Source organism: Cetorhinus maximus, chromosome 17, assembly GCF_964194155.1.
Source record: "Cetorhinus maximus chromosome 17, sCetMax3.hap1.1, whole genome shotgun sequence".
Taxonomy (NCBI): Eukaryota; Metazoa; Chordata; class Chondrichthyes; order Lamniformes; family Cetorhinidae; genus Cetorhinus; species Cetorhinus maximus.
In genome coordinates, this window is record NC_135895.1 from 38,297,859 (window position 1) to 38,442,037 (window position 144,179).

Below are 144,179 nucleotides of genomic sequence, written 5' to 3' on the forward strand. Positions count from 1 at the left end.
ATGGACCCTTGTCTGTAAAGTGCTCACCAGATTGAGACCCGAGCCTATTCTAGAACGTGTACCCACTAAGGTGAATGTAGCTGTGCTTGTGGAACATGCAGGCGAATGCTGTACGGTGCATCCTCTGTGGCTTCTGAGGCATCCTCCTCAGATGTGGGATTAGACATGGAGCTGTGGCAGGTCTCCGTTTGGGGATTCCTCTTTTCTTGCTGATACCTGGAATGGAGAAAATAAAGATTTAGTGAATACCTAAGCAGGTTCCTTAATTAAAGCAATGTGTTACTCTTAAGAGCATCTGGCAACTGCAGACTGGAGGCATCCTCACTGGCTTCCTGGGGCAAAGTGCTATCTCACCTTCAGCACAGGCACAATCATGCACCTGCTTGGCTACTATGTCAGCGGCTTGGTCCTCAAAAGGGGTGAGGACTTGAATGTCCAGAATGCCACCTCCGGTCTTGGCCCATACCCTCTTATTGTGAATGATTTTGCCCTGCAAACAGACAGACAAGAATTAATTGTCATCCCAATGGGTTCATGAACAGTTTAGGAGCATGCTTGCCTATGGCAGCTCCTGAGCACTCCCCAGTAAGTGATTAACAAGCACGAGGTCCTTCAACTGATAGAACATTGAGAGCCAGAAGTTGCTGGCACACATTCAGTGCACATGTCCCATCTGCTGCTGAGCCCTGCAACCCAAACTCCTACCTGACATCCCTGTGCACCCGTACACCTACACTGCCAGATGCCCTGAGTGTCACTTACCTTGGCGGAACGCAGCAGATCGTTCATCCCCTTCCTGCACTGCTGGGCAGTTCTTAGGTGGGCCCCACGGGAGCTAACCTCTGCTGCGGCCTCCATCCAGACCGTCATGGTCAGACAGGAGGGCCTCCTGCTGCCATCCCTGGAAAACAGCACCTCTCGCCCTTCTTAGATGGCCTGGAGGAGAATCACCAGGGAGGCTTCACCGAACCGTGGGGCCACATGTTGCCTGGTCTGCAACATCCAGGGCTCCTGGCTTGCAGTGAGTGAATGGCTGTCTGGGTGCCCTTTAAGTATGGCACCTGCACCTTTGACCCCATGAGACTTCCTGCCTGCCCCTGCCTTCAGGCTTGGTGAGCTTCTGATGGATGCATATGTAATCTGAACAGCGTAAGATCACACGTAATCAGCCACCGCACCCCCCACACTGGGAATCACTTCCACTTCCACTTCCGTGTCCACCACCAAACTTATGGACTCCAGAACAGAAGATTCCGGCCATAAACTCTGTCCGTGACACAATATAACAGGTATATGTTGACACCTGAGGAAGAGGAGGAGGATAAGGTGGAAGAGGAGGAGGAAGAAGCAGGGAGGAAGTAATCAACCCATCCCTTTTCTGGCTCGCTTGTCCACGATTGGTTTATATTAATGTGGTGCCAGTGAATGCACCCCAATTCCACATTCACCATCAATCCCATTCCTCCTTTCCCTCCTTCACTGACTGTCATGGAATTCTCTTGGCCAAAATGCTGAAATAAAAGCCAAAAAAAACCCCAACCAATTTTGTAAATCAAACCATCCAATATTCCGAATGAAAGACAGTTGACCACTTCTGTGCATTCCCTGAGTGCTTGCCTTCCATGTGCCTTTGCCTGTACTAGTGCTCCTGCGAATGCTACCACAGTGGCTGTAGCGTGGCTGGTGGAAGACTTTTGAATTTCAGCGTGGAGGAGACTGCAGGTGGCCTTGCAGGATGACATTAAGAAGCTCTGGGTTGAGAAGGCCTAGCTGCTGACTGCACATCTCAGTCTGGGCAGCATTAGTCTGGCTGGAAAGCTAACAGGGGAACAGCAAGGGTACTGGCAAAGTGGCAGTGGTGGGAGGACAAATGCTGTCACCTCAAGAGGTAACAGCAGATTCCATGAAGCCATTGCTATTCTGACAAGCAGCACCTCAGCATTTCCAGCAATGTGTTAGAGGGCAGATTGCTGAACTGCCTTGAGACCTTGCCAACCCCATTTCATACTGATATTTGAAGCTGTGATAGCGGCAGTCAAGATTGTGTGGCAGCAATCTGAGCCTACATGACACAAGCTGAGCTTACACTGCAACCGTCAGATGCAGACTAACATTTGCTCGTGCTACAATGGAAGCTGAGACATCAGCTGTAAGTTGCTGCTTCATGGTTGGTCCCACAAGTGTCTTCATGCATTTGGCAACCACTTCCATATAGAAAGGATGAACTCCAAGTTCTGCTCAAAATCCTACTCCATGATCCTTGACAAGCTCTCTGGTAGGTCTGCCAATGTGCCAAGCATTTCAGTGAACACACTAATCAGCCATTTTTGCAGGCTGCCCGATTGAGGTGTTCATCTGAGTCTCTTGCAACAGAATCTGTGAGTGGCCTTGTCCTCAAGCAAGCTGGCACCTGCACAACCCTTGAGCACTATCCTGGCTGCAGGCTGATCATGGCTGATGCCTCACCACATGCAGATCCCACCTCCAAGCTACCCTCTAAAGCTCAGACAATGTCAATATCTGAGCTGGTGGCTGCAGCTATGAGAGTGAGTATTGGCTTTTCTTCTTCATCACTGTCTTCCTGCTCTTCCACCTCCTTCTCTTCCAGCACCTCCTGGCCAGCTTTTAGTTCTTGGGTGTCTAAAAAGAAAAAAAACGCAATAGGAAGGGCTATGGAGAGGGGAGAGAGAGAAAGCAAAAGGCATATGCTTAGACTACCTGCAGCTTGCAAATCAGCAGTGATTGTGGGATAAGAGTGAAGCGGAGTGGGAGAAGAAAGATTGGATATGAGCATACTGTCATCTTTGGTTTCAGTTCCACCAATGACCACACTCAATCATGGCCATTTCAATGATGATGACCACCGTCTCCTCCACAGGAGTAAGGATATGTAGACACACTTGTTTTGCGCCATTTAGGTGTTACTGCCTGTGGTTACGTGCCACCTTGTCCTGCAAGAGAGGGGGGAGTGTATCAGTGAGTGTGGTGCAATATGTTTGGGTAATATGCCTCGTTGAATAGTCGGCAGTGTGTGTCAGCTGTGATATGTGGAAGTGAGGCTTCCAGCATTGCTAAGTGTGTGAGGGTGAGATGAAGCTGTGAATGTTAGATATGAGCCATGATTGATACAGATTTTTGGTAGATGAGTGATGGGGGTGTGATTAATTGAGCAGTATGTGAGGCTCGTGGTGCAGCTGGTAGGATATGTTATTTGAAGATGAATTTACTGACCAGTTGTGACGTCATTGAACTTTTTGCGATACAACATTCAGACCCTCAGGGCTTGATTCCTGGTGTTGACCACTATGGTTATCTGCTTCCACTGCTTTCTGAGAGTTTGACTGTGGGGCCTCCTGGCCCTCTACAGAGAGATGACAATCACTCCTCTTCTGCACCTCCTCGACCATGGCCTCCAGTACAGCACTGGAACATTTTGGAGCTCACTGCCTCCCATGTTGTGCCATAACTTAGTGTTTTTTCTCACACTTCCTTCTGCAACCTGTTTAGGTACTTCCTGCAACCAGAATGCAAATCCCTTTTAAATGCTGCAGACTAGCTTTAAGTAGCTGTAGGCAAGCTTTAATTGGTGATAATCTCTCATGATATTGAGCCCACCGGGGTGGAGTGCTATCTGCATCAGAAGCAATGAGCTTGGGTTAATTGCACATTGCGATCCTCGCGCCAATTTTCTGACCTTATCAAATGTCGTGGCCCAAGCATTGTAGTATGATACAACACAGAAAAAGGCCATTCTGCCCATCGTGCATGTGCCAGCTTGTTGAAAGAGCTATTCAATTAACCACACTCTGTGCTTTTTCCCCATAGTCCTGCAAACTTTTCCCCTTCAAGTACTTATCCAATTCCATTTTGAAAATCATTTCTGAAGATGCTTCCACCACACTTTCAGGCAGTGCATTCCATTATGATCCATAACAATGAGAAGGATATCTTTCAGAGTTGCACCACCAAGCACATTAAGAGAAAGAAATGGTTGTTTGTTATCAGATTCCCAACTTTGCAAGTTTCAATTAAGACCATGAAGCAGACTAATGATTCCCTTAAAATATAATGAATTCTTGATATTATTGCTGAAAGCAAGTATCTTCATCCCAGAAAGGGAAAGCCTAATGCTGAGTCAGCTTACAGACCCCTCGCATGTTCCCTAATGGCTGGTACAAGTAGGAATGGGCCACTGGGAGTAGACTGTGCTTTCACTAATAGAATAATACACAATGCAGGAACCCCAAATAATTGCAACAACAGGGAAAACTCGAAAGGCAGTAAAGCCCTTGTTTCATTGTTCTAAACTCTGATACAACAGGGTTGTATCTGTGATTTCACTGCTTAATTTTAAAAACAAACTATTGCAGGTAAGTCAAAGCAAACAAGAGAGTTCTTTCTCTTGAACAAAAATAATTGTCTTTTTTAAAAGTTTCACTTTGGTTTATTTATACATTAGAAGTTTATATCTTTTACCGAGATCTCAATTTCAAACTATGCATTTGATAAATATTAACTCAAATTAGCTTGCTTGGTTAATGATCGCCAGAGTTGGTCAGGCAGCTGGAAAGAATTGGGCCTTTTAGCATTTTCATTTGGAAGCACTTCAAAGTCTTTGCTCCTTTTGATTACTGTGTGATGGAAAATAGAAAAGAGCCACATATGAAGAAAAGATGAAGAAGTTTCCAAACTGCCTTTTCAGACGAGCTTAAGCAGCAATTGTGCAGCAAATACTAAAACTCAGCAAAGAATTTGTAATCAACGTTTTTCTTTGGATATTTTCACATTTTCACCTTTGCCTCTTATTGACCATGCCTGTCACCGCAGCTGGTTTGGGTTTTCACTTCTGTGTGGCCCCTGTCAGCAATCAACTGACTGGTGGTCCTGCCAGGTTTCCCTTCTTTATCCCCACCCCACCCAAAGAAAAAAAATTCTATCTAAAACTGTTTAGTTTAGCCATGAAAAAGAACTCTACTCTCAGTATACTGCTATTAAAGTATGTTATTCTTTTCTTCACAGCGCTTGTGCATGCTAGTAACATCTTCCTATACAATCAATAGTTAATTAATCCTTCATTTTTTTCTGGACTTCAGATTGGTCAAGACCTAATGATAATGGCTGCAGATTTGTATTTAACTTTCCTTTCACTTGATTCAGGAGACTATTTGGAGTTCACTCACAAGCCTGGATGGCTTAGTTACTTAGAATTACATAGAATTTACTGAACAGAAACTGGTCATTCGCCCCAGCGAACTAGCCTTCATTATGCTCCACTCTAGCCACCTCCCACCTTACTTCATCTTATCCTATCAATGTATACTCCTATACCTTTTTCCCTTTGTACTTGCCTAGCTTCACCTTCAATGCATCTACACTGTCCACTGCAATTAATCCACGTATTAACGAGTTCCATATTTTCACCACTTTCTGAGCAAAGAAGTTTCTCCTGAATTCCTCAATTGATTATTGTATAATGATTATGATTATGGTTCCCAGTTTCGGAGACCCAGCAAGTCAAAACATCTTTCCTAAGTTTATTCCATTAAACCCCTTTATAATTTGAGAGATTTCTATCGGGTTACCCTCTCAGTCTTCTCTTTTGTAGAAAGAGGATCCACAGCCATGCAAATAGCTGTACAGCCTGCCCCCGGGAATCAACCTAAATCTACATAGCACTACTAGAAGTGGTGCTATGTAAACAAATTTCTCCTGCTTATTTTCCAAGGGGCAGGTGGTTTTCTTATTCCTCCTAACAAAGTGTACGACCTCTGACTTAATTTATTAAATTAATTTTCCATTCACATACCCATTCTGCAGGTTCATTAATATCTTCTTGTATTTTACCACAGTTTTCCTTTGTATTGACTATTGCCCCCAATTTCATATTGTCACCAAATTTTTGTAAAGTACTTGCAGTTCTCAAGTACAAATCATTTATGTAAATGATGACCAACAGTGATCCCAGTACCGATCCCTGTAGAACACCACTTCCCACCTTCCCCGAACCTATTGTGGGATGGGGGTGGGGAGTATCATCATTGACCAGAAACTTAACTTTATGACTAGGCAGATAAATACTCTGGCTATGAAGACTAGGTATTCTGTAGCGGGAACTCACCTCTTGCTTCCTGTCCTGCATCATATCAGAAGCTGTATCCAGGAGGTGGGCCCACACTAGATGCAAACCTGGGCCATTAAAATAGCTCACAGCAAGAAAATCACATGGCTGGTTGTCTTACAGGTGAAGTGCACCTATGTACGTTAAGCCTGTTGGGCACCCTGCAGGAAAAAAAAAATACCATATGAACTTTTCCAGCCTTGAGATTTTCATTTCTGTTGTAGGTATGGAGCCACATTAAGTCCGACAAAATATTTCACATTTTATTTTGGCTCTTATCAACTTGCAATTATTGTAAAAGTCCAATTCTGCCTTCAGAATTTAAATTATATATTCTAAAATAGCCCAATGAAATAGTCTCCATCTACTGTCAATCTCAAATTCAAATATGTAAGATACAAAGATAATGTGACGATGTTGCTTTGTAGAAAACTCTTTATGACCTCCTTAAAATAACAAGGAAACCGTGAAAAGCAATAATGTGTAACCAATAGGAAGTTGAATATAAAACAGTCATCTTTGAAGAATAATGGGTAAACAATCTACTGATGAATACTGTAATTGTTTTCACCTGCTAAATTTCAGTAGTTTCCAACACAAAGTACAGAAGTACTTGTTTTATTCACCTTACATCAAATCTTTTCACCAAGAGAAAAAAAATAGGCTGTCAGGCATTTAATTGGACAGGCATTTTCACTCTTTTTGTTCATAGAATTTATATTTTATTGACTTCTTATTTCTATATATCAAAATGAAGGTTTACATTCATGTTCACACTGTTGGAGGCCAACTATGGCATCAGCAATGGAGTTGAGCCCATGCAGCAGTGTAGGAGCGACTTCCTGGACCAAGGTCTCCATGGCGGCTGCCATCCTACCAGTGTTGACCTCGGTGCGTTGACATAACAGTGCTATCACTTCAGACTGAAGGTGGACAGTCTCCTCCATTGTGCCTTAAAATCTGATGAGTGCAGCAGACATCCCTTCCTGATGTTCCCGAGCTTGCCTTTGCAGCTCCAGTAACTGAGGTATGACCGATTCCAGAGGCTCACCATCTGACTTGGACTCAGCAGATTTCTGGTCTCCAGCAGTGTTCCGAATGCCAGAAACCTGGGAAGTCCCTGCCGCCACCTACTGTGGATCAGAAAGTGTGAACAGACAGTGCGATGTGTTCACCACATTGTGACCCCAAGGCTACTCTAAAACTTGGTCCTTCCAAGGCGTGTGCCACTGCACTGTTGGAGGGTGTGGGTGAGCGCTGTGACGGGTCTTCAATGACGGTTTCATCAGATTCCTCTTCTGAGGTGTGTTCAGGGCTTGTGTCGCGGACCTGGATCATGAACCCCCTCGGCTGTTTCCCAGATGTGCCTGCAAAAGCAAGCAAAGATAATTAGTGCATGGCAGTGGCCTGTGAAGCAGGATGCATCATTCACAGCATGGTTGCCTGATCGATGTTGCACTGCTGGATCCTCACTTGTTGAGCACCCCGACCTCATCGTTAGCACAGGAATGGTCCAGATCTTTGCCAGCCAGCTGGATGACTCTGTTTTCAAAGTCTGTGAGGACCTTGATTTCAGGCATTTCTCCACCAGTCTAAGATCTCCCTTTTGTTGTGTGCCAGCTGCTCCTGCATGACGACAGATGGTGGGAGAATAAGCAGGATGCCTGCCAGCCCAGATGATAAGTATGCCTGGCATGTTTGGGTGGTGAGTGGTGACATGAACAGGATGAGGACACTGAAGGTGTGTGTTGGAGACTGAATGATGATGTCCCTTGAACTGGCAGTTATTGAGATCCCTGTGGATGTGTGATGAGTTTGTGAGCGTGTGAGTTGAGAGTGATGAGAGGAGTGACTTAACCTGGTGAAACAGAGGAGATCATTCATCCTCTTTTGGCACGGGGTCGCTGTCCTCTTTTGCAAGGTGTTGGCACTGACCACTGCTGCCACCGCCTCCCAAGCCAGATTAGTAATGTTGCTGCCTTTCCTGTGGCCAGAGCTGGGCTAGAGGATATCATGGTGGGCCTTCAAGGCATCCAAAAGGCATTTCAGGGACACGTTACTGAATCTGGGGGCAGCAGTCCTGGACTGGAAGCACTGAGAGGTGTGCGTGTGATTGCATTTTAAATATGGCGCCAGGCATGAGGAATCGGCGAGGTGACACTGTGGTGGGCAAATTGGAGGCCACCTGCCAGTGAAATGGCGTATTTCCTGGGAATGGATGATTAATGAGGTGGGATTGGGACAACACATTGTAAAAAAGCTGCCATTGCGGCTGGCGGGTAAAACGTCCTTTTTCCTGCCCGCTACCACACTTAGTGCAAATCTGGAATGATTCTACCATAGAGTCACTATGACACAGAAAGAGGCCATTTGGCCCAGCAAGTCCATGCTGGCTCTCTGTAGAGCAATCCAGTCCACTTTCTACTGCCATATCTGTGCAAGTTTATTTCCCTCAAGTTCCAATCAATTTCCTATTCAAACCATTGATTGTCTCTGCTTTCACTACCCTCATAGACAGTCAGTTCCAGGTCATTATCACTCAGTGCATAAAAGAAGTTCTTCCGCACATCTCCCTGTATCTCTTGCCCAAAACCTTAAACCTTTGTTCCCAAGTCCTTGTACGATTGGCTAATGAGAACAGTTTTTCTTTGTGTACCTTATCTAACCTGTTATAATGTTCTACAACTCTCCCAAATCTTCCCTAAAATCTCCTTTGCTCCATGGAGAACAACCCAATTTCTCAAACCTAACTTGTAGCTTAAATCCCTGATCCCTGGAACCATTCTGCCAAATTTCCTCAGGGCCATCTCAAGGGCCCTCACATCCTTCCTAAGGTGTGGTGAGCACAACTGGATGCAATACTCTAGTTGTAACTTAACCAGAACTTTACAAAGGTTCAACATTGTTTCCCTGCTTTTACTTAATACCTCTATTTATGAAGCCCAAGGTACCATATGCTTTGCTAGCAAAGCTCTCAATAATTCCTGCCACCTTCAAAGATCTATGCACATGAATCCCCAGGTCCCTCTGTTCCTGCACACTCTTTGGAACCATGCCATTGAGTCTATATCACCTCTCCCTATCCTCGCTGCCAAAATGCACCAGGGAACAATTATTCCCCCATGCCTATCACATAAGTGAGTAATGTGGTATATGAATTTCAGCGCCAGTGTGATGCCAGATATATTGGTCATATGTCCCAATGACTGATGGATCATATCAAACAGCGTATCCCTTTGGCTATTTGCAGCAGGCAGAGTACTGATTGTACTCAACCAGCCCCTGCTTGCAAAACTCGGAATGTAGTATGCAACATTAGACATGATTCTGCGATTGGACAGCAATTATTAACCAATCCTAATTGTGCTAAGAATTACACTAACAGCCAGTTTAAGATTATTAGCAATGTGGCTCACTTATGCTGGCTTGGAGCCACATATATTCATATATAGGGCTCTGTCCTCTGCAAGCAAAAAGAACATGTCCAGGCTTTGCACATTTTTCAATTAAACAAACACATGGGGACAATTACTCCCTAGTGCATTCCCCATGACAACGACTGAACCAATCAGAGTCAACTTGCCAACCAATTAGCACCCTTTTGTCATGCAGTACAAATTGTTGTTCCCGTTGAAAGTTGGTGTTCTTGCATCTGTCCTGATCAGTGCAAGATGACAAGCTTTGACAGAATGTTTCTTTTTCAAACTTAAAGCATGATGTCTACTTCTAAACTTTAGAAATTAGACAACGACTATACAATATTATTTCATGGAAATAGCCATCAAAACAGAATTTGCTTAAGTTTGATTCATATACTTACCACTGATAGAAAGTGGTAATATTTGAATCTAAATGTTTGACAGGTTTTAGTGCAAAAAACGATTCAGAACAAAGTAGCTTCATTTGAACTTTACTGATCAGTATGTAAGAGAACAAATATTGACAATTTTGGTGAAAATATCTCAAAAAGTACAGGCAATATCTTTTGAGTGTTATCAACTTCAAAAGGAAAATATGGTACTAATTCATATATTCACTATAATGAAAAATCACAGACAAAGCCATTGTTGGCCTGATGTCCTCAACTATTGAGATGTATTTTGTATAAAAATGATATCGGAATAACTTGACAGTAATATGTGTATGTATCTATTTTTACACTGAATTATAACTAAAGCTAAAGTGAAAAATAATGGATTACATGCTCCTTGATATCATAAGCTGCAAGAGAATGGAAAATGAAACATGAAATCAATCCTTCAGCTTCAAGTTAAAAACATGGTTAATAATTTGATTTTATCCCTGTATTATAGCTTGTTCTTCTAACTTTCCAATGCTTTCCACTTTCCACTCCTGAGTCTGGAAAAGGGATGCCATTTCATCAGCTAGATTTATTTTGACACAGAAAGACATAACAGCTTCACAGTATGATCCAGAGTAATCGCAGTGTTTGTGCAGCAGAGAGCTAGCTCCAACATTATTGATGTCAAACATAGAATTACATAGAATGTACAGCACAGAAACAGGCCATCCATACCAACTGGCCCATGTGGTGTTTACGCTGCACACAAGTCCCCCTCCCACCCCTCTTCATTAAAACTCATCTTTGATTCCTTTCTCCCTCAAGTGTATATCTATCTAGTTTCCCCTTAAGTGCAACTATGCTATTCTCCTCAATTATTCTAACTGGTAATGAGTCCATTCTATGTGGATAAAGAAATTTCTCCTGAATTCCATATTGGATTTATTAGTGCCTATCTTATATTTGTGGTCCCTAGTTCTACCCTTGCTTGCAAATGGAAACACCTTCTCTGTATCTATGCTATTGAACCCTTTCATATTTTTGAAGATCACTACCTTGAAAATCTATGCCAACTTTGCCTGCGATGTGCCAGTCAGGGGTCAGAATGAAAGGGCGCTTGGGTTTGCAGCTCTGGCTAGACAGGTGCAGCGTGTCACTGGCTGCATGTGGGTGGGAGTTCAGGTATCCCACATCACTTGGGATTAATTATCAACCTATCAATGTGCAGCTGATGTGCAACCACAAAAGTAGTTTTACAGGTACACTCAATACTCCTCAGGAGCTGCCATGAAGCTTTCATCTTGCAGCAGTCTAAACCCCCTGATGACTCTGGACCTGCAAGTTCACTTAAGCAATGGCTGCTAAGAGGCAAGACATACCCACTTCAAACTTAGCTGATTTCAACAGTCAGAAACCCAATTAAAGAAGCACAGCAGCTATGCAATAAGTGCCATATGACTACAGGACGTATGATTGAACAAGCCATCAGCATGTTGAAGATGCACTTCAAATGCCTGGACAAATCTGGAGGTGCCCTACAATCAGCTAGGGTCTCCAAAATGGTTGTGGTTGCTGCACTCTGCACAACATTGTGCAGCACCGAGGCTTGGACCTGCAGGAGGAACAAAGCAAAGTACTCAGATCCTCCATGGAGGATTCGGAGGAGCAGGAGGATGATGGTGAGAAGGAGGAAGATGATAAGGAAAATGCATCCCTAACTGCATACATTGCTGCCCTGGATGCCAACGATGCCCTTATCAATTATAATTCACTTGGGTTATGCCAGTGGACCCATGTCACAAACCCATGCAACAAACACTCTTCAAGTTCCCACTCCCCCATGCCATTGACAGTAATCAGTCCTTTAAACAACCTAGCACCCCTTCAATCTCCCATATTGCTCCCCATGAATTCATGTCTTCCCATTCATCATCAAATAAGTTCAAAATCAACCTGTTATCAAGCACCAAAAATTGGATAAAGTGGTGCCAGAGGATAATATTTATGCAACCTAGCTATAAATCAAAAACTCACCAGCACAACATTTTCTCATACAACAACAAGCATACCCTTGTGCAACTACAAAGCTTTTATTTTTCCTTTATCTCAAAATGACTACATGTTACAACCCTTGGCTTAGGCAGAGGTTGATGCAGGCTGCTTAGATCCATAGTCTGACTGCTGAGATGCTCTTGGCCAACATCCTCTGGGTTTTGGAACCTGTGAGTGCTCCACCTGCATCTGTGTATTGACAGACACAGCCATTAGGTCACAAGACAACAGGAAAGATTTTTTGGATGGCAGTGTTTCCCACCCCACCACCTGAACAGTCAGTGGGGAATGCATCCCTGCTGATCACAGCAGCCCACAGTCATTTAATGCTCTGAGGATTTCTGCCCCACGCTTAGGCTTAAGTCCCACCTCAGCGAGCGGCTGGCCTGTCTGATTGAAGTGGAAGTGCTTTGACTGGAGTCTCCTTTTGCTTTCATTCTTCTCACGGCCCAACTACATTTCACTGTTGCCACTGTGCTGGAGAATATGCACTGTAAGGCCAATATATCTATTCCATGCCCTAACATCTTTCTCTAGAACAAAAACTTTTACTTGCTTGTTTTGTTCTATTGGTGATAATCTTAAATTTATGCTCTCTAGTTACCGACTTACCAATCAATGAAAATAGATTCTCCATTCTATCTTATCAAAACTTTTCATGACTTTAAACAACTCTGTCAATACAGTTATGATTGTTGAACTTTAAAAGACAGTAATGTTTTCAATTATTTCCTTTGATTTAAGGTGAAACGGAATGCTCTGAATAGGGGGATGGTGATCCTACTAACTCTGTCTGGAAACAGGCCATGTGATCTGGTTGTCACGGGGCAAGAGACCCAAACCTAAACCCATTGAAACTAAACAACAGTTTTCACACCTTGACACAAAAAGGGACAGCTGTTTTCTGGAGAGACACAGAGTGAGACAAAGGATTTACTGCTGTATGGGGAAGCAGCAGCTACTGCTGTGAAGAGCAGGGTGAACTGTTTTGTGTTAACACCTAAGCAGAATGTTTGTGAAAGTTGGCATTCTGTTTGAAAGGAAGGAAACAAGACTAAAGGACTTTTGAGGTTTAAGGAACTTCAAAGGAGTCACTGAGGGAGACAATGCTGGCGGATATTTGTTCTGAAATAATCGGACTTAGTTAAATGATTTTCGAATGGCACTGGATAATTTGACCTGGTGTGGCAATGAGAAGTAAGCCTGCTGGAAGCTGGGATTAATTTGGGACTTAATATAGTATTGCTACTCATCTGCCAGAAACACGTGTAAAGTAAAAACATTTTGTACTGTATATTTCAATGCGTTAATTAGTTGATGCAGAAGTATCTTTTCTTTAGTTTGGTGCATTAATTGCCTGTTAAATCCTGTTCAATCTAAGTTTATTTGAGTTTGTTTGTTATAGTAAAATCTTAAAATGTGAAATCTTGTTCTGCGATTCTTTCCATTGGTCGCTAAGGAATTAATCTCCTTTTTTAAAAGTTATTTGTCTCTATGGGCTCATAACAACACCCATTATTTTGTTATAATATATGCTATGTTCTTTTCTCCTATTAATATTATGAATGTGTTCAGTTTTGGACTAGAGAGAGCTGACAATGCAAAGTAAGATGCTACCAATAATAAAGGACAACACATAATATCCCTTGGACTACTAGAAGTAGAGTAAATGGCATCAGTAAATGGAAAATTCTAGAGGAAGTATTTTCGTGTGCTGATCTGTAGGAATGCAATTAAAGAAAATACAGGAGAATATTGTATGGCACAAAATGCTCCATTTAGTAGATGTTAACATAAAATCAGTTTATGGAAAATATTGGAAGAAATGAACACTAAACTTAAAACTTCAATAGGAAACCTCAGAAACAGAGACACATGTATTTTTTATAAAAACAAAAGATAGTGTGAGTGCCTTCAAGGTTATAATTATGGAAATTTGGACCGTGTGACTAATAAACTCAGGTTCAATCTTCTGACTTATCCAATCATTCAAACTCCTATACCACACTCCCAGTCAGCTTTTATTCTCCATATAAATAATGTGATGAAAACATACAGAAAAGTGCAGAGATTGTGCACTTAAATACTTATTTAATAGCTGATACAGGTTTTATTCTTGTCCCTTTAAATACAGCATTCAGCTAAAGTGTAATTAAATATGTTTTTCCAGTCCTAACTTTCTGAATAAAAATATTTGTGATCAATTTTCTTTTGTTTGCTTTACTTAGTTGAAATTAAAATCAAAGCATCTATATTTACTCTAGGTTATAAAACTGGCCTTGATTCAGGTACTGAATTAGTTGAATTTTCTATCAAACTGAAAGCCAAGCCAAGGTATAATAAAAGCGCTTTCAATTTTGTAAAGGTGTATGGTAAAGCTCAGCACTGGTGGAAAGCATGGTCTCTGCCAAAGCTATTTTCTGCTTCTGGCACTATAGACTGACTAAAACACTTGAACTTGCAAGCAGCAGCATTCAGGTTTTTTTATTAACACCCAAAATGTGAAACAGAGCTGCAAGAATTATCTACTCTGGTGAAAAGGAACATTAAAATGATATTAAAACCCAACCTCACATCATTGCTCTGAAGTTCCATAGCTATTTATTCAAAAATAAGAAAATTACTCAGCAGCAAAGCGTTTTTGGACTTTATCACCTCTGATTTACATAATATCCCCAAAACAACAATAAGCTCTCGCCACTAATGTCAGAACATTGAACTGGAGGTCAGGTTGTGCCATTGATAAACTAGGCTATACAAATATCGCCTGAAAGTTTTCCCTGTATGTCCAGTCATGTCTAAGTATAAAAGGCTGCTTGATATCTCTGATCTGTCACTGAGACCTCGTACTTTCCATCTGTCAGATCCTGAACTAAATATCTGTAAATATTTCTCACATAAAATTGTTAACCTATGGTTTAGATAAACAATAGAGCAGTGAATTTGGACTCAGTTGGATTTCTCAAAAAATAAATGAACTGATTACCAATTCAATTGAAAGCAGAAGTTTGCAGAATCGTTCAAAGATAGAAAGGAGATTGAATTAAACAGTTCTGAAGTGCAAACTACATGTGCTCACTGCAATTTTGTAGACTTCACCTTTTAAGTTCTTTTACTGGAAGAAGTCTAGAGCATTTAATAAGCTCCAGAGCAAGAGCAAGTAGAAGCCTGTAGTGTGTTTGCCAGGAAGGCCTAAAGTAAAAATTTCATGAGTCCTGCATTATCAAACTGAAAGCATAGGCCATCCATCAGGGGAGGTTTCAAGTATTGTACCAAAAGGACTGTATTATAGTTCTTGGAGAATAAGCATTATTTATTGGAAGGACTGAACATTGGAAAGGTTTGGAGAATCCACTGGAACCCTGACTCCTTCAGGACCTTGTTGTAAGTAGAATATGACTCAATTATTAAAATTAATATCATAAAGGAGAGGGAAACTAATATAGACTTGCAAGTCTTGGTATCAGGTTGATGGTATGGAGGGGGAAAAAATTGGCTAGCCCACGAAAATAGGTGAGGGGATTGAAGTACATAAATAATCCACGTCTATTCACTGCATGCAGCATGTTAACTTGTGCTGCCTGCTGCACAGGATTACATAGGCTTACATAGGTTATACAGCACAAAAACAGGCCATTCAGCCCAACCAGTCCATGACGGTGTTTATGGTCTACTCGCACCTCCTCCCATCTACCTGATATGTTTGTCTAGTTGGCCCTTAAAATATCAGCTTCAACCACTCCATTTGTAGTGAGTTCCTCATTCTCAATACTCTGTGGGGAAAGAAGTTTCTTCTGAATATCCTATTGGATTTCTTGGAGACTACCTTATAATGACGTGTCTATAGTTATGCTCTTCCCCACAAATAGAAACATTTTCTCTGTATCAACTATCAATATCTTTCATAACTTGAAGACCTCTATTAGGTCACCAAGAGCCTTTCTTCCAAAGGAAAAGAAACCCAAACAGTTCATCCTTTCCTGACATGCATACCCACATATTTCTGGTATCATCCTTTGTGGATCTTCTCTGCACCCTCTCCAGTGTCTCCATATCCTTTTTATAATATGGCAAACAGAACTACATATGGTCTAAGTGTGGTCTAACCAAGGTTCAATACAAGTTTTGCATAACTTCCCTACTTTTCTATTCTAGCTCTCCAGAAATAAAGCTTGGTTTGTGTTTTCATATGGCCTTGCTAACCTGTGTTGCAACTTTTCGTGATTGGTGGATTTGTACTCTGAGACTCCTTTGTTCCCCTACCCCACCTGGACTCAATAATAAGTAAATAATTACTTCTAAATAATAAGTGACCTCCCTATTCTTCCTACCAAAATGTACTACCTCACAATTATCTGTGTTAAACATAATTTGCCAATTATTTGCCAATTCTGCAAGTTTATTAATGTCCTCCTGTAATTTGTTGCACACCTTAGTATTAAACATTCTCCACCATACCCACCCAGTTTGGTGTCATCCACAAATTTATAAATTTTTAAATGATTGCTGCATGCAACCAAAGCTGCTGTTAGGAAGAGAGTCCCAGAATTTCGAAGCAGCGACAGTGAAGGAACAGCAATGTAGTTCCAAGTCAGAACGGTGTGTTACTAGGAGGGGAACTTGCAGGTGGTGGTACCCCATGCATCTGCTGCCCTTGTCCTTCCAAGTGGTAGAGGTCAAAGGTTTGGAAGGTACTGTCAAAGGAAGCTTGGTGAGTTGCTGCAATGCAGCTTGTATATGGCACACACTGCTGCCACTGTGCGTCAGTGGTGGAAGGAGTTAATGTTTAAGATAAAACAGAATTACCTGGAAAAACTCAGCAGGTCTGGCAGCATCGGTGGAGAAGAAAACAGTTGACGTTTCGAGTCCTCATGACCCTTCGGTAGAACTGAAGTATAGTTAGGAGAGAGGTGAAATATAAGCTGGTCTAAGGTGGGGGGCGGGGGGAGAGAGAAGTTGAGGGTGGGGTGGTTCTGGGGATAAGCAAGCAGTGATAGGAGCAGATAATCAAAAGATGTCACAGACAAAAGGATCAAAGAGGTGTTGAAGGTGGTGATATTATCTAAGAAAAGTGCTAATTAAGAATGGATGGCAGGATACTCAAGGTACAGCTCTAGTGGGGTTGGGGTGGAAAGACTAACAAAGTGTTAGTTGTAGATTTAAAAATAATGGAAATAGGTGGGAAAAGAAGAATCTATATAAATTATTGAAAAGAAAGAGAGGGGGAAGAAACGGGGTGGGGATGGGGGGAGGGGGAGTTTAAGATCTAAAGTTGTTGAATTCAATATTCAGCCCGGAAGGCTGTAAAGTGCCTAGTCGGAAGATGAGGTGCTGTTCCTCCAGTTTGCGTTGGGCTTCACTGGAACAATGCAGCAAGCCAAGGACAGACATGTGGGCAAGAGAACAGAGTGGAGTGTTAAAATGGCAAGCGACAGGGAGGTTTGGGTCTTTCTTGTGGACAGACCGCAGGTGTTCTGCAAAGCGGTCGCCCAGTTTGCGTTTGGTCTCTCCAATGTAGAGGAGACCGCATTGGGAGCAACGAATGCAGTAGACTAAGTTAGGGGAAATGCAAGTGAAATGCTGCTTCACTTGAAAGGAGTGTTTGGGCCCTTGGACGGTGAGGAGAGAGGAAGTGAAGGGGCAGGTGTTGCATCTTCTGCGTGGGCATGGGGAGGTGCCATAGGTGGGGGTTGAGGAGTAGGGGGTGATGGAGGAGTGGACCAGGGTGTCCCGGAGGGAACGATCCCTACGGAATGCCGCCAGGGGGGGTGAAGGGAAGATGTGTTTGGTGGTGGCATCATGCTGGAGTTGGTGGAAATGGCGGAGGATGATCCTTTGAATGCGGAGGCTGGTGGGGTGATAAGTGAGGACAAGGGGGACCCTATCATGTTTCTGGGAGGGAGGAGAAGGCGTGAGGGCGGATGCGCGGGATATGGGCCAGACACGGTTGAGGGCCCTGTCAACGACTGTGGGTGGAAAACCTCGGTTAAGGAAGAAGGAGGACATGTCAGAGGAGCTGTTTTTGAAGGTAGCGTCATCAGAACAGATGCGACGGAGGCGAAGGAACTGAGAGAATGGGATGGAGTCCTTACAGGAAACGGGGTGTGAGGAGCTGTAGTCTAGGTAGCTGTGGGAGTCGGTAGGCTTGTAATGGATATTGGTGGACAGTCTATCATCAGAAATTGAGACAGAGAGGTCAAGGAAGGGAAGAGAAGTGTCAGAGATGGACCATGTGAAAATGATGGAGGGGTGGAGATTGGAAGCAAAATTAATAAATTTTTTCAGGTCCCGACGAGAGCATGAAGCAGCACCGAAGCCATCCATTCTTAATTAGCACTTTTCTTAGTTAATATCACCACCTTCAACACCTCTTTGATCCTTTTGTCTGTGACATCTTTTGATTATCTGCTCCTATCACTGCTTGCTTATCCCTACAACCACCCCACCCTCAACTTCTCTCTCCCCCCGCCCCCCACCTTAGACCAGCTTATATTTCACCTCTCTCCTAACTATACTTCAGTTCTGCCGAAGGATCATGAGGACTCGAAACGTCAACTGTTTTCTTCTCTACCGATGCTGCCAGACCTGCTGAGTTTTTCCAGGTAATTCTGTTTTTGTTTTGGATTTCCAGCATCCGCAGTAGCTTTTAGCTTTTTGTTTTTATCTATATATTAATGTTTAAGATGGTGGATAAGGTGCCAATCAAGTGGGCTGCTTTGTCCTGGTTGGCATCGATCTCCTGTTGGAGTGCTGTTGGAGCTGCATTCATCCAGGCAAGTGGGGAGTATTCCATCACACTCCTGACTTTTTTAATATTCTTTCATGGGATGCAGGCATCGCTGGCAAGGCCGGCATTCATTGCCCGTCTCCAATTTTCCTTGGACTGTGTGGCTTGCTAGGCCAATTCAGAGGGCAGTTAAGAGTCTGGATCTGGAGTCACATATAGACCAGGCCAGGTAAGGACAGCAGATTTCCTTAATGAACATCAATGAACCAGATGAGTTTTTATGACAATCGGTTCATGGTTCCCATTTCTAAGCTTTTTATTTAATCAATGGAATTTATTAGTTAATTGAATTTAGATTCCAACATGATGGAGTCTCCCAAGATCATTAGCCTGGGCCTCTGGATTATCAATCCAGTGACACCACTGTCTCCCCCTTGTAGATGGTGGAATCAAGTACCAGGATATCTTGGATTGCAGAGTTTCGCTTCCTGCCATCCAAGGAGTCAGCGGATCACACATTCCCACCAATACTGTACTGCCTGCCCCGCAGCCATTTCACGCTCCAACAAGAGTTAATTGGCTGGAGACGGAGCTTCCACCCCTCAGTCGGGAGAGGTCCCACCACAGAGAGCTACTGGCCAACCTGGTTGGGCGGCACCCCTCTCGTCCCAGCAGCACCAGAAGCTGTGGTGAACAGGACTGGGACTGAAGCAGTCCCCAGAGCCTAAGCCCTGGGAGTCCAGGACCAGGTGAGTTTCAGGGGTTTCAGGGCTGGAACTGTAGGTTGGACAGTGGGAGGTTGTGGTATCATTGGAGAGGAAATGGGTGGTGGGGGGCAGTCTCCACAGGGGTCAGACCTTTTTAGGGGCGGAACAAATGGGCCTGTCTAGACCTTGCCTGACCCAGCGTAAAATTGTGGATAGGCCAGGGCAGGCAGGAATCCGGTGGGAAGGCCTTCCGAAAAATTTTACGGTCACCGCACTGCCTACAAAACCATTGGTGGGGGAACATAAAATTCTGCCCTGGGTGTGAGTTACTCGCCACAGAATTCCCAGCCTCTGACCTGCTCTTGTAGCCACAGTAGGCCTTGTCCAATTCAGTTTCTGGTCAATGATAACTCCCCAGGATGTTGATAATAGGGGATCCAGTGATGGCAGTGCCATTGAATGTCAAGGGTAGATGTTTAAATTCTTCTTGTTGGAGATGGTCATTACCTGGCACTTGTGTGGTACGAATGTTACTTGCCACTCATCAGCCCAAGCCTGAATATTGCCCAGGTCATCAGCCCAAGCCTGATTGCAACTTCATCACCAGGTGGTGGTCTCTGCTGCAAGCTCATATTTGGAACTAGTGAACTTAGACATCTTAGTTTGTTCTACCTTTGGTATTGATTATAAACTCCTGGTGAATACAATGGCCCACTCCCTGTCTGCAACATTAGTCCCATTGTGTATGCTAAACAAAATTCCAGAATCTTAGAAGTAAATAAATCAGATCAGCACCTCATCCACCACTCAATTCATATTTCAAAGTTTAGCCATAACTATAACAAACAAGATGGCAAGTTTTACATATGCTATGTGAAATTGGAACCAGTTTATCTGTAAGTTCTAAACAGCACCATCTGTTGCTTAACTTGACCCTAAAGTAGATATTTGTCTTCACTGCATTTAATGCATCTTAATTTAATAGTTGTATTACAAATATTAGGAGCAGGGTTATAGAATGGCCTAAAATCTCAGAGGCCAGGATTTTACTCTCGTCAGGCAGGCACACGCCTGACCCGAGCAAGCGTCAAATGATGCTCGATGACGTCGGGCGAGCATCCAGATGTCATCGCACACTCGCGTGATATTTAAATCGACGCACGCGCAGGAGTCAGCAGCATGCCCACCGACTATTGAGGCTATTGAAGTGCCAACTAAATTAAATTTTTCACTGCCCGAGCAACCTATGGTTGGCGGGCAGGTGAAAAGGCCAAGCGGCCTTTGGACTTTTTGCGAAACCTCATCCACGGGCGGGATGAGGTTTCGTTCAGTGATTTAAAAAAAAATTTTTTTTCAAACTAATTTCTAACATGTCCCCTCTTGTGATTCTGTTATGAGATGTTATAAACATTTTTAAATTCTTTATTTTCATTGTTCAAAGTCTTCATCTCCTCTGTGTCTCAGGGAGCTTTTCCTGTGCGCACCCGCGAACTTGCATGCTGGCCCTCCTCTCCCTCCCCACACAGGCAGCACTGAGCGCTGCAGCATGCTTTTCACGCTGGGCGGGCCTTAATTGGCTTCCCGGCCGCTCCTACTCGGCCCCTCCGAGCCTGTCCAATGAGCGTAAAATTCTGCCCTGAGACTGAGAGTAGTTTCAAATTCCACCCTGTACAAAATTTTCAAGACCAGAAAATGTCCTCAATAAGTAATTGTGGCAACAAATTGAAACGTGCAACCTAGTTAAAATGGGACGGTCAGTCACAACAATGGAATGCCCATTTAATTTTACTTGTTTTGTTCTTAAATAAGTGGGATTTTAACTCACTTTCAAATTTAATGACACATCCACAGGTTTTCAAGGCTTCCTGAAATATTAGCAAAAGCAAAGCAAGAACACAATGGCAATTGAGGGGACTGATTCAAACTCATGGAAATATTGCATTAAAGGCTTCTTACTTACAGCTGATCTTTTACTTGCTAGTGGAAAATGGCTTGTTCACAATAATTTCACTGAGAGTTTACTTTTCATGCTTTGGGGGGTTTTCTGAATCACATCAGGATGGGTGGTGCTTTGATTGCCATAGATTGGACCTTGGATGAGGACCAATGTGACCAGCCACGACATCAACAACAGCAGCAGCAGCAGCAGCAGCAGCCTACTAATGAGAGAACAGTTGAACAACAGACTTTCAGGAATCTCAGGTTGTCACATACAGTGGTGACAGACATCTGCAGCCTGCTAGAAGAAGACCCACTCCGTGGTGGTCACACATTACCAGTAACTGTCAAAGTTATTACAGTTTCCCAACATTTTTGCCTCTGGATCCTTCCAGGGCTTGGCCAGGAACATATCCAGGAACTCAAAGCCAGCAGTCCATAAATGCAAAAGGCAGGTGACTGATGGGTTGTTTGCTAGGGCTGGCAATTGTGCAAACTTTTCCTATGATGATGCTAATAAGAATGAGCTTGTGCTTGGGTTTGCATCTCTGGCTGGCTTGCCACAGTTGCAGGGCATCATTGACTGCACATTGTGGCAATTTGAGTATCCCCATAATAACCAGGAGGTCAAGCACAAGGTCTTGCACTCCATGAATGTGCAAACAAAAAAAGATATTTACGCAGATGTGTGCAAGATTCACAGTGTGCTGCCACAATGCTTTCATTCTCTGACAGTCCAAGTTCCCTGACATCTTCAAACCTGCAAGCATACTTAAGTAGAGGCTGGTAGGAGACTATGGATATACACTTCAAACTTGGTCAATGACACCCATTAGGCACCCAACAAATAAAGTCCAAAAGAGTTACAATGAATGGCATATGACCACCAGAGGAGTGATCAAGCAAGCCATCAGCATGCTGAAGATACGCTTCAGATGTTTAGACAGATCTGGAGACATCCTTCAGAATGTGCAAGCAAGTGGCTCCAGGAGGGTTATGATGTGCTGCACTCTGCACAACATTTTGCAGCAGCAAGGCTTAGATTTTTGGGTGGCTGATGGGAGGGGAGGGGGCGGGGGTGGGGGGCAACAGGGGGAAGCAAAAGTGCTTTGAGTTTTTGTCTTTTTGTTAGTGGGATGGGGGTGGTAAGATCAGCATTTATTGCCCATTCCTAATTGGCTTTAATTGCAGTGTTTAATGTTCCATGGAGCTGGTCACACAACCCATGGAAAAATGCATGCCCTGTGACACCAATGCACTAGTGCTTGATGCTCCTCCATTCTCTCTGTAATCCTGGTCAGTGTGCTTGGAAGGCTTGTACTACATTCTCTGCTGCTGCCCAATGATTCTCCTTTTTATCAAAAGCCCCAGGGTACAGCACCTGTGTCCAGCCAAAAAGAGCTTGGAGAAGGCTGTGGCCTCTGATGTATTGGCTCCCCACAGCTGCCCTTGCCATCACTGTCTGCTCACTTCTGAAGTGTGAGTCACCAGTGAGTATCATAGTACGCATGAGTAATATGATGGTACACTTTGAGAAGGAATCAACTCCTTTAAGAAATTATCACCTGATACCACCACTGACTTCTGCTGCATGTGTGAGGCCCTGTGAGAGAAAACGGACAGGAATGAGTACTGGCGCGGTAAAAATGTTGCAACTTATCATTATGAAGATGATCATATTTCATTCACTGTTAAAATCTAGTCAACATGACTGAGTGCTGCATGACTTGAGGGTCACTGGTATTTAAATGCGTCACCAGGTCAATCAAAGCGCTTCCTGTCTCCCTATCTCCAATGGCCAGGGGCATTGAAGCTCCATTGAACGCCACAGCCTCATCCTCTGCAGTTGCTAGTTATGAGATGAAAGGAAGGGTTCCTCCAGCTCTCTCACTCTACTTAATGTTCTGTGCTCTCATGTAATGAGGAAAGAACAGACCTGTGAGTGAGTGTAATGTTGTGTTCACCCAATGGATTTGATGAGTGCGAGTAACAGGGAGAGGCATGAGCATGAGAGTGAAATGCAAGCGGTGGATGGATAGGTTGGATACGAAACAGAAAGACGGCTACACTTGCCAAATAAGTGGTTTTGTGGTGTGATGTGATGGAGTAGGCTTGACAAGACAAAGTGAGGGGGTGGGATGTTTTGCAGAACTGGAGGTAGGGGAATGTGTAACTGTTCTGACATTTACTCAGTTAGATCATTAAAGCATTTCCTGCCCTAAATCCAGGAATGTGGTGCAATGGACAACCTCCAACCATGACTTCTTGGTGTCAACAGCCGTTTTCTTCCCACTCATTGCTGGGGTAGAGTTCCTCCCTGGCTCCTCACAAACCGCAGCAGCACATTAAATGAGGTGTCATTGAACTGTGACTCAAGCTGCAACCACCATGGTTGCTCCTCTCTTGCAAATTCCAAATTCCTTCAAATTCTATCTTTGAATTGTTCTTTTAAATGGGATAATGTTATCATCACTCCCCATTGAAACAGGGCTTGACAGGGTCGATGTAGATAAGATATTTACCCTGGCTGGTGAGTCTAAAACCAGGGAACATAATCTCAGGATAAGGAGTGGACTATTTAACACTGAGATGAGGAGGAATTTCTTCACTCAGAAGGTGGTGAATCTTTGGGATTCTCTACTCCAGAGGGCTGTGGAAGCTCAATCATTGAGCATGTTCAAGATAGAAATCGATAATTTCTGGAAACTAATGACATCAATGGAGATAGTGCGGGAAAGTGACATTGATGTAGATGATCAGCCACGATCTAACTGAATGGTGGAGCAGGCTCAATGGGCTGAAAGGCCTACTCCTGTTGCTATGTTCCTATGTTACTCCCGCTTCCACACATTGGATGCCAAGCCTGGAAGTAAAATGATAGTGATCTGGCTGTGTTAAAAAGCCACTGACAGATGCTGAACTTATTTTAGTGTTTCCCATGCAATATTGCATGCACCCTATTCCCTGACATGTCTACAAAATAATATCAGGGCCAAAACTTTCATAAAATAGTACCATTATTTATAGATTCTGATCAGAGCATACGTGTGATTGAGACATAAAATGTAAATATACCAAAAAGTCAAGTGGCTGTGTCAATGCATAAATGCTATTCATTTCTTTTATTTATACTCGTGATCCAAAATTCAGATTCAGCCACAGATTTTAATACATCCATGCTAGTCATTGCTATCATTTAGATATTCAGATCCATGCAAACAGCAAATGACCTCTTGACAATGCACTTAAGAATTAACCTATGGTACAGTTTGCAGAATATATCCTGATTTGGAGATCAGGGAATGGTCTGAGGGAATTAGGTAAAGTATATTCAGGAGAGAAAAGCACAAGGTTTGCATTATCTGGAATGATGAGAGTAGTTGGCATGAAACTATGAATGACTACCCCTAGAATCAAGCAAGTCACAAGCTTCATGCAGAGCTAGAACCAGGGCCTTGAAGCAGGTATGTGGAAAAACCCACAGGAGTTCTGCAGTCAGTATAGTCATGAGGATATTTGTTCTTTTATTCTGCCAGCAAAAACAAAACACTTCACATGCAAACAACAGACTTTCTTATTTAAGAACAAAACAAGTTTCTGAAATACCAAGAATCATTTGAAAGTAGGTTAGCAACCCTTTGAAAGCCAAAGCTTTACATTGCTTGGTATGTTTTAATATTGTACCCTCCTCATGCACATATTTTTGGTTTCCTGATGAACTCTCCATCTGAATCCTATAACTGACAGTGGGAATGTGTGAAGAGGCTAAGAAATTCTCCACCCCAGTGTCACACAGTGCTCTGCACAGCTGTAGGATTCTTCCTGTAGGCTGAGACAGACCATGTCATTTGTCACACATGTAGTGGTAAACACAGGCATCAGGTAAAGGTGAGATTGAAACCATACTATATTTACAGGTTGTGTAAAACAGCAACAATTTGCATTTATATAGTGCCTTTAACATTCCTAGGTGCTTCACAGCAGTAACGTCAAAGAAAAAACTGCTATGTAACCCTAGGAGGGTTGCAATGTGGGCAGGGAAAGATGGGGGTCCGTAGTGTCGGAAAGATCCAAATTGTTATCAGAATGGCAGTCAAGAAGGGCAGTGCACCTTTTGGAGAACTTAAGGGCTGGACTCTCCGTTACCTGGTAGAGTAGCAATGTAGTAGGATTTTGACTGCACCAGAACAATGACCCATTTTCTTTGGTCAGCGTTTATTTGGTATTCAGGAAGGATTTCTGGCATGATCACAAGTGTGTCCGCTGCTGGCATTCAGAGACCCCAGAGACTACAGCAACCTTGCTCTTGCCAATCTCTGTGGTTGGTGGGAGAGCTGCAGCTTAATTGCCGGACCCCATCTCTGCACCGGCATTTATGTATTTGCATGGGAAAGTGGTACCTGGCAGTGATCATGGTAGAGATAGCTCAGGAAAACTGACCTCAGGTAGAAATGTGACAATTTGCCTCACTGCCCAGTTGTGCCCTATTTTCTAGTTTTGGAATGAAATTCCAGGCCAAAAAGATATAGACTTCATGCATTGTTCGAAAAGTTGTTATTGAGTAAATGGTACAGGTGACCCCTGCTGTGTGGCTTAGCTCCCATCCAAAGGACTGAGCTCCAATCTCAGCCTTGGATGACTCAGCTATCCTCCATGTGCAATTGAATGGGATTTTCAGCTAGGGCTGGATTTTACGGCGGAGGGGGAGAGGGGTCGGGCTGCTTGCCAGCTCGTTGCAAGAATCGGCTGGCAGTTGACGCACAGAAAAGAAGCCCGCCCTGCAGCCATAGCACACTGCAGGCAGGCTGAATAGGCCAACAGTGGGACTTCGCCCCTCAGTGGGAGGAAGTCCCGCCCTTGAGAGCTGCCGGCCAATCAGATTGGCCAGCAGCTCTAGCAGTCCCACCAGTGCCACATCCGTGCAGTGGGTGCTGCTGGGACTGCAAGCAGGCCCACGAAGAAGGCAGCCATGGCACCCACTCCCAGGTAAGTCAGGAGTCTTGGACAGGGAGGGATCTGATGTGGGGGGGGTCAGGATGATGCGCTTTGGAGGTCAGGTAGTCAGGAACAAAGGGGAAGGGGAACATCTTGGGGGGAGGGTGTCCAAGATGCACAAAGGGCACCCCGCGAATGATGTGACCCACCCCTCCCTTCCAGACTTTACAAAAATGTTTTTAAAAAATAGCCTGCCCACTCCCGCTCACCTGCCCATGCCAATTATGGCATGGGCAGTATATTATATGGGTCAATCGGCTTGTTAGCAAACTCAATTGACCCTTAATTATGTATTTTAATATGGCGGGCAGGCTGCCCACTTTGGCACGCATGTTATGGGGGACAACTCAGTGTGTGCGGGAAGGTGGTGGGCTTCCCACTCTTTGTATTTTACGTGCCCCCCACCGCTGAGAACACGCCCAGTGGGGAACTGCAAAATCCAGCCCCCTGGAATCAGGAAGGAAGCCTGTACCACCTCAGTAAGTAATTGCACCACCTGGTGGCTGAGAGAGAATGGGAAGGATGATGGCTCTGAAATAGCAAGTGACTTAGACCGTCATTTGCCCTTAGCGTTAATGAAGATGGAATAAAGAAAGACGAATTGTAGGATATGGCAGGAAATCTTTTCTTTCCACATGGCTACAGATTGAATTTCCATCATCACCTTCAATAATCCGAATTTATTCTCTGTTTATCAACAGGAATTTTTGGCTTGCAAGAAAGAAATTCCTGATGACATAATGCCTTTAACCTCTGCTCTTGAACCATCCCAGAGGTCTTTAGTTCTTTTTAAACATGAAACAGATCCTTGAATAGAATAATTGTCTTAAACTGTGCTTTGTGACTATGAATTCTCTCAGGCATATTAATGAATTCTGTGGCAGGCATGACATATGGAGGTATTAATGGAAGCTTGGAATGGCTATTCATCTGCATCCTGAGTTTTTACTCAGACAATGGAGTAGATTTAGAATTTCTGTGATAGTGTAAAGTGGGTGATAACAGATCGACAGCCTGGTTTACATCTCTCACAATTTTTATTTCCATTGAAGTCTGAAGAGACAAAACTTGGGGCCCTTATCTTTTGTTAGGAGAGTGCGGAGTGCGATTAAGGGAATGACCCAAGTGGCTGATGTATCCCATCACATTCTTCTGGATGTAATTAGGGGCAACTTATGAAGAGAAATTATGCCGTCTGATAGTAATATACAAAGAGTTAGAATTCATTTATAGACAATAGAGATAAAAGGAATTTAGTCTGATGAATATTGCACATTAACCAGCGAAGTTTGATTGACTGCACATGCCAAGATGCCACCAACCATATTTGCAGACTTTCTTGCACCTACCAGTGGTTGATTCTGAGGAAGTCTTCATAGAATATCATCCTAACTGCATATGTATTGGTTAAACATATGTGATCAGGTTTATTTACAAGTTAAATATAGCACAAAAGGGCTAATATTCCAAATGCTCGCTTCCAGTCCAGTGCAGTGCCAGGAACTCATATTTGGAAATTATGGGCTTAATGCCATGGTTTTCTGTCTATAATAGATAATAATTCATTGGCAATATAAGTGGGGGCACATCTGTATCTGTTTCTTTCCACAGATACTGCCTGACCTACTGAGTATTTCCAGCACTTTCTGTTTTTATTTCAGATTTCCAGCATCCGCAGTATTTTACTTCTGTCAGAGTTGAACATTTTTAAGGATCTCCTAAATGCATTGCTATCACCTATTAGAGAAAAAAATGAACAGCTAGAAATTCATCTGCCGCAGTTTTTGGTAACGGGTGTCATGGTTACTCTTTCAGGTCGAGGTGGGGAATGTCACAAAATTCATGTAGTAATCTCACCTGAATGATTGTGGCGCTAGCCAGTATGGAGTTGATGGCAAGAAAGGAAGCTATAGACTGCAGGAAGACATCAATGGAGTGATCAGGTGGGCAGAAAAGTGGGAAATGGAATTTGGTCCAGAGAAATGTGAGGTAATGCATTTCAGAAGGGCAAGCAAAACAAGGGACTACACAAAAAATGGTTGGATTTAAGATGTATGGAGGAACAGAGGGACCTTGAAATGCACGTCTACCTATCCCTGAAGGTAACAGGACAGGTAAAGAATATAGTTAAGAAGGCATATGTGGTGTTTTCCTTTATTGGCCGAGTCATAGAGCATAAAAGGAGGGAGGTTATGCTGGAACTGTATAAAATGCTAGTTAGGCCTCAGTGAGAGAACTGGTTCAGTTTGGGTCACTGCACTACAAGAAGGATGTGATTGCTCTAGTGAGGGTACAGAGAAGACTTACAATGATAATACCAGGAAGGGGGAAGGATTTTAGCTTTGAGGAAAGATTGCATTGGCTGTGGTTGTTTTCTTTGGAACAGTGGTGAGATTTAATTGAGGTGTATATAATTATGAGGGGCCTGGATAGAGTGGAAAGGAAGGACCCTGTTTCCCTCAGAGAGAGGTCAATATTTTAAAATTATTTTATGGGATTTGAGCATCGCTGGCAAATCCAGTGTTTGCCATTCATTCATAATTGCCTTTGAGAAGGTGATGGTGAGCTGTGTTGTTGGGCTGCTGCAATACATCTGGTGTAGGTACACCCATAGTGCTGTTACAAAGGGACTTCAAGGATTTTAACCCGGTGAGAGTGAAGGAATGCTGATATAATTCCAAGTCAGGACAGTGTGTGGCTTTGAAGGGAACTTGCAGGTGGTGGTGTTCCAATGAGTCTGCTACCCTTCCCTCTGGACATTGTGGGTTTGGAAGGTGCTGTCAACAGAGTCTTGCTGAGTTGCTGCAGTGCATGTTGTACAGTCCATGGTACACACACTGTCACTGTGCATCAGTGGTGGAGGGCGTGAATGTTTAAGCTGGTGAATGGGGTGCCGATCAAGCAGGTTTCTTTGTCTTGGATTATGCTGAGATTCTTGAGTGTTGTTGGAGCTGTGGTCATCCAGGCAAATGGAGGGAATTCCATCACAGTCCTGACTTGTACCTTGTAGATGATGGACAGGGTTTGAGGGGTCAGGAGGTGAGTTACTTACTGCAGGATTCCCAGCCTCTGATCTGCTCTTGTAGCTGCAGTATGCATATGGCTGGCCCAGTTAGCTTTCTGGTCCATTGTAACCCATTGTTGATCGTGGGGAATCAGTGATTGGTAATGCCATTAAACGTCAAGGTGAGATGGTTAGACTCTCTCTTGTTGGAGATGGCCTTTGCCTGGCACTTGTGTGGCATGAAAGTTACTTGCCACTTATCAACCCAAGTCTTAAAATTGTCCAGATTTTGCTGCGGGAATGGACTACTTCAGTATCAGGAAGCTTAGATTTAAAATAATTGGTAGAGGGATTAGAGTGGAGTTAAGGAGTAAGCTGTTCACCCAGAGGGTGATGGGGGTCTGGAACTCACTACCTGAAAGGCTGGTAGAGATAAAAATCCTCAACACAGTTAAAAAATAGTTGCATATGCATTTGAAGTGCTTCAATTTACAAGGCTACAGACCAGGAACTGCAAGGTAGGATTAGACTGGATGACTCTTTTTCAGCCGGCACAGACACGATGGGCCATATGGCCTACTTCTGTACCATAATATTTCTATGTTTCACACCACCAATGTCTCATGCTGCTTAATGCATCATGCCCCCATCAACAAGCAGCAATCCCTACCACTCAGGATTCATGCCTAACATGCAGGTACTCAATCTCACCCTTACACACTTATCAATATTGCCAGCCTCACACCCCACCTCTCGCTGCCTACAAATACCTCCAGCTTTCAGCTACGACAGGAACATCATCCAAAGAGTAATTACCCCAATCACTGCCATTATGCCCAACCTCTTGCAAAAAAAGATGATACACAATAGAAGGAAATAGAATCAAAAGGGACAAGGATGCCTGTATCTCCAGAGCCCTACGGAGAAGATGGTTCTCCACATCACAGAATGCAACAGGGGCCATGACATGTGGCATTGCTGAGAAGCTGAGAACATTGCAGATGGCAGTACGTTCTCGTCTTATGCCCCTTCTCAACTCCTATATCACCTCACCCTGATATCTGGCATGATGTGCAAGTTGCTGCTGGTGTGACCATAGACCTCTTGCTTCTTACACTTCCCTTCCCTCACACCAACCTTCCTCTTCTGAGTTCCTGCTTTTAGACATCCGAGAACTTCTGTCAGCCCAGCCACAGCAGCTCCAGGAGTAAGAGGGAGAGCAAAAACACAGCACTGATGAAAAGGCCTCGCTGCTTGATCTGACGCTTACACCCAGCATCAAAGTTCAGCACATGGTGAGACATCTGATATGAGAAGGGCTGCAGTCAGGGCAGGATAAAGGATGTTTCATTTGCCAGTGAGATGTGAGAGTGAGATAGCAGATAGTTTACACTATAGAAGATTCAAGTAAGGACCTTGATAGGTGCCATGCAGGATAGCACTGATGGGCACGTACTCTGGAATTCTGGATGCATTAACTGGCCTGAGAGGCAGTCTTCAGTCATTGTCATGGGGGCATGAGGGAAGTCCAACTCCAAATTGGCAGATGGCATCGCCCAGAGCTCCTCCTCTCTGCAGCCTCTGCTCCATCTCCCTGTCATGCTGCAGACCCAGAGGCACCGCTACTGTTGCCCCCATACATGTTCCGACCTTTGCATGGGCAGGCCACTTACTCTTCTGTCCCCCTTGAAAGCATGCCCTAGAAAATCCAAGCAACCATCACAACACCTGCAAAAACACTCCAGAGTACTTCCAGACACTTTTCAAGAGAAAAAGTTCTTGAAAATCTGCAATATGGGTGCTTGTTCCTTTAAATAACATCAGTGAAGGATCCATATTTCACCAAAAGGCCTGTTGTTCGAAGAGTGATCTACAAATTTATTGCCAGAACTTGTTCTCCAAATTAGGGATCCTGGCATTGCATTAGCTTATTAGGCCATGTGATGTCAAGATAACATTAATTCAAGGACTTCAAATGCATGCCTGCAAAGTCAAAAATAGGAACATAAACCAGGAAGGTAAATTAGATTTAATACCTTGTAAAATCATGCACAGAAAGCAAAATAAAGAGAGGAAAAGAAAGATGGATTTAAGAGTGAGAGAGTTAAAAGAGGCAGAAAGAACAGTTAACTTTTTAAAAAATCTCCCCAACACCAATTAAATTCTGCAGGAATGAGACTTCACACTCGCAAAATTACAGTTTCAGTGTCAGAGAGGCAGTAATTTAAACTTATCACACCAGTAAACATTCACTTACACCTGAATGCAACAGTCCTAACTTTTTGTGACCTGTTTAGTGGGTAGCTTGTAGGTAACTTCACATTCTTACATGTTTTTCAATGCCAAGTCTCTCGGCGAGGCACTGTTACAGAGAAGCCTGAGGAGGAGCAGGTTAACTCAGATAGAAACTTCTGTTTAATTGCGCATATGCAGACTCCAGAAGTTGCTGCCTGATTTACTCCATAATAACGGTGAACATTGTTAGCCTCATTGTTATTATTACCTCAAAATTACTGCAATATCATTTCTCTCAAGTGAATCTAGAACTTGGCATCATGTGAAAGTGAAGAAAAAATACTTTGGCGTCTGATATGAAGATATGAATGCATTTTTTTTATTGAGACAATATCTTTATATTGGAGGTGATAACTGTAACTGTTAAAAAGAAAATAGATTCGAATTGAAGTAAAACTGATGATCAGGATGACGAAATAAAATATTTTGGTAGTAAGACTTGGGTAAGACTGAGAAGTGCTCCTGACTATAATTAAGGGCAGAATAAAAACGCCAAGTTTTTAATAATGAAAAAGAATCAGTATGATACTAGGAACCCATTGTAGAAAATAAAATAATGGGAAAGAAATTGAGAAATCATAGGCAAGTTAGAGAGGTTTGGCGCAGTAGTCAAAATAGTGAGGGGTTTTAGGAATGCATCTCTAGATTTGTTCCCTTAACTTGTGTAGAACATGCCTATCAAGGAAGGAAAAGGTGCTGGATTTAATTCTTTGTAAAGAAGTAGAACAAATAGGGGACCTGAAAGTGGGAGAATATCTGCAAAATATCAAGCACAATTTAATTGTAATCATATTGAAAGTTGATTTCAAAATGGTTCCAAGATAAAGGTATCCAATTGGAGATTAACTAATGGCAGTGAACCTAGCACAGATTAATTGGATAGAAAAATGGCAGATCAAACAACAAAACAGCAGTGAGAGATATTTAAATCTGAGGTAGCTAGGGTACGGGCAAATACATTAGAAATAAAAAGGGGGTCTATCGAAGGCTGGGGTCCCTTGGATAAATAGGGGGGCTTAGACCAAAAGTGAGATGTAAGAAAGAGGCACAAGAGGAATACAAAGAAGGAAAGCAAGAATTGAGGTTAAGAATTGTATAAAATATAAAGGAAGTTAGCAAGGGCTTTTATAAATGGATAAAAAAAAAGGAATATTCAAAGGAAAAGTGAGGGCACTTAGGGTGAAGAGGGGGTGTCTTATACTTGAGCATGAGGGAATGCCAAAGATACTTAATTAGTATTTTGCCAGTTTTTAACAATAGGAATGGAAATGGGGTTGTAGGAGTACTTGAGATGGCTATGGAAATACTACTATTGGAGATAAATATAAAACAGGCAGCATTCCCTCACATACAGGCCCACGTTGCAGCGTTTTAGTGTAATCCACTGCAACCTCTTGCTATGTGCAGATTTGATTCACAGGGCTACAAGCATTGTTAAATATGCTTTTTTTCTGCTTTCACAGGTGCACAAGAGGATTGGCTGATTTAACTGGCTGTGCTGTCTTGGGCAGCACCCCACTGCATCCAGCATCGCGCTCCTATAAGAGAGAGAACAAGCGCTGACAAATCCACTACAGAGGAGTCTATAGCAAGTAGCAGGAGAGGGCACTTGATAAACAACTCCATATAGTAAGCAGGACATAATCCACTAAACCAATGCCCAGGCTGATCTTACAACGCTGAAAGGCAGTGTTCATCCACCTCACTTCCTCCTTCTACTGGAGAATCACATAGAAGGAGCACAAAATTAGAAAATTGAAGACATACATATGCTTTGACTAAAGGGGAGCACGGGAGTAAGTTGTATTAATTACACCTACATCATACACCATTAAGGTTAGTACAAGTTGCATTAACTAATGGTATAATGTGTCTTATTCTGAGGCTAATTTAGATTCATGGGAAGAAATTAAGTTGTATTGATGGGTGCTAATGAGAGTAATGGAAGAATAGGATTTGAACACAAGTGGTTAGGAATGTTGGAAATAAATAGACTCCGGCTGGAGAAGAAATGGAATTGGTGTACCTCAGGGCTCAGGCCACTTCTGTTTTTGACATATGATAAAACTGGCTATGCAGAGGTAGGATGTTTAGCAAACAATAAGGAAATCTGTAAAGGATTGAGACAGGTATGTAGAATAGAAAAGCAGTGAACGGTTACAATTTAATATAAATGATTTTGAAGTTGTAAATGTCTATGGTTTTATAGTAGAAAAAGGTCACATCTTGTTTGATGATCACTCAGGAGACAATCCTGCTCCATTGTGTCTGACCATATCTTCTTTGGCAGTTTCCTGGTGCCTTTCTTCACTTGGCTGCTCTATCATTGATCCCTTCACATAAAAACGTGTGAAAAATGCAGCATGCAACAATAATCAGGTTGGTCTTCTCTGGGCTACACTGTATAACTTCCTCTGCCTGGTCCAAAAACCTATGTATGTACCAATATCACATGGACTGCAGTGATTCGTCACCACTCCAATTAGGAACTGGCAATAAATGCTGGACTTGTCAGTGATGCTCATAACCTAAGAGCGAATATATTTTAAAAAATCAAGTATACATGGATTGTATTAGACAAGGCTTGAAGTTAATGCAAATAAATTTTCAAAAAGCTGTTAGGTTATTTTTATTAATTCCCAGACATTTTACTGATAAGATTCACAAATCAGTCTTCAGCAGTAAACACATTTATATAATATCTTTAACATAGAAAAACATCTTAAAGTATTTCAGAAAGTCATAATCATAACAATAGATGCTGAGCCAAAGAAGGAGATATTAGGATGAGTGACGAAAAAATTGGTAAAAAGAGTGGGGTTTCAAGAAGCATCTTAAACAAGGACAAGGAATGGAGAGTTAGAGGGAATTAGGGAGGGAGGAGAGGGAAAGTGGAAAGATGGAGTGTTTTACGAGGATAATTTAAGAGTGTTGGGCTCAGGTGAGTGGAAGCACAGCCACAAGTAGTGAAGTGAATCGAGGGGTGCCTGCACAGGAGGTCATAGTGAGGGGAACAGAGAGTTTGAGGGAAGGGTTGTAGGGCTTAAGGAGACCTCAACAATAGGGAGGAAAGTAAGCATTCAAATGCAAATTTTAAATTTGAGTTTTTGGGGAACCAGGTGCCAGAAAAAGATCACTTCAACCATCAGTGTCAGTGCTGGTTCTTCAAATGGAACACTTTTTCTTTTCAAAATTTATATTATGATAATTATACAGAATAATGTGGGCGGGGGTGACATGGTCGTATAGTCGATTAGTGTAATGAGAAGCACTACAGATGGACGACATGGAACAACATTTACAAGTCACTATACAGTGAGTTTTCAATCTCAATCACACTTTCCAAAGAAAGCTATTCATGAGTCGTTCTGAAGGAAGGGAAAGAAAATTTGTGGGTAAGATGCCTATTATCCATTTTCTAGCACTCAATAATGCCAGAGGTCTGGAAATAGGCCACCTGTCTCTCTCTCTCTCTCCCCCTTTTATAGAGAGAATAATGCATGCTTCAGGGTCTCCCAAAAGGGAGGAGAAATGAATATGAAATGAGGACTAAATATAAAAAAGCAATAAAATGTTATTAATATTTTTGATAGCAAGAATTAGCCATGTCATTTACAGTCAGCATTCCTAATTGCTTTGTTTCTTTAAAGCTTCAATACTGCTTTTGAAGATTTGTTTTCAACATTTAATTTTATTAGATCCTGATGTTTGCTTTTTCTGCCCTGAAGTTGCTGTACTTCGGTCCCAATTCAGCAATTATCAGCATGCTTTATTCTACCATATCTAGATACTAAATCAAGTGAGCCTTTCACTTGGGAACTATGCGTTTTGAAACTACCATATATGGAGATCAAGAAGGCTTGCATTTGACAAGGTGCATTTAAAGGCCATTTATGGTTTGATTCCACAAGTAAAACCTATATAAGATACCTATCATCATACATTAAATATTACTTACTTATCAAGTTAAGGATTGTCAGTTATGGAGAATAGAACACCTTGGGACAGGATTAAAACAGCCTAAGGGCAGTGTTGCAGGACAGGTATAGCATGTCCACAAGTGGAGTAAATCTCCTTCTACTTCTCCTTCTAATATGTTTTAACCTTTGGAAAGCAATTACCACTGCACTAAGGTGATTTTATCCCTCCTTATTTCCCATGTTAGCCATTCTGCTCTTCTTACTAAGTGAGATTGGCAGTCGGGTGCCAATGTGTACAAAGCTATAGAAAACTGTGCTATAGACAGGTGTACATTAGGAACTGAGGTAGAGACTGAATGGCTTCTTATGTATGGCAGGTAGTGCAAAGAATTTTATTCCTTTAGTCTGCTAGATTTAAACTAGATCCTAGATGTGAACAATTTGTTAACAAATGTTGCATTCTCTGTGCTATCCTTAAATAAAGCTAGTCTCAGTAATGGTGACCGGGAAAAACTATCATGGGCAGAACTTTTCCCTTGTTGGGTGGGTGCATGCCTGACCCGAACAGAAGCAAAATAGTGCGCGATGATGTCAGGCGAGTGTCCCAACGTCATCGCGCACTCTCAGTGGGCGCATGCGGGAGGCGGCAGCACACCTGCCGACAATTAAGAGGCCTATTAAGGCACTTAATCAATTAATTAAACTAAATTTTTGGCTGCCCTTCCAATCTTTCGGTTGGTGGGCAGGCAAATTGGCCAGGCGGCCATTGCATTTTTAACGAAACCTCATCGACGGGCTGGATGAGGTTTCGGACAGTAAATAAAAAATTAATAAAAAATTTTTAAAACTCATTTTTAACCTGTCCCTGTTCATGTGACAGAGTCACATGTGGGGACATGTTTTCCTGATATTTGAAATCTTTATTTTTAATGTTAAAAATCTTCAGCTCTCTGAGGCAGGTCTGTGACTTCAGGGAGCTTTCACTGAGTGCACCCCCGCACATGTGCAGACTTCAGCTCTCACGCTCCTCCTGCCCCCACCCAGGCAGCGCTGAGGTTATCAGCACGTGTTTCACGCTGGCTGGCGGCTAATTGAGCAGCCAACGTGAAATCACGGTTGGGGCCTGATCGTGTGCTGCAGGCCATTGCACGGCCGCTCCTGGGCCTGCCTGCCAGACCTGCCCACCACGCCCACTTAACGAGGTAAAAATCCTGCCCCATCAATTGTTGTAAAAACCCATCTGGTTCACTAATGTCCTTTAAGGAAGGATATCTGCCATCCTTATCCGGTCTGGCCTACAGTGACTCCAGACAAACAGCAATGTGGTTGATTCTCAAATGCTCTCTGAAATGGTCTAGCAAGGTCGGTTCAAGGGCAATTAGAGATGGACAACAAATGCTGGCCTTGCCAGTGGCACCCACATCCCATGAAAAAAAGTTTTTAAAATATGATATTAATTACCCTGCTCACAAATTGCAATAAAGTGCATATTTATGACGGCCTGAATATTGCAGTCGGTGGTGAAGGAACAATGCTCACTATTCATCTTTATGTCATGGGCTTTTGAGCGGGGACTTGCTGAAATCTGCTGTCTGATTCAGTGTATGACCATCTATGAGGCACCTGTGACATTTGTGAGCAGGTCAAAAAATCATATTGAAGAATTTCCTTTGGGCAATGCAGAGTCTAAACCATGAAGTACAATGCAGGCAACATAAATTAGATATACACCAGATAGAGAAGGCAACATAAAAATTGGAAAAGAGAGATGGGATTCAATGATAGCTAGAGATAAAAGAGACAAAAAACATGTCTTTAAAAAATGGAATATCTAACACTAATTAACTTCTGACGGGATGAGAGTCCACAATTGTAAAATTAAATTTTCAGGGTCAGAGAGGCTATTTATTAGTCATTATCACGTATCATGGCATTAAAAAATCACTTGCTCCTGAATGCATCAGCATTAACTTTTTATGGCTTTCATAGTGGGAGACTAGTAGGAATTGCCCCAAATTCACACCATCACTTTGGAGGAATGGACTAGCTCTGACAGTAACTTTCCGATTTCTGCATTTAACTGTGCAAAAGTGGGTGTTGGAAGTTGCTGACTGATTTACTCCATTGTAGCAGTGAAACTGTTATCCTCACTTTTGCAATATTCCTCTTGCAAAATTCAATAGCAGTTCAATAGCTGAGCCATCCACCAAAAGCAGGCGGGAGCCTCTTCATGTTAGGGAAATGTTTTATAGGGCTGAATTTTTTGTCCCGCGGGTGGGTGCGCACCTGACCTGAACGGGAGTAAAATAGTGCACGATGATGTCATGTGAGCGTCCCAACGTCATTGCGTACTCACGCGGTATTTCACTCAGCAGGCACACGCGGGTGCTAGAGTGGTGCCCACCATTAATTAACAGGCCACTTAAGGCCATTAACAATCCAATTGTCTGTGAATTTTCATTGCCCATGTGATTTTCTGCTCGTCGCACGGGCAAAACGGGCAGGCGGCCAGCCAACGTTTTCACAAACCTTATCCAAGGACAGGATAAAAAGGGTCAGCAGCATTGCCAGTGTGAGTAGCGAGGAGTTTTGGAGATAATTTGCAGCTGGTTGCTTATTGGTACTTGGCAGCTTCATCTCTGTTCGGGGCTTCATTTTTAGCATTTCCAGGTTTCATTTGAGGACCCATTGCTGTCTGCCAGGATCCTGGAGGATTCAGACCATGTGGAACCTTCCAAGTATCAGACAGCCTTCCTTTACCCTGGTAATGGGGATTGTGGTCTCTGCTGCTGGAACCTCCTCTGAGGAGGAAGAGAGGGGCAGAAGGGAGAGGAGGCTGTGTTTCCCCATGCAGTTTTCAGGGAAGGGACCTGTGGGAGGAGAGGTGCAGGCATAAGGGGCGTAGGGCTAGCAGGAAGTCCAAGGCAGAAGGGGCCACAGAAAACACCACTATCCTGCTGTCAGGATTTACAGGCAATGATGCAACTACCTCAATATGCCCGAGGTGCAATGCCGAAGGAGGCTCCGCCTCTCAAGGGAGACCATGACCTCCATTTGTCAGATGATTGGGCCTGAGATCAGCTCAGATTGTGTGGGTGGGCACCCCATGCCAGTGGCTCTGAAGGTCCTCAATTTCGATGCCTCCGGCTCTTTCCTGGGGTCAGTGCGGGATCTTTGTGGAGTGTCAAAATCAGCTGTCGTCAGTTATGTCAAGCTGGTGACTGAAGCTCTGTTCAGGCGGGAAATAACATTTATTCTTTACCGTGTGGATGAGGCCAGCCAAGCTGAGCGAGCCAGAACGTTTGCAGCAATTTCCGGGTTTCCCCGCATCCAGGGTGCTAAAGACTGCACACATGTGGCCATCAAGGTGCTAGCGGGTCAGCCAGGGGCCATTGTCAACAGGAAGGGCTTCCACTCCATGAACGTGCAGATAGTGTGTGACCACAGGATGCTGATTCTGCAAGTCTGTGCAAGGTACCCAGGCAGCTCCCATGACACTTACACCCTGAGACATTCCCAGGTGCCGAAGCTCTTCAGTGCTCCAGCCCGACTGGATGGATGGCTGCTAGGTGACATGGCTATCTGTTGAAGAGGTGGGCCACCCAAGAACAGAGGCAGAGAAGCTTACATTATGAGTCATGGCTCCACAAGCGCGTTGGTAGAGAGGACCATAGGCCTTCTCAGGATGTGCTTCCAATGCCTGGACCGTCATGGGGGGGTACTACAATACCCCCCAGAGCGGGTGCCACTGATAGTGGTTGCATGCTGCGCTCTCCACAATCTGGCACTGGCAAGGGGGGACCCACTGGAGGAAGGGGATCTTGACACAGCTGCACAGGCTACAGATGATGAGTCCGGTGGTTAGTCCGAAGATGAGCGTGGTGAGGAGAACGCTGAGGGCATGGAGCCAGACCTTGGTAACCTCCAGGGAGGCAGGGGCACCAGGGACATCTTGATTCAATGCTCCTTCAGCTAGGCAGCCAAAGATCAGCTTCAAACGCATGCCAGGGCTGCCGCCTCCATCCCTTGTCTGAAAGGACCCTTTCATTTGAACACAAAGAACACTCAGTGCCTGTGCAATAAAGTTCAGAGCCACTTACATCCAGCATTACGCACTGGTGTATCCTGCGCAAATAAAATATAAAGGTAAAGCATACTCAGGCCATGACGACAAAAACAAAATTTATAGCATCTTGACAATTACAGCCTATTTAAATCAACTTCTCTGGTCTTAATTCCCAGACCGGTATACATTAATTAAACATAAATGAACATAAAATCACCTGTGACCTGTCCCTCTTGTGCTCATGGTGCCTTTAACTTAAACTTGCGAGTGCTACATCAGGGTGCTCCCCCCTCACTGGCACTGGCACTGGCACTGGAGGCAGCCTTCTGACTCTGCTGTCTTGTTGGCCTTGATCACCTTGGCAGTCGTCCTCTGGCCAGTGGAGCCTGTGCTGGCCCCGCCTGGGAGGGAGTGGCCAGTGCCATGGCTGGCATCTCCCCAGTCGCTGCAGCCTCATCAGATGCCATGGTCACTGGCGGAGGGGCGGAAGAGCTGCTGCTGTCATCTGGAGCACCCTGAGAAGAGCCCATCTGAGGTCAGTGCCTGTGTGAGGGCTTGCAGGTCCGAGTGCAACACCAGGAACCCCTCATTCTGTTCCTGGAGCAGCCTCTCCATGAGAGTCGCCACTCTGTCAATGGAGGAGGCAGTGCACTCGCCCATGGCAGTCAATGCAGTGCTCACACTTCATATGGACTCCTCCATCTTGGAGACCATGGCACGCAGACCCTCATGGATCTCTGCTAGATCCTCCCGCACATCTCACTGGACATCCAGCATCCACCACCTAATGGACGACTCCAGAGACTCATTGTCAGCCTTCAACTGAGCATCATCCTTGTCCCCGGCAGCCCTCTGTCTACTAGCGCCCTGGGCACACTCTGCCTCCTCCTGCACCTCAAGTGGATGTAAAGTGCCCTCACCAATGTGCACTAGCGTCAGGGGTGGACCTTTGGGGTCTGCAGATGAGACGCCTGCTGGCGGACCTAAAAGGGAGATCAAGGACATGTCATTACTTAAAGTCATCACACTGTCACTGTGTATGCCAGGCGCCCTGGTGAGACAATGGAGATCTGCATCACGGTGCGATCGTCTTTCAATGCTCAGGGGGGTTCCAGGTTCGAGACTCACATCAATGAGGAGGCTGCACTATAATGTTTGCACAATCCGAAAGTCTCACCTCTGTGCTCTTACCTTTGTCTGGCAGCCCAGCCTCTCCACGCCTGGTTGCATCTTGCTTGAACCGGGAGAGCATCAGCAGGTTGGGCGGGCCTCTGCCTGTATGTGACCTTTCTGATTGGTTATGGCTCGTCTTCTCCTGAAAGGACAGAAGAGCTTTGATTAGTCCACTGTCTACCTGCGGCACCATTGCAGCCTGGCCAACCTCAGCTGAGTAGCACCTTGCAGGGCACATCTGAGTCGTGCCCCTCGAGCCGCAAGGAACTCAGTCCAAGCAGCCAGGGCTCACCCCCTTGGCCAGCTCCGGCGTGATTGACAGCTGGCACTCAGACTCTAGCACCCCTGAGGTCCATGGAGGGGCAACCACACCTTAGTGCTTCTGCACACTGACCCAATGCCAACACGGTACTCACCCTTCCTGACTGCACCAGGATGCGCCGCACCACATCGTGGCTGCTCATCCGGGCTGCCACTTCCTCTCATGCCCTCTTTGTGAGTTGTCGTGGCCTCCTCCTCCTCCCATCTCTGGGGACAGGGTGTCCTTCCTGGCAGCCACCTCCTCCTGCAGGACCCAAGGCACTCATCCGAAAAGCCGGGGGCCGAGACCCCAGCTGACCTGCCCTCCTGCCTGGCGTTTGCTACCGCACTCGAGTTCATCTTCAGAACGGCAGCCAGGCGTCCTTCCCTGGCAGCCTTCATGGGGCTGCTTGGGCCTTCTTTATACCGTCTGCCGGGTCGCCACTGGACCTCACGGCAAACAGGCCCCCGCTTGGCCCTTCCCGGCCAGTGAGGAGCCACGTCTCGCGCTGGGCAGGCCTTAATTGGCCCACCAGCGTGAAATTGTGTTGGGGGCCCGATTGCCCGCGGCGGTTGGTTCCGTGGCTGCTACCGGGCCCACCCGCTGCGCTGGCCCGAAAAGGGCAAAATCCTGCAAATAATGTCAGTGAGACCCCTACTGGGTTTTACCTCTGGCTGAGCAGGGTTGGGCAGAAGCTGTCAGGGGGATGACTGTTAAGGTAAGTGAAAATCTTTCTCCCTTGGCCAAGTTGGAGCATAAGTGCCCCACAAGGAAAGCTGCGTCCCTCTTTTCTTCAGTCTCCAACCTTTCCCTCTCGCAAGACCATCCCAAAGCCTCCCATTTTCCAATCCTCCCCATGACTTACCTGCTTGCCAGTGAGCCATTCCTTGATGACAGTCAGTAGTCTGCATTTGCCCAATCATCTGCCCATAGGTTAGCTGAATGATAGCCACCTTTATGTCCCTGTCATCATTTTCTACTGCCCTTGGATGTCCCATCCAAGATTATCTGATATCCTCTCTCCTTTCCTTCCTCAATCTCTGCACTGAGCGACAGCTCCATCTAGGGCCTGAAATTTACATTTGGTGGGCGCACCCGATCGGCGGGCCCGGGGGGCGGTTGGGAAACGGGCCCCCGACTGCGAATGGCCCCCGAAAGCGATTTCGCGCCGACTGGGCCAGCAGCGTGAAACGCGCGCTGAAAAGCTCAGCACTGCTGGGGTCGGGGTGGGAAGAGGGCGGGCGATGACATTTCCCCGGGCACGGGTTACCACTGCGAGAAAGCTCCCTGAAGGCAGGCAGCCGTCTGAGGGAACTGCAGTCCTGAAAAAGCTAAAATAACGGTTTTTAAAGTGGAAAAAAGTGCCCATGCATCATAATCGATGACCTGAAAATAAAGCTGATAGAAATGCTGTCCACAGATATTTATTTTTATTTTACTTCATCACGGAAATCTCATCCCGCCCTTGGATGAGGTTTGATGAAAAATGCAAAGGCTGCCTGGCCGATTCGCCCATTCGCCAACCATAGGGTTGGAAAGGCCGCGAAAAATCGGAGTCCATTGCGTCATTAATGGACTTAATTGACCTATTGTCGGCAGGAGTGCTTTCGACTTTTGCGTGCGCCTGCTGAGCGAAATATCGCGCGAGTGCACGATGATGTCAGGCGCGCACCCGTCCGCGGCACATAATATTCTGCTCTTGATGATTTTCATCTTGTTCTGTCTGCTTTGATTTCACTTCCCTCTCTAAAACTGGGCTGCATATAGTGACAGCGCTGTTCCCTGACAGAATTCACCTATCAATCACAGATGGAAACCACATCGCTGTAAGTGAGCAGGATTGATTTTAAGAGCATATTGGATGTGCAACTATCCTCCACTCACTGCATTTTGCCAGAGAAATAATCCTACCTTTATTGGGAGATGTTGCTGTGGTTTCAGTCATGCATTCTATTCTCTGTAGTTCCTAGAGACTCTGTTTGCTGAGTAAATAGAATGTTTGCTATAGTGTATTATTTAAGTAGCTTAAGTCCTATCATAAGTCCCAGCCTGCCTTCAACTCATCACCTAATACAATGGTGTCAATAGACAATAAGTTAAAAATCTCCCTTCATATAAATTCCCCTGCTCCTATTCACAGCCAGCCTTTTAACTTGCTAATTAAGGGGAGGCGATGATGTAGTGGTATTGTCGCTGGACTAGTAATCCAGAGACCCAGGGTAATGCTCTGGGGACCCAGGTTTGAATCCTGCCACAGCAAATGATGGAATTTGAATTCAATAAAAATCTGGAATTATAAATCTAATGACGACCATGGGACCATTGTTGATTGTTGTAAAAACCCATCCCTATCTGGTCTGGCCTACATGTGACTCGACCCACAGCAAAGTGGTTGACTCTGAAATGGCCTAGCAAGCTACTCAATTGTAACAACAAACTGCTACAAAGTCACAAAAAAGGAATGAAACTGGACAGACCAGGCATCGACCTAGGCACTGGAAACAACAACAGCCCTGTCAACCCTACGAAATCCTCCTAGTGCCGAAATTGGGAGAGCTGTCTCACAGACTAGTCAAGCAACAGCCTGACATAGTTGGGCCTGTCCCATCGGACAGAGGTGGCAGCGTAGAGGTATACAGTTGGGAAGGAGTTGCCCTGGGAGTCCTTAACGTTGCCTCTGAACCCCATGAAGCCTCATGACATCAGGTCAAACATGGGAAAGGAAAGCTCCTGCTGATTACCACGTACCAACCTCCCTCATCTGATGAATCAGTCTCCCATGTTGATCATCATTTGGAGGTGGCAAAGGTGCAGAATGTACTCTGGGTGGGGGACTTCAATGTCCATCACCAAGAGTAGCTGGATCTGCGGCAGTTGGCGAGGGAACCAACAAAAGGGAAAAACATTCATCCTCACCATCCTGCCTGCCGCAGATGCGTCTGTCCATGATGGTATCGGTAGGAGTGACCACGGCACAGTTGTGGAGACAAAGTCCCGCCTTCACATTGAGGATACCCTCCATCGTGTTGTGTGGCATTACCATCGTGCTAAATGGGATAGATTTTGAACAGATTTAGCAACTCAAGACTGGGCAACCATGAGGCGCGGTGGGTCATCAGCAGCAGCAGAATTGTACTCAAACATAATTTGTTTATGCCTCATGGCCCAGCATATCCCCCACTCTACCATTACCATCAAGCCAGAGGATCAACCCTGGTTCAATGAAGAGTGCAGGAGGGCATGTCAGGAGCAGCACCAGGAATACCTAAAAATGAGGTGTCAACCTGACGAAGCTATAACATAGGACTATTTGCGTGTCAAACAGCGAAAACAGCAAGTGATAGACAGAGCTAAGTGATCCCACAACCAACGAATCAGATCTAAGATCTGCAGTCACATCCAGTCGTGAATGATGGTGGACAATTAAACAACTCGCTGGAGGAGGAGGCTTCACAAATATCACCATCCTCAATGATGGAGGAGACCAGCACATCATTGCAAAAGATAAGGCTGAAGCATTCGCAACAATCTTCAGCCAGAAGTGCCAAGCAGATGATCCATCTCGGGCTCCTCTGGAGGTCCCTAACATCACAGATGCCAGTCTTCAGCCAATTCGATTCACTCCATGTGATATCAAGAAATAGTTGATGGTGATGGATACTGCAAAGGCTATGGGCCCTGACAATATTCAGGCAGTAGTACTGAAGACTTGTGCTCCAGAACTTGCTGTGCCCCTAGCCAAGCTGTTCCAGTACAGCTACAAATCTGGCATCTACCCGGCTATGTGGAAAATTGCCCAGATATGTCCTGTACACAAAAAGCAGGACAAATCAAACCCAGCCAATTACCGACCCATCAGTCTACACTCGATCATCAATTAAGTAATGGAAGCGTCATCAACAGTGCAATCAAGTGTCACTTGCTTAGAAATAACCTGCTCACTGATGCTCAGTTTGGGTTCCGCCAGGGCCACTCAGCTCCTAACTTCATTACAGCCTTGGTTCAAACATGGACCAAAGAGCTGAACTCCAGAGGTGAGGTGAGAGCGACTGCCCTTGACATCAAGGCCGTATTTGATCGAGTGTGGCATCAAGGAGCCCTAGCAAAACTGCAGTCAATGGGAATCAGAGGGAAAACTCTCCACTGGTTGGAGTCACAAAGGAAGATGGTTGTGGTTGTTGGAGGTCAGTCTTCTCAGCTCCAGGACATCACTGCAGGAGTTCCTCAGGGTAGTTTCCTCGGCCCAACCATCTTCAGCTGCTTCATCAATGATCTTCCTTCTATCATAGGGTCAGAAGTGGGAATGTTCGCTGATGATTGCACAATGTTCAGCACCATTCATGACTCCTCAGATACTGAAGCAGTGCATGTCCAAAAGCAGCAAGACCTGGATAATATCCAGGCTTGGGCTGACAAGTGGCAAGTAACATTCGCGCCACACAAGTGCCAGGCAATGACCATCTCCAACAAGAGAGAATCCAACCATCACCCCTTGATATTCATTGGCATTACCATTACTGAATCCCCCACTATCAACATCCTGGGGATTACCATTGGCCAGAAACTGAACTGGACTAACCATATAAATACTGTGGCTACAAGAGCAGGTCAGAATCTAGGAATCGTGTGACGAGTAACTCACCTCCTAACTCCCCAAAGCCTGTCCACCATCTACAAGGCACAAGTCAGGAGTGTGATGGAATACTCCCCACTTGCCTGGATGAGTGCAGCTCCCATAACACTCAAGAAGCTTGACACCATCCAGGACAAAGCAGCCTGCTTGATTGGCACCACATCCACAAACATTCACTGCCTTCACCACCGACACACAGTAGCAGCAGTGTGTACCATCTACAAGATGCACTGCAGGAATTCACCAAGGCTCCTTCGACAGCACCTTCTAAACCCACGACCAATAGCACCGAGAAGGACAAGGGCAGCAGGTAGAGGGCACACCACCAACTGTAAGTTCCCCTCCAAGTCACTCACCATCCTGACTTGGAAATATATCACCATTCCTTCACAGTCGTTGGGTCAAAATCCTGGAACACTCTTCCTCACAGCACTGTGGGTGTACCTACACCACATGGATTGCAGCAGTTCAAGAAAGCAGCTCACCACCACCTTCTCAAGGGCAACTAGGGATGGGCAATAAATGCTGGCCCAGCCAGCAAAGCCCACATCCTGAGAATGAATTAAAAAAAACTTGGTCTCTCTACTTTCATAAGACATAGCCATCTTTGACCAAATCCTCACAAATCCTTCACCACCTATAATCCCCGCCTCTTTGCACCTGTCCCTGCAAAAACTCTTCCTCAATTCTCTTTCAATTACTTTCAGTTACAATTCACTTACAGCTACAATACTTTCAATCTCCTAAATGCCTAACTTTTGACCCCAGCTTTACCAAAATGCATCAACAAATGTCAATCTGCTTAACTATTCCCTCATGTCTATCTTTGGTGCCATTGCTCCCAGTAAAACCTTTACTCTCTCCTACTACAGGAAGCAAAGATAGGAACTGCTCCCACTGGTATGGCCCCCATCTAAACTCCCCCAACTCCAAGAGGTACCTATTTGAGTTTATCTGGCACACCACTGGTTCAGTCATCCATCAACAGATCTTGTTGGAAGATACAAAGCACTGTTGGACTCACTCCCCTGTGCCAACACCACTTACTATTTCAAGATCATCCTGGAGAACCAAGATAACCTCCTGCTCCTTTGACTGCAGCCCCATTGATCGACTAACCATCTAACTTTCCCTCCTGGCCCCTATGCAAGCTGGCATTGTAAATGATTCCCTCACTTCAGCTCCTGTCTCTCTTCCTTTCAAATCCACTGCCATCATCCCCTTCTCTTAAAACTCACTTGCTACCCAATTGTCCTTGCAAACAACAGCCCATCTCCATGCCCTTTCCTCTCCTTGAGCATGAAGTGGTGTCCCAAATCCGTGACCAGCTATCCTGCAACTCCATGGAGTGAATTTTATTGGGGGTGGGGTGGGGTGCGCGTATTCCTCATCCCTCCAGCCAGGCAGAAACATCCATCTTGAGTCCACTGACCTTAACACGGGCTGCCCTGCAGCAAAATAATATGCTGGGGGCAGCTTTAATAAGCTGAGAGAGGGAATTCCACCTCTCAGGCACAGGAGGCCCTGACCTCATGAGCTGCCAACCAATCTGGCTGGCTGGCAGCTCTTGTGGTCCCAGCAGTGTCAGGAGCAGATAGTGGCTGCTGCTGTGTTTCCCTGGAAGAGTAGAACATGGATACCAGGCTTAGGTAAGTGTGGGATTTTGGTTGGGGACTCTAGCAAAGTGGGAGAGGTGGGTAGAGGTTAGAGTCCAGGGAGAGGGGAGGTACAAAGGGAGGGGGGGAGGTACCATCTTGGGGGTGCCCCAATGGGCACAGGGGACTAACCCCCCCCCCCCCCCCCACAAAGGAGGTGCCGCCTTCCCGCCTTTCGCCCGAGATGGTAAACCTAACGGGCTGCCCTCCTTCGTTCTGCCTTCTCCAGCTGCACATATTAATGCGGCAGAGGTGGAATGAGACCCTTAACTGGCCATTAATTGGCTTCAATAGGTCTAAGGGCGGGTGGGTTGCCTGACACCTTACCACCTTACCTGCCCATCATAATATGGGGGACAGATCAGAGGTGGTTGGGAAGGTCATGGACTGGCCACCAGTTTTATTTTCTGTGCCCTGCTGCTTTCAAATATGCTGGTGAGAGGCTGTAAAACTCCTCCCACCTTTAAATCTCATCAATCCGGTGTATACCCCTGCCACATTACTGATAGGTATCAGCTGTGCCTCAGTTCATAGCACCCTCGTCTTTGAATCAGAAGGTTGTGGGTTCATGTCCTACTCCTGGAAACCAAGAACTGTGAATGTACTCGAAAGAGTTACAATCTGTGACTGTTGATAACTCGAAAGAGTTACAATTCCAATCAAAGTCACAAATGATATTGTCTGTGACTGATGCACATCTCCTTCGTCAAAAGAGACAGCCATGATCAGACATTTTTGCAATAATTTTGTTGTAGCAAAATAATTATTGGGTTCCGTACCATTGTTTGTGATTAATTTAATCCCTTTAGAATAATGCAGCCAAAGGTAATACAAGTGCAAAAAGGCATGAAATCTTGCTAAGCCTGATTCTGACACACGTGAAGCAATTTCCCTTTATTTTTGAAGAAGATAGAGTTTTCCAGCTAATCCATTATGAAAGTATAAAACCAGAAGGGAGCTCAAGAATGTAAACCATTTTCCTCCCTTCCACACCACTCCCCCTCCCCCATCACCCCCATCAGCCAACTCTCAATTAGACAATTTACTTCATGTGTCTTAAAAAGTATGTTAATAATATAGTTTGATTCCATGCGGAAATTAGCAGGAACATTAAAACCCACCACCATTGAATGCTCCTCAGAGGGTCCTGTCAAATGCAAGCCTTTGTTTAACCTGTCACTGATGTGAAATGGAGAGAATATCAAGGTTATGTTTTTTTTTGCTGGAGAAGGCATAAAGGACGTAAAGTAGGTTTTGCCCTCCGGCCACCTGAAAATCATTAGCAAATTCTGTCAGTTATCCAGTATCAGAAACCAATGACTGTTTGTGAAGCCATGCTGCTTTTTAAAGAATTCTTTTGTACCAGTGAACTTTATGACCCTGTTTTACAAATGCAAAAACAATTCAGAGGTCTCTGGTTCTTGTAGCACAAAGCAGCAAAACTTACTGTGATTTGTATACTAAGAGTGTGTCTCATTTATGAAAAATCCCTGCATGAAACAAATCTGACTTCCCACAACAAAGCATAGAATGTATTGCAGAGGCTTAGATGTATATTCTGAACTTGCCATGGTGCCTTGCAAATGAATCAGTAAGTTAATTATCATTGAGGCATAATAGGGTAACAATGGCTCAGACAGAGGAAGAGGCTCAGGCTGTCATTGGATGCTGTCTTAGTTCTTAAATTTGGGTTCAGGGCAGGTTGTGAATTGTTGTTTTTGGCAGTCTGGATTCTTCAGGCTTGCAATTTGGCTCAAGTATAGAGCACTGAAATGGAACAGCTTATTCCTGCCTTTGCAGCACGGGGTGCCTGAGAGGCCAGCGTAGAAAGGCTGAGATTTAAGTAACTTACACTTTAGTGTATATTATTTTAGTGTAATAACATATATCAGATGTCATTCACCAGGGCAGAAGCTTGTGACTTTGGTTAAGAAAACTAATGGCAAGAAAAAATATTCCAGCAACTCAACCAAATTCATAATTAGCAGTCCAGTTATTCAAAAATTACAATTCGTTATAAAGGCTCCCTGAAATCCCACCACCTCTGATATAATGCAGGCTGGATCCTATGTTATTTGTCTCTTATACAAATAATTATATTAATTTGTGACTGACTAAATTGAAAGGTGACTTTTTTCTTTTTAATTTTATAAATAGATAAAAATGCAAATGAAGAAATATCGAGCAACAATTGACATAAATAATATAGGTTAGTTACCCTGGCAATCCATTCAACAATGACTTCACTAAAGAATCTACTTTCTCTAATAACACAATATGATATTTTTCTATTCTGTCACACAGCTATTAAATTAAATGCAGAATGTGGGGTTTTGTTCTCTTGTTCAGCAGGGATTTATTTAATAATGGGATCAATGAGTGATTCATAAACTGAACACATTTGTGAAAATCATTTGGTGTCAAAAGACATGATTCTTGTTGTCATTCCTTGAAACTGGACCTCAGATGACTTAAACTTTTAATTATATTGGGATGATCAATGTATTGCTGCCACCATGATTCTGCCAGGCAGTGTGGTTGGGGGATGGGGTGGGGACGGCAGTTAAAATAGAATGACGGAAATAACCCACTCCTTTCCTCCCCCTCATCCCCCCCCAACCTGACCAACTGAAATTTTAATCGTTGTTGACTCTGAAATAACTTACCAGTGGAGAGGCAAAGAGGTTACTGGCTCTCCTTTTCAGACCCTTCGACCTGAGGAGCAAATGCAACTGCTTAGGCTGACTTTCAGTCAGTGCTACACCAATTGGGCCTGGCTCAGAATAAGAACGGATAAGTTTTGATGTCACTCTCATGCCATTTGCATTACATTTGAATATTGCCACATGCTTCAGCTGCCCAACCGCTAGCTCTCAGGGCGCTCCAGAAGTGCAAATGATGCACGAAAAGGGTCAGAGATCCTGTGTTATGAGTCACCACCCCTTTTTATCTCGGTCTTGTGCCTGTAAAATAGGCACAAAGCAGATGCAAATCATGCCTCATGTGTGCCAGTGTAATTAGAGGCTGCCAAGTCACAATGGCCACTGGTACCACTGAAGGTTGAATGTATAAAGTGGAAATGCTTCAATGCATAACACAGATTGCAATTTACAATACTTCCTGTAATGCATTCTTTTGATTGTAAAGAGCTGAGGGGTGAGTGTGACTAACTTGCGCATGGAAATTTTCTAATTAAAGTGAAGGCCCATAGGAACACAGACAGAAAACAGATCAGTAGATTTACAGAAGATGAAATATTATCTTGAGTAAAAGTTAATTGTGTTGAATGTACAGTACTGTGTATTGTTTAACCAGATTGGTCTAATCATACGAATACAAAGGATGAAATTACATTAGTACAAGAAGACAAAGAAAGCCATTTTTGGTGTCTAGACAAAATGGCAAAGGAATTAAAATGCTAATAGGATATTGGGGTATGTAGCCAGAACAATATAGTAACATCTTCCAAATTTATGTTAAGGTTTACAATGTAATGGTCAGAGTCCTTGTTGAGCATTGCATTCAGGCCTGGTCATCACTGACTAGAAAAACATAAATATTGAAGAGAAAAAAGCAACATGGATGTTGCCAAGTGATATCCTATGAAGGGCCTTCCTATTTCAAAAACCTTGGCTGAAATTTTCTGCCCTTGTTGGTGTTGGGCGTCATGGCGGCCATGAGCGGACAATATGGTGAGAAGGCCCAAATTGGTTTTCGCCATCACGAAACCAGTTTGCGATTGTCCGCTCAGCCTGTCAATGGCGGGCCGCCTTTCCCACCGACCAACAGTGGGAACCTAATTTCAATGCATTTGCATCTCATCGTCTTGCCTGCCCACCAGAATCATCCCCCGAAGCTGGATCATCCGGGCACATCGGTGTGATTGCATGCCGACGTGTTTCACAACAGCATTTAAAAGGTGTGCCCCTGACAAGCTGAACTTCAAGGGGAATTTGAAGGTGAGTGCACATTAACATTGCACAGCGCACATGAGAGCCGCCCATTCGACTTCAAGGAAGAGGTGCCGCGCATTTTGGCGAGTGCACAGGCAAGTCACTTTTTCCCGGCTGGCTGACAGTGCGATGCTGGGGCAAGGGCTGCACTGCAGTTGGGGCAAGTTAGGGGGGTGCAAGACAGCACAGTCTCATGGTAGTGCGCAAGCCATACGGTGGGTGGGGGAGGAAACGGCCACTCATTAGGGGAACCTTGTATTAAGTGAGCATTCTTCCGCAGCTGAGACAGTTCAGATGCTGCTACATTGACATGCGTGGAGTCAGGCCTCCAGACTATCTGCCCACTCAAGCAACGCAGAGGCATGAAAGTTCCACCAAATGCTCCTGAACTTCTCACCCCCAGGTGCAGACTGCAAATTAATGAGCATTTTAGGGGGCTGCAGAACAATTGGACTCCAACTGGGCAAGTTGTACAATCTCCTCGTGAAAGCTGGACATGGAGCAGTTTCTAGAGGAAGCAGACACAACCCCTTGCAACGTTTTCATTCAGGTTTGGACCAGTCTCCCCGATGGTTCAAGCTAACAGCGCAGCTTTGCAGCGCGGGTTAGGAGAATGCCTGCGCCTGAGCTGAGAGCACAGCATGCAGTTCAGTGGGCGAAACTGCCGCCAATCGGTCAAGTGGAGTGGGATGGATGTGGGTGGGGTCTTGGGCAGCCATGCAGCGCTCTAAACTATGGATCCAAGTGGTGGTTAGCACTCTCTGGGACGCGTTAAGGGGCCTTCAGACTTAACCAAGAGAGTTACTTAGAACACCCATACTAACCCATGCATCCCTCTCTTTCATTCTGCAGGAGGAGTACATCAGGAGCATGGAGCCTGGTGGCCTAGCTGTATGCCTCATGGCTTATAGGGAGCGCAGACAAAAGGGAGAAGAGAGTGACAGATGTGCCTGGCTGGGCAGGGAGAGGAGCAGCACGCTCAAAAAGAAGGGGTGGCTGGGGGTCCTGCATACACTGCTGAAGAGCCACAGCGTGCCATCGCGGGTCGGAGCCTAGCTAGATCCAGGGTCTTTAGACAGCACTTGTCGTTCCTGCAGTTGACAGAGAACCAGTGTCGCTGAAGACTGTGCATGTCCAGGGAACTGGTCGGTCACATGTGCCATCTGCTGCAGGATTTGGCGCCATGGGGACTTGGAGGGTATCCACTGCCAGTGGCAATGAAAGTGACCACAGCGCTCAATTTCTAACCAGTAGTTCCTCCCAGGGCTCCACAGGTTACCTCTGTGGGATATCACAAGCCTCCACACACAAGTGCATCCAGGAGGACACGAACGCCATATTCTCAAAGGCACACAACTTTGTGCATTTTTCCGGGATCAGGCATGCCAGGAAGCAAGAGCACTGGGATTTGCGCAGTTCTCGGGTTTTCCACAGGAGCCGGGGGTGTCATCAACTGCACTCACATGCCGCTCAGATCTCCGTGGCAACAAGCAGTCAACTACATCAACCACAAGGGCTTCCACTCGCTGAATGTTCAGCTGGTGTGCGACCAACACAAACACATCCTGCAGGCCTGCGCATGATTCCCTGGGAGTGTCCACGACTCTTATGTTCTTAGCAGGTCTCAGATCCCTGATGTCTTCCAGAGTCCACAGAGGCTGCAGGGTTGGCTTCTTGGGGACAAGGGCTACCTGCAGAGGATGCGGCTGATGACACCCATGTAACAGCCTCAGAGTGCAGCAGAGAGAAGGTGCAACAAAGCTCATGCTGCAACTTGCACTTTGGTGGAGCTAACCATTGGGATATTGAAAATAAGGTTTCGGTACCTGGACTGGTCTGGTGGAGCCCTGCAATACAGGCCACAGAGGGTGTCATGCATCAGCATTGCCTGCTGTGCCCTTCACAATCTAGCGCTGCAATAGGGGGAGGAGCTGCCTGAGGAGGAGATGGAGAAGCTGCACATCTCCACCGATGATGAAGACATCGATGGGGATGAGGGTGAGGAGGCTCTCGAAGGTGAGGTTGACAGTGAGGAGGCCTTTGCGTTGTCTAGACGAGGCAGGCGCCCGCGGAAGGCCCTCGTAACTGCTTGATTTGTGGAGGATGATGACGACATGCAGCGGGGACACTCCATAGATCCTCACATTGCATTTGTGAACGTTTGACTCCTGCCTTGCTGATGGCAGTGCACATAGCCTCTGTGATAAGGCTTCTGTCATAGAGATGCAGTGGATGCCCATAGTTCCTACAGTCCAGGAGGATGATGATAACATGCAGTGAGGACACTGCATAGATCCTCTCATAGCTTATGTGAATGTCTGACTCCTGTCTGGCTGAGGGCAGCTCGCTTGTGCTCTGTGAACAGGGTCATATCATGGAGATGCAGCGGGGAAACTTTAACTTCTCCTGATCTTATGGCATCCTTTGTGAGCTGAACCTCTCAGGACCACACTTTTACCGGACACAGATGCTGATGGGATGGGGGACCAGCCATACTTCAAAGATTCTGAGAGCACACAGACAGAATGACAGAACTTTGTGCCGCTGGCCCAGAACTTTCTGGCAGCAATAATAAGCCCCTTTGAGGTGCAGGCATGACGGATGTGTCCAGTGATTATGAAGGCGCACCATCACTGTGCTGGGAGGATTGCACAAAGCACAGGGAAGAGGCCCCTGGACTGAGACACCTGCCTTTATCTTGTCAGGAACCAAACTTTCACTTCAGACTGACACGAACACTGTTCATCATAACAAGGAGCCATAGACAGGGTGACATTGTTGGGAGTTTATTTACAATAGTCAACATTATGCACAAGTGATTAATGCCTGTACTCACATGGTGAAATTACATTTCCTTAACCTTCCTAACCTGACATACACAGCAGAGGTAGAGGAAGCCTGCTGACTGCTACTCCCTGTCTGTGATGACCTTGACGAGCATCCTCTGGAGGGCCAAGACCTGGAGGGCCCAGCCTGCTTTCAGGGTCCTGCTGTACAGCAGTGGCACTGTCCTCAGCCTGTAGAGCTGGCGCTGTTGGGAACACAGGAAGAGGGGATTCAGATGGCCCAGACACTCCCAGAGTCAGTTGGGTGGATGGCCCCGGTGTGTGCACGTGCTGCTCCTCCACCTTATGGGTGCCCAATGGCCCCTGGCTGACTCCTTGAGGAGAAGGTGAAACTGGAGTGAGGTCGAGCTGCCCCGCACCCCTCTTGTGTTGATACTGTTGGAGACCAACTATCACGTCAGTAATGTGGTTCAGCCCACGCAGCAGTGCAGGACCAATGTTCTGGACCGAGGTCTCCATGGTGGTCGCCATCCTACCTCGGTGGGATGTTGACCCCGGTGCGTTGGCATGCCGGCGCTATCACCTCAGACTGAAGATGGACAGATTCCTCCATCGTGCCTTGCAATCTGAGGAGTGCAGTGGACATCCCTTCCTGATGTTCCCGAGCTTGCCTTTGCAGCTCCAGCAACTGTGACATGACTGAGTCCAGAGGCTGCTCATTTGACTTGAACTCAGCAAGTTTCTGGCCTTCAACAGTCCTCCGAATGCTGGCACCCTGGGAAGTCCCTGCCGCTGCCTGCTATGAATCAGACAGTGCGATGTGCTCACCAGATTGTGACCCCAAGACTACCCTAGAGCTAGGTCCCACCGAGGTGTGTGTATCTGCGCTGATGGAGGGTGTGGGTGAGGGCTGTGACGGGACTTCAATGAGAGCATCATCAGCTTCTTCTTCCAAGGTGTCTTTGGTGCTTGAGTTGAGGATCTGGGTCATGGACCCACTCGGCTGCTTCCCAGATGTGCCTGTGAAAGCAAGGAGAGATAATTAGTGCATGGCAGGGGACTGCAGAACAGGGGCACTCACTCACAGCATGCTTGTCTAATGGATGTTGCACTGCTGGATCCTCACTTGGTTGAGCACCACTGACCACACTGTCAGCACAGGAATGGTCCAGATTGTCGCCAGCCAGCTAGATGACTCTATTTTCAAAGTCTGTGAGGACCTTGAAGTCAGGCATTCCTCCACCTCTCAGCAACCTCTCCCTGTTGTCGTGTGCCAGCTTGTCCTGCATGAATGCAGATGGAGAGAGTGTAAGCAGGATACCTGCCAGACCAGATAATAAGGAAGCCTGGTATGTGCGGGTGGTGAGTGGTGCCATGGACGGGATGAGGACATGATCTGCAGGGCAGATGAATGTGTGTCTGAGAGAGTGAGTGGTGATGTCCCTTGAACTGGCAGTGAGTGAGATCCCTATGGATGTGTGATGGGTTTTTGAGTGTGTGAGTTGAGAGTGATGAGAAGAGTGACTTACTCTGGCAGAACAGAGAAGATCATTCACCCTCTTTCAGCACTGGGTGGCTGTCCTCTTTTGCAGGGTATTGGCGTTGACCACTGCTGCCACAACGTCCCGATGCTGGATTGGTGACCTTACTTGCTGGTCTTCATCCAGAGCAGGGGTAGAGGACTTCACGGTGGGCCTCCACTGCGTCCAGTAGTTGCTCAAGGGAGGCATCGCTAAATTTGGGGGCAGCATGTTTCCTCCCTTTGGCAGCCATCAGTTCCCAGCAGCTTCTTATCCCTTGAAGAATGCTAGCTTTATGCTGGGGCGGTCCTTTAAATATGGCGCTGAGGCCTGAGGTGATGGCAGGGCGGACAAGTCAGAGGCCACACCGCCAGCGACCCGGCATGTTTCCCAGGAATGCATTATTAAGGGAAGGGAACAATACGGCGTAAAAAGCTGCCATTGCGGCCAGCGGGTAAAACATTCTTTTTCCCACTCACTACAATACTTAGTGCAAATTTGGGACGATTCTGCCCCTTGTTTTCCTTAACTCTTTATCTCCATCTTCACATAGGTCAAAGGGATTCTTTATACAATGGATATAAAGTGCTCTTAAATTATCCAGACAAGCCAAAGAATTGCTTTTAGTTAAGTTTTTTGAAGAAAATGACTTTCATCTAACCACCTTTCATCTATATGCCTTTTTGTAATCTCACAGGAATATGCTTTGCTGGAAAGAAATATTGGAAATAACCTTCGGTGGCCAGAATTTTGCCAAAATTGGCAGAGGCCTTACCCGGAGGAAGAAAGTGAGAGGCAGCCCTGCTCAGGCAAACAGCAAGATCTAAAGAGGCATCTTCCTGGCAGGTGGCCAATTAAGTGGCTATGACCATGGCTGCCATCCCTATTAAGGACGGTGGCCAACTCGAGGGTCGGCAGCTCGAGAGCCTCAGCAGCGCCACTGCTAGCAGTGGCCAGTGCTGAGGCTGCAGCTACAGTTGCAGCAAGAGGGTGTTTTAATGGCTGAGGCACCCTTGAGGAGGGGTAAATATTCTCGGGGGCAGTGGGGCCTGTCATGCAGGCTCTGGCAATTGTGGTGGGTCCGGTATCATGAGGAACAGGTGATGCCATTGCCATGGGGACAGCCATTGCCATTGGGGGCAATCCGTGGGCCCAAAAGGGCCCAAACAGGAGGGCTGCCCTTTGGAACCCACTGGGAGGCCGTAAGGTTTGACTGGATGGTCTTCCCATGTGGCAGCAGACCCCTGTGCAGGCAAAATGCACATGAAGAAGGAAAATGTTTCTTAAATGGCCACTTAAGTGGCTCAAATGGGCTACAGATGGGCAGATCTGTCAGCTTTCCCACCGCTGCTGAAATGGCATGACACTGGGAAGACATTGAGCACACCCCGCAAAGCTTTCCCCTGCCATTTTTCCAGCCTTACTGCCTCCCAGCCTGTCACCAAAGGACTTGTAAAATTCAGCCCTTTATTTTCAAATCCTTTCCATGGCAAAATGGTCAAAAGTCATGAAAAATGACAATCTATTAGTCTGAAAAGAGGGCATACAAGGGCAAAATTGTATCTGAAGAAAAAGGCACATAAACAATAAAGGAAAGGGTGACAAAAGAGAATGTGGTCAGTGTAGAAGAGAGATTACAAAGACAAGTTGGAAGACAAGGAGGAAATATGAAATGAAAATATCATTAAATATGAAAAATGCACAAGTAACTAAAGGAAAATTAAGATAGGGACAGGGCCACTAAAGGAGGAGCAACATTAACTTACAGGGTATGATATGGAAAAGGTAGGGATAATGAATAGATGCTTTACCTCACTTTCACTCAAAAGGCTAACAAGTAGGAAATGAACGGAATGAAAGAAGCTGAGAGGTGTTATAATAGTTACATGGACAGGCCAGACAAAGTAGCCAAATTCAAGGAAGTCAAGGTCCCAGGTCCAGAGGCAGAAAGGTTTATGGAGGGAATTTGACAGCTTAGCTGCTTAGGCAGCTGAAGTCCCGGTCATCAGTGGTAGAGCGATTGTAATTGGAGATGTGCAAGAGGAGAAGGGGCCGAGATCTCACAGGGTCAAAGGTTTGAAGGAAGTTACAGAGGTTATGGAGGACTGAGACCATGGAGGGATTTGAAAACAAGAATTATAATTTTACAATCAATACATTGCTGGCCTGGGAATGAATGTAGTTCACAGGGACGATGGGTGAATGGATTTGGTGAAAATTAGGATACAGGCATCAGAGTTTTGAATTAGCTCCAGTTTATGTAGGGTGGAAGATGGCAGACCATCCAGAAGTGCATTGGAATACTCAAACTTAGAGGTAACAGTGGCATGGCTGAAGGAGCAAGGAGCTGAGACAGTGGTGGAGTCAGGCAATGTATGGATGTGGATATAGATGGTGTCCTATTGATAGATCGCTCATCTCTGTGTCAAATACAACACCAAGTTTGCAAATGGTCTAGTTCAGCCTCAGACAGCTGGGAGAGGGATCAAGTCAATAGCTAGAGAATGGAGTTTGTTGGGGTGACTGAAGACAATAGATTGAATTTTCCTGGCCCTGTGGAGACACGGTTGGAGGCAGGATGGGATGAGGTAAACTAGGGGAGAACCACTTTGGTTCCCCAACACATTCCCATCTCCAAGCCAATTTCCCAGAGGAGGCTCAGAACAGGGTTGCCTGCTGCTCTACGTGAGTGGGCAGCCGATTAGGGCAATTAAAAGGCCTTTTTGCAATGGTGCTGAGTGTTGAACCATTGGATCATTGGAGGTGGCCTCCCTGCAGCAGGCTAGCAGGCGGGTGCCATCAAAGTTATTGGCATCATGCCTCAATGATGGGGCTGAGGGGATAAAAGGCCCCAACCTTGTCCAAAACCATTCCTGTGGAGGGTTTCCCGTCTGCCCCAATGGCCCTACTGGCTTCAAATTTCTTTATTTGCTGACTTCTCTGGAGGCAATTGAGAGCCCCTCCATGTTGGCACCTTTACAATAGCCTTGTTGCCTCAGAAGCACCCATATCTGCTGGTGGAGCTGCCAGGTCTCCTGTGCTGCCCCCTCTGATTGGGCCTGCAGCCTTGGGAAGCTGCCCACCGTACTTAATAGGAGCATCAATTAGGAGGCTGATTCCTGAAGGCTGTGCTGGCAGCCACACTGATGGGGACCCCCATATGGGTCTGATATCGGGTTCCTGATGCCTGCCGGAAAATCCAGCTCAATGACTTCGGTCTTCCCAATATTTAGCTGGAGGAAATCCCAGATGAACAGTGTGACAAATCAGAGAGAGGGAAGAAATCAAAAGAGTTTGTGGTGAGGTTTTTCTGGGTTTCATTGGTGCAAGTGGGGACCCTGATCTGTTTTTGGGTAATGTCACCAAGGGGCAGCATGTAAGTGAGAAATAGGACACAGCCAAGGATAACCCAGAGGTGTGGGAGAGGGAAGAGAAGCTATTGCAGATGATTCTATATCTACAACTGGATAGATAAGGATGCAACCAGGGAAGTGCAATCCCATCCAGCTGCACTATGAAGGAAAGATGTTGGAGGAGGATCGTACGGTCAATCATATCAGAGGCTGAAGACAGGTCAAAAGGATGAGGAAAGCTAGTTTATCATGGTGACAGTCAAATTGGATGTCATCTGTGACTTTGAAAAGTGTCATTTCAGTCCTGTGCCAGGGTGGAAATTTGATTGAAGCCATTTAAACATGGATTTACAGGAAAGATGGACATGGATTTGAGAGGCACCAATGCATTCAAAGGCTTTATGACATTAGTGTCACATTGCTTGTTTGTACAAGTGGCACTGTCAGAACTTCAAGCACTTATACTAAATTGAAAAGCACAACCTGCACTTTGTTTTCATGTGACTTCCTTTACTAAGATCATGATAAAGCTCTGAACTTTAAGTAAATAGTGTAGGTTTTATTTTTAACACTACATTTTAGACTTAACCATGTATTTTAACTATTGTTCTGTTTGAATGACTTTAATCATTTTAACAGATCTTAGTATATGAAGTCACATGAAAACATAGAGCAGGTGGTGTTTTTAGTAAAAATGATTGAATTTTTGATAAACCCCCTTAAACAAATACATAATAGTGCGATTACAGGGAGGTTGAAGATGAGTGGTGGTTTGCGAGGACAGAACAGACCAATTAGTTTAACAACCGTGATAGGAAAGATACTAGAATAATTGCTAAAAGATCAGATAACAAAACATCTAGAAATGGAAGAATATATTAAAAAATACCACCGTGAAATTTAAAAAGTCATGTTTAGCCAACCTTACTGAATTCTTTGAAGAAATAATAGAAAGAGTAGATAAAGGGCAATGCAATAGATTTGGTATGACATGGATTTTCAGAAGGCCTTCAATAAAGTACCAGTAAGAAACTCACAACAAAGGTCTGGGCATGTGGAGTCAGGGCAAAATGGATTGAAGTACAAAAGAGGAAACTGAGGGTAGGAGTTAAGCGAAGTTTTTCAGATTCACGGTGAGTGGGAAGTTCTGTCTTGCAGGAATCTCTGCTAGTACCACTCCTGTTCGCCATATATGTAAATGATTTCGATGTGTTGACACTTGTAGATAATACTAAATTGAAGATATAGCTAAAAATGTGGAGACTTGTACCAAAATATTGGGAGACATATATAGGCTTGCAGAATGGACGGATAAATGGCAAATAATAGTCGATATATTGAAATGTAGGGTTCATTTTTATGGGAGAATCAAGAAGGTCACTTATTCTTTGGAAAGTGTGATATTGTTATATTATTCAAAAGGAGTTAGGAGCTATATTGTTTTGTACACATATATATATATCCAGAATGCCATATCACTCGCTACTGCACTACAGCCTATGCACCAAAGCAAGAATGCATTGTTCCACAGCACATGGTGAGATCTGAAAAATATATCTCCTGTCTTTGTGTAAAATAGTGTGATTATTTCGAACTTAAGTGAACCACAAGATATAACAGAAAGTAAGGTACTAAATGGGATAGAGAAGCAAAGAGACCTGGTAATACACATATACAGAGCAGCAAAAGTAGCAACATGAGTTAATAAGGTCATAAAGAGTGCAAAAAAAGTACTGGAGTTCATTTCTAGAGGAATAGAATACAAAAACAGTAAGGTAATGTTAAATTTATATGGAGATTTAGTTAGACCACACTTGGAGTATTGTGTGCAGTTTTGGTCTCTATACAACCAAATACTGATGAAACATGAAGAAAGTGCAGAAAAAATGGTCCGGATTTTATGTTCGGCTGGGGAAACCCCCCCCTCCCCCTCCCCCTCCCCCCTTGGAGGGACCTCCGATGACCCATAGGACCCATAAAGGAGCTACCTTACCCTCAAGCCTGTCACCTCTAAGCAGTGAAAACAGCCTCATTTCACCAGTGGTGTGGGCCTCCAATCATTATGAGAATAATTGTGATGTGGGCAGGAAGAGGCCCTTAAGCAACCATAAATTAGCTACTGTAAAGACCTCAATTGGCCCACAGATGGGTGGGCTCCTGACCCCTCCCCCAATACACATAAAATTGCTGCAGGGGCGCAGGTAGGCATCGGTGCCCATGGCATTTTGCCCAATTTTACACCTTTTGCCCGCCTGACAATTTGTCCTGGGGAGTGTAAAATGGAGGCTGATTTCTAAGGATGTTACCAGAATTAAAAGCATCCAGCATTTGGAAAGATGGAATAGGCTGGGGTTCTTTTCTTTGGAAAAGAAGAACCCTTAGAGGTTTTTAAAATGACAAAGAAATTGGGAATGGTGGATATGGAGAAATTATTTCCACTTGTGATTGAGTTTAGAACATGGGACCACAAATATAACAGCCACTAACAGATCAAATAAAGAACTAAGGAGGAATTTATTTTACAGAGAATGTGGAACTCGCCGCCATGTGAATGGTTAAAGCAGATTTTTTTTATCCATTCATGGGATGTAGGCATTGCTGGCAATACCAGTATTTATTGCCCATCCCTAACTGCCCTTGAGAATATGGTGGTCAGCTACCTTCCTGAACCACTGCATTCTGTGTGGTACAGTTACACCCACAGTGCTGTTAGGAGGGGAGTTCCAGGACTTTGCCTCAGTGACAGTGAAGGAACGATGATATATTTCCAAGTCAGGATTGTGTGTGACTTGGAGGGGAGCTTGCAAGCGGTGGTGTTCCCATGTGCCTACTGCCCACTTTTCTATGTGGTAGAGGTCACAGGTTTGGAAGATTGTGTCAAAGGAGGCTTGGCAAGTTGCTGCAGTGCATCTTGTAGGTGGAACATTCAACTGCCACAGTGCGCTGGTGGTGGAGGGAATTACTTTTTAAGGGGTGAATGGATTGCCAATCAAGTGGGCTGCTTGTCTTGGTTGGTGTTGAATTTCTTGAGTGTCTTTGAAGCAACACTCAAGTCAAGTGGAGAGTATTCCATCACAATGCTGATTTGTGCCTTGTAGATGGTGGAAAGGAATTGGGAATCAGGAGGTGAGTTACTCTCTGCAGAATTCCTAGCCTCTGACCTTCCCTTGTAGCACAACGTTTATGTGGTTGGTCAAGTTAAGTTTCTGGTCATATTGATGATGGGGGATTCAATTTTGATAATCCTGTTAAATGTCAGGGGATGTGGTTAGGTTCTCTGTTGTTGGAAATGATTGTTGCCTGGAACTTGCATGCCACTTGAATGTGACTTGCCACTCATTAGCTCACTTATCATGCCTTTTTGAGATATTTGATGCACATATGAGAATGAAAGGAACAGATACCCCTGCATACCATTGATATTCTTTGCAACTTTCCCTCACTTATGCAGCAGACAATCTTCAAGCTTACGATGACTCTATTGTTACAGTTTTGGGAATGATCAGAGTTCCAGTATGCTACAAAAACACCACCCTGACAGATTCTTGTTCTAGGTAGCTATTGGCAGAAACCTATGGGAGTAAAGCTTTTTGATAGACTTGGATTCAAACTTGAAATCCCCACAGGAGCACACATTAATGTGATTGATGACGCAATCTATACACACCAGTATCCTTCCTTATTTACCAGATTTGGGGAGATTAAGGGGTACTGTCAGGCTCCTTGACACATCAATTCCACCAGTTTCAGGAAATTTGAGATGGTTGGCATTTGCAATCTGTGCTGAAGTGGCACAGGAGCTGAAATGACTTGAAGCAGATGGTATTATTGAGCAAATCAACTCATCATCGTGGATACTGAGTCTAGTCATTGCACAATGCAAAAATGGTGAACCTCTTCCATGTGTCGACCTTAAGACGGTCAACAGAGCTATCATTCCAGACAAGTTTCCATTTCCCATGATCCAAGAACTATTAGCATCATTTTGTGACTCCACAGTCTTCATGAAGCTTGACATGCGTTAGAGCTATCTTCAGATACTACTAGCAGAACAAAGCCAATATCGGACAGTTTTCATTACTTATGAAGATGTGTTTCAGTACCACAGAATGCTCCATGGACTAAGTTCAGCACTTAGTGCATCCCAGAAGATCATTTTATCAGTCTTGTCAGACATTGAGGAGGTGCTCAACATACTTGATGACCTGGTTATTTATGGAAGGGACAGAGCAGAACATGGTGAGCAGTTATCAACAGTGTGCTCTTAACTCGCAAAACACAATTTGATGCTCAACAAAGACAAATGCACATATGTGCCATTTGAAATTGACTTTCTAGGGTATAGAGGGACAACAACTGGAGTAAAGTCTATACACGATAGTGCTTCTGACCCCATCTAACATGAAAGAGTTGGCATCGTTCCTTAGTACTACCAACTTTTTCTCACAAATTCATTCCTAAGTACACAGATATCACGGAGCCCCTTCAGAAGCTACTGCGTAAAGATGCACAATGGAAATGGACAATCGCACAGCAAACAGCATCTGATACGTCAAAGGCATCTTCACCAGCCCTCACACATCTCAACCCTCATGCAGAAAGATATGTGTAGTAATTATGGTTTTGTTTAGTGTGTAATGTACCTTTAATAATAATACTTGTTAAGGAAGATCACATGATCTGTAGTAACCAATAGAGGAGCAGCGCGGGCTACCTCAGCAGTCAGTGTAAAAATAGAGTTGGAGTTGAAATCACATGTGTAGTTGCTGCTGAACATATGGTAAATAAACTTAATGTTTCCACCCAAGAAGTGTCTGCTAATCAACTCTACCAACAATAGTAGCAACTCAACCACCCTTACAACAAACTAGTGATGAGGATAAACCAGGATTGAACAGGAGAAACCAAGTTAGAAAGAAATAGACACTGCACCTCACCCAGTGATTGTAAGCAGCAAGCTCCATTAGAATCAAAGAAGTAATCCCCTCTCAAAATGCCACAATTTGGGCCAATTGATCCTTTTCAACCAGCCACAGACAATTGGGCTCATTACATAGAACGCCTCACCTTTTTTCTTCAAGCGAATGAGATTACAGGGAAGAGAAGAGGTGAGCGATTCTTCTACGTATTGTGTGAGTAAATCCTACAGTCTGACAGCATCAATGCACCAGATTCGAAGAATTTTGATGAACTGGTGGACCTCATGAAGGGTCATTTTCAACCAAAGCCCTCAGTCACGATGCAGCGGTTCAGGTTTAATTCACAAAATAGAGCACATGCCCGACCCGAACGACAGTAAAATGGTGCTCGATAATGTTGGGTAAGCATCCAGATGTCATAGCCCACTCTCGCAATATTTCGCTCGGTGGGTGCGCTGCCCGATGTCATTATGCACTATTTTACTCTTGTTCGGGTTGGGCGCGCGCCCACCTGACAAGGGAAAAATTCTGCCCTTATTGCGGGGAGCACAAGTGATAGTTCCTTCAAAGGGAAGGGAGCCATTTTTAATTGAACTACACAGTACACATCCAGGAATTTCCTGAATGGAGACCATAGTGCACAGCTATTTATGGTGGCCTGGGCTGGATGGTGGAATAAAAAGTTTAGTGAAGTATTGTGTGCAATGTCAGCAACTGCAAAAGTTGCCAGTGACAGCTCCATTATATCCATGGGAGTGGCCGGGTAGACCCTGGGTGCGGTTACACATTGTCTATGTTGGATCTTTCATGGGAACAGTGTTTCTGCTCATTGTCGATGCCCATTCAAAATGGCTGGATGTATATGAGGTGAAGTCACTAACATCGACTGCTACAATTGAGAAACTATGTCAGAGTTTTGCCATTCATGGACTACCAGAAGTAATCATTTCCGATAATGGTACGGCATTTACGAGCGCTGAGTTTCAACAGTTTATCAGCTTCAACGGTATCACTCATGTAAAAACTGCACCGTACCGCCCTTCCTCAAATGAACTGGCAGAAAGGGCGGTTCAAACATTCAAGGCAGGCATGTAAAAGTTAACTGGTGATTCCTTGGCAACCGAGCTAGCACATTTTCTTTTTCATTGCAGGACTACCCCTCACACAACAATAGGTGTCACACCCGTGGAGTTATTATTGAAACACCATCTTAAGACAAGATTGCGCTTAATAATGCCGAATTTAGAGGGGAAGGTGGAGAGAAGTCAGAGAAGCAAGAAAACTAGACACAACTGGCATAGTCGCGAGAGGAAATTTACAGTGGGAGAGCCAGTATATGTGAAAAACTTCGGGGAAGGACCAAAGCGGTTACCGGGTGAAATAAGTGCGGTGACTGGACGTCTATCTTACCACGTGGAGGTGGAAGGCTGGATCATCCGTAAACGTGTAGACCATATAAGGAAGAGAAAGACAAGTCACCAAGATTTGGTTCCACCAGTGATCATGACCGGGTCTGCATTTCCTGTTGAGGATACTCAACCCAGGACTGACATATCTGATGTTCCTGTAAGAGTTGAGGATACAGAACTGCAAGTGCCCACCAAAGCACCTGATGGTCAGGCAACTCTGGAAAAGGAGGTTCCTGATGAATCTGAAGTTGTGGAGCTGCGACGTTCCACACGTATCAGTAAACCACCTGAAAGGCTGAACTTGTAAATTCCTTATGCAGTGTAAATATTATGTTGTCTTGAAAAATATGCACTTGTAAATATAATATGTATAGCCGAGTTAAAGGGGGAGGACTGTAGTAATTATGGTTTTGATTAGTGTGTAATATACCTTTAAGAATAATACTTGTTAAGGAAGATCACATGATCTGTAGTAAGCAATAGGAGAGTAGCGCGGGCTACCTCACAGTCAGTGTAGAGACAGAGTTAGAGTTGAAAGCACACGTGTAGTTGCTGCTGAGTATATTGTAAATAAACTTAATGTTTCCACCCAAGAAATGTCTGCTGATCAACTCTATCATTAACAGTAGGAAATCGGCCACCCTTACAATATGTCACAAGAGATACATCAGGAAATGTGATTGGAGCTGTATTCCCACAATGCATAAAAGGAAATGAATGACCAATTGCTTATGTTTCTTGCCTGTTGTCAGCAAATACTCTACTGGAGACCGAGAAGGACTAGCCTACATTGCCTTTAATAACATTGGCACATGTATCATGACAGTAGAAAGTTCACTCTCTGCACCAATCACCAAGCACTGATGACATTGATAGCCACATCATGATCTGGTCATCGCCATCTACTCATATACAGATGGTCACATTGTCTTCATCAGTGTAACTTCGAGGTAAAGTATCTCACAGGTTCATGCAATCGAGTAGCAACTGTGAGTGCTCTCTCTCCTGCTTTTGACTCTGCTACTGTGCGCTAATTATCTCTACTTTGGTTCACAGGAACCTCTGCCAAACGACCGACACCCTCAGCCAGCCAATCCCTCAGCTTCATCCATGTCTTCACCTCCAGCCAAGAGGACTCCTTCTTCAATGAAGAGCTGGAAATAAGCAGCCTGAAAGACCCGTCAAAGTGCTTACCCACACCTTCCACCAGCACAGAGAGACACACCTTGATGGGACCAAGATCTAGAGCAGGATCAGGTTCACAATTTGGTGGTCACCACACGGACATGTGTCCGCAGCAGGAGGAGGCAGGTTCAACCGAGCCTCCTGGCACTAGGAGAACTGCTGGGAAGAGTCATCTGTAAGGTCCGAGTCAGATGACGAGCCTCTGGATTTGGCTATCCAACTTATCCTAGAGGATCAGCAGAAGGCAGGGGAACATCATGCAGAACTGTTGGAAGCCCTCAACAGAGTGGTATGCAAGTTAGAAGAGTGCGTTGGCCTGCCCTCTGCTGACGTGGTGCCCACATGTGTGTGTATGGAGGTCTCCATGGGGAGGATGGCAGACACCATGGAAACCCTGGTCCAACAGCATGTGGAGATATGCACAGACCTGCACTCCATCACGGTAGTTATGGGTGAATTCCTGCAGTGACAACGCGAGAGGGAAATGGGGCACCTTGACATCCTCCCAGGTGCTCCTTCCCCTCAAGGAGTCAGGCTGGGGCCCTCGGGCATCCAAAGGGAGGAGGAGCGGCAGCCGAATACTCCTGGGTCATCCACTCAGGAATCTCAGAGAATGTCTGCTCCCTCTCAGTCCCCTTTGCCTGTGACCCCCTTAACCCTGTCCTCTGTCACTGCAGAGGGAGCAGCTGCCCACAGGAGGACAGCCAAAGCAAACCGGGGCCAAAGGCCTCAGTTCTCCAGAGGAGCCACGCCGAAGGCATCAGAGGCAACAGGGCCAACCATTACACAGGCTGTCTCCACCTCTGCTGCGGATGTCAGGGAAGCATCTGGAAGTCTAAGGAGTTCAAAAGTTAAGAAATTCTGATCACAGTTGGTTGCACGGGTGAACACATTTTGTCACTTTACAATCTGAAAATATATCCACTTTCACTGAATAATGTGTAATGGTGTCTTTCAGCTTCACTGACAGGCTTTGTGAGTCTTCCTACTGCATCCGCCACACCCCTCCCCACCTCACCAACTAGAAGTTCAGCTGCATGTAGCTGGCCCACAAGTGATCCTGGAGGGAGAAAGTGTGTGTGTGGTAGGACCTTTCAGAGCCTTGTGCAAGCACCCACCCACACACATGAATCCTTCCCCCAGCACACTCATCTCAATGTCCTGAGCATTTTCAATGCTGCCTGCTGGAGTTCACTTTCAGTTGTCCATCTGAGCTGACCTGTATCTCCGCCCACCCACTGAGCAAACTCCCATACAGCACCTGTTCTCACCCATCACGACTTTCGTTTCACTTTCGATTTAGCCAGCATGATAGTAATGCAGTTTCTCTTGCAATCCTCCATCCTTTATCCTCCCGCAGTCACCCATTTCCCTTTCCCCATCACTGTCGACCCCCCTGACATCACCTTCCACCTCCCCACTGGGACCTACCAGCCTCAACTCTTATCTTTTGGGGATGTCCTGGTGAACGTGCACATTCCCTCCCTTCCCAAAAGTCCCACCGCAATCCACATTGACCTCCCTGACCTTCTCCTTCCCACTCCCAGGTCCATTTCTGCCTCCGAGTCCCCACCAACCACCCTCACCGTTCCTTCTACCAATATCGTAGCTCCCTCATCCTCCCACCCTACCGCCTCACTCTGCCCTTGGTCATTCTCACCATTCCCTCTTACTACACCCACCCTCAGTTTGCTTCCCAGGAGGCAGTCATGGACTCAACAGAGCCTTCCCTTGCACATTCACCTGGACATCCCCCCCTGTGGACTCCTTCCCCCTTGGAACTCCTTCTCCCCTTGGAACTCCTTCTGGCCCCCCACCCCCCGCCCCGGCCAATGGGCTGCCCTCCCCCCTGGACTCCCCTCACTTAGTCCTTCCCCATTCTTGACTCCTTTCTCTACCCTTACTTCTTCCCCCATTCTTATTCCTTCCCCTCTGTGGAATCCTTCCACCTCCTGGACTCCTCACCCTCTCTGGACTCCTTCCCCCTCTGAACTCATTCCCTTACACATTCCACCCCCCCTCCTTACACCCACCTCCCAGATTGCTGTCTTCTCCCCAGATACCCCTTCCTCCCCTCATACTCCCTCTTCCCTCCCAACCTCATGCCCCTAACACCTTCGTTACCCTTCCCCCCTCCCAACCTCACCTCCCCCTGGCACACCTTCCCCTCCCACCCCAGTACATCTTCCTCTCCCAAGCATAGCTGGACCTTCCTCTCCACCCCTTCAACAATGAGCAGACCCTCAACCTTCACCTTCCATGAGCTGCTTCGTGGCAGAACTATGCCCATGAGAATCCACCCAGCATGCCACAGATGTTCCTCCAGGGTCCCATTGCTGTCGGGCTCCAGCATCTTCTGTTCCTCAGATGTCCATGATATCAGCAAGACCCTGGCGGTAAGTCCCAACTTCTGCACATTACATTTATCAGGACATGTTCTGCACTGGCGTGTTTTCCCACCAATGTGGACAGATAATCGAGTGTGTGAGATGACTCTGCTGGGATGGGCTTATAATGATATGCAGAGGTATTACAATGAGGTTCCCGATGTCCGACAGCGGGAAACACGGCCCGCCATTGACGGGCAAAGCGGACAATTGCAAACTGGTTTCACAACGTCGTGAAATAGATTTTTGGCCTGCTCACCATATTATCTGCTGATGCTGTTGAACACGCCCGACGCCAGCGGGCATGGAAAATTCTGTCCTTTGTTTCGAGTCAGTTCACAGAGTTCCTAACAAGTTACAGAATTTACCACCATCTGACATCGTGATACAACCTGCAATCAAATGGTGGCATTGAACGATTTAACAGGGTGATAAAGGATAGTCTGTGAGCTGGTGTGTTGGAGTGGGAAAATGTTTGAAAAATCCATTCATATCCTACTTCACGCATATCGATCCACTCCACACTGTCTGGCCCGAAAGACGTCGGCCGAACCTATGATAGATCATAACTTCCGCATGCCACTGATCACTCGTAAGTCTTCACTGCTATTCAATGAGAATGTCAGAGCAGAAGCAGAAGAAATTGTAAAGTGACAGGGTTTTGCAAGAGCATTCTTTGACAAGCAAACAGGCGCAAGGCAACCACAATTTGAAGTTAGAGATTGGGTTCATCTCAAACAGCCAAATCGTGACCACAAACTGCAACAACTAGAACATCTACTTTTGCCTTTCTTTTCAGATGTTAAACCTGGCATGTGCATTTTAACAAGTATCATCCTGGGCCCCCTGGTCTCCATGACAATCAAGCCGCACAGGCCTGTCATCATACAGAACTTGTAGCAGATCACATGACTCTCTTCCTTGCTCCATTTTACCTTAAATTAAAGAGATAGTTTAAAACATAACCACACTACAAAACCGCTCATTTGTAACACCCACAGTGCTTGGTAGTCTGACACGCTGGCCGATTGATTTGCTGAACAACTTGCACTTTGAGTATAATAAGTGGCTGAGGTTTGTGCAGAGCCACTCCCACTCTCTCATCTGAGGCTGCTAACGCTGCACTGGTGCAACGTGTGCCTCAAGCATGCAGCAGCTGAAAGGATGCTCATCTTAATTTTGGAGTTGCCCTTCTTCCAGACAAGCTGCTAAGCAAACTGAAAGCAAAAGGAAAGCCTGACCTGCCCTTTCTGCAATGCCACCCAGACCATTGAAACTGTCTCTGTTCTTCTGCACGATGAAGACTTTACTATTTGCTCCATAGCTGGGGGTTTAAAATCAGAGCTAAATTTCTCTTAGGCTGTAAACCAAAGCTGATGAACCCCACCTGCCAGAGCTATCTGGTTTTGAGGTGCAGGACACTCAACTTCACACCTCTGCCCACTGGGGTCAAAGAGTTAGGATGAACCAGAATGGTGAAGTGAGTTGAGATGAAAAGTCCCACATAGTCGGCGTCTGAAAGAGCCTCTCCTAATAAAGCTCCAATAGCCCAGCTTCACAACAGATAATATATTGATGGAAACGGCCATGCAGGCATCTATTTTGATTAATTATCTGCCACAAATAAATATACCATATGCATATATACATTAAGAAAATGCAGATCCAAAGGATAAAGACAAAGTATATTTGTCAGAGTCGTCCCGCAAGAAACAGATGTATGGGCCACCTTGAACCGACTTCCCATCTGAGAGGACAAGTAGACAAAGTAGTAAAAACTGCTTGTGTTCAATGGAAAAGATAAACGTTAACGAAAGTTTATGGAAAAGAAGTAATTAGCTTCACTATTGTTTATACTTCTAGAAATGTGACATATTGTTCAATAATTCACAAGCTTAAAAGGGTGCCTCACCAGCTAATACTCACACCAGGCTGAATATTAGCAAAGAGGTTTGATGGGCATAGAGGTACACATAAAAGAAAGGCAAGCAGCAGACAAGCATAGTTTGGAGACTGGAGAGAAGCCAAAACCTGTTGAGCTAACTATGTCAACCGCATTGCTGTTTTGTAAGCTCATTGTGCAGCTGTTTAAAGTTAATCTGCACAACATTTTGAACAGATCTAGCAGCTCAAGACAGGGAAACCATGAGGCATTGTGGGCCATCAGCAGAAGCAGAATTGTATACAACCACAATCTGTAAACTCATGGCATTCTACAATTACCACCAAGCCAGGGGATCAACCCTGGTTCAATGAAGAGTGCAGGAGGGCATGCCAAGAGCAGGGCCAGACATACCTAAAAATGAGGTATCAACCTGGTGAAGCTACAACACAGGACTACTTGCATGCCAAACAGTGTAAGCAACAAGTGATAGACAGAGCTCAGCGATTCCACAGCCAACGGATCAGATCTAAGCTGTGCAGTCCTGCCACATTCAGTTGTGAATGGTGGTGGACAATTAAACAACTCACTAGAGAAGGAGGCTCCACAAGTATCCACATCATCACTGATGGGGGAGCCTAGCTCTTCAATGCAAAAGATAAGGCTGAAGCATCTACAACAATCTTCAGCCAGAAGTGCTGAGTGGATGATCCATCTCGGCCTCCTCTGGAGGTCCCAGCATCACAGATGTAATATCAAGAAATGGCTGAAGGCACTGGATACTGCAAAGGCTATGGGCCCTGACAATATTCCGGAATTGGTACTGAAGGCTTGTTCTCCAGAACTTTCCATACCCCTAACCAAGCTGTTCCTGTACAGCTATGACACTGCTTCTACTCTGTAATGTGGAAAGTTGCCCAGATATGTCCTGTACACAAAAGCAGATCAACCCATCAGTCCACTCTTGATCATCAGTAAAGTGATGGAAAGTGTCATCAACAGTGTTATCAAGTGGCACTTGCTTAGCAATAACGTGTTCCCTGATGCACAGTTTGGGTTCCGCCAGGGCCAATCAGCTCCTGACCTCATTACAGCCTTCGTTCAAACATGGACCAAAGAGCTGAACTCCAGAGGTGAGGTGAGAGTGATCACCCTTGACATCAAAGGGACCATTTGACCCAGTGAGGCATCAAGGAGCCCTAGCAAAACTGGAGTCAATTGGAATCAGGGGGAAAACTCTCCGTTGGTTGGAGTCAAAACCTAGCACAAAGGAACATGGTTGTGGTTGTTGGAGATCAATCATCTCAGTTCCAGGACGTCACTGCAGGAGTTCCTCAGGGTAGTGCCCTTGGCCCAACCATCTTCAGCTGCTTCATCAATGATCTTCCTTCTATCATAAGGTCAGAAGTGGGGATGTTCGCTGATGATTGCACAATGTTCAGCACCATTCGCGACTCCTCAGATGCTGAAGCAGTCCATGTCCAAATGCAGCAAGACCTGGACAATATCCAGGCTTGGGCTGACAAGTGGCAAGTAACATTTGTGCCACACAAGCACCAGGTAATGACCATCTCCAACAAAAGAGAGTTTAACCATTGCCCCTTAACATTCAATGGCATTACCATCGCTGAATCCCCCACTATCAACATCCTGGGGGTTACCATTGACCAGAAACTGAACTGGACTAGCATATAAATACTGTGGCTACAAGAGCAGGTCAGAGGCTAGGAATCCTGTGGCGAGTAACTCACCTCCTGACTCCCCAAAACCTGTCCACCATCTACAAGGCACAAGTCAGAAGTGTGATGGAATACTCTCCACTTGCCTGGATGACTGCAGCTCCAACAATACTCAAGAAGCTTGACACCATCCAGGACAAAGCTGCCTGCTGCTTGATTGGCACCACATCCACAAACATTCACTCCCTCCACCACCGACACACAGTAGCAGCAGTGTGTACCATCTACAAAATGCACTGCACCAACTCACCAATCCTCCTTAGGAGCACCTTTCACAACCACTACCATCTAGAAGGACAATGGCAGCAGACAGCTGGGAACCACCACCTAGAAGTTCTCCTCCAAGCCTCTCACCATCCTGACTTGGAAATATATCACCGCTCCTTCACTGTCGCTGGGTCAAAATCCTGGAACTCCCTCCTTGACAGCACTGTGGGTGTACCTACACCACATGGACTGCAGTGGTTCAAGAAGGCAGCTCACCACTACCTTCTCAATTAGGGATGGGCAATAAATGCTGGCCTAGCCAGCGACGCCACATCCCATGAACAAATTTAAAAAAAATTGATTCTTTTTTCTATACACAGATACTTTAAAGTCTTCATATCTCTCAGTCTTCAAAGGAATGGGGTTTGAGTGGCTGCTGTATTGTTATTTTTTAGATGCTACTACGCAGAGCTTTTATTTCTAGTGAACCATCTGAGTATTGCACAAGTGAGGTAAAATATTCTTGCTTTCAACTTGGAATTTCAAGGTTTCCACATCATCTTCTTTCTCCATTTCGTTTTTGGCCACCATGCCTCTCAGACATGATAAAAATGGTTTCTTCAGTGCCATTAGACTTGGCATTAAATATATCAAGTGTGCAGATATCACACAGACTGGACAACAACATCTGACTGCCGTCTGCAGGAACTGGCGCTGGTATTGACTTCAAGTCTCCTCACATGCTGGACTGATCAACAGCACATAAGGACGTGAAAACACTTCACACAGGCAGGTCAAAATCCTGAAACTCCCTCACTAACAGTGCTGTGAATGTACCTACACACGTGGACTGCAGTGGCTCAAGAAGACAGCTCACCATCAACTTCTCAAGGGCAATTAGGGATGTTGGCTTGCCAGCAACGCTCACATCCCGTGACAGATTTTAAAAAAGAGTATGGATAGCAATTCTCCATGCTCTCCCTATTCTCTTTGGGCACCAACACAATCTCTGCCTTTTTAAAGCAGCATTGACACTATTAACCTTTTATTCTAAACTCTGGGTAAGGATACCTACAACTTCCCTAACATGTATCAAATGCTTTGCATGATTTCAAAACACCCACCCACATACTAATATCCTCACACCCCCCATATTTCTTATTTTACCTCTCCCATCACAATTGCTACACAATCTTTAACTGACAGCTATATCTTCACACAAATAATTCACTAAATCCTTAGTTTGAAATAAAGCAAACGTTTGGCTTTGAAATACACTGGAAACTTGTTTTATAATTTGTTATTTATAACACTGTAAAAAGTTAGGAAATAACCCCTTCAGTAGGTTCGGCCTACTTCACACAGGCAAAGCTTCCTTGGACGGTCTAGCTGAGCCTAGGAGTATTCCTTTGGTGTCATTTGATAGGGTGCGTAGAAGAAAGTAAGGTGGACGTGCTATTGTGGCAGTCAATGCAATAATGAAGACATTGGCCTGGCCTCTGATTTCTCTTGCTGAGGCAGGTTAGGCCATGGCCCAGTTTACATTGCATACAAGCGGGACACCCTGGCAATTGAACCGCTTCTTCTTCAGATATGCCAACAGTTGCTGAGTTGGGGCCTTCAATGGTATGTGCATGTCATAATGGCACCTGCACTCTAAAGAATCTAGCTTTCCTGCGGAAGGCTTTGGTTCTGTACCACTGCTGCCCGAGAGCAAATCAAGACACACATAAAATTACACTGTCACATAGAAGGTCTGTTAAACATCAGAACAAAAGAAAAAAATTGACAAAATTATTATTCGGCAATGAAAACTGCGCATCCTTAAAACGGTGGCTACCAATTCAGTGTACAAAATTTTTAAAAAGCCAAAAACTAAATAGGTTGTGATGACTGTCACTTTAAGGTCAGTTCAACTGAGTAGGGGGGTCACATGATTTGTTCAACCAATGTGTGGCTAGCGCAGGTGGATAAATTCTAAGGAGAGGTTCCCTAGGAAAAAGATGGCAGTATGAGGGGTGGCTGTATACAAACAGACACAGAAGCTCTTGTGTAAATAAAGTTCATTTTGTTTGACTAAGAAGCCTCCCAGTGCGTGTTCCTACATAGGTGTGTCCTGCTTTTCAGCCATTATTTGGAACAATATGGGCATTGCCTCTCTTTAACATCTCTTTCCCTTTAGCTTTGTTTATGTTATGGTGTGCTGGTGTCTATTTTTATTACCTATTTCTGTTGTTTGTGCCCTATAATTACATTGAGGTGTTAACACAGTGAATTCCACTAAACAATGGGGCACTATAGGTAGGTTTATAATTGGTGGTTAACATTACAGTTTTTTTCTTTGGAACTTGGAGCTATGCAAATATAATCACATTCAAACCATGTCTGACATCAAACATACATGCCTGTGGACATAGTTATATTTTGATTTTAGAAAGAAATTGGAGCTCTGTGAGAGCTGCGTTACTCTGCTGAACACTTAAATCTCCTTACTGACTCAAATTAGCTAGACCAAAACAAGTTAAACTGACTGGTAATTAGTCTAGGAGGTTTCACAATGCATGGAGTGCATTGATTTGGGGAACTGTACTGACTCAGGCAGCTATTCTGAAACTGATACAGTGCTATATCAGTAACCGACTACTTACAAGAGTGCAATTCACCAACAGCAACTTACATTTATATAGCATCTTTAACACAATCCCAAGGCACTTCATAGAATGATTATCAAGCAACGTTAAGATTCTTATGCTCGGACATTGCTCAGGCAATTTACATCGTAATAGTAATAGATTAAGGGCATAATGCACATCTGCACTGACCTGTTTACTTTTTCAGAGATAAAGGTACATTATCTTGATTTCTAGCTTGTGTAGCAATTTTATTTTGGACCCCACAACTGCTCCTATCATATTTCACATTTATTTGTTGACTATCAGATATTGAATGGGTCACTTCCTGGGCAGCACTTTCCCCTTGTTGGGGTGGGGGGGAGGATGTACAGGAATGGGCGCGGGCGGGCAGATGGGTTCCCGATTGGCGCCCATGGTTGGGGGCACATCGCCATTTTACGTGGGCGGGCCAATTAAGGCCCGCCCAGTGTGACGTCCTCTCGGAAGTGCTGTGCCCTCCCTGAGCGGGTCGGGAGGGGGATTCCCTGAGCCGGGAGCGCGCTCTTTCGCACATGTGCGTGAAAGAGTGCACAGATCTCCCTGAGGCAATGTGACGCCTCAGGGAGATCGGTGGAAGTTATGAAAATTTTTTGAAGGGTAGAAAAAAATTTCCTGACATGTCCCCGCTCATGTGACACTGTTACATGAGCTGGGACTTGTCAATTTCTTTTATTTAAACATTTTATAAAAATTTTAATACCTTCATGAAACCTCATCCCGCCCGCGGATGAGGTTTCATGTTTTGTCTGAAGGCCACCTGAGCTCTTCGCCTGCCCGCCAACCCTAAGGTTGGACGGGTAAGTCCATTAATCATTTTAAATACTTTTTTAATGTTCTTAATAGGCCTTTGACAGTTTGTCGGGCGCGCAGCTGACTCGGCTGCATGCCCGCCAAACTGAAAGTCTAAATGACGCGGGGTGACGTCGGGACACATGCCTGACATCACCCCATGTCATTTTACCTGTCGGTGAGCGGGCCCCACCCCTGCTTGCCGACCGGAAGATGCAGCCCACTGTTTTTAAGTTGCTACTTTACATGATTACATCTAATATTGAATTAAATAGCCAAGCTTACATTCATAGCAACTCAAATATTGCATGAATGATCACTTGAGCTGTAATCAAGTATTTTAAACTCACCATTTAGCTCCCAAAGACTCTTAGATGCTCAGAAGCTAGCCACTACGTTACAATGATTGAATAAGACAAATTCCATTTTTACTTCATGGGATTCTAAATTTTTACCAGTGCTTGAGAGATGGATTACTGCAATTCATAGGAACAACTTAAAAATATGAAGTGACCCATTCAATATTTGATAAGCCAACAAACAAATGTGAAATATGATAGGAACAGTTGTGGGGTCCAAAATAATTTTACTACACAAACTAGAAATCAAGATAATGTACCTTTATCTCTGAAAAAGTCAACAGGGCAGTGCAGATGTGCATTATGCCCTTAATCTACTACTATTACGATGTAAATTGTCTAAGCATAGGAATAGACTATTGAGTCCCTTGAAATGGTTCCACCATTTAATTATATCATGGATGACCTGTGTCTTAACTCTATCCGTCTGCCTTGGCTGCATAGCCTTTAATATCCTTGACTAACAAAGATCTATTAATCTCAGTTTTGAAATTTTCATCTGATAGAGCCTCAGCAACTTTTTGGGGAGGGAAGGTGTCAAATTAATGGCCTTGAGCATGGGTTACTTCTGTTGTTAATTTTAGCACTATTTCAGCTAAAATAACAAAATACCATTACACATTTGTATCTTCCATCTGATGGTTTAAGTGATAATGTAATTTCTACAGTATTAATTTGTTTGGCTTATGCTTAAATATTACCTTAACAGAATTAAATTTTGGCACAGCTGACTATTGTATATCCACAAGGGTTTCTCTTAAGATTGTGATATATCTAGCAGCTTCCATCACCCTAAAGGCAAGTCAGTGGTGCCAACTGCGAATAAAGATGCCTGGAGGTAGTAGTCTCCCAATGTGCTGGTAAATCCATTTGCCATTTAGAAGATTGATTTTACCTTGGCAAAAATCAGATCTGTTGGAATGGATGGGCACAAACTCTATTGCAGTGAGTCTAGACTTCAAACTGTGTTCAGGGAACCATCAAGAATTAGCAACAGGTTGACAGATAAGAAATATATCTAAAATGACATGACATGAATGTGGCTAAATAATAATTAGTTCGATACAATGATGGAGTCACAGAATTTTCACCATGTAGAAGGAGGCCATTTGGCCCATCGAGTCTGCACTGGCTCTCTCAAAGAGCATTCTACCTAGTCCCATTCCCCTGCCTTATCCCCGTAACTTGGCACGTTCTCTCTTTTCAGGTAGCAATCAAATTCCATTTTGAAAACTATTTTGAACCTCTCAGTAAGTTCATTCCAAACTCCAACCATCCTCTGGGTGAAAAAAATTTTCCTCACATCACTTTTACCCCTTTTGCCAATAATTTTGAATCTGTGCTTTCTAGTTCTTGATGTGCTCTTGGGTGGGAACAGTTTCTCACTATTTACCCTTTCCATACCACTCAGGATCTTAAATACGTCTATTAAGTCTCCTCTCAGCTTTCTTTTCTCCAAGGAAAACAGTCTCAAGCTCTCAAATCTATCCACTTACATAGCTACATTTCTTTATCCCTGGAAACATTCTTGTGAATCTCCTCTGTATTCTCACCAATGCCTTCACATCCTTCCTCAAGTATGGTGCTCAAAACTGGACCCCGTACTCCAAATGAGGCCTAACTAGTGTCTCATACAAGTTCAACATGACCTCCTTACTCTTGTACTCAATGCCCCTATTAATAAAGCCTAAGATACTATATGCTTTATTAACTGCACTCTCAACATGCCCTGTCATCTTCAATGGCTTATGTACATGTACACCAAGGACCCTCTTTTCCTGCACCTCCTTGAGAGTTTCTCCCATTATTTTATACTGTCTCTCCATATTCTTATTGCCAAAATAAACCGCCTCACATTTCTCTGCATTGAACTTCATTTGCCACTTATGCCCAATTCACTAACATATCTATGGCCAGGATTTTTACATTGTCGGGTGGGCCCTGAAACGGTCACGATGCCGACAGCCACCCGCGATCGGGCCCCGACATCGATTTCATGCTGGCTGGCACGATGCAGCACTCAGTGCTGCTGGGGTGGGGGCAGGAAGAGGGCGAGCGGGGAAGTTTGCGCATGTGCGCGAGTGCGCGCAATGAAAGCTCCCTGAGGCACAGAGCTGCCTCAGGAAGCTGAAGATTTAGAAGCACAAAACTTAAAAATTTACCTCTATTAAAAATGTGTCCCCTCATGTGATTCTGTCACATGAGCAGGGACCTGTTATGAATGAAATTTAAAAATTTTTATTTAATTTTTAATTGCTGTTGGAAACCTCATCCTGACCGTGGATGAGATTTCCTAAAAAGTCCAAAGGCCACTTGGCCTTTTTGCCTGCCTGCCAACCGTAAGGTTGGATGTGCAGCGAAAAATTTCAGTCAATTATTACTTTAATGGCCTTAATAGCCTGTTAATTGTCGGTGGGAACGCTGCCGACTCCTGCATGCGCCCAGCGATCGAAATATCGCGCAAGTGAGCGATGACATCAGGATGCTCACCCGATGCCATCACACATCATTTTATGCTCGAGTGGGTCGGGCGCGCACCCGCCCACTCAGTGCAAATTTCTGCCCTATGTCCTTTTGTAGTTCAAGACTACCCTCATCACAGTTGACAACGTTTCTAATCGTTGTATCATCTGCAAATTTTGAAATCATGCCCTGAACACTACAGTCCAGGTCATAAATATATATCAGGAAGAGCAAGGATCCCAACACTAACCCCTGGGGAACTCCACTACAAATCTTCCTCTAATCCAAAAAACACCCAAATATCACTACTCCCTGTTTCCTCTCACTCAGCCAATTTCTTATCCAAGTGCCTACTTTCCCTTTTATTCCGTGAACTAGAATTTTGTTCACAAGTCTGTTGTGTGGCACTGTTTTAAATGCCTTTTGAAAATCCATATATTCATCAACAATGTTGCCCTTATCAACCTTCTCTGTTACCTCCTCAAAAAACTCCAGAAAGTTAGTTAAACATGATTTTCGCTTAATGAATTCATGCTGGCTTTCCTTAGTTATCCTGCACTTGCTTAAGTGATTATTGATTTTGTCCCAAACTATAGGACAGAATTTTTCAGGTGGCAGGCGGGCTCGGCGGGAGCTGGTGGGGGCAGTTGCGGAGCCAATCGCCGCCTGCGATTGGCTCCGCGCTGCCATTTTATGCGGGCAGGCCAATTAAGGCCTGCCTAGTGTAAGACGCAAGTGGTAGCACTCAGCGCTACCTGTGCGGGCGAGGGGAGGAGGGAGAGTCGGGGCTAGCGCTCTTTTGCGCATGTACATGAAAGTGCAATTCAACCTCTCTGAGGCAGCTCCATGCCTCAGGGAGATTGAAGGGCTTCTGAAATTATTAAATAAAAGGTTTATAAATTGATTTAAACATGTCCCCTCTTGTCACTGTGTCACATGAGATGGGATATGTTTTTATATATATGAATTTTTAAAAATTTATTTAATAAAAGCTTTAGGAAACCTCATCCCACTGGTGGATGAGGATTCCTAAAAAACACGAAGGCCACTTGGCCTTTTCGTCTGCCCGCCAACCTTAAGGTTGGACGGGCAGCATTTACAATAACCTTATTTAGATCCTTAATGGCCTTAATAGGCCGTTTACATATTAGCGGGCATGCAGCCGACTCCAGTGCACGCCCGCCAAATGAAACATCGCTACTCAACGCAATGGTGTTGGGACGCACACCCGACGTCATCGCGCATCATTTTACGTGTTGGCATGTTGGGCCCGCCCTTGCACACCGACTGAAAAATCCTGCCCGTAGTTTCCAGAAGATTCCCTACCACTGAAGTCAAACTGACCGCCATAGTTGCCAGCTTCAGCCTTGCACCCCTTTTGAACAAGGGTGTAACCTTCGCAATTCTCCAGCCCCCTAGCACCACTCCTGTATCTAAGGAAGACAGGAAGATTATCACTAATGCCTCTGCAATTTCCACTCTCACTTCCCTCAGTATTCTTGGAAGTATTTCATCCGGTCCTGGTATCATCTCTTTTAAGCAAAGATAGCCTTTCTAACACCTCCTCCTTCTCAATTGTAAATTCTTTGAGTGTACCAGCTACTTCCTCTCTTACCTCCACTTTGATAGCACCTTCCTTTGTAAAGACAGATGCAAAGTACTTGTTTAACACCTCCCCTATTTCTCCTGCCTCCTTGTGCAAGTACCCTTTGTTATCCCTAATCGGCCCTACTCTTTCTTTTAACACCTTTTTATTATTTATATGCTTATTGAAAACCTTGGGATTTTCTTTTATGTTAGCAGCCAGTCTCTTTTCATGCACTCTCCTTGCTTTTCTTATTAGATTTTTCACTTCGCCTCTGGTCCTCCTATATTCAGCCTGATTCTCCAAAGTATTTTCTACCTGACATCTGTTATACACACACTTCTTACTTTTCTTCTTCACCTCTATCTCTCTCGTCATCCAGGATGCTCTGTATTTATTTTTCCTACCTTTCCCCTTAAAGAGAATATACCTTGACATTGTATGCAATACATTTTCTTTGAAGGTGGTCCATTGATCACCCACTGTCTTTTCTGCCAGCATTTGATTCTAACTCACTCAACTCAGGTGCATTCTCATCTCATCGAAGTTGGCTTTCCCCCAGTTAATTGTTCCTTGTCCTTTTCCATGACCAACCTAAACCTTATGATGCAATGGTCACTGTCCCCTAGAGGCTCTCCCACTGATATCTGATCCACTTGGACCAACTCATTCCCCAAAACCAGGTCCAACAGTGCCTGCCCTCTCATTGGACCAGAAACATACTGCTGTAGAAAATTATCTTAAACACATTCCAGGAACTCGCATCCATCTTGTGCCTTTGCACTATTCCTATCCCAGTCTATATTTGGATAATTGAAGTCCCCCATTATAATTACTCTATAATTCTTGTACCTGTCTGTAATTTCTTCGCAAATTTGTTTCTCTACATCCCTTCCACTAGTTAGTGGTCCATATACTACACCAATTAATGTTATTGCACCTTTTTCATTCCTTACCTCTAACTAGAGAGATTTCATCCTTGACCCATCTGGAACATCCTCTCTCTCCAGTATTATAATGCCATCCTTAATCAATACTGCCACTTCCCCCACCATCCCCCCCCACCCCCCCCACCGCCCCCCCACCTCCCCCCCCACCCCCCCCTCCCACCGACACCATCCCCCAACCCACCACCTTTTCTTCCTTTCCTATCTCTCCTAAACACCTTGTACCAAGGAATATTTAATATCCAGTTCTGCCCTTCTTTGAGCCAGGCCTCCGTTATAGCAATAATATCATAATTCCGTGTGTCAACCTGTGCCTGTAGCTCAACAATCTTATTAACCATACTTCATGCATTCACATACATGTACATTAACCCTGACTTAAGCTTTTTTACTTTCCCCCTTACTCTGACTCTATCTAATGGCTTGTTATTGCCTTCCCTAAATTCTATCAAACTTTCTAGTATTCTATTAACCTTGATACTACTCTCTGATGTATCCTCCTTATCAGTTAATATTTCTCTACTTCCCACTGCCAGTTCTTCTCCTTTCCACTCTGAATTTCCCCTCAGGTTCCCATCCACCTGCCAATCTAGTTTAAACCTTTCCCATTAGCTCGAGCAAACCTCCCCATAAGGACATTAGTCCCATTGCTGTTAAGGTGTAACTTGCCCTTCTTGTACAGGTCCCACCTAGAACTGGTCCCGATGCCACAGAAATCTAAAGCCCTCCCTCCTACTCTATTTCTCCAGCCACGTGTTAAACTGCTCAATATTCCTATTCTTATGCTCATTAGCACGTGGCACTGGGAGTAATCCTGAGATTACTGCTCTAAAGGTCCTGCCTTTTAATTCCCTAAAATCTGCTTTCAGGACCTCATCCCTTTTCCTACTTAAGCCATTGGTCCCAATGTGGACCACGACCTCTGGCTGTTCATCCTTCCCCAAAAGAATGTCCTGCAGCCACTCTGTGACATCCTTGACCCTGGCACTAGGGGGGTAACATACCATCCTGGAGTCATGCCTATGGCCACAGAAACACCTGTCTGCTCCCCTAACTGTGGAATCTCCTAGACTATAGCTCTTCCACTCTTCCTCCTCCCCTCCTGTGCAGCTGAGCAACCCATGGTGTCATGAACTTGGCTCTTGCTACAGTCCTTTGAAGAACAATCTCGCTCACCAGCATCCAAAATGGAAAAGTGGTTAGAGAGCGAGATAGCCTCAGGGGATACCTGCACTACCTACCCGTTTCTGTTAGATACTCTGGCGGTCACGCTTTTTTGTCTTCGTTGCCTTTAACATGTTGTTATGATAAAGAATGGATATGTTTTTCCATTCCTAAACCAATATAAAATGTACAACATCCCCTGGGGGAGAAGTTTCTCCATATCGAGCGGGGCGTGCGGGAGCAGGCACTGGCGGTCGATGGCGATCGGCTGATTGTTCAGTGAGTGACGTTACCAACATGGCTTCCCCATTGCGTGTGGACTGATGAGCGCATGATGAGCCGGGGGACAGGCATGTACATTGATATTGCCCGCAGACTAACTGATCGAATTTCCTTACTCTTCCTTTCAGCACCATCGGCGCACGGTCGGGAGCCGGAGCAGCAGGGGCCCCCTCTGATACCTGAGGGGCATGAAGTTGCACCTTTAGAAGTCTCACACCATCTCTGCCAGACAGGCACCAGCGCAGGTACTGGCACTTCGGTGGGATCATATGTCCCGGGTCACTGTGGTGAGGGCACTTCACAGTTGCTGGAGCAGCTGGCGGAGTCAGAGAGTGCCGATGGCGCCAGCGGTCGGAGGACTGAAGGGGCCCAAGCACATGCTCAGTCTGTGGCAGATGATGAGGTTGCGATGACTGGGGAGATGCCAGCCGTGGAACTGGCAGCTCCCTCCCAGGTGGGTCCATCACAGGCTCGTTGGGCCAGAGGATGTCCACCAAGGTCATCGAGGCCAACAGGACATCAGAGTTAGCAGGCTGTCTCAGATGCCACTGCCAGCAACGGGGCAGCACAAAGACGTAGCACCCGCAAATGAAAGATGAAGGCATCTTAGGCACACCCCGGATTCATCACTGGTGCTTTTCTGTTGGCCCCCCCACCCCCCCCATGAGTTGTATCGAGCTCTGTGAAGTGCAACACCATTTTATTTCTATTTCTAAACTGTCCTTGCTCCCAGTTTCATTTCATTCTTCGTCTCATCCGACGTCTCAACAAGAAACTTTGTCTCTTTCTTTCAGATGCAAAGGAACGCAAGCTCCAACAACTCATCGACACCAACACCCATCCAGGACCCTCCACCCCTACCTGTCCCTCTGTCCCAATCCTGTCTTCCAATCCCAGCCCCGGCCATGTATTCACCATACCCTCTGACCTTCCTCTCTCTGATGCTGAATGTTCAGTGCTCAGCAAAGGACTCAGTTTCATACCCTTACGCTCTCACCTGAATGAATTTCGGGCTCGGCACGATGCTGAACTCTTCTTCCGCCGCCTTCGTCTCCGTGCTCACTTCTTTGGGCAGGAGTCCTCTCCCCGTTCAACGGATCTTTTTACCCACCTCCAATATTCTCCCTCCACCTGGACCCCTCCCTCTGGATTCTTACCTTCTCTTGATCTTTTCATTGAGAACTGTCGGCGTGACATTAGTCGTCTCAATTTCTCTGCTCCTCTCACCCATTCTAACCTGTCTCTCTCTGAACTTACTGCACTCCGTTCTCTCAGGTCCAACCCCAACATTGTCATCAAACCCGCTGACAAGGGTGGTGCTGTTGTTGTCTGGCGCACTGACCTCTACCTCGCAGAGGCTGAGCGTCAACTCGCAGACACTTCCTCCTACCTCCCCCTGGAGCATGACCCCACCACTGAACATCAAGCCATTGTTTCCAGGACAGTCACTGACCTCAACTCCTCTGGAGATCTTCCTTCCACAGCTTCCAACCTCATAGTCTCCCAACCTCGGGCAGCCCGCTTCTACCTCCTACCCAAAATCCACAAACAGGACTGTCCCGGCAGACCGATCGTGTCAGCCTGTTCCTGCCTCACGGAACTCATTTCTTGCTATCTTGACTCCATTCTCTCTCCCCTTGTCCAGTCTCTTCCCACCTACATCCGCGATTCTTCTCACGCCCTACATCATATCAACAATTTCCAGTTCCCTGGACCCAACCACATCCTCTTCGCTGTGGACGTCCAATCCCTCTACACCTCCATCCCCCACCGGGATGGGCTGAGGGTTCTCTGCTTCTTCCTTGAACAGAGGCCCGAACAATCCCCATCCACCACTACTCTCCTCCGTCTGGCTGAACTTGTTCTCTCACTGAACAATTTCTCCTTAAACTCATCTCACTTCCTCCAAATAAAAGGTGTGGCTATGGGTACCCACATGGGCCCCAGTTATGCCTGTCTCTTTATGGGGTATGTGGAACATTCCTTGTTCCAGTCCTACTCCGGCCCCCTCCCACAACTCTTTCTCCAGTACATTGATGACTGCTTCGGTGCTGCTTCATGCTCTCGTCTGGATCTGGAAAAATGTATTAATTTTGCTTCCAATTTCCACCCCTCCATCATTTTAACGTGGTCCATCACTGACACTTCCCTTCCCTTCCTTGACCTCTCTGTCTCAATTTTTGGTGATAGACTGTCCACCAATATTCATTACAAGCCTACCGACTCCCACAGCTACCTTGACTACAGCTCCTCACACCCCGCTTCCTGTAAGGACTCCATCCCATTCTCTCAGTTCCTTCGCTTCCGTCGCATCTGTTTTGATGATGTCACTTTCCAAAACAGTTCCTCTGACATGTCTTCCTTCTTCCTTAACCAAGGTTTTCCACCCACAATGGTTGACAGGGCCCTCAACCGTGTCCGGCCCATCTCCCGCGCATCTGCCCTCACACCTTCTTCTCCCTCCAAGAACCATGATAGTGTCCCCTTTGTCCTCACTTATCACCCCACCAGCCTCCGCGTTCAAAGGATCATCCTCTGCCATTTCCGCCAACTCCAGTATGATGCCACCACCAAACACATCTTCCCTTCACCCCCCCCCCCCCACCCCGGCGGCTTTCCGCAGGGATCGTTCCCTCCGGGACACCCTGGTCCACTCCTCCATCACCCCCTACACCTCAACCCCCACCCACGGCACCTTCCCATGCAACCGCAGAAGGTGCAACACCTGCCCCTTCACTCCCCCCCTCCTCACTGTCCAAGGGCCCAAACACTCCTTTCAAGTGAAGCAGCACTTTACTTGCACTTCCCTCAATTTAGTCTACTGCATTTGCTGCTTCCAATGCAGTCTCCTCTATACTGGAGAGACCAAACGCAGACTGGGTGGTCACTTTGCAGAACACCTTCGGTCTGTCCGCAAGCATGATCCAGACCTCCCTGTCGCTTGCCATTTCAACACACCACCCTGCTCACATGCCCACATGTCCATCCTTGGCCTGCTGCAATGTTCCAGTGAAGCTCAACGCAAACTGGAGGATCAGCACCTCATCTTCTGACTAGGCACTTTACAGCCTTCCGGACTGAATATTGAGTTCAACAATTTCAGATCATGAACTCTCTCCTCCATCCCCACCCCCTTTCCGATTCCTCCTTTTTCCAATAATTTATTTTTTTTTTACAACTATATTTTTTTCTCTTCCCTCCTATTTTTAAATTTATTTCGATCTATTGTTTCATCTCCACCTTTTAGCCCATTTCGATCCCTTCTCCTCATCCCACCCACACTAGGGCCATCTGCCACTAGCTTGTCCTGCTTGCTACCCTTAATGTCCCCATTAGCACATCCTTTAGCTAATATCACCACCGTCAACACCCCTTTGTCTTTTGGTCTATGACACCTTTGGCAGTCTCTTCTTGGTCTCCACCTATCACTGGCCCCCTATCGAGCTCTCCTGCCCCTTCTACTAGCTTATATTTCATCTCATTTCTATATGTCTTAGTTCTGATGAAGGGTCATACGGACTCGAAACGTCAACTTTATCCCTCTCCGCAGATGCTGTCAGACCTGCTGAGTTTTTCCAGGTATTTTTGTTTATGTTATAGATTTCCAGTTTCCACAATATTTTGCTTTTTACCATTTTATTTCTGTTACGTGAAGAAACTTTACTTACAGTGTTAAATTTATGTCTTCTCAAATGGCTGTGGGTGCCTCTTTTTTTGAGATGGTGCATGGATTCCTGGGATTTGATTTCTGATTTGTGTGTCTTTTAGATTTATTCACTGCGCCCATCGCCAATCCAGACAGATGAGGCCTCTAGGATGGAGGATAAATGCCAGGCTTGAGTTGCAGATCCACATGTGCTGTGCTAGCTAAAGGTTCCTTGGATTAGAGCGTCCCGGCTGTCCTTGCCTCCCTGGAGCATGCCCGGATCAGCCTATGCCCCCTGATCATTTCCCGTTGCGTGCTCATCCTCAGACTCACTGCTGGACTCATCATGCTCAGCCCCAGCCACTCTGTCTACATCATCTTACTCCTCAGCGTCCCCCCTTTGCAGAGCTAGATTGTGCAGAGCGCAACATTCAACCACTATCACTCGATTTGGGGGGTACTGGAGTGCGCCCCCAGAACGGCCCAGGCATCTGAAGCGCATTTTGAGAAGACCGATGGCTCTCTCCACCACAGCCCTTGTGGACACATGGCTCCTATTGTACAGCTGCTTAGCTTCTGTTCATGGATGGCGGAGAGGCGTCACGAGCCCCCCTCTGAGGGGAGAGCCCTTGTCACCCAGCAGCCAACCATCCAGCCGGGCTGGAGCACTGAAGATCCCCGGCACCTGGGAGTGTCTGAGGATGTAGGCTTCGTGGGAGCTGCCTGGGTACCTTGCACAGACTTGTAGAATCAGCATCCTGGGATCACACACTATCTGCATGTTCATGGAGTGGAAACCCTTCCTGTTGACGAAGGCACCGGGCTCACCTGCTGGCACCTTGATGGGCACATGTGTACAGTCTATTGTACCCTGGACGCGGGGGAAGCCAGCAATGGCCGCAAAGCCTCTGGTTCACTTTGTCTGGCTGGCCTCGTCCCAACAGTAGTGGATGAAGGTCAATGCACGCCTGAACAGAACGTTTGTGACCAGCTTGACAGAAGTGTGGACAGCTGATTGGGAGACACTGCAGAGATCACCCACTGAGCTCTGGAAAGAGCCGGAAGCATAGAAGTTGAGGGCAGCTGTGTCCTTTAGAGCCACGGGCATGGGGTGCCCACCCACACAGTTAGCTGAGATCTCTGGAGCAATCATCTGACAGATATTGTTGACTGTCTCCCTTGGCAGTTGGAGCCTCCTTCAGCACTGCACCTCAGACATATTGAGGTAGGTGCTTCGCACTCTGTATAACCTGGCAGCAGAATAGTGGCGTCTTCTGCAGCCCCTTGCGCCTTGGACTACCTCTTGGCGCTGCACCCCTCATGCCTGTGCCTGTCCTCCCAAAGGTGGCTCCCCTGGAGGCTGAACATGCACTCATGGCCTCTTCCCTCCCTCCTCAGATGCCTCCAGTGGAGAGATCACCTCCCATTCTCAGGCTTAGGGAGGCTTGCTGAAACCAACATGCCCCAAAACAAATCCTCGCTGAAAAGTGCTGACCTGAAGCTTATGAGTGGAGTCCAAGCAGCTGCTGTGCATTTGACACTTCTCCACCTCACACACGCAACTTTCAATAACTTCTGAGCGCTAACCATTAAATGTCTGGATTCGCAAAAACAATGATCCCTCTTTCCCACCCGTGGATGAGCTTCATTAAAGTTTCGGATAGCCGCCTGCCCACTGTGCCCGTGCGACAAGCCGAATATCACACATGAGCCTTAAAATCCATGACAATTGGAGCCTCAACTACCTTAATTGGTCCGGTAATTACTGGTGGATGCGCAACTGACATTGCCGCGTGCCCGGCCAGCGAAATATTGCGATGGCGCGCGGTGACACCGGGACACATGCCCGACGTCACCACGCGTCATTTTATGCGTTGGCATGCAGGTCCCGCCCACTGCACGCTGGTGGAAAAATTCTGCCCCTGAAGTACTCAAGTAGTGTGTTCAACCCTAATTGCTTAAACGTTTTTACTTGTCTACATAAGATATACTTTTGTTTAGTAATGCCAAACTATATTGTGATCTGCATGCCAGGAACCAGACCAAGTGACATTTTATATTGAACTCCAACATTAGAGCAATGAAATGGCCTGTCAAGAGGCCTTTGGTCAAAGTGGCCATAGATTCCTTTCTTACCTATAGTTTCGAGATTGCAGGTGACAATGTAATTTTCACAAACAGTGTTATAAGGAGCATGTACTATATGAAACATGATTGGATAGGTTTACCACAGAATGGAGAAGTAAAAGAGTTAGGCAGTAGTTTACTGAAGAAATAACAATATAATGCATTATATTTTTAATTAAATTGAAGCAAGATTAAGCAACGTGATTGGGGCTACCAAAGCAAACAAAAAGCCTCTAATTACCATCTGATTGTCGCAACTTCTGTTCACAATGACACAATATTTTTCCAGCCTCAGGTTACTGACTTGCTACATACACTGACACCATGGCATCCCTGTGAAACACCAGACAGACACAAACTTCTACCTCCTCCTCTGTTTCCTTAAAACCAAGGGCATTTGCTCATCCTTTGTTAGCTTCTACCCTATTGTTTTGCTGATCCACCACAGCAACAGGAGGCAGAGGAGGAAAGGGATGATGATGCTGATGGTGAAGAGGACCAAGCCATCCTGGAGACATAGTTGCATGATACTGCCATCTCTCAAGAAAGCACCACAAGATATTGCCATGATAGCCCTATATCAGTGGAACATGGGTGGCAGCACCAAAGCTCCCAAGGAACAAGCTACCACAGGACCAGCCAATGACTGCCTGTGTTCCTGGTCCTCACATGGCATCTATTAAAAGCCTAAATAGGTAATAATAAGGAATGTCATATCTGCTCCTGAGAGATCCTAACATTGGGTTGAAGGTCAGATAATCTGTAAAAAGTGGTATAAAGCAAATGTAGCAGCCTGTAAGCAGAACTTTTTCCTTCCTCTAGAAACCATTTTTCAAGACTGCAAACTCTTCTGTGTTAGAAACTCCTCAATTCCCTTTTCAATAGCATATTCTGACAACTGCTATACCTCACTGAACTGTGTCTAATCTACTTTATGTGGCTAAAATGCAGGAAATCCACCATCTTCCACTTTGCCATAGTCAAACGAAGCAAGTGTCGACTTGATGGGCAGACCACAGGAGAGCTGAAGGAGATGAGGAAATTCAGTGGCAGATGTTAATTCGGCAGAAATGGCTTCCAGCACCAGATGTAGTGGGGAAATACATCTCATTCACCTCTTTTTCAGGGATTGAGGCTGCATCCCAGATTTGACAATTTCAGCTTGGTCACATCTAACGGGCTAGTGAAGTGGTAGTGTCAGAGTGGAAGAGTGGGGGATGAACTCTGTTTAAGCTTTGTATGTGGTCTTCCTTAAGAGGCAGTTTGTCTCATTAGAACTGGTCATTAATAAGCCAATTTGGATGTCACGGACATAAACTTCTCCTTGGAGAACCTGTTTTGATGTCTTCTCAGTTAAATATTTATAAAACCCATTACAAGCTGGGATGCGGATGTTTCTTCTCATTTTTCTTTAAAAAACATAAATAAAACATTTATAAATGCAGATTCAGAATGCCGCTATGGAAATGGACGAGAAAACTGGAGAATTTCCAAAAGGCTTTGCGTGAAGTAAGTACGTCAAAAAAGTGAGGTAATATTGTGTCACAAATACAAACAAAAATGTTGTTAAGAAACACTTTATTTTTGACTGCAAATAAAGGTTAAACTTATAGGGCAGGGTTTTACCCTTTGGGCTGGGACCCTGATGTCAGGATCAAGTGAGGGTCACAACTCAGCATTGTGTGGGGAACAGACACCCACCAGAGATTTTCTCTGAATTGGCCAAATACTGGCCAGAGGGCAGACTCACTGTCCAATTAAGGACATTCGAAGTCCAATTAGTGAAGAAGCAGCAGCTTGAAGTTCAGGTAAGTGAGCAAGAGGGAGAGAGAAAACGCCTCAGAACGAAAAAACAGGAAAGACTAGGAAATAGGAATACTGGTCCATTCTGGCCTTGTGTACCTTGGGCAGGATTCTCGGGTCTTTGGGCGGGCACGGTGGGCAGGCCCTAGGAGTGGCCGGGAAACGGCCCGCCACCCGCGATCAACCTCCGACCGCAACTTCATGCCGGCTGGCCAATTAATGGCCAGCCAGCGAGAAACGCGCGCTGAAAACAGCGCTGCCGGGGTGGGGGCGGGGGGAGGACGAGCGCAGAAGTCTGAGCATGCACCGGGGAGCGCGCACCGAAAGCTCCCTGAAGGCAGGGAACTGCCTCAGGGAGCTGAACATCTTTAAAATCTGAAAAAAATGTCCCGACATGGGACCCACTCACAATAATATTAATAGAATAAATGTTCTGCCCAAAAATTTATATTCATTTTTTATTTAATTGTGGAAACCTCATCCCGCCCGTGGATGAAGTTCGCTAAAAGATCAAAAGGACGCCTGGCTGATTTGTCTGCCCGCCAACTGTAAGGTTGGACGGGCAGCAAAAAATAGGTTAAATTAATTGATCAAGAGCCTCAATGGGCATCTTAATTGTCGGCGGAGTGCCCGCCGACTGAAACATTGACACTTGCCCAACGTCATCGTGCACTATTTGGCGCCTGATTGGGTCGGGCGTGCGCCTGCCCGTGGGAATTAAAATCCTGCCCCTTAAAATGGATCACCAGTAAAAACTGGGAAAAAGAGTACTGATCTGAACTGTTTTTTTCCTTCTGGGCACCCTCTCTTCAACATTTTAAACTTTTAAATTTAGAAGTGTCTTCAGCAGTTGGGCCACCATTGGCACCTCCGCAGTAAGTCCTGTGGCTGCAGCTGTTGTTGGCCAGGTAAGAAGGGCCTGAAAGCCTGCCACCAAGAGATCACCTCCAGGCAGCTGGCCAAGTCCCCAAGGCTTAGTTACCATTGACAATTTGCCTTAATGGGTTTTTTAAGGCCCTTAATTAGCATACAGGTGATAACCTTGCCATCCCCCATCCCGCTTCTGGGAAAATGGCCCTGGGGCAGGATAGTGTTGTCAAACCAGCCACCTGCCCAGATCCACACTCACCCCATCTGTGACTAAAAATTCTGCCTTCAGTTTAACGAAAGGCTTAGTTGCTCCAATTAAAAAGCATTTAATGAACCGGCAAACGTTATAAAGGGACATCTCAGTCCAAAATCTTTGACAATTACCAAATTTTCAGAACTCCATCCGCCAGAGAAATAAAGGAGCAAGGTGAATTGAGGAAACTGCTAAATAAAATGAAAATTTGGTGCGTTTGTGAAAAAAAAACTTTTTAGGGTAGATTTTCACCTAGTTGGGAGGACTCAGGAGCCCTTTAGAAATGACAGCCGGGACCTGATACCGGGATTCCCGACTCCATTTCCAGGAATTTGGATTTTTGGGAGTGCCTGGTTCAAGCCATGAGCCCAAACCCTACATTCCCGGCCTGGCCAGCTCCATTGCGGCGATAGGCATATCCTAGTCTTCTGGAACCTTTGTGGAATTGATGGGTTTTTGATGGGTCATGGTTGACAGCATTTTAATACTCTAATATTTGTCTGGGCTCTCAGCCAAAAATATGTAAATGAGGCTTGGCTGAGAGACCAGAAATCCATTAGCCTGTTGAAACGCCTGAGCCCCAGAGAAAATATTGCTTGATCGACAGTTCTGTCTCTGTTCTATGCTGTCAATTTCACAATGTTTATTTACGCAAGGTAAAAAGTTTTCAAGTGCTTGAAGCTTCAGCTATTGAAACTTTAAAGGGTCTGGATGGTTGACACCTTCATTGGGCTGTAGCAAAAAAGAGTTTTTTTTTCCAGAAGTGAAAAGTTATTAATGAATGACTGGGTTTTTTTAAAAACTTGTTTTACACATTCTACTATCACTATAGGGTCCATTGGTTCTTTGCAGTGTATATAGTGGGTGGATGGGCACAGAAGTGCCATTTCTTGGCATGGGGGCATGAGTGCATATGGGTTGCTTGGGGGGGCATAGCTTGGTATGGGAGCATGAGAGGCCATGGGGTTGTTTGGGGGGGCATGCATGAGTTGGCATGGATGGAGCATGAGGAGTGAGTGGGGGGGGTGAGGGGCGAGGGATGGAGGGCCTTTCTGTTTTTATTATAATTGGGGATGAAGGCCCACAGCACTGAGGCAGCCTCTTAAACAGCCCACCTCGGCACCCAGCAGCCCTTGTGGCTGCCTCCAAACTTTATCCTGGGTCGGTTCGACAAACTGCAGCCCCTACCCACCCCCCACAGCACACAATGAAAATCACATCCTTGCGGGCACTTTTCCCCAAGGCAGGCGGATCGAGTTGGGAATTTTCCCAACTCCCACTACCTGCCTCGTGCATGAAAATCCAGCCCTTAGTGCCAGACTTGCCTATTCCAAATGAAATTTTAAAAGAAGCATTTAGCACAAACTGATTTAATGATAGTGGGGAAAAAAACATACACTTGACACTGGTCTGAATGTGGCAATTGTGGATAGACGAGCGAGTGTGTCCCACTAACAGATTGCAGAAGATAAGATCAGAAGACAATCCCGGATGGAATCACAAGTAAAAATTGCTGTTTTAACAAAGGGGTAAAATGCCACTAATTGAACAACATATATGTAGAAAGTGTTCCAGAATAAGTGAAAAAGTCAAACCAAACAAATTAGCACTGAATGTAAAACGGCAGAAAAAACCTGAAATAAACTGAATATAGGAGTAGCGCTTGTAAAAACTCATTGCTACCATTAGCAGAGAAGAAAGGAAAGATTCAGACTCAAAAAAGCTAAATTTCCTCAGCTAAAGAGAATGACTGATCCGTTTTTACTCTCAATTCAGTAAAATTAGAAGCCAGCTCTAAGATTCTTATTCTGCTACAAATAGAGATTAAGGTTTACCATGGGCAGAATCTTCAGCTCGGTGAGCAGGGGCGAGGTCCACTCGCTGAGGCGTAAAGTGACGCGTGGTGACATCGGGCATGCGTCCCGACATCACTGCGGGTCATTCTGATTTTCAGCTCGGCGGGCACGCAGCCGACTTGGGTGCGCGCCCGCCAAACTGTCAAAGGCCTATCAAGGCCAGTTAACTATCAATTAAAACAATAAACTGAGTTGCCCGTCCAACCTTAAGGCTGGTGGACAGGTGAAGAGCCCAGGCGGTCTTTGCATTTTTCATGGAACCTCATCCACAGGTGGAATGAGGTTTCATGAAGGTTTTTAAAGTCTTGTAAAAAATTTTAATAAAATTAATAGACGTGTCCCAGCTCATGTGATAATTTCACATGAGGGGACATATCTTAACATTTCTTTTCCTTTATTAAATTTTTCTGAACTTAGACTAATCTTCCTGAGGCAGCTTTGTGCCTCAGGGAGATTCCTGCGCTCTTTCGCATGCATGTGCGAAAGAGCGCAGGCCCTGACTCAGGCAACCCCCCACCCCCTTATCCGCACAGGGAGTGCTCAGCGCTTCTGGGCGTGCATCGCACTGGGCAGGCCTTAATTGGCCTGCCCACATAAAATGCCAGTGCCCAGCCGATCGCGGCTGGTGATTGGCTGCGCACACGCCCGTGCCCGCTCCCGCCCAACCCTGCCGACGGAGAAAATTCTCCCCCATGCCTGCGTTCACCAGCCAGAAGTTTTTGTTCATTTACATGAAATAAAGAAACAAAGACTTGTGTTTATATAGTGCCTTTCATGGCCTCAAGATGTCCAAAGTACTTCACAGTCAAAAACATACTTTTGAAATGTAGTCACTCTTGTAGTGGATGACATGGAGGATAATCGCAAGCTAAAAACAAGAAAACTCCGCCATAAAAATGAAAAAAATAAATGGAATAAAGTGAGGGCACAACAATGGAAGAAATGTAAGAAATCTTCAAGATGTACCTCTTCAGGTTGATTGAAACTTTAAAATGGTACATACATGGGTTTTCCACCACACTTAGGGTAGTTGAGCAGCAGATATCCAAGGAAACTCACCCCTATTAACTTTACTCTATTATTCATATTTTCTGTTTAACTGAGATCAAAACTAAATTGATAATTTATTGAATCTACCCCTTTTGAAGCTTAACCAATCATACTGATCAAGAACTCTCTTTATTCCAGCCTAAATTAGAACCCATCCCATGCAATCACTCTTTCCAGTTGCATCGTCTTCTGATTTAAACACCTGTCAAAATTTTACCCCATATCCTTTTAAATGGTATATGTATATATATATAACATATATAGATATCCAGGGAAAGGTCACATCTGAGAATGACAGATCACAATAATTCAGGAAATTACAGATTTTATGAGGACACCCTGAGACTTAACAACTCCCAAGATCCTCACTTGAAAATTCATATCAAATTTCTGCGTGTATTGTTTTAGCAACGCTGTTATCCCATTAATCCCCATAATTAATCAAAACAGTAAAAACAATGCCCAGAAGAATTTCAACCGCCGTTGTCACTGATCTCTGCAATTTGGAAGAGAAGCACACATACGGATTTGAGCAGGTCTCTTGTGCCAATGAACCTGAACTGACTGCAGTTCCACTTGCTCATTCACTTAACTGGAGAGAAAGCTGTTTGGAAACAAAACGAAAAGAGTTAAAATTGTGAAGAAGACTAAATGTCCACTATTATTTGACAACCACTCTAGTTTTATGTCCATCACAGCTGGGATCTTTGGCACAATGTGTTTCAGCTTTTGCAATCTCCCTAATGTTTAATTCATTGTCACGTTGCACATTGCAGCAATGGACTTCACAAGCCTTGTTTTGCCAAGTGGGGGAAAGGAAGGCCAATTGAAAGATGAGACTGACTGTTCATCCGCCAACATTTTAGGCTATTACAAAATCAAAATAATGTGGATGCTGGAATTCTGAAATAAAAACAGAAAATGCTGGGAATACTCAGCAGGTCAGGCAGCATCTGTGAAAGAGGAAAAAGTTAACATTTCAGGCTGATGACCATTTTTTCTGAGTAGGTGTTTTTAAGCAAGTACAGAGGCAGGAGAAGGGCACTCTTGGTTTGGCAGGAAAGCACGCACCAAGGCCATTCTTCAAATGCTTTTTTGACTATTGTAATCTGTATTTGTACATTTTAAAGTTTATTGTTAAAAATCTCTAGGCTACAATCTGCTTCACCAGGGCCAGAATTTTCCCTTTGGCGTAGCCGAAACGTAAAATGATGCGCAATGATGACGGGCGTGTGTCCCGAAGTCACCGCGCGACATTCAGATCTTTCATTTGGCGGGTGCACGCCGGAGGCAGCTGCGTGCCTACTGAACTGTCAAAGGCCTGTCAAGGCCATTAATAAACCAATCAAAGCAATTCTTGAAGCTGCCCGTCCAACCTTAAGATTGACGGGCAGGCGAAGAGCCCAAGCGGCCTTCATGTTTTTCAGGAAACCTCATCCACGGGCGGGATGAGGTTTCCTGAAGGTTTTATGAAGTAAACAGATATTTTTTTCATAAACATGTCCCACTGTCACATGAGGGGACATGCCTAAATAATTTTTAGCTTTATTATTTCTGAACTTTTACTATGTACTTAATCTCACCGAGGCATCTCCGTGCCACAGGGAGATTTCTGCACTCTTTCGTGTGCATGTGCGAAAAAGCACAGGCCCTGACTCTCCCTCCTCCCCCCGCCCACACAGTTAGTGCTGAGCACTACCGGGCATGCGTCACAGTGAGCGGGTCTTAATTGGCCCACCCATGTAAAATGGCGGCACGCAGCTGATCGCAGACAGCGATCGTCCCCATGCCCGCCCGCGCCCTCTCCCGACCTGCCCGCCTGACAGGCAGAAAATTCTGCCCCAGGACTCTCGAGTGTAGACCACACAAGAGTTTGCAGGGTCAGGGCACAAGCATCACTATGTGTGCCTGCCTGTACCATGCAATTAAAATCCAGTGTCTGCCTCCAAGGTGAGTCAGTTAATCCAGTAACCATTTCATTGACCTCAGCTAGGACTCCGTTTGGCCTTCTTGTAAGGGATCTGTGATGACTGTATGGAGTAGACTGGTTTCATCAAGAAACAGTTAAACTTTATTACAGAGACATTTTTAGTGCTTGCACTCTTGACCAGATCTCTCATCGGAAAAACCTTGCCCCCCCAGATTGACTGCGCCAAGAGCTCCCTGGTCGGAGCCCCCACAGTTCATCACATGACCAGTGATTGGTAGGAGGGAGTGACTACAAATCCAGTTTCCACATTTCCCCCACACTTCATTTTTTTTATAATTCCTCTCTAGAGGAAAACATTTAACAATCCAACAAACATATATACAATTTCAGGTGATTATAAATCAAGTTCCTGAGGTGCTCTTCTTATATGGCTAGTGTGGCGTAGCTCTACCACTGAAGGTTCCTGAACAGGATCAACAGGATCTGGAGCTGCACTGTGAGACACATCATCGGAACTAGGCACTTCAGGATTTGGCAACTCTTCTGAAACATCTGGAATGTCTGTTCTAGCTCGATCACACCCCTCAGAAGTCAATAGTTCAGCATTAATCACTGGTTGATTAGTTAATTGTTGGAATGTCTCTTTGGCACGGATGTGATCCACGTGCTTATGGACGATTCTATCTCCCACTTGTACTTGGAAAGATAATGGACCAGTCTCTGAAACAATGGCTCCTGGAACCCAGCAGGGTCCACAGCTGAAATTTCACAAGTGTACCGTATCACCTACACTGTACGAGCTTTATGTCATGGTTAAATTTCTGACTACTCTGGTTCTACACTAACTGTCTCTCTAAATTTGGAAACACCAAGGCCAGGGGCAGAATCTTAAGCTCGGCAAGTGGGGCGGGGCCCACTCGCCGAGGCGTAAAGTGACGCGGGGTGATGACAGGCGTGCGTTCCAACTTCACTGTGCATCATTTAGATTTTCAGTTCGGCGGGCAAGCAGCCAAGTCGGCTGCGCCCCCCCCACCCCCCCACCACCGAAGTGTCAAAGGCCTATTAAGGCCTGTTAAAAAGCAATTAAGGCAATCAGCTGAGCTGCCCATCCACCCTTAAGGTTGGCGGGCAGGCGAAGAGCCCAAGCGGCCTTCGCGTTTTTCATAGAACCTCATCCATGGGTGGGATGAGGTTTCATGAATGATTTAAAATTTTCAGAAACATTTTTTAAAAAAATTAATGCACATGTCCCAGCTCATGTGACAGTTTCTTATGAGGGGACATGTCATAAAAATTTTGACAACACTTTATTAGACGGTTTAAACTTAAAACTAATCTCCCTGAGGCATAGAGGTGCCTTAGGGAGATTTTTGTTCTCTTTTGAGCGCATGTGTGAAAGAGCGCAGGCCCCGACTCAGGCAACCCCCCACCCACCCCCCACCCCCCGCCCCGTGCCTGCACAGGGAGCGCTCAGCACTTCCGGGCGCGCGTCAGGCAGGGCGGACTTTAATTGGCCCGCCCACATAAATTGGCGGCGCCCAGCCGATCGGGGATGGCGATTAGCTCCGCGCCCGTCCTCAAACAATCCCCCCCCGAGAAAATTTTCCCTCAGGAATTTCGTTCGTTGGGCAGGCTCAATGGGGGGCGAGTGGGAGTGGCTGTGAAACGGACTGCCGCCCGCGATCGGGGCCCAGACCGCGATTTCATGCTGGCCAGCCAATTAACAGCGAGCCAGCGTGAGTCACGCGCTGCAGCGCTCAGCGCTGCCGGGGTGGGGAAGTTCGCGGGTGCGTGCAGTAAAAGCTCCCTGAGGCACAGAGCTGCCTCATGGAGCTGAAGGTTTTTAAAATAAAAAATAAAGATTTTTAAAAATGTTAAAAACACGTCCCCTCATGACAAGGATACGTGAGAAATTAGTTTGAAAATGCTTTTCTTTTTTTTAAATCACTAATCGGAACCTCACCCTGCCCGTGGATGAGGTTTCACAAAAAAATCCAAAGGCCGCCTGGCTGATTCGCCTGCCCACCGACCGTAAGGTTGGCCAGGCAGCGAAAAATTTATTTTAATTATGGCTTTAACAGCCTTAATCGGCTGTTAATTGTCGGCTGGCGTGCTGTCGACCCCGCACGTGCCCACCGACTGAAATATCGCACGCGTACGTGATGATGTCGGGAGACTTGCCCAACGTCATCGCGCGCCATTTTACGCTCGTTCGGGTCGGGCGCATTTCCGCCTGATGAACGAGGTGTCCTGCCGCAAGTGTAAACGTGCATGCAGACGGCGTTTCATTAATAACTCCAGCGTTGAACCCGTAGTCAAATGTGACGTTGTACCGTAACATAAGAGAAACTGGGAAGGTCGAAATTCCAGAGTGCCTTCCATTAATTTTTTCATACCAGACTTAAAAGTTTGTATTACCCTCTCGGATATAACATTTGATGAGGGATGTCAAGGGGCTGTTTTAATATGTCGGGTTCCATCTGATTTTAGGTGAAATATCTCAGACCAGTCAAGTTTGATCGTCTGTAGCTAATCCTGACCTAAAAGGCTGGGTCACTCTCCCTCCACTATTATTACGGGCAGTTGGGATGTCTGACACTTGTAAGAGACTGAGACAGTGACGATGCCCTTTACTTGAATAGATTTCCCGTGTAGCAGTTGTCCACTCCAAGTTTATTTGGCTGTCTTCCTTCATTAAAGTGCCTGAAAGTGTGCTCTCCTACCACCGTAGTTGAGGCACCAGTATCGACTTCCAATGTCAGTGGCTTCTCATTCACTTGTACTGTCACCGTAATAGGCTCAGTCTTCACAGCAGTCACATTATATAGGGAGTAAACATCAGGGGCAGCAGCTTCAGCCTTTGCTGTACCCATTACTTCTATCATGTCTGTTTGCTGTTTTGCAGACTGCTTCAACTTTGTCCAGCATTGCCTAACCCTGTGACCCTTCTTATGACAGTAATGGCATTCTGCCTCTTTGAATTTACAGGTATCTGCTCCACAGTCACCTCCACATCTATAGCAATTTTGTCTTGAACCCGATGATGAAGCGTTTCTTCATGTTTCTCACAGTGACCATTGAATCGTGCTTTAATTCTGCAGGTCTGGCTTTCGCACCACACTCAGTGGCAGGGAGGCAGTGGTATTGCCACTGGACTGATAATCCAGAGACCCAGGGTAATGCTCTGGGGACCTGGGTTCAAATCCCACCATGGCAGATGATGGAATTTGAATTTGAATTCAATAAAAAGAAAACCTGGAATTAAAAGTCTAATGAGCACCATTAGATTGTCATTAAAAACACATCTGGTTCACTAATATCTTCAGGGAAGGAAATCTGCTGTTCTTACCTGGTCTGGTCTACATGTGACTCCAGGCCAACAGTGGTTGACTTTTACATACCCGCTGAGGAAGGGCAATATATACTGGCCATGCCAGTGATGCCAACATTCCATGAACAAATTTTTTAAAAAAGGTTCCTCCCAACATGAAGTGCGGTGCCACTATCCAGGTGTTGCAAAGCCTGCGAGTCTCTCACAGCACTTTTCATGGTGAGGGAGATTTCTAGGGTTTAAAATCGATATTGACCTCGGCAAGCAATCGGCGCTGAATGGCATTGTCCTTGACTCCACATACCAATCGGCCCTGCAGTGTATGGTTTAAAATGTCTCCAAAGTCGCAGTATACTGCTTTGAGGTTCGCTACATAGGTTGCGATAGACTCTCCCGGGGTCCGAACTCTTGAACTGAAGTTAAAACGCCGCATTATTATCATGGATGGCTTCAGCTGGAAGTGTGTTTTCACTAGTTTCTCTAATTCGCTATATGACTTGGAATTGGGCAAGCTCGGGGCAGTCAGGTTACGGATCAAGTTATATGTTTTACTGCCACACACACTTAAGAGGATCGCTTTCCGCTTTTCTTCACGGTTAGTTCATTTGCTACAATGTAAAATCCGAGGCACTCAACATACTGGCTCCAATCTTCAATATTAGCACCATATGGATTGATTTTTCAATACAGTGGCATGGCTGCTGAGTAATTTTTTAAAAATTCAATTTACTCACAGTAACAGGGCAAGGTGCAGAGTTGAAGTTGATTTTACCCTGTTGCCAAATTTGATGACTCTACGCCGCAGACTGGTTTCGTCAAGAAACAGTTAAACTTTATTACACAGCTATTTTCAGTGCTTGCATGCTTGACCAGATCGCTCATTGGAAAGCCCCACCCCGCAGATTGCCCGCGCTAACAGCTCACTTTTCAGAGGCCCCCACAGTACATTACATGACCTGTGATTAGCAGGAGGGGGTGACTATACATTCAGTTTCCACAGGATCCAATCTAGATATTTTTTTGATATGTGCTTTTTCGAGCAGCTAAATTGCCACTTACACCCATTTGGAGGCTGGTATATCTCATTGCACTAGGTGTACCAACTTCCAGTATCATGCCAGGTCCCAAATGAGCCAGCAAAGTAGTAATTCTTAGCATAAAGAGTTGCCATTCTTGGTTTTTCCCCTTGACAGCATTTGCCTTGTAAGGGTCTGTTCTGCCCCTTACAACTCATACTGAAAAATCCCAAAAACAACAGAATTGTCATTTTCCAGACAGCACCCATCTCCTGTCAGTGCTAGACTAGAAGGGCCAAATGGCCTGTTTTCTGTGCTGTAGTGTTCTATGGTTCTATGGTTCTATGGTGGGAGCCTCTCTGGAGTTTCTGGTTACAAGCATTTTTCTGTGTACATGGTTCCTGGCTATTATAAGATCATTTTATGATATTATTAAAAGGTTCTTAGTTGAGTTTCACTGCTCTTGATTGACTTTGCAGCCTGTGAGTGAAGCAGCTATCTGATATCCATCTATTCCCCTATGGAGTGTCCTCGGTTTAAAATTCATCTGGGTGAAAATGCAGAGTAGGATCCCAATGCATCAGTCACATTCCATATTATACTGCAGAAATCGAAATCAATCAGTCTAAAATTCTAATTCTCAGCATGCAAGGCTCTAGCCAGATTTTATTATTTCCCAGAATAATGTATCACCACACCAGATTTATTGCACTGAAGTATATTCTGAGAATATATTTGCCTTATAACATACAGTGGGCCAGTTTATTAGATTGTGGTTGCGTCCCCCTCCCAAAGTAATACTTGGAGCACTTCTTGTTACCATAAATAAGATAGTTCGCAGAAATGTTTAATACATAAGAGCAACAGATGGTATTTCTTTTAATTTGGATTGTGTGCTAGCAAAATATTTGTAGATTTGTTGATATGTCTTCTGTGAGCTGCTCAAATATTCGCTAGCTTTCTTCTCTGAGACAATGTACAAATGTTGTCTTCTTGCGGATCATTGCTGCATCCTGACTGTCCATCCTTGCAGCGAGCAAGTAGGCCATGAACCCTGAAATCCATTGATCCCTATTAACTTAGGCTTTATTAATAGGGACATTGAGTAAGAGTAGGGAGGTCATGTTGACCTTGTATAAGAAATTAGTTAGGCCTCATCTGAAGTACTGCATCCAGTTCTGGGTGCCATACCTGAGGAAAGATGTGAAGGCATTGGAGAGAGTACAGAGGAGATTCACAAGAATGATTCTAGGGATAAAGAACTGTAGCTATGAGGATAGATTGGAGAGGTTACCTCTTTACCTTGGAGAAAAGAAGGCTGAGAGGAGACTTGATAGAGGTATTCAAGATCCTAAGGGGTATGGACAGAGTAAATATTGAGAAACTGTTCCCACTCAAGAGAACATCACGAACTAGAGGGCACGGATTCAAAATAATTGGCAAAAGATGTAAATGTGATGTGAGGAAAACTTTTTCACCCAGAGGGTGGTTGGAGCCTGGAACAAATTTCCTGAAAGAGTAGTGGAGGCAGGTATGATCGAGATATTCAAAAGGGAGTTGGGTTTCTACCCTGAAAAGAGAGAACGTGCAAGGTAATGGGGATAAGACAGGGGAGTGGGACTAGGTTGAATGTTCTTTCAGAGAGACTCGATGGCCTCCTTCTGCACTGTAAAGATACTCTGATACTGTGATCTGACGGCATAGGTAGATCTCCTGGAGAAGAAAGGAAAGGTGCAGGAATTGGTAAATTTAAACGTTTCTCCATCATCCTCATTATCACTTTGTTGTATATATGTCTCGGAGCTATGCAGAGTTGATACTAGTTTGTATGTGTATAACAGAATTTATTTACAGTGCTTTAAAATGTCTGCTCCGTGTTTACAGTTCCTTCTACAGTTTATTTACTTTTGTCTGCATCCAAACCCTGTCTTAACTAATCAAGCACAGTGAGCGTCAATAGTAAACAGGCTCACATAACCAAACACAGAACAACTGTACACTGCACTCAGTGTACCCAGGATCATAGTGTGGTTTTCATGCTGGATGAGGAACAGTCAACATGTTGTTTGCAATGTGTAAAATTTGGGAAAAGTCCCCGGAACTGAACAAGGAACTCTACATGATGTTCATTAATCTGACCAAGGCCTTTGACACAGTAAACAGTGAAACCCTGCAGTAAATGCTACATCTGTTCATTTCATGATGGCATGATGACCTAGTGTGATGCATAATGGTGCCTTGTCAGACACCTTTCAAGGTGTTGCATACTTGGCATTGAGGGCATGTTCATCAGAGCTCAGCTATGCTGGGTCGGCTATGTGGTTTGCATGGAGGACTCCCACATACCAAAGGCTGGATGAAACAGATGGCTGAGCATGGGAACCCGCATTATAGAACATCCAAAATGTAGATACAAAAACATTCTGAACCTCAGAGCTTGTAAGTTGGGCCCACTACATGGGGCAAAAAACCCTGACAGATTCAAAAAGTAGAAATCTCTGTTATCAAGCAATCTCATATTTCAGGAGAACAGAGTCAGGTCCCTACAGAACAAGCAAGCATGCCACAAAGCCAGTGTCTTCACTCATCCCTCCAACAGTGACTTCATATGTAATATTTGCAATTGGATTTGCAAATAAAAATTTGGCTTGATGTCACATATGAGATGATACTAACCTAGACGGTGAATAATCGGTTTCCTTGTTAAACACTCATCCGTCAAAGCAATGGGAGGATCATTATCATTATCTGCTGTGGTGCCTTTAACTAGACAACATGTGCTTTAATTATGTGGCTGGTTTGGGAAAATTAGAGATTATTTATTAATAAAATACTGTTCTGTATTTGAAAAATTTCTTAATGAATTTGAGTAGTTCTCAGAATGCCAATGCTTTATGTTAGCATAATTTGAGAAATTCCCATCTATGTATTCCTTTTACAGAGAGATATGACACCTTTGTTTAAACAGGCTTCAATAACATTTATACTCAAATAAACAATATAGAACAATAGATCAATTTTTGCAAATCCTGCGCACCCTCTCCCTCCTTCATTTCTTAATTAATAATTTAATTGCCAATTATCTGCTGGAGCTGTATTTGTCAGTGATTAGCTCACAGCACTAAATGTGAATTAATGACAATAATTGCCAAAGTAGATTCGAGCACCACAGAAGAGCTGCTTTCCACTCACTCAATACTAGTACATGTAACAATCCCACCCTTTATATCAAATTGAAAACATCCTGTTCCCAGAGTAAGCTGACAAGGAAATGGGTATATTATGGCTTTAAACCATCACATGCTGCTAGAGTGCTTTGTAAAGACATTTCCAAATTACAACTGTGGTGTCTTGTGGTATAAAAACTAGCACTTCATCTGCATCTAGTTGGCTTATCTTTTTTCCAAACTCCAAGATAAATGAAATCCATGAAGAGATTTTCTCTGCTCACTTTGTATAACAAAATCCTAAAGCCAGTTATAAACAAATTATAATTTTGCTACACACACAGCAGAGAGAGCTGTTAGTTCAAGCCAGGCTTTGCCTTGTGTTCTGCGATGCCTTGTCCCAACTTTATGTAGTGGTTTCTAGACTTGATAGTCTTGCATTGCTAACTAAAGTGATGCATGTACCTGTTTCAGGGAGTTAAAATATTGAGATCATACGTAATTGGAGCAAACATAGGCAGGATTTCCCTACAGGTTTCTGAATCCTGCTATCTGGCCGTGGGAAACGGTCATTTACCTGTGATTCTCCCCCAATTAGCCAATTAGTGCCCAAGGTAAGGGTTTACTGTCCAATAAAGATCATAAGAAATAGGAACAGGGGTAGGCCATTCAGCACATGGAGCCTGCACCGCCATTTAATAAGATCAGGGCTGATCTGACTGTGGCTCTAACTTCAATCTCCTGCCTGCCCCTCATAAACTTTAATTCCCTTGTTAATCAAAAATCTGTCTAACTCAGCCTTAAATATATTCAATGACTCAGCCTCCACTGCTCTTGGGGTAGAGAATTCCAAATACTAATGACCCTCTGAGAGAAGAAGTTCCTTTTCATCTTGTCTTAAATGGAAGACCCCTTATTTTTAAACTGTGCCCCCTAGTTCTAGATTCCCCCACAATGGGAATCATCCTCCCAGCATCTACCATTTCAAGCCCTGTCAGAACCTTATATGTTTCAATAAGATCACCTCTCATTTTTCTAAACTCCAATGAGTATAGGCCAAAACTGCACAACCTTTCCTCATAAGGCAACCCCTTCATCCCAGGCATTAACCTTGTCAACCTTCCCTGAACTGCTTCCAAAGCAAGTACGTCCCTCCTTAAGTAAGGAGACCAAACTGCACACAGTACTCTAGGTGCGGTCTCACCAATGCCCTGTACAACTATAGCAAGGCTTGCTTATTTTATACTCCACCCCCTCTGCAATAAAGGCTGAAATTTCATTTGCCTTCCAAATTACTTGCTGAACCTGCATGATAATATTTTACATTTAACAAGGACGCGCAGGTCCCTCTGTACTGCAGCATTCTTTAGTCTCTCTCCATTTAAATAATAATCTGTTTTTCTATTCTTTCTGCGAAGGTGGACAGCCTCACATTTTCCCACATTATACCCCATCTGTCAATTTTTGCCCACTCACATAGCCTATATCCCTTTGAAGACACTTTGCATCCTCCTCACAATTCGACTTTTTACCTATTTTTGTAGTGTCAGCAAATTTGGCTACAATACAGTCTGTCCCTTCATCCAAGTCATTGGATAGTGGGTGGACTCTTGATGTTGGAGGGTCAATAGGAGGCCCTTCAGGTGGAAGCAGCAGCAAGAATGCAGGTAAGCGAGAGAGGGGGAGCACAATAATGGAGATGCCCTCTCTCTGATTTTTTTCAAATGTAAAATAAAAACGTCTTTGCAGCTGGCTGCCACTGTTGCAGGGGTTGGGGGCAGCAACCCCTCCTCAGGGTACCCTTCAGCTGCTGAACCAAGTCAGAGAGGGTAGGCCTCTAAGCCTGCCTGGTCTCCCCATCTGCCACCATAAGGCCACCTCCAGGCAACTGGGCTGTCCCTGGCTTGCTATGAAGACCTGAAGGTCGATTGGAAAATACATGGCCTGCAACAATAGGCCTTAATAGGCCTTTAAGTGGGTCAATTACCAACCTACTGCTTGTAAAAAGAAAAGCCAGTAAAATTCAGAAATGAAGGGTACCAGTAAAACTTGTCCGAGCTGGTCTTGTATAACCTTAAAATGGAACTCCAGTATTACTGGTGCCATTGTTACTGATTTTTACTGGGATTTTAAAACATTGAACTGATTTTTCCTTCTGCCTGCAACCCCCGCCCCCCCCCCTCCCCGGCCTCCCACCTCATCAGTGGCCAACAGTTCTTTTTTGTGCCTGCCTGCCTCTGTGCTCACCCAAGCAAGGCCTTAATAATCCTGTTGCTCCTCTCAACTTGTTAAATTCATCAATACTCACACAATTGTCTGCTTTAATTAAGAACATGGCAGTCATATGCAGCCACCAATTCACTAATAATATATGGAAATATTTATATTCACTATCTGTACACTTTTAAATGTAAATCAATAAAACTTAGTTCATGCATGCATTTGTCATAAATTTGCCATAAAGAACCTAAAGCTGCACTAAAACACAAATATTCATTCCCATGAACTCCGTACATTGATTTATTACATTTGTATCCAAATACATGTGAACAAGGAACAAATCCAAAATTCTATGAATCCCTAAATAATACACAGTTCCTAGCAAACAACTTTTACACTGATCAGCATATTTTTTTCAACAACATGGCTAGTATTTTTGGCAGGGAAAGGCAGCCAATTGTGCAGAGAGGAACCTGAGGTGAGCATCCTTTTTGTTTCACAGCTGGACCAGGCATTTCACTAGATTAATTCTTTACAACATCATTATCAGTCATTATGTCCAGCAACTGGGAGTGGCGGTTATTCTTTGCAATTAATATAATGACATCTTGTTACATTGGATTTCCACCTATTTTGCTCCTGTTTTGATCTTCTATTCAGGATCTAAGCTTGTGGAGGAGTCATCTGCATTTTATGGGTAGATGCATCTGAATAAGTATGCGATGTGAATATGGTTGTAGAGGCCAGTCATCATTGTCCAAACATCACTGCAAGAATTCCTGAAGGAATCATCCTTAGCCCAACCATCTAATATGGTTAATGAACCATGTTGATTCATTAATAACCTTCCCTCCAATATTTGCTGACAATTCCAAGCACCCAGTTCCATTTACAACACCTCCAACAAGGATGCCTCCAATAAGGATGCAAACCATGAACGCTACATCAGGACATGAATAACATCCAAAAAGCAGGTGACATTCCCACCATGTATGCACCAGCTAATGGCCATTTTGAACAAGTATAAGCCAAGTCACCTAAACGTAACCTCCATGATTGTATGTATGTTCCCCACCATCAGCATCTTGGAGGTGACCAGATGTTAACTGAACCAACCTTGTGAACAGTGCAGGTACAGGAGGAGGGCAGAGGATGGGTCCCCTCTGATGAGTGGCTCACTTTCTAACTCTTTAAAACATTTTTACAATCTATAAGGTTTAATGTAAGAGTGTGATGGAATGCTCTCATGGAAGACACAACATGCAAAAAAACAGTCCTCTGGGACTGTGGGGCTGTTGGCTATAAAAAGAACCAAATGGGTTTTTTTTTGCCCTTACATTATTGTAAAGTGGACTTCAGCAACACAACATCTGGTACAGTTCAGTTCACTTGCTAAGCATAATTCAAAAGTGGGCTGAAATCAGAACCATTTCAAATGCCACTGGGAATGCAGCATTCACCACCTGCACAATTGCAAAAGGATTACCAACCCAAATGTCATAGATTTGGTATTGGTAACATTTGATAGCTAATTTGACCTATGTTTCTAAGTAAAGTTCAGCATGATAGTATCCTTAGTGTCCTCAAATGTCTAATTCCTGTCTGGGAAAGGACGCAAAAGAAGTCTGAGAATTACAATGACATATATTCTGTTGACTCACCCTTGTGCAAACCTTCAACGACAGATTTTAAATCATCTGTAAAAACAGCAGCACTTAAACAAAGCAATAATTTTTCTTGTCCATGAGGTCATTTAATTTTCTTTTAGTGGAAACAGGCTGACTTTAAATCTTCCTTTTAAAGCTCCCAGTTTCCACACTAAAGTAGGACAAAGGCTATATTTTCCCAAGCTATGTCAAAAATGTACTGATCTTGCAAGTTAAAACAGTTTTGGCTGTGAAATAAAAATTCTGAGCTAACATTGTTATTTGGTTTGTGTCAACAAACAGGACTGATGCGTGTGCCGGGGAAGAGTGATTGTAAGGTGCTTTAATGTTGATTGGTGTCAATTCAACTTCAAGGAAACTCCACTTGCCTCCTTCCCAATGAGTATAATCGCTAGGTGGTCATTAGGTAACTGATCTGCGTAGACCCTTGGAATGGAAACACCAAGGGCAGAATTTTGCCTTCATCGGTCTGGCTCGGTGGGGACAAGCGGGAGCAGTCTGGAAGCCGACCACCGCCCGCGATCGGGTCCCGACCACGATTAAGGCCTGCCCATGTGAACGGCGGCTGCTGAAAGTCCGAGCAGGTGGGAGCGGGGGCGGGGGCCTGTTATCTGCTGGGTCCAATGGTGACCCGGTGGCCGGTTCAAAAATGGCGCAGGCAGCCCCAGGGAGGCTGCTCGCGTCAGAGTTACAGCAGCGACATGGCTGCAAACGAGGATGCAGAGACCAGCCTGAGGTCGGCTGGGCACTCAGCCACCCCACCCGTTTTTCCGATGAGTGGCTGCCACAAGGGGCACCCTTGTCTCCAGAGATGGTAGGAGGCCACCGCATCTCACAAAGTGGGCACGGGAGGAGGTGGCAGCCTGGGTGAGCAGCCACGACATAGTGCGGCGCACCTGGGCACAGTGCCAGAAGCGTTTCAATGACCTGCTGCACATGGGAAGGGTGAGTACCGTGTTGGCATGGGTCAGTGTATTGAATTGTTTTGGGCTGGCCATCCCCCGGTGGAGATCAGGGGTGTTAGAGTCTGAGTGCCAACTGTCAATCATGCTGGTGCTGGCCAAGGGGGTGAGCCCTGGCTGCTTTGACTGAGTGCCTTGTGCCTCGAGGGCCATGACTTGGACCTGCCCTCCGAGGTGCTCCTCAGCTGGGGTTGGCCAGGCTGCAATGGTGCTGCAGGTAGAGAGTGGACAAATGAATGCTCCTCTGTCCTTTCAGGAGAAGATATCCCATAACAATATTAAGAGGTTCTGGACTGGCAGAGGAACCCCGCACCTCCTCATCCTCTCCCAATACGAGCAGGAAGCCTTAGAGCTCGCGAGGTGCAATGCACCTTGGTCAACCGGCCGCAGTGAGGCTGGGGTGTCAGACAAAGGTAAGAATGCAGTGCACTGAGGTGAGAGTTTCAGATGCTACAAACAGCCTTGTGCAGTCTCATCATTGATGGGAGTCTCCAGATTGGATTCATACTTGCTTACAGTGCACGCAGAGGCAGAGAGTGCCCAGAGCGCCGACAGTCGGAGGACTGCTCTAGACCAGGTCGATGCTCAATCGAAGGTTGAAAAAGGGCCTCTGGAGTTGTCCATTAGGCAGCAGATGCTGGATATCCAGCAAGGTGTGCAGGAGGATCTGGTGGAGATCCAAGAGGGTATGCATGCCATGGTTTCCGTTGTGGAGGAGGCCCTGCAGAGAGTGAACACTTCATTGACCCTCATGGCCAAGCGCAATGCCTCCTCCATTGAGAGAGTGATGACTCTCATTGAGAGGCTGCTCTAGGAATAGAATCAGGGGTTCCTGGTGTTGTGGCTTGGACCTGCAAGCTCTCACACAGGCACTAACCTCAGGTAGTCAGTGTCAGTGTGTGGGATGGATGAGGCACCCAATATCCCAACTAGGTGCCCATCCATCAATGGTGAGCAGGAAGGTCCACAGTGAGATCTCGTTGGCGCACGATCTGCTTGTAGTCTCTGCGGGCTCCTCTCAGGGTGCTCGGGATGACGGCAGCAGTTCCTGTGCCTCTGCCAGTGACCGTGGTATCTGATGAGTTTGCGGCGACTGGGGAGATGCCAGCTGTGCCACTGGCTGCTCAATTCCAGGCAGGTCCAGCACAGGCTCCACTGGCCAGAGGGCAACCGCCAAGGTCATCAAGGCTAACAGGACCGCAGAGTCAGCAGGATGTCTCCAATGCTGGTGCCAGAGAGGGGGTAGCACCTAGACGTAGCACCTGTAAACGTAGGTTTAAAGAACCTTAAGCACAAGGGGGCCTGGTCATGGGTGATCTTTTGTTCCCCCATTTTGTTTTCCTTTATTTAATGGTGTGTCCACCAACACTGGGTATTGTTGTGTTCAATACTATGCGAGTTCCAACATTAAATTACATTTGCTCTCGTGTTATTGGCCTGAGTATGCTTCATTTGTTTTGTAGGTGCAGGGTAGGCCACTATGTAATGCTGGACATGGGTGGCTTGAAACTTTATTGCACAAGCACCAAGTGTATCTTGGGTGCCAAGGAAAGGGTCATTTCTGCTATCCAAGATGCAGGTGGCGGCCCTGGCATGAGGTGGTAGTTCTTCAGCCTAGCTGAAGGAACGTTGGATCAAAGCATCCCTGCCTCCCTGAAGGTTACCGAGGTCTGGCTCCACACACTTCGTGTTCTCCTCATCATGTTCCTCTTCTGACTCACTGCTGGACTCATCATCTGTGACTTGTGCAGCTGTGTCAACATCCACTTCCTCCAGTGGCTCCTCCCTTGCCAGTGCCAGATTGTGGAGAGCGCAGCCTATAATCACTATCAGTGACACCCGCTCTGGAGGGTATTATAGTGCGCTCCCGAATGGTCCTGGCATCAGAAGCACATCTTGAGAAGACTGATGGTTCTCTCTACCACCGCCCTTGTGGAGGCATGGCTCCTGTTGTACCGCTGCTTGGCCTCTGTTCTTGGGTGGCAGAGAGGCGTCATGAGCCACCATTTCAAGGGATAACCCTTGTCACCCAGCAGCCATACAGCCAGTCGGGCTGGAGCACTGAAGAGCCTCGGCACCTGGGAGTGCCTCAGGATGTAAGCGTCATGGGAGCTGCCACAGTACCTTGCACAGACTTGTAGAATCAGCATCTTGTAATTATACACTATCTGCATGTTCATGGAGTGTAATCCCTTCCTGTTGACAAAGACACCCGGCTGACCCGCTGGCGCCTTAATGGCCACATGTGTGCAGTTGATTGCACACTGGACGCTGGGGAACCCAGAAATCGCTGCAAAGCCTCTGGCTCACTCAGCCTGGCTGGCCTCGTCCGCATGGAAATGAATAAATGCCATTACCCGCCTGAACAGAGCTTCTGTCACCAGCTTGACACGACTGTGGACAGCTGATTGGGAGACTCCACAAAGATCCCCCACTGAACCCTGGAAAGAGCCGGAGGCATAGAAGTTGAGGGCCACTGTGACTTTCAGCGCCACTGGCATGGGGTGCCCACCTACACAGTCAGAGCTGATCTCAGGCCCAATCATTTGACAAATAGAGGTCATGATCTCCCTGGAGAGATGGAGCCTCCTTCAGCATTGCATGTCGGACATATTGAGGTAGCTGCATTGCTGCCTGTAAACACTGGCAGCAGGATAGTAGCATCTTTTACGGCCCCTTCCGCCTTGGACTGCCTGTTGGCCCTGTGCCCCTTATATCTACGCCTCTCCTCCCACAGGTCGCTTCCCTGGAAGCTGGATTGGGGCACCTGGCCTCCTCTCCCTTCTGCTCCTCTCTTCCTCCTCAGAGGAGGTGCCTCCAGAGGAGGCAACAATCCCCAATACCAGGGTAAAGGAAGGCTGTCGAATACCTAATACGGTGTGAATTCTCTGGGGGCCTGGAAAACAACACTGAGTCCTGAAATGACGTGTGGAAATGCTAAGAATGAAACCCCGATCAGAGATGAAGCTGACAAGTACCAATAAGCAACCAGCAGTAAACTATCTCCAAAACTCCACACTACTCACAATAGCAATGCTACTGGCCCTTCTTCTCCCGCCTGTGGGTGGGATTTTGCCCACCTGCCTGTTTTGTCCATGCGATGAGTGAAAAATTGCACAGGCAACATTAAATTGCTATCAGTTGGGTTGTCAAGGGCATTAACTGGCCTCTTAATTAATGGCAGGCATGGCTCTGATTCCCGCATGCACCCCACCGAGCGAAATATCATGCAAGTGCGTGATGACGTAGGGGCGTTCATCCGACATCATCGCGCGTCATTTTGCGTTCGTTCAAGTTGGGCATGAGCCCGCCCAATGGCCAAAACATTCTGCCCCAAGTGTTACTATGTGCTGAGATTTTATCTGTTTTCGGTGTTACAAAGAATGGGTCTGGCCAGTTCACCACAGACACTCCAACCAGTTGGGCTGTGCCATTCCATCTGTTCATAGTGGAGAAGTTTGTGCAGAAAAACACCTTTGACCACAAGTCCATTATGTAGGGATCCACACATATCATTCTCAAGGACCTACAGGAAAAGGAGATGATGGCTCCTGGTGGATGATTCCCTGAGCAGACTGTCAAAGTCATTTGGCAGAATGCCTTATTGCCAGGACTTTCAAACACCAAGATGTTGCATGGCTGGTGGTGGGAAAGGCCCTCCCCATCAGATCCTTCCTGCCCATCAAGAGTCTCACCTTCTCTGCACATTGCCCTCGAGGCAGCTGCAGTGGGTAAAAAAAGGTTGCCCACTTCCTTTTGGAATATGCCTTTGCAAAGAAAATGCAAAGAGATGCAGTGGTTTTTGCTCATCCCAAGAAGCTCTGTGATGCAGAACTCAGTGCTACATGGGTTGTTCCCAGGTTTGCACTCCAATACAGCTATCAACTGTTCCTGGAAGACCACTAGCTCATTGAAAGATACTCTTTGGTCTGCTTGAAACTTGTTGATCTTCCAGTGCAAAGAGTTGTCCCCCACTTAGTGTTCAAATTCTAAGGTCTTGGACTATGAGCTGAAGGACACACTAAAGCTTGGGGCAGCTGCTTCAAAGGCTCATCAGGTTAGGACACTATCTAAGGTCCACCTACCTTGTATACCATGGGGCTGGAAACTGTAAAACCCCTTGGGTGGTATATTTGTCAAGTAATGTATATTGTAAATATTACATGTAAGTTGCAATGGCATTGAGACACCTCAGAGTGCTGCATGCTGTATGGAAAGACATTGAACTGTTTTACACTTTTGTCCAATCTGAACTGTTATGGAATATAATTTTACAAATTTTTATGAATAAAGCATACGTTTGGAAAAAAAATTAATATGTAACTGATAAGCAGCAGGTATCAGGAAAAAGACATTCTTGCATTGATATAGCTTTTTTCACAATCACTTGTTGTCTCAAAGTGCTTTGCAGCCAATGACGTACTATTGAAGTATACTCTCTGTTGTAATATAGAAAATGCAGCAGCTAATTTGCACAAAACAAACTCCCACAAATAACAATATAATAATCTGTTTTTCATGATGTTGATTGAGGAATAAATATGGGCCAGGAGAGTGTGGATAACATCCCTGGTCTTCTTCAAAATAGCGCCATGGGATCTTTTACATCCACCCAAACAAGCAATTTAACATCTCATCCTCAAAGGAGCAGTTTAATTCGCCAGAAAATAGGTGAGTGTATTGCAACAATCCTCCTCAACGTAGCACAGACATTTTTTACAGGAGTTGGACATATAGGGTAGAGTGGAACTCAATTTTGGCATGCCCTAGGCTGTAGGGTGAATATAGGTGCAGAAAATTATAGTGTCTTCATGCGACTTAATGTAAAACTGAGGGTGATGAAGGGAATCCGGCTTTTCTGGTACATCTGCAGATAACTGTCATGGTAAAAGCACTGAACAAGAGTATCGTCGTTTAGAACTTGCCTTCCTGAGTGCATACTTCATTGTGCAGACATCTCTTCCTATTTCTGGTTGGGTTCCTCTTCTGTCGCTGGTTGAGTCTGCCTTTCTTCTTCTACCTGATCAATATCAATGCCTCTTTACATGGTGATGTTATGTTAGGCGTAGCAGGTCACAATAATCTTGGATACTTTACCAGGGCTGTAGTCCCTTGATTGGTCATGGCTTTTGAACCTTTGCTTTAAAATCCCAATGGGTTTACTCCATTAGGACTGGGGTGACTGTATTCCACACCATGACCAGGAATTTTATTGAAGCTTTACCCTATCCGCTGCCATACTTTCATCAGAAAGGCAGTAAAAAGCTTGATGAGACATGTCATCAAAGCTATTGCTGCACTATTGATGAAGTTATAGCAACGTCACAGCAGTATATCTGAGTAAATTCAGGGCCCAAGTCTCCTTTCGATTCTTGTTTGTGTGTTTCTCAAAGTAGTCATAAATCACGGCTCTAGACTTGGTCCTCAGCAATCATTCATTCATCTTCTGACCTTTAAGTTGATGGTACAATCATCAATTAACTTAAAATAACAAAGTCATGACAGTGAACAGGATAGTGGGCATTAATATGCCTGCCCCCGTAGAAATGTCTAGGTCTAGATTCCCCCATGAGGGGAAACATCCTCTCAGCATCTACCCTGTTAAAGCAGCTCAGAAGATCAGCTTTCATTCTTCTAAACTCCAATGAGCATAGGACCAACCTGCTCAAGTTATTCTCATAAGAAGCCCCGTCATCACATGTATTAGCCTGATAAACTTTCTCTAAACTGCTTCCAGTGCAAGTATATCCCTTCTTAAATAAGGGGACCAAAATTTACACAGTAGGTGTGGCCTCACCAATGCCCTGTAGAGTTTTAGCAATACTTCCCTACTTTTATATTCCATTCCCCTTGCAATGAAGGCCTTCCTAACTACTTGCTGTACCTGCATGCTAATTTTTTATGATTCATGTACAAGGACATGCAGATCCCTCTTTAGCGCAGCATTCTTCAGTCTCTCTTCATTTAAATAATATTCTGCTTTTCTATTCTTCCTGTCAAAGTGGACAACCTCACATTTTCTCTCATTATACTCCATCAGCCAAATTTTTGCCACCCACTAAATCTTTCTATATGCCTTTTCAGGCTTTGTATCCTCCTCATTACCTGCTTTCCTACCTATCTTTGTATCATCAGCCAATTTGCCTACAATACAGTCAGTCCTTTCGTCCAAGTCATTAATATAGATCGTAAATAGTTAAGGCCCCTGCACTGATCACTGTGCCACATGTTCCACTAGTTACAATTTGCCAGTCTGAAAGTAACCCATTTACCCACTTTCTCTGTTTCCTGTTAGTTAGCCAATCTTCTATCCGTGCTAATATATCACCCCCAACACTACAAGCTCTAAAGCTGTGCAGTGACCTTTTATGCCTCAGCTCTGAAGAAGGATCATATGCACTCAAAACGTGAACTCTGTTTCTCTCTCTACAGATGCTGCCAGATCTGCTGAGTTTTTCCAGCATTTTCTGTTTTTATTTCAAATTTCCAGCATCTGTGGTTTTTTGATTTTCTTAACCTTTTTATCTAATGCCTGTTTTAGGTCCCCTCTGAAAATATGGATATTGCAGAGCAGGAGCCTGGGTAGCTTCTATCAGGATTCTTAAATGGCCAAGGTAAGCTTATGAAAACCAAAACCATTTCTGTGAGGCAGAAGGAGGTCCCACTGGTTCCAAAGTATTCACGATCATCCCTTCCCCCCACCATCAGTTGCCATTCCACCCGATTCCTACACTAGAGCTGAAATTCATCAGTGTAAAATGAGGGACCTGTGTGTGGAGTCAGATATTATCAAAATAGCCTCATTAGGTTCGGTGCCAAAACCTGTTCAATTTACCAAACCTCTGTGAACCAGTGCATACCATTACCTGTCCAATAGCTAGATAAAAGTTGCATGAGTCAAAGAGAAACCTGCCTTACTGTACATATTACTGAATATAATGTGGCTTCACACGGTTTTATTAAAGTCAGAAAATGGTAAAATAAATCAGACCACAGCTTATGCTGCTAAACAAAGTTATATTAACAATAAAAATGTAAGAAAATAGTAGCAACAATATGTGGTAGACTTACAGTAATTGCTGACTTCATTATTTCTACTGTAAATGTAAAAAAAAATTGCATTTCCTTTATTAATGCTAAATGTGAACAGGACCTAAAGCACGGTCCTTTACAAGAGAATTCTGCTGCCAACTTTCCATTGAGTTCTCTGCCCATCACTCTCCCTGATGTCTCCAAATGGACTGCTGTATTCTGGCTCACCATGAATGTGGACTTCTTGGCACCCTTTTACTGCCTGGAAACAGCACACACAATTAAATTTCTAGGCCTACACATTCTAACGAGGTGGTTGGTTAGCTCAGTTGGTTAGATGGCTAACATGTGATTCAGGATAATGCCAACAGTGTGGATTCAATTCTTGTTCTAGCTGACGTAGACTTGGGCCGTGCCTTTTTGCTTGCCCCATGCTTATTTTGGAGTGGTGCCCCTCAAGCTATATAACCAGTTGTCTCTCTCAAATAGAGAGATATTCCACGGTCCTTAGTGGACTATTGCTAATTACCTACCTACCTAAATTCTAAAGACGTTTTCAGAAAGAAAAAAAATAAGTAGCATTCTCTCAGTCTGGATTTATAACTTAGTTCTCGTCACCAAAACTCAAGCTGATTTCTATTAAAATGTCAAATCACTGTGTACCTTTCTTATCAAACTGAGGGCTATGAGAAATAAATGTATTAATTACCATATTTAAGATTAAGAGCCTGTTGGAGTTCTCCAAACTATTAAGAACAGAATGTTGACTATTGCTTGCATGAGTAGGGATGTTGAAAACTGAGATGCTGCCACCAAGGTATTCATGCAATGATTTGATTTGTTCATTAAGTTCATTTTCTTGACAATTTTTAATAAACACGTGAAGTCTATTTTCAAAGGAAGCTAGTGACATTTATAGCCAAGCAATCAAAATTGCAACTGTTGTTTTAACTCTGATTATTATTTCATGTTTGTAAATCCTAATCTATCTGACAGCCAAGTTTTGCCTCTCTTAAGTCCAACAATATTTATTTTACAAACCATGTAAATGGTTACAGACTAACTGCTTCTAACTATTCTTCCCAGCACAGCACCTGTGTACTTCAACAAAAAGTCTGATGAGGGTCAGTTAAGCTCTGGAAAATTGAGTTATTTAGCTGTCAAACCTTGGGTTCCATAACATTTTTATTTTGTCTTTAGTGTATAGTTAAAGGAGCTTCCTCATCAGGATTTTTGTAATAGCTGAATATAAAAAGTGAAGGACTTTAAAAGGATTGATACTTTGTAATATACAGTACAAGAATAGCAGACATGTTTTGCCAAAGGGGGTAAAAGTGGAGCTTGGATGAAATGTCAGTGGAATTTTTAATAAATTAAAAATGGCACAGCAAGAAACACAAGCCTCTAAAGAACAGGAAAATAAAATTGCAGCAGTTATCTTATCCCTTGCGTTGCATTTGTGTTTTCATCATTTCCACATTAGTGGCAGTACATTGAGCATTTTGGACTGACATCAAATGAACATAATTTTAAGCGGTATCTTATTGGCCCCTGTTGGTTCATGCTACATAATTGTGGTACATTGTGAAATGGACCACAGTAAATGTTGTGCGATTCACATTTGTGCAATCTGTAAGGAATCCTGTTGATGAAAGTTATGAAAGGATTATATTTGTACACCACGCTGAATGAATAATCACAAGCTTCTTAACCACTTCCATAATTGTTTCTGTAAAATCGCGTTTCAATAAAATTGACTAGATCAATATATGGGAAATAAATTCTGCGCATGTTGCGTTTGCTTAAATATTTAGTGATGACTTTAGCTGAAGTTTTCACTCAATGGGCGGAATCATCAGTGCCCGCTGGCATCGGACGTATTCGCCACAATATGGCGAGAAGGCCAAAATTCGGTTTCACGACATCGTGAAACCAGCTTCCGATCATCCACTTGCCCCTTCGATGGCGGGCCGTGCTTCCCACCATTGGACGCTGGGAACCTCATTATAATACATGATACAGCATATCATTATAAGGCTAGCCCGCCAGTCTCATCAGTACCCCCGCTGGATCGTATGCCCAATCACATCAACGTGTTTCCAACAGCATATGGCGGGCTGCTCTTTGAGGGGAACTCAGAGTGAGTGCACAATAACATTGCAGAGCATTCACGAAGGTCGCCTGTTGGACTTCAAGGTTGAGGCGCGTTGGCGGGGGTGCAAAGGCTGCCCTGCTGTTGAGGTGACTTTGGTGGGGGGGCGGGTGGGTAAGGCTACCCTGCAGTTGAAGGCAGTGCACAAGCACATGTGGAGTTGTGGGGGGGAGGTGACAGTGAGTGAGGGAAGCGGCCATGCATTAAGCGCTATTTATAAAAAGTGACCATTTCTCTGCAGCTGAGACAGTTCAGGCGCAGCCACATTGATTTGATTGGAGTCGGGCCTCTAGCTTCTCTGCCCACTCAAGCAACGTAGAGGTATCAAAATGCCACCAAGTGCTCCAGAGCTTTTTACCCCTCGGGCACCGACTGCAAAGTAATGAGTGTTTTAGTGGACTGCAGAACAGTTGGACAACTGGGCACGTTGTACAATCTCCTTCCTAAAACTAGCCTTGGAGCAGTCACAGGTGGAGCTGTTCACAGCCCCTTGCAATGTTTGTTTTGGACCAGCCTCCCCCATGGTTCAAGCTAACAGCGCAGCCTTGCAGCACGGGTTAGGAGAATGCCTGCACCTGAGCTGAGAGCACAGCATGCAGTCCAATGGGCAAAGCTGCTGCCAATCGGTCAGGTGGAGTGGGGTGGAGGTGGGTGTGGTTTCAGGCAGCCATGCAGCGCTTTAAACTCTGGCCATCCAAGTGGTGGCCAGCATTCTCCAGGATGCATTAAGGGGCCTTCAGACATAACCAAGACAGGTTCTTAGTGCTAACCCACGCATCTCTCTCTTTCATCCTGCAGGAGGAGTACATCAGGATCATGGAGCCTGATGAACTAGCTGTATGCCTCGTGTTGTATAGAGAGTAAAGACGGTGGAGAAGAGAGCAACAGAGGTGCCTGGCTGTGCACTGTGCAGAGGGAGGAGCAGCGCCCTCTACATGAACGGGTGGCTGGGGCTCCCACTCGCTGCTGAAAGGCCACAGTGAGCTGTCGCCGGTCAGTGCCTAGGTAGACTCAGGGTCCATAGATGCTGCCTTTCATTCCTGCAGGTGACCGAGAATCAGTGTCGCCTAAGACTAGGCATGTCTAGGGAACTGGTTGGTCACACCTGCCACCTGCTACAGGATTTGGCGCCATGCGGACATGGAGGGCATCCACTCCCAGTGGTCTTGAAAGTGTCAGCGGCGCTCAGTTTCTATACCAGTGGCTCCTTTCAGGGCTCCACAGGTGACCTCTGTGGGATACCACAAGCCTCCACCCACAAATACATCCACGAGGTCACAGATGCCATCTTCGCGAAGGTACACAACTTTGTGCATTTTGCCCGGGACCAGGAGAGCCAGGATGCAAGAGCACTGGGATTTGCCCAGGTCTTGTGTTTTCCAGAAATGCAGAGTTCCATTGACTGCACTCACATAGTGCTCAGATCTCCATCGCAACACGCGGTCAAATACGTCAACCGCAGTTGAGGAGGACGTTGTTCGGTGATTAGGGTGAGAAGGTCCTCTAATGCGATGATAACAGCAATGAGGCCCCTGCACTGGCCTGATGAGGCAGGCATCCCTCATGGCTGCTAGATTTATGGAGGATGATGATGACATGCAGTGAGGAGACACCATAAGATCCTCACATTGCATCTATGAACGTTTGACTCCAGTCTAGCTTATGGTATTGCACATACCCTCTGTGATAATGCTCCTATCATGGAGACGCAGTGGAGGTCCTAATAGTCACTCGATTGCAGGAGGATGATGACAACATGCAGTGAAGACATTCCATAGATCTTCACACAGCCTCTGTGAATGTCTGACTCCTGTCTGGCCGAGGGCAGCTTGCTTGCACTCCATGATCAGGGCCATCTCAGAGACACAGCCATGAAACTTTAAAAGCATCTAGCTGATCCTTTGTCTGCTTTCAGAACCTGACTCCTTCAGTAGCATAGTGTCACTGGTCACAGATGCTGAAGAGATGGGGGGACAGCCCCACTTTGAGGGTGCTGAGAACACACAGAGAGAATGACGGAACTCTGTGACGCCTGCCCACTACATTCTGGCAGCAATGACAAGCGCCATCGAGGTGCAGGCATCGGTAATATGCCAGGCAGTGTGAGGCGGGACCATCACTCTGGTCTGATGGCTACACAAAGCACAGGGAAGAGGCTCTGGACTGAGACTCCTGCCTTTATCTTGTGCAGAAAGGTTTCACATCTGAGTGACATGAACACTGCTCATCAGAACAAGGAGCCATAGATAGGGAGACATTCTTGGGAGTTTATTTACAATAGTGAACATTATGTACAAGTGATTAACACCCATGTCCAGGATGTGCAACTAATTCTTCTTAACTGTCCTAACCCTGCCACTACATCTTGGTGGTCACGGGACATCCACAGGGGAGGTGGAGGCAGCCTGCTGACTGTGATGCCATGTCTGTAATGACCTTGATGGGTGTCCTCTGGAGGGCCGAGACCTGGAGGGGCTTTGGCCTGCTTTCAGGGACCTGCTGTGTGGCAGTGGCACCCTCCTCAAGAACTGGAGCTAGAGCTGCTGAGGTCATAGGAAGAGAGGATTCAGATGGGCTCAACACTTCCGGAATCACTTGGGTGGCTGGCTCCGGGGTGTGCACCTGCTGATCCTCCTCGCTATGGGTATCCAAGGGTCCCTGGCTATCTCCTTGAGGAGAAGGGGTAGGTGGATTGTGGTTGAGCTGCCCCACACCCCTCTCACGTGCACATTGTTGGAGGCCAACTATGGCGTCAGCGATGGAGTTCAGCCCGCACAGTGGTACAGGAGCGACGTACTGGACCAAAGGTCTCCATGGCGGTCGCCATCCTACCAGTGTTGACCTTGGTCCATTGGCACTCCGGCGCAATCACCTCAGATGAAGGTGGACAGACTCCTCCATCGTGCCTTGCAATCTGAGGAGTACAGCTGACATTCCTTCCTGATGTTCGCTAGCTTGACTTTGCAGCTCCAGCAGCTGTGACATGACTAAGTCCAGAGGCTTGTCATCTAACTTGAACTCAGCAAATTTCTGGCCTCCAGCAGGCCTCCGAGTGCCGGGGGCCTGGGAAGTACCTGCACTGCCTGCTGTGGATCGGACAGTGTGATGTGCTCACCAGATTGTGATCCCGAGGCTACTCTAAAGCTAGGTCCCACCAGAGGTGTGTGCCTCTGCGTTGGTGGAGGGTGTGGGTGAGCACTGTGACGGGACTTTAGGGAGGGTGCCTTTAGGTTCCTCTTCAGAGGTTTCTTTGGGGTTGATTGGAGGCCCTGGGTCATGGACTCCATCAGCTGTTTCCCAAATGTGCCTGTGGATGCAAGGGGAGATTATTAGTACATGGCAGTGGCCTGTGAAACAGGACACATCACTCACAGCATGGTTGTCTGATAGATGTTGCACTGCTGGATCCTCACTTGGTAGAGCAGCGCCAACCTCACCGTCAGCACAGAAATGGTTAAGATCCTCACCGGCCAGCTGGATGGCTCTGTTTCCAAAGTCCGTGAGGATCTTGATTTCAGGCATTCTTCCACCTGTAAGCGACTTCTCCCTCTTGTGTGCCAGCTTGTCCTGCATGAATAGAGATGGAGAGAGTGTAAGCAGGATGCCTGCCAGGCCAGACAATCAGTATGCCTGGCATGAGTGGGTAGTGAGTGGTCCCATGGACAGGATGAGGGCAATGAAGATGTGTGTGAAAGAGTGAATGGTGATGTCCCTTGAACTGGCAGTGAGTGAGGGCCCTGTGGATGTGTGATGGGTTTGAGAGTGTGTGAGTTGAGAGTGATGAGAAGAGTGACTTACCCTGGCGGAACAGAGGAGATCATTCACCCTCTTTTGGCACACTGTCCTCTTCTGCAGAGCGTTGGCACTGACCACCATTGCCACTGCTTCCCAAGCCAGATTAGTAAGGTTGCTTCCCGTCCTGCAGCCAGAGCAGGGATAGAGGACATCACGATAAGCCTCCACTGTGTCCAAAAGGTGCTCAAGGGATGTATCATTGAACCTGAGGGCTGCAGTCTTTCTGCCTTTCAGAGCCATGTCTTCTTTGCAGCAGTCGTGGGCTGGAAGCACTGAGAGGTGTGCACGTGACTGGACTTTAAATATGGCGCCCGGCGTGATGAGGTGGTGAGGTGATGGCCTGCCCGCCATGGAAACGGTGTGTTTCCTGGGAATGCATAATTAATTTGGCTGGTTTGGAACAAGTCTGCTCCACCATTTAATGAGATCAGGACTGATCTGATAATCCTCAACTCCACTTTCCTGCATTTTCCCCATAACCCTTGATTCCCTTTCTGATTAAAAATCTCTCGATCTCAGCCTTGAATATACTTAAAGACTCAGCCTCTACAGTCCTCTGTGGTAAAGAATTCCACGGATTGACTACACTCTGAGAGAAGAAATTCCTCCTCATCTGTTTTAAATGGGTGCCCCCTTACTCTGAGATTATGCCCTCTGGTCCTAGATCCTCCCAGCATCTCTCAAACATATTATGAATGCTTGGCTGAGCTCCAAGAATGAATAATCTACTTAGATCTCAGTAAGAAATGTTTACACAGCAGCAAAGGGAAGTGAACACTTTGTTTGATTAATTTTTCAATTATCTTTTAATAGTTTGCTGTTTCTTTGAAAAGTTTTTTTTTGCTGCCTGTATGGTTATTTACACAAGATTAAGGGCGCTGAAGTGGATAGTTTCTGACATTGATATTGTGAATGGCTGTGGCTGAATGACACTTTTAAGAGGTTGTAAGCTGAGCCTTTTATTTTTTCAAAAGATCTATTAAAACTTCTGCTTATTGTGTCAGTTTCAGGATCATTTCAAAGTCTTACCAGACTTGCCAATGGCTCATTGATTCTGTACATATTGGATACAGGGAGCGTGGGTATGGAGAATGAATGGAGGGCATGGGAAATAACAGGGGGCATGAGAGATATGAGAGGAAATGGTGGAGCACAGGGGATATGAGGGATCATGGAGAGGCCTGGGTGGAATGGGGGCATGGAGGGATCTTGGGAGATATGAAGGGGCATGGAAAGGGCATGGAGAGGACCAAAGAGGCATGGAGGGGGCATATGGGATTGGGTGGGTGATAGGGTGAGAAATGTGAGTTTGAGAGCCTGACATTCATCACTGCAACTGGACTGATGTCCCAGTAAATGGAGGTGGACATTCCAGTCTGCAGGCCTCGCCATCCACCCACTGCTGTTGCTGCCTTGGGTCTGCCTCTGGAGGCGGTGGGCCAGATTCATCCTGCCCTGCCTCCTCAAAACAAAAATATGGAGGGCGGGGGCCTCCTTAACTGATACCCAATGCCTTCACATAAATGCGACATGTGAGTTCACATCCAACCATGACAGCAAGAGGAGTTTAAAATTCAATTCATTGATAAACCTAGTCTCATTAATAATGATCACAAAACTACAGTATTGTCATAAAATTTACTGAAGTCCTTCAGAGGAGGACATCTGGCATCCTTACCCAGTTTGGCACCAGACTCATAGCAAAGTGTTGACTCTTAAAAGCCCTCTGAAATGGCCGAGGAAGCCACTTAGATATATCAAAGCTGCTACCCCCTGTTCAAGAAAGCTCACCTCCACCTCCACAGGAGCAATTAGGGAATGGACCATAAATGCTGGTGATACTCACATCCCAAGAATAAATGTTTAAAAACTGACACAGCTGCCAATTTGCTATAAGGAGCCCAGCAAAACTGAAGGCAATGGGAATCTGGGGGAAAACTCTCCACTGGTTGGAGTCATACCTAGCACAAAGGAAGATGGTCGTTGTATTGGAGGTCAATCATCTCAGTCCCGAGGCATCGCTGCAGGAGTTCCTCAGGATAGTGTCTTAGGCCCAACCATCTTCAGCTGCTTCATCAATGACCTGCCCTCCATCATAAGGTCAGAAGTAGGGATGTTTGCTGATGATTGCACAATGTTAAGCACCATTCGCAACTCCTCAGAGACTGAAGCAGTCCATGTCCAAATGCAGTGATCTGGACAATATCCAGGCTTGGGCTGACAAGTGGCAAGTAATATTCATGCCACACAAGTGCCAGGCAAGAGACAATTCAACCATCTCCCCTTAACATTCAATGGCATTATCATCACTGAATCCCCCACTATCAACATCCTGGGGTTATCATTGACCAGAAACTGAACTGGACAAGCCATATAAATACTGTGGCAGAAGAGCAAGTCAGAGGCTGGGAACTCTGTGGCAAGTAACTCACCTCCTGCCTCCCCAAAGCCTGTCCACAACTCTGGAGTGTGATGGAATACTCTGCAGTTCCTGGATGAGTGCAGCACCAACAACACTCAAGGAGCTCCACATCATCCAGAACAAAGCAGCCCACTTGATTGGCATCTCATCCACCACCTTAAACATCCACTTCCTCCACCACCAACACACAGTGGCAACAGTGCGTACCATCTGCAAGATTCACAGCAACATCTTCCAAACCAGTGTCCTCTACCATTTAGAAGGACAAAGGCACCAGATGCATGGGAACCCACTACCTGGAAGTTCCCCTCCAAGCCACACACTATCCTGACTTGGAACAATATCGCTGTTCTTTCACTGTCGCTGGTCCAAGATCCTGGAACTCCCTAACAGCACTGTGGGTGTACCTTACATGGACTAAAGCAGTTCAAGAAGGCAGCTCACCACCACCTTCTCAAGGGCAATTAGGGGCGGGCAATAAATGCTGGCCTAGCCAGTGATGCCCGCATCCCATGAAAGAGAAAAAGAAAAGCCTGTTTTGTGCTGCTGACATAGACCAATTTCAACTATTACACTGCATCAATCACTCTCTCTGCAATCCTGGCTGGTCTCACACATTCTACCCTTCATAAAGTGAAGGTCACCCAGAACACTGCAACTCGCTGTAAGCCCCTTTCCCCTGTGCTCGCTGACCTACATTGGCACTCAGGTAAGCAACATCTTGATTTTAAAATTCTCATCTTTGTTTTCAAGTGTCTCCATGGCCTTGCCCCTCCCTCTCTGTAATCTCCTCTAGCCCCACAACCCACCAAGGTGTTTGCACTCTTCCAATTCTGATCTCTTGTGGATCCCCGATTTTAATTGCTGCATCATTGGGGTGCGTGCTTTCAGTTGTCTGCACCTCAAGTTCTGGTATTCCTTCCCTCTACCTCCCCGCTTCTTTACCTAGCTTTACCTCCTTTAAGACACTCCTTAAAAAATAACTTTGTCCAAGATTTTGGTCATGTGACCTAATATCCCCTTATGTGCTTCAGTGTCATACTTTGTTTCATAATGTTCCTGTGAAGCACCTTAGGATGGCTCATTACGTTAATGGGGCTATATAAATATAAATTGTTGTTGTTTCAGATATAAACAGTAGCAGATTTCCACAGTGTTGTTTATGATAAGTTAAGGTTATGTTGTTGAATGTTGGAGAACTGCTTGGATGTGGAAATGGTGCACAGGGAACATTTTTGTTGAAAGGAATTCAAAGGGTGAGAAATTTTATGAGAAATGATCAAACACATTGACGGAGAATGGAGAGAGGCAAATGACTTTCGAATAAATAGTTCAAAAATAGGAGGAATCAGACAGGGGAGAAATGAAAAGCAGAATAAGGCACATTTAGAATAAGAGTCTTTTGGTTTCTTCTTGAAAAATAAATGAATAAACAGCTGCAGAAATTGCTTGACAGTTCAGGTGGGCTCTGGAATTAACTCCAAGAAGAATTTTCAACGGACATCTTCCCCTTTAACAGCATCTTCTGGTGGTGTGGCATCAGTTCCCCTGCAGCATCCCCAGGAGTTCCTGACCAGGCAATGGTGGTCTCCATCTCGGCAGTGGGGCTTCCTTTGGGAGCTAGCCATACTATTAGGAGGATAATCTCAGTCAAGATTATTTTTATATTATATATTCTTTCACCTGTGCTGTAGGATGAAGCACTCTGATGAGGCATTAAAGAGGAAAGCCAAGAGGGCTGAAAGAGACAAATGGCATTATAATAAATAGTTCAGAAATAGGAGAGATTAGGCAGGGGAGAAATGCAAAGCAGATGAAGGCAGATATGTATGTTACTGCACCAAGAATCGCAAATAAGTTTAGCAAACTACAGGAACATGTAGTCATGAGAAATTATGACATAGCAGCAACAATGGAGACCTGGAGCAAACAAGGTAAGGAACTACTTTAAAGCCCTATGTGTGAAGTGAATATGTAGTTGCAACTTTAGCTCAGTGAAGATTTTAATCAGTTGGCTTCAGCCTGAGGTAGCGGAGATAGGTAGTAGCTTGCAAGGACAATAGGATCAAAGCTAAGTTTTTGGGGGAGGGATTGTTGATGACAGTTTTGAAAGGGATGGCGACAGTACCTGAGGAGAGGGAACCATTTACAATGTTAGGTAGCATTGAGAAGTTGCATGGTGAGAAGTTCATCAGAAATGGGGAAAGAGGTGAGACTCACAGGGGGAGGTAGTGGCATAGCGATATTGTCACTGGACTAGTATTCCAGCGACCCAGGGCAATGATCTGGGGATTAAAAGCAAAATACTACAGATGCTGAAAATCTGAAATACAAACAGAAAATGCGGGAAAATCTCAGCAGGTCTGGCAGCATCTGTGGAGAGAGAAACAGAGTTAACGTTTCAAGTTCATATGATTTTCCTGCAGATAAGAGGGACCCAGGTTCGAATCCCACCACAGCAAATGGTGAAATTTGAATTCAATAAAAATCTGGAATTAAAAATCTGACGATGACCACAAAACCATTGCTGATTATTGTAAATCTGGTTCACTAATGTCCTTTAGGGAAGGAAATCTGCCGCCCTTACCTGGTCTGGCCTACATGTGACTCCAGACCCATAGCAATGTGGTTGACTCTTAAAAATGCCCACTCAATAATGGCAATTAGGGATGGGCAATAAATGCTGGCCTAGCCAGCGATGCCCACATCCCTTGAATGAATAAAATGAGACAAGATGAACTCAAGAGTGCACATGAGGGTAGATGGGAGATAGACTAGAAAGAGAAGAGAAGAGAGAGATGCAGTGTGTTTTTTTAAAATCCTTTCACGGGACATGGGCGTCACTGACTAGGCCAGCAATTTTATTACCCATCCCTAGTTTCCCTTGAGAGGGTGGTGATAAGCTGCTTTCTTGAACCACTGCAGCCCACGTGGTATAGGAACACCCACAGTGCTGTTAGGGAGGGAGTTCCAGGATTTTGATTTCATGGCTATTTGAGTCCTAAAAAGCTATGCAACTAACATCAGAGTTCTATAAAGAGGAAAATGGTTTCAAATTTCATAATGTGCGCTATACAAGCAGGTCTTGTAGTGCAGTGGGTAGCATCCCTACCTCTAAGCCAGAAGCTCTGCGTTCAAGTCCCGCCCTATGACTTGATGGCCATGGAAGGTGTGTTCTTGATGTGACCAAACAGGTTGATTATAAACCTGTAAATCCTTCCAATAACACCTATGACAGGTGTTAAGAGTGGGAATGTCTCCTGGTCAGACAGAACTGTGGTAGCTACAACGTGACAGCTTCCCCATGCTAAAAGGCTCCCCATGCAAGTTTTTGCCATGGGCTCCATTTGACAGACTGCTAGAGAGATACACTGTCCGTGGACACAGGAAACCTCCATCTGTGCTTATGAATGTGTGTGAAATCGCAGGTGGAGATGTTATTGCAACAAAAGTTCAAGGAAACAGGCTCTTCCCTTTATTTCCTGACTTCTGACAATGCCAGACCATTAATTGTGAAACTCATGAATGGCATGCGTACCGAGTGAAGGCAAAGGTTTATCATAGGATCCCAAGGGGATTAAAGAGCATAGTTTAGCTTTGAATCTATTTGTTGGACTTGTTTCAACAGCACCAGTAATCAGTGTTCTAAACTTCAGCATGAATATAAGTTTACTGTTGGCTCTGACCCCAGAATTAGCTTTCATTGTGTCTAGAAATTGTACTAGTCAAATTTCCCTGATGAAGATTAAGTATATCCTTATTATAAGATCATAAATTCACCGATATAATTACTAAGGAAATTAAAACATTTTTTAGAAACAACATGCAGTGTCCTTCCTTATCCACGGGAAATTAAACTACGGGAAAAATAGCATTCACCGGGTCAAAGCAAAAACACAGCTCTGAACTCGCTCAGATTTCATGCCACTGCGCCGCTGGGCTTAGAAAACCCCATTTTTTGCACTGCCACAGGGCCCATTCTGGCTAGGTAAATGACCCTGTCCCTGAATTTTGGGAAGGGTTCAGTGTGAGGCTTTGGTTGCATTCTAGCAAAGTAATGGTGAGGCAACAGCAGGAGGTCTGAGGAAATTCAGGACCACAGATGGAAAAAGATTTTCAACTTGGAAGTAGAAGTTAAAGAATCGGATAATAAGTTTGCTGCCAGCTGCTAGTGGGAAATGCTAAAATGTATATGCTATATCGACGAGGAAAAACAATATTTCTTATTAACTGCGACATCATTTATCAAATAATTGATCATAAAGAACAACCTGATCTCAAAGATAGATCCGATAGATTTATAATTTATTATTGCTAAAATCAGTAATTTAAAAATTACATTTTACAGGTGATCTGTTTTGGAGAAGTCAGCTGGGCGATTGAATAGTTGTTTTATTATTTTATTTTGAGACATGGGCCAGGATTTTTCACTTCAGTAGAATTTTTTTTGCTGTCTTTCCAGACTGTGCTTTCTTCAGAAGTATTGGCAATGGTCATCATCCAGAAAAAACTGAGGAACATAGATCGAATTACTTAACCTCATAAAATAAGACACAGCGCGAGAATTTTAGCCCTTAAAGTCTCAGTGCTGGAGATGGAGGGAAGTCCAACTTCTGCCTGAAAGAAGTGCTCGAAATGTGGGGAAGAACTTAGTTAGGTCAGGATTATCCTTTTCCCCCCTACTTAGATCAGCCCTTTAAATTCCAGTCAGAATTGGCCGTCCCTCCTTATGGGATGTCGTCTGCAGTTCCTATGTGTCCTCTAGAAATTCCTCCCTCTACGTCCTTGAAAGACCACAGTGGAACTCGTCATTTCAATCTCTCAACCCCTGGATAAATGGGATTGGCATGTGTAATTCATGCTCCCCCCATTTCTGTTTGAATGTTGCAGTCGGAATCTTACAATACCTCCTGATTAGCAAAACTAAACCACATCTTATTTGATTTGGATGAGAGAGCTGGGCATCTGTGTAAAAGTTTGTCTAAAACTTGATTGAATGGCTACACAAGGGGTGGAATTTTATGGCCCTGTGGTGACGGGGGAGGGGTCGTAAAATGTGGTGAGCTGTTCAAAAGTCCATTGACTTCAGCGGGACAAATAAAATCCTGCCAGCGTAAAATTCCACCCAAGGAATTTCACTAGAAAGTCCACTAGACTTTCAATTGCTGGTTGTCTATTTTTCAGCTGAGAAACAGTTGGTCAGAAATCCTCCCTGTAGGTTACTACATGAACAATAATAATACCTGCAGGTGAGTATAAAGAAGTTACCGCTTTACTTTCAGGACTTTTTTTACTTACTGGCTGTCACAATGGTTAGCAATGATTGGGAGTTTGATGTTGGTAATGCCTAGGGTTGCCAACAGCGATTAAATGTATTTGTGGGGGTTTCATCACATGACTTGTCCCCACGCTCCAGCCATTAGTCGGCCAACAAATCCATCCTTGTGACATACTGCCTTCCTAAACCAATTGGAAAGCAAAAAGATTCATTCTCCAATTGGACGGTGCTTGACTGTCAGCCAAACAGCATTTTTCCCCATTTTCAGTATTTTTATATCTGGTAAAGAGAAATGTTCAAAGAAAATGACAATAAAAGTGATCTTTTTTAATGTCCTGATGATTTTTCTCTGGGCTTGCACAGAGCAGTGTCCTGGAGATTGATCTTCAATTCCTGGAGACCCCAGGACAATCCTGGAGGGTTGGCAAACCTAATGATATGTTTATACTGAAATCCCTAACTTGCACAGCTCTGAATATCTAATATCTTATGTGACTGTGTGTCTTATTTTGCTTTATAATGCCCCTGTGAAGCACCTTGGGATGCTTTATTATGTTAAAGGTACTATATAAGTTGTTGTTGTAATGCAGAAGCTGATTGCCTGTTCTTCTGTACAATATGTGCGTGTCATGCTGTTACTTAGGCACATTACAGTGGGTTGACTGCACAGAGGAAACAATTAGCAAGGAAGAACGTACATGTGGAACTCACCAGAAACATTGCATCACAAGTTTAAAAACATCCTTCCCAAACCAACATATGTGCAGCACAGAGTAAAGGACCAAATTTCCTCTGCCCTGCTCCCAAATAGTGCCTGAAAAGCTAATGCACCAAGGAGTAAAAATGGGCACTGACTCTTCTTTCCTATCCTGTTCCTGAACAGCACTGCACCCAAACATCCTCTAAGATTTCTCTCATGATTGCACTTGACAGCCCCAGATTAATGTTGAAGGGTTTGCACCCAGGATTCCTTGAACAGTGCTGCACAGGTCATGGACAGACTGCTGCTGCAAAGAAAAGTTTTTAATTCTCCCCATAATTCTGTGTTATTGATTAGAAAAGGAAGATACTGATAGTGAGACCCCTCGTTAATTTCAAAGGAATACCTTTCCATAATGAGCAATACCACGATTAGCCTGCATTGCCATATGCCTGATTGGGTGCATTTGAAAACAAAGGGCAGGATTTCACCCTTGTCGGGCGGGCTCGGCAGGGGTGGGCAGGGGGGTACGGGAAGCTGACCGCTGTCCGCGATTGAGGCCGGAAGGCAATTTCATGCTGGTGGGCCTGAAACGTGAGCGGCAGCGCTCAGCACTACCTGTGCGGGCAGAGGGAGGGGGGTGAGCAGCACGAGCACAACCTTCGTGCATGCGTGTGAGTGCACACTTCATACTCTCCCTGTGGAACAGAGCTGTCTCAGGGAGGATGAAGCATTTTCAAAAGATAAATAAATAATGTAATAAAACATGGACCCTCGTGACTCAGGGACATGTTATTAATTACATTTTAAGTCCTTCATTTTATTTTTATTTGCTTTAGGAAACTTCATCCCGCCCGTGGATGAGGTTTCCTAAAAAGTGCAAAGGCCACTTGGCCTTTTCGCCTGCCCATCAATCGTCAGGTTGGACGGGCAGTGAAAAATTCTATTCAATTTATACTTTAATGGCCTTTTCATTGTCAGCAGGCGCGTTGCCGACTCCGACGTGCACCCGCTGAACAAAATATCGCGCGACTGTGCTTTGATGTCGGGACCCTCGCCCGATGTCAACCTGTGTCATTTTACGCTCTAGCGGGTCAGGTGCGTGCCTGCCGACCGAGCTAAAAATTTTGCCCAAGGATTCTAAACTGAAGAGTAGCAGCATAATTCAAAAAGCACAGTAAACACTGCTGTTTTACTTACCCCTTTACTGTGCCACCAACACCACCCCCCACAACACATCCCCTCCCACCCATCCCTCAACAGCCATATTTAAGTAAATCATGCAACACTTGCGCTTTCACTGCTTCTCTCCTCACCATCAAAAGCCTCAAACACTCCTTCCAAGTGAAGCAACAATTTATATTTACTATTTTCAATTTAGTATACGGTATTCGCTGCTCACAATGCAGACTCCTCGACTTTGGGGAGACCAAACGGAGATTGGGATGGCTGCTTTGTAGACACCTCTGTTCAGTCTGCAAGTGTGACTCTGAGTTTCCGGTGGCCTTGCATTTTAATCCTCCACCTTGCTGTCAGGCTGACATAGAAACATAGAAACATAGAAACTAGGAGCAGGAGTAGGCCATTCGGCCCTTCGAGCCTGCTCCGCCATTCATTATGATCATGGCTGATCATCCAACTCAATAGCCTGCTCCCGCTTTCTCCCCATACCCTTTGACCCCTTTCGCCCCAAGAGCTAAATATAACTCCTTCTTGAAAGCATACAATGTTTTGGTCTCAACTACTTTCTGTGGTAACGAATTCCACAGGCTCACCACTCACTGGGTGAAGAAATTTCTCCTCATCTCAGTCCTAAATGGTCTACCCTATATCCTCAGACTGTGACCGCTGGTTCTGGACTCCCACATCACCGGGAACATCCTTCCTGCATCTACCCTGTCTAGTCCTGTTAGAATTTTATAGGTTTCTATGAGATCCTCCCTCATTCTTCTGAACTCCAGAGAATATAACCTCTGTCCTCGATCCACTGCAGTGTTCCAGTGGCTTCCGGACAACACTGAATTCAGCAATTTCAAACTATAACCTCTGCACCATCCCCCCATGCCCCTGTCCCTCTATTTTATCTCCTTCTCTTTGCATTTGTCTGTCTTAACTTGTTTTTCTCGTTTTTGCCTTCAGACGTCAGCAGTTCATTTTTCGGCTATTCACACCTCCTCTGGACCCACCTTTTGTTTTTTCACTTGTCCCAGCACCACTCCCTTTGGCTATTTGTGCCAACACCTTTGTCATTTCTCGTCTCCTGTCTGCTGCCCTATCACAGGCCTCTGGGGAAGAATTTTCTCCCCATCGTGGGGGGGGAGGCTGGGCGGGAGCGGGCGCGGGCGGGCGCACAGCCAACCGCCACCCGTGTTTGGCTGCTTGGCACCATTTTATGTGGGCTGGCCAATTAAGGTCCGCCCAACATGATGCGCACCCAGAAGCGTTGAGCGCTCCTTGTGCGGGTGAGGGGAGTAGGCTGAGTTGGGACCTGCGCATGAAGAGTGCAGAAATCTCCCTGAGGCACAGAGCTGCCTCAGGGAGATTAGTTTGATTTTTTTTTAAATTTAAATAGAGAAAGAAAAAATTTTGTAAGACATGTCCCCTCATGTGTGACGTGAGCTGGGACATGTCTACGAAATTTATTTAAAATTTTCATTGAACTTTAAAAACCTTCATGAAACCTTCCCCGCCCATGGATGAGGTTTCCTGATAAATGTGAAGGCCGCCTGGGGTCTCTGCCTGCCCGCCAACATTAAAGTTGGACGGGCAGCTATGATAAGTATTTTAATTGATATTTAAATGGCCTCAATAGGCCTTTGACAGTTTGGCAGGCACACTGCCAACTAAGGTGTGCGCCTGCCGAACTGACAATCGGAATGATGTGCGGTGACGTCAGGCTGCAGTCACGACATCACCGCGCGTCATTTTACGTGTCAGTGAGCGGGGCCTGCCCTCGCACGCTGGCCCGAAGATTCTGGCCCTGCTTTTTGTTTTTTTTTTTCCACCATCTCCCTTTTCACCTCCTTAAAAACATTTCTAACTTTTCCCAGTTCTGATGAAAGGTCATGACCTGAAACAATGGGGGGAATTTAATGCACCCCCCCACCCCCAACACTTTACCAGCCCTGGGAACATGTTTGAAGGTGGAGGGACTGTATGATCAGGTGGGAGGGTGCGGGGTGGAGATCCTGCCGCCTTCCTGACTCACCCCGATGAAGCTCTATGTGGGAAGGCGGGTGGCCACCATGATCAGAGGGTAATTTAGACATTCATTTAGCCATGTAAGGGCATTTTAAGGGCTTCATCTTGCTGCCACCAGAATTCTACCAGCAGCCAGTGCAGAACTCACCATTCAGGATGACTGCCCAGCTTCCTGAGGCCCACTGTAGGGAGGACCCTTGTACTCAGGCACTCAGTATGGAGAGACCCAGCACAGGGAAAGGGGGGGTCTCACAGAGGCCACCCTGTGGTAAAGTGAGGTACCCTGTCCCTTTAAGAGAATGCAAGTGTACTGATCATGTGACAGAACTGATGAATCACTGCTCAGCGCAGGCAACTTGGAACTGTAAGTCCAATTCTGGAGGTTTCTGAGTGAGCACGTATGATCTGGTGCTCTGCCCTATCTCTCAATAAACCATCAATGCTTATTCTTACATCAGTCTCTCCCCATTATTGATTGCCAGCAGCAACTGAAGGCAACATAGGAAGGCATGCAGTTAAAGTTCAGTTGGCCAACAAACTTATTTACCCAAGACATAAAAGTGGTGACGAGGATAAAGAACAAAAGAAAATACATTTCAAGATGGGTGAGCAAAGCATTGGAAAAAGCATCTGTACTTACCCTGTTAAACAAGCAACAGCCGGCAACCGGAGCAGAAAGCAGTGCTGCAGTTTAAATTTTTTTTAAAAACCTGTAGAATCTCGATTACAGGATCTCGCCAAAAAGTACGCAAAACAGCGGAGAAAAGCCAACAGCTGCAAAGACAGAGTTTTAAAAAAACGGTGACTGCTCTTAAAGTGGCAATACATTTAAAAGAGAAAATACATGAAAAATGGCCATGGACAGAAAATTATAAGAGACCCAGAGAGAGCGTGGTAAGCCAAACACCGAAATTCATCATTACCTGGAAAGCCCATCGGAAGTGCAGTTCCCTTGCAGTCGTTCACGATGCCGCAGTTCCGGCCTCTCGATCCATTCAGCCCCATTTCAGATGACTGGTCTCAGTATTTCAAAGCCTAGCATTCTTTTTTACCACTAACAACATCGCAGGGGAGGAGAAGAAGAGAGTGATTCTTTTGTCCTCAAGCGGGAGCAAAACGTATGGGCTGATCACAGCCTTACGTCACCTGGCGACCAGACTCAAAGGCTTTCGAAGAATTAATAAAAATTGTACATAGCCACCTGAGACCAAAGCCCTCAGTTCCTATGCAGCACTTCAAGTTCAATTCAAGGAACAGGTTTCCAGAGGAGACAATAGCTGACTATGTGGCCATTTTAAAGGCATTAACTGAGCATTGCGAATTCAGAACATCTATTAGTGATATGTTGAGAGACTGGCTGATATGCAGGATTGTAGATAATCCTATCCAAAGGCGTTTGCTAGCTGAACCTAGTCTGGACTTCAATATGGCATTAGAATTAGCTACCGCGATGGAGAGTGCTTTTAGAAATTCCGAAGTTATAGAAGATACACAAAATGGCGCTGTCCATCTGTTCGGGCAGGACAATCCGGCAACAAAAGGCACAAAAACTTCGAACTCCACGGAAAGGCGGGAAATGCTCTCTAGCTCCAGACCATTGAAAAACAATGGTACTGCAGTGAAAACCCACAAAATGAATGAGAGAAATACAAAACAAAATAAAAACAGAATTACCTGGAAAAACTCAGCAAGTCTGGCAGCATCGGCGGAGAAGAAATCAGTCAACGTTTCGAGCCCTCATGGCCCTTCAGCAGAACTGAAGCATAGTTTCAACAAGGGAGAAATATAAATTGGTTTAAGGTGGGTGGGGGGGAAGAGACACATTGAGGGTGTGGTGTGAGCAGATAATCAAAAGATGTCAGAGACAAAAGGGTCAAAGAGGTGTTGAAGGTGGTGGTCTTTGTCTGAGAAAAGTGCTAATTAAGAATGCAAGACAGGATATTCAAAGTACAGCTCTAGTGGGGGTGGGGTGGAAAGACTAAAGGTTTTAGTTTTAGATTTAAAAATAATGGAAATAGGTGGGAAAAGAAGAATCTATATAAATTATTGAAAAAAAAGGCGGGTGGGGGGGGAAAAGAAACGGGGTGGGGATGGGGGGAGGGGGGTTTAAGATCTAAAGTTGTTGAATTCAATATTCAGCCCAGAAGGCTGTAAAGTGCCTAGTCGGAAGATGAGGTGGTGTTCCTCCAGTTTGCGTTGGGCTTCACTGGAACAATGCAGCAAGCCAAGGACAGACATGTGAGCAAGAGAACAGGGTGGAGTGTTAAAATGGCAAGCGACAGGGAGGTTTGGGTCTTTCTTGCGGACAGACCGCAGGTGTTCCGCAAAACGGTCGCCCAGTTTGCGTTTGGTCTCTCCAATGTAGAGGAGACCGCATTGGGAGCAACGAATGCAGTAGACTAAGTTAGGGGAAATGCAAGTGAAATGCTGCTTCACTTGAAAGGAGTGTTTGGGCCCTTGGACGGTGAGGAGAGAGGAAGTGAAGGGGCAGGTGTTGCATCTTCTGCGTGGGCATGGGGAGGTGCCATAAGTGGGGGTTGAGGAGTAGGGGGTGATGGAGGAGTGGACCAGGGTGTCCCGGAGGGAACGATCCCTACGGAATGCCGTCAAGGGGGGTGAAGGGAAGATGTGTTTGGTGGTGGCATCATGCTGGAGTTGGCGGAAATGGCGGAGGATGATCCTTTGAATGCGGAGGCTGGTGGGGTGATAAGTGAGGACAAGGGGGACCCTATCATGTTTCTGGGAAGGAGGAGAAGGCGTGAGGGAGGATGCGCGGGATATGGGCCGGATACGGTTGAGGGCCCTGTCAACGACCGTGGATGGAAAACCTCGGTTAAGGAAGAAGGAGGACATGTCAGAGGAGCTGTTTTTGAAGGTAGCGTCATCAGAACAGATGCGACGGAGGCGAAGGAACTGAGAGAATGGGATGGAGTCTTTACAGGAAGCGGGGTGTGAGGAGCTGTAGTCGAGGTAGCTGTGGGAGTCGGTAGGCTTGTAATGGATATTGGTGGACAGTCTATCATCAGAAATTGAGACAGAGAGGTCAAGGAAGGGAAGAGAAGTGTCAGAGATGGACCATGTGAAGATGATGGAGGGGTGGAGATTGGAAGCAAAATTAATAAATTTTTCCAGGTCCCGACGAGAGCATGAAGCAGCACCGAAGTAATCATCGATGTACCGGAGAAAGAGTTGTGGGAGGGGGCCGGAGTAGGACTGGAACAAGGAATGTTCCACATACCCCATAAAGAGACAGGCATAGCTGGGGCCCATGCAGGTACCCATAGCCACACCTTTTATTTGGAGGAAGTGAGAGGAGTTAAAGGAGAAATTGTTCAGTGTGAGAACAAGTTCAGCCAAACGGAGGAGAGTAGTGGTGGATGGGGATTGTTGGGGCCTCTGTTCAAGGAAGAAGCTAAGGGCCCTCAGACCATCCTGGTGGGGGATGGAGGTGTAGAGGGATTGGACATCCATGGTGAAGAGGAAGCGGTTGGGGCCAGGGAACTGGAAATTGTTGATGTGACGTAAGGTGTCAGAAGAATCACGGATGTAGGTGGGAAGGGACTGGACAAGGGGAGAGAGAAGGGAGTCAAGATAACGAGAAATGAGTTCCGTGGGGCAGGAACAGGCTGACACGATCGGTCTGCCAGGACAGTTCTGTTTGTGGATTTTGGGTAGGAGGTAGAAGCGGGCCGTCCGAGGTTGAGCGACTATCAAGTTGGAAGCTGTGGGAGGAAGATCTCCAGAGGAGATGAGGTCAGTGACAGTCCTGGAAACAATGGCTTGATGTTCTGTGGTGGGGTCATGGTCCAGGGAGAGGTAGGAGGAAACGTCTGCGAGTTGACGCTCAGCCTCCACGAGGTAGAGGTCAATGCGCCAGACAACAACAGTACCACCCTTGTCAGCGGGTTTGATGACAATGTTGGGGTTGGACCTGAGAGAACGGAGTGCAGTGAGTTCAGAGAGAGACAGATTAGAATGGGTGAGAGGAGCAGAGAAATTGAGACGGCTAATGTCACGCCGACAGTTCTCAATGAAAAGATCAAGAGAAGGTAAGAATCCAGAGGGAGGGGTCCAAGTGGAGGGAGAATATTGGAGGTGGGTAAAAGGATCCGTTGAACGGGGAGAGGACTCCTGCCCAAAGAAGTGAGCACGGAGACGAAGACGGCGGAAGAAGAGTTCAGCATCATGCCGAGCCCGAAATTCATTGAGATGAGGGCGTAAGGGTATGAAACTAAGTCCTTTGCTGAGCACTGAACGTTCAGCATCGGAGAGGGGAAGGTCAGGGGGTATAGTGAATACGCGGCTGGGGCTGGGATTGGAAGATGGGGTGAGGACGGAGGGACAAGCAGGGGTGGAGGGTCCCCGATGGGTGTTGGAGTCGATGAGTTGTTGGAGCTTGCGTTCCTTAGCACTTGAGAGAAAGAGAAAAAGTTTCTTGTTGAGGCGACGGATGAGGCGAAGAATAAAATGAAACTGGGGGCACGCGCAGCTTTGAAAAAGGGTGCGGCGGTGCTGCTGGAGGGAGAGGTCGAGTGTGTTCATATGGCGGCGCATGGCACTGAGTGTGGATCTCAGAATGCGACGGGAACAGCAGTCCGAGAAACGTTTTATGTCCCGGAGATACCTGTAATCCTGGGTGGGTTCGAAACAAGAGGGATGGAATTTCAGTTGAAATCCACGTGGGGTGAGTCGGAGACGGAGACAGTCACTGAGAAAGGAGATATGGCTGTGAAAGCGGGTTTTAGTAAACACCTTGTCAAACACCAGGAGAGAAATGGAAAGCAATGAAGGTGAGCAGGGCAGAAGAGACAGTCGGAAATCCTGTCGGAGGACAGAACCATACTTCTTCCAAGAGGGCATTTTTTTGAAGAGAGGTGGCAGTCAATCAAACACAAAGATAAAAACAAAAAGCTAAAAGCTACTGCGGATGCTGGAAATCCAAAACAAAATAAAAACAGAATTACCTGGAAAAACTCAGCAAGTCTGGCAGCATCGGCGGAGAAGAAATCAGTCAACGTTTCGAGCCCTCATAGAAATACATCCAGGCCTCCAGTGAGCGAACAACAACTCAAACAAGTCAAGTGCTATTTCTACCACTGCTATGCCCACATAAGGCGGCACTGCAGAGAAAGGCTAAAACAACACCATAAAAGCAGAAGGAAATATCATGAAATATGCCCCGTTGAAGAGCCAGAAGATATAGAATCAGACATCCATTCATTATATAACCTCAAAGTGGGTAGAACCAAGCCAATACAAGTAGTCTTTACAGTTAATGGAAAACCCATTAAGATGGGAGTTGATACGGGAGCATCGATGTCTGTCATTGGAGAGCATACATTTAGAAGTTAGAAGTTGCGGACACAAAGCTGAGGACATACACAGGTGAAGAAATAAATGTGAAAGGTGTATGTCAAGTCAAGGTGCAGTATGAGGAACAGTCTGCAAAATTACCCCTATTTGTAATGTCAGGGAGGGGACCAAGTCTCCTCGGAAGGAACTGGCTGGGAGAGATAAATCTTGAGGGCCCAATAAGTTCCCAATTTGAAACCAGAAGTGTTTCTGCAAGGAAACACAAGTACGCAAAGACCCAATGGGGGGAAGCACGTAAAAGTGTTACACCGGGACAGAGTTCAAGCTGAAGTCAGTATCCTTTGAAAGGAAATGGAAAATCTATTAAAGGACTTTAGTGTGCTACAAAATTCAATCAACTCACAATTTGTACCATGAAAAAGATATGAAGAAGAAAAGGAAGAGTTAAGCCCATCTCTGGCTGAGTTAAGAAACGAATTAGCTGAGAAGAGGCAACGATATGCAATTTTCCAGGAAACTATTAATGAGAATAGGAAAGAATTGGAAGAGCTGAAGCAGCAGCTGCGTAAAAGCCATGAGGTTTTAAAGCTAGAAGGTCCTGAATTTTCAGAAGAGCTGCCCGAAAACCCAACTACTGAGCTCATTCACGTTCAGCTTGTGCCTGAGTCTCGTCCAGCCAGCAGCGAAATTAAAGAGAAGACAGAGATATGGGTCAGTGCTACCAAGAAAAGGACATACAGGATGAAAAAGAAAAATTTTTGGCAGTCCTCAGAAAGAAAAACAAAAGGATTTTTTTTCCTTTTCCTCTTTCTCCTCACACATCATGTAGCTCATCGCTGTATTGCTTTGTGCTTGTTGCCCTTTATCTGTTTCAGGGAGGGGCAGCAGGAGTGAGCAGGAGTGAACATGACTGCACCCAGAAGATGGTGAAATCATCCACTGAGGAACATAGTGGGCAACTGCCCTTGAAAAGGAGGTCTTGGAAACACCAGCTGAGGCTGTTGGGCTAAACTCGTCAAAGAAAGCCTCCTGAGAGAATTGACCTGTAAATAGTTATTGTTTAAATAGTTAATGTGTTTTAAGCTTGTTAGCTGCACTTTTAAGTAAAGGGGGAGGGATGTGGTAAAGTGAGGTGCCCTGTCCTTTTAAGAGAATGCAAGTGTACTGATCATGTGACAGCACTGACGAATTACTGAGCAGTGTGGGCAACTGCGAACAGTAAGTCTGGTTCTGGAGGTTTCTGAGTGAGCATGTATGATCTGGTCCTCTGCCCTATCTCTCAACAAGTCATCACTGTTCATTCTTACATCAGTCTCTCCCCATTATTGATTGCAAGCAGCAACCAAAGAGAACATGGGAAGGCGTGCAGTTAGAGTTTGGTTGGCCAACAAACTCATTTACCCAAGACATAAAACACCCCCTCTCCTTTCTATCAACCACCCTCCCCACCTTGCCAGTGCCCTCCTCCTTGATGACCTCATTCTACCTTCTTTAACTCTCTCCAGGGCTTTATCAACTATCCTTGGTGAAGGCCCAAATGTAGTGCTGACAGTGGCCACTGCTCACAGTGGTGCTGTTGATAGGCTTAACAGTTATGTAATGAGTTAATGATGTATATCAAGATCTAAAAGTTACACCAGTCATGTACTAGAGACTCTGTGGAGCAGATGGAACAGTCTGTACTCATGAGAGACATACCTACTCTGTAACCTATCTTGCATATAGTATTAATAAAGCAGTTTGAAGTAACTGCCTGAGTCAGACCAGAGTTATTCAAGATAATATAGGCCACATTACCGACAAACAAAACATTGCAGCAGTAGTGATGACACCAATCTAATGAAGGTTTGGTACCATTGACAGGACACCACAGTGCAAAGTTGGAAGGAAAACCTGATTGTAACAAGAATTTGCAAACGCTCCTAAGAAGGAGGCAAATTGGAAAGCGGTAACAATGTCAGTACCAGGTGAGCAGTCGCTGCCCCAACCCTGCACATTCAAAAGTCTCTAGGACACACAGAGAGACCAAGTAATCATGTAGGGGCATTTTAAGGGCTTCATTTTGCTACCTAGAGGTTTTCCGACTGGTGAACAGGCTATTCAAATCTACTGCTGAACCAGATGAAGTCTCTGGTTTCTTTTTTGAGGAGTCAGCTATGTTTACTGCAGCACAGCAGCATTCAGATCTTTGACCCATTGATTCAACCAATGCAATGCCTTGTTGACCTTTGACAAGGTCCCACATCGGAGACTTATAAAGAAGGCAAATGAACATGGAATACAGGGTAATTTGATAAGGTGGATTCAAAACTGGTTTAGCTGTAGGAGACAGAGGGTGATGACAGAAGGATGCTTTAGTGACTGGAAGCCGGTGTCCAGTGGCGTACCACAGAGATCTGTGCTGGGTCTCCTATTATTTGTCATTTATATAAACGACATAGATGACTATGTGTGGGGTAGGATTAGTAAGTTTGCGGATGACACAAAGATTGGCTGGGTGGTTAACAATGAGGTTGAGTGTCTTGGGCTACGGGAAGATATAGATGGGATGGTCAAATGGGCAGATAAGTGGCAGATGGAATTTAACCCTGAAAAGCGTGAGGTGATACACTTTGGAAGGAGTAATTTGACAAGGAAGTATTCAATGAACAACATGACACTAGGAAGCTCTGAGGAACAAAGGGACCTTGGCGTGTGTGTCCATAGATCTCTGAAGGCAGAGGGGTATGTTAGTGGGGTTGTGAAAAAGGCATATGGGACACTTGCCTTTATCAATCGAGGCATAGATTACAAAAGTAGGGAGGTCATATTGGAGTTGTATAGAACCTTGGTGAGGCCACAGCTAGAGTACTGTGTGCAGTTCTGGTCGCCACATTATAGGAAGGATGTGATTACACTGGAGGGGGTGCAGAGGAGATTCACTAGGATGTTGCCTGGGATGAAGCATTTAAGTTATGAAGAGAGGTTGGATAGACTTGGATTGTTTTTGTTGGAGCAGAGAAGACTGAGGGGCGACCTGATCGAGGTGTACAAGATTATGAGGGGCATGGACAGGGTGGATAGGGAGCAGCTGTTCCCCTTAGTTGAAGGGTCAGTCACAAGGGGACATAAGTTCAAGGTGAGGGGCAGGAGGTTTAGGGGGGAAGTGAGGGAAAACTTTTTTACCCAGAGGGTGGTGACAGTCTGGAATGCGCTGCCTGGGAGGGTGGTGGAGGCAGGTTGCCTCACATCCTTTAAAAGGTATCTGGATGAGCACTTGTCACATCATGACATTCAAGGCTATGGGCCAAGTGCTGGTAAATGGGATTAGGTAGGTAGGTCAGTTGTTTCTCACGTGTTGGTGCAGACTCGATGGGCCGAAGGGCCTCTTCTGCACTGTGTGATTCTGTGATTCTGTGAAAAGTTGTCCAGGAAGAACAAAATGCTTGATTCCATATATATCACACTGCCAGAATGTTGGTAGAGCCTATTAGTTGGGTGAAAGTAAATTGATGCCCACACTTCTAACTGATCAGTAAATCCTCTTCCCACTAAAGCTGTCTTTCAGTGCAGAAGCTGAGGCCAAATCTTCAGAGTTTCTGCAGCTTCAGAATCCTGTACAAGAATTTGATTTGCATATTGTTTTAGGGATTCATCCGATTGCGGAGAATGATGCTGTCTTATCTTCTTATCCTCACAAAGTCTTCCCATTGTCCATGGTATAGCAGCCTCGCACAGAGGAAAGTGTGTTAATTTCATTACTGTCTACAGAAAGTGAACATCCTTTCCTAAATGTTGCTGGGAATTATCTCTTCTTTGTTTCCAGCAATGTCTACAGGAAATTTGTTGTTTTCTTCTTGCATCCCAGATTCATCTGAATTTCAGCACTTCAGTGCTTTCTCTGTCCTCGATGCAACAATGAATGATACAGCTGTGAAAATCTTCATTGGAATTGAAGATCCTTCGTCTTCTCAAGTCTTTCCCCAGTATATTTCAAGGGAGCAGAAGATTCCTGAACAAGTCCTACTGTCTTCTCTTCCAGTTCAATAGAGTTCAAGGGTTGATGTCCTCCAATCTTCTCTCTTGGATCAGTCTTTCTTTGAAAAGGCTCCATGGCATTAACATTTCAGCAGTTCTGAGAATCACACTCCAATTGTCAGCAGTCCTGGAAAGCTGCTTTCTCATTTCTCTGATGATGATGTCCACCAAGGAAGAGAGGAACACCCAAATGTTTCCAAGACATCTTCCCAGAAAGCTGAGTACACTGTGGGAAATTGAATCCCTTATAACAGTGACGTAGGGGGTTTGGGTGGGGAAGAGTAGGAGTAGGAGTTGGACAGAACCTGTAACAGCAAAGGGAGTTTCAGGAATGCAATATAAATAGTTTAAGAAATAGTTTAACAGTGTTATTAAAGAATTTGCTATTATACTTGGGGGAGGTGTAGTATAATGGGTTAATAGAATAGCTATGGTAATGAGTTAGTGATGTATATCTCACATAATACATAACAGTGACATCAGCAGTCATGTGCTAGGGACTCTGTGAAGCAGATGGAACAGTCTGTACTCATGAGGACATAACTACTCTGTAACCTGTCTTGTATATGGTATTAATAAAGCAGTTTGAAGTAACCTACCTGAGTCAGGCCAGAGTTACTCAAGATAAGATAAGCCACGTAACCTGTATACAAAACACTGAGAGCTGATTGCCTGGCAGCACTCGGGGGTGGGGTTTCCGCCCTGCACCGGGTGGTCCGATGATGCCAAGGTAAGTGCCTGATTATTATAAAATTCCATCATGCCTCCACAAAATATTTGATATGAAAGTTCCCATCAGTTTTGCAACTGGTGAACAGGAATCCAGCCTTCAGCCGGTAACTCTGTTCCTCTCTCCACAGATACTGTCAGGTCTGCTGAGTATATACAGCTTTTTCTGTTTTTATTTCACATTTCTTGCATCCACAGTATTTTTCTTTTGTTCAAGTAAATCATAATGTGTTACAAAATCCATTGGTGCCAGGCACATCAAACATGAGGGAAATCTATCTGCATTCCCCATCTTGGTTTGTACCATAAATTATTCTCAGATTGTCATTAATTAATATCCATCATGAACAATGCTTCACTCAGTTTCATCTAATCAATAAACATATTCTAGTAAAACGAAAGACTTGCATTTAAATAGCACGTTTTATGACCATTGGACGTGTCAAAGCACTTTACAGCCAATGAAGTACTTTTCTTTTTGAAGTGTAGTCACTGTTGTAATTTAGGAAATGCAGCTGCTAATCTACAGTCAGCAAACTCCTACAAAGCAATGAGGGATCAAAATTGGCCAGGACACCAGGGATAACTTTGCTGCTCTTCAAAATAGTGCCATGGGATCTTTTATCCTCCCGAGTAGGCAGTTGGGACCTCTGTT

At 45.3% G+C, this 144,179-nt stretch overlaps 1 long non-coding RNA gene across 2 annotated transcripts; it reads right to left on the reverse strand.

Moving 5' to 3' along the window:
- Nucleotides 1-4,416: 4,416 nt before the first annotated feature.
- Nucleotides 4,417-108,084, reverse strand: LOC144692753 (uncharacterized). 2 transcript variants are annotated; one of them, XR_013579384.1, is made up of 3 exons: nucleotides 107,918-108,084; nucleotides 6,119-6,279; nucleotides 4,417-4,631 (listed from the first exon to the last, which is right to left on the reverse strand). It is a non-coding gene; the product is annotated as an uncharacterized LOC144692753 (long non-coding RNA). The 2 variants fall into 2 exon arrangements; XR_013579383.1 differs by lacking the exon at nucleotides 107,918-108,084 and adding an exon at nucleotides 21,367-21,770.
- Between the last annotated feature and the right edge of the window lie 36,095 nt (nucleotides 108,085-144,179).